The sequence below is a fragment of the Enhydra lutris genome, unplaced genomic scaffold (assembly GCF_002288905.1).
Source record: "Enhydra lutris kenyoni isolate GAN:26980312 unplaced genomic scaffold, ASM228890v2 scaffoldscaffold26, whole genome shotgun sequence".
NCBI classification, from domain to species: Eukaryota; Metazoa; Chordata; class Mammalia; order Carnivora; family Mustelidae; genus Enhydra; species Enhydra lutris.
In genome coordinates, this window is record NW_019154110.1 from 9,342,697 (window position 1) to 9,445,358 (window position 102,662).

A 102,662-nucleotide genomic window follows, 5' to 3' on the forward strand; every position below is an offset into this window, starting at 1 on the left:
TTAAGGAATCCAGGAGTCTCTGAAAACTGTATTAACACTTGCTTTTAAAAGAAAAATCCCTAAATCTGTGTCGATTCTCATTTATTGGCCAGCTTATTAAAAAAATCAATTCTAGGGGGCGCCAGGGTGGCTCAGTGGGTTAAAGCCTCTGCCTTAGGCTCAGGTCATGATCCCAGGGTCCTGGGATCGAGCCCCGCATCGGGCTCTCTGCTAAGTGCAGAGCCTGCTTCTCTCTCTCTCTCTCTCTCTCTCTCTCTCTCTGCCTGCCTCTCTGCCTACTTGTGTTCTCTGTCTGTCAAATAAATAAATAAAATCTTTAAAAAAAAAAATCAATTCTAGAATGACTGGCTCATCAACAGCTATTAATTATTATTGAATTTGCCCTGACCGGCTAGAATGGTGCTATACAAAGAAAACAAAAGATTAAGCCCTTGCTTTATGTGGGTTTTTTTTTTGTTTTTCATTAGACAAGAAAGAAACATTAAAGTTCACATCAGATCCTTCTGCTCCCTGCTCAAAACTTCCCAAGGCCGTCAGCTTTTCCTCAGCATGGGCATTCAAGGCCACCACACCTAGCCCTGTCCATTCTTCAAGGTAGGTCCCCTGCAGCGTGAACTCGGGGTATAGCTGCCAACTCAACTTGTCACTCAATAAATGTTATTAGGTTAGTTAAAATGTACATGCAGACTGTCAGAATTTGGGTTTAAAAACTATGCTACTTAATTCTATTCCTTTTCAAGGGGCTAGTTTAAAAAAAAAGTTATTTATCCAACTGGCTTAATTCCCCTTAATTACATTATTCCAGTAGGATAGCCACACTGAGCTTTTATAAGGTTTCATAAAATGTTCCCTCTTTTATTGCTCCCTTTCAGTGTTTTCCTTTTCAGGAAATGGCTGTATTTAAAGTTTTCCTACAGTATGTGTTAATTAGTTCTTTTCAAATGATAAAGACATCTTTAGGGCAGTTGGCAACTGTTATCTCATGGACCACACTTTAAAAAAAAATTTCTGTAGTTGATGATAAGTTACAAACATTCTAATATGGAGCAACCCTCAAGACACATAAAAAACGGACAAATAGGAAACCTCTTTTGAAAAAAACCATTATTGTTAGAAGCTTCTGGCACGTTCTATATATTAGTTAACTTTAAATAAGGAAGAGAAAATTCAGATAGTACTGTGGCCAGGAAGTAAATGTGAATTATATAAAGAAAAATACAGGAGCCAGAAGCATCAGAATTTCCTAACTCTGCTAAAATAAACACCATTTAGCAGGTGAGAAGAACTGTTGCAGATTATCATTTCCCTGTTTTGGATTCTGTACAGTTCCCATCTTTTTCTCCAAAATATAACCATACCCCATCCCAGTTCCTTCTTTTAGGCTGGAAAGGCTGAGGATTACACTGATTTAGGGCTTTAAAAAGAGGCTAAATCTGAGCAAATGACTCAGGTACATGTGAGGTTACATGAAAACTATGAGACTATGAACCTACATGAAAATAAGAAAAATAATTTGGCTTTGTGCTTAGTAATTTCTCTCAATGCATTATCTTAAAACTCAGACAAGTCACCCACCTAAAGGTACATTTTATGGGTGGTCATAAGAGATATAAATATCACTAAAGTGTGTGTATAAAACTTGCACACACTCATACTCACTGTTTTTCTTGAAGAGGAATATGTAATGCCATTTATAGGCTACTTTTTTTTTTCCTGCAAGAGATCTTAACATTATAAACAGTAAGCAGGTGTCAAAAGAGAAATAAAAATATTCACATCTCATGATTCTGTAGTATTCCAAATCCATGGAAAATTACCAAATACATACAAAAAGATAATGGGACGATACACATACCAGGGAGGGAGCTGTGGTGGGAACAGATCAAGGAGGTATTCTTAGCTTTATGAGTATTAGAATTTTTTATTTTTGCAAGAAACACATATTCAAATATTAGTAATTTAAAATTGGGTTAATTTAAAAGTTTTTACCATTTATGAACTAATCTTTCCCCTTTCTCACTCTTTCTTCTTAACATCTCCCTTTTTCCTACTTTTCCCTCCCCAACATCCTAAATGATACTGCATTTATTCTGTTCAACAAATTAATCCTATTTATGTCCATATCCTTTTTCTTACTGAGAAGGAGCTAACTTGATGAATCCAAGTTTTCAGGAACCAGTGGCTGGCTGGCTCTCCTTGTGGAGACTTTCGGACATTGCCAAATTCTAATCCTTGGAGTTGTCGGATCTTACGTTTTTTTCAAAAAACTAGAGTACCTCCTCTTCGAAAAAGACTAATGAGCATCAACCAAACATCTATCATCTAATAAATCACAGAAATTAAATATGAGAAATAAAGTAAATTTTAGGATACTCGACAATCCACTCTAGGGGTACTTAACAATCAACAGAAGTGCTTATTAAAAATGATTCTTTCCCATCCCAGTCCCTCAGACATTCTGAATTAGCACGAATGCAGAGAAAGGCCCCAGAATCAGAATTTTAAATAAAGAACTTCCTCTCCCACGTGATTTTGATGCAGGTGGCCTTGGATATTTTGAGAGATTGGTCATACAGCTATGTTCCCTGAGCACTGTTTACAAAATGAAAAGTTTTATTTCAAAGACCACCAAAATGAGCAGTAGTCTGAGAAGCTCTTGGACACTAGTCCCCTTACCCACAAGAACAGCCAAGAACATAACAATTGAACTGTATTTATTTTGTCAACTGGACCATTATTTTCTTCAATCCTCCAGAGACAATTATCCTAACTACTCTTAAGGATTTTAGCTGTCACCCACAGTCATTATATGGAGACATTTTCACACCTGGGATGCAGTACAAGGGGCTTAATGGAATTTTTATGGCTGTGAAAATTAAAGTTCACTTGACTCAACAGAATACTCAAATAAAAGAAGGGATAAAACCTCCCCAAAGGCGCAGGTTGAAAGTAGAGGCTTTTGACTTCCTGATGAGGCAGTTTTGCCCAGAAATTCAAACCATGGGATGCTATATAGCTCATATGTCTTCAGAGTACCCAAATGCCAACTTATCACCACAGTATCAGCCAACGCAGGCTCACTGTAACATTTGGAAGCACAAACCTCCTGTATAAAATGGCCTCTCCTGGGAGACAGAGGCTGTCGCCATGGCGGGGATCATTCCATCCTGGGGCCAGAAGGACCAGGCAGTGCCTTTAATCTTTAACGAGCCACTTTCATGTTCAGATGTAGGGTAGGAACTGGCACTGCATAAGGCTCAACCGGCCTCACAGCACTTTGCTGCAACCCCTGCTCTCCCCACAGCTGTGTGAGGGCAGGCAAAGGGAGTCTGTCCCCGCTGGTACAGGTACCAGAACCTGTCCTATAACTTAACTGTGACCACCCGATTATCTGCTACAGTGTAATAGTTCAGAAAGGTATCCAGTATCAAGGGTACAGCAACTGCTTACCTCAGGCACTGTGAAATACTAGATCCCTAAATGTCAGGGAATTGAAAAAGCAGCGAGCCTGCAGGAAAAGGGAGAGTCCAAAGGTGACAGGACACAGGCTGAGGCCCTAATATGACGGGGGGCGGGGGAGTCAGCGACATGACCCAATTGCCATCCTGGGGAGCGCACTTTAGAAACCTGGCAACAGAAATCTTGGAACTGCTGGACATGTAACTTTCTATACGAAGCTATTTCTTCCTTTTTTTCCCCTGAGCTGCTAATACAGACGGGCAGGGGAAAGGCCCTTGTCATCCAAGTCCCTCACCTAAACAACTCCCAAAGCCGCATAATGAAGTGATTAGTAAGCTCCGGTCCTATTCCCCAGTAACCAACCACCCTCTCAGAATAAAAGATTCCAGCATTCAACTCTGAAGATTTCCTGAATGCACAGTTCTTTACTGTATTACCTCTGGATTCTCCTCCTCACATACATCTACACACACTCTCTTCTTTCTCTCTACTCCCGGCCACCTCCCATACTCATGCCCTGCCTCCAATAAGTCAGACTTCCTGACTTTTCACGTTGGTTTCCATTAGAAATGCCACAAGATTAAGTGAACTTCTCACAGGTTCCCAAGCCTAGGGGGCCTTTGTTGACATGTGTTTCATGTGGACGGGTGACTCCTAGCCAAGTAGATAAGGTTACCTGTTCACCTACAGTTAATCTTCAAACTGGCTTAGGTAGGCTAGGGAAATAAAAGGTAAGACTGCACAGCTTGAATGTCCCATCAATGTAATCAAAATAATGGAAGACTGAACTGTGCATTTCAGTAGCACTTAAGAAAACACTCCATCTGACTAAGCACCTGATTGAATAGACTAATACCCAAAGGACTGTACGTTCTCCAAAGATTATTGTGCTCACAGTTCTTGCTTTCCTCAAGGTTCATAAAATCAGACTTGCATTATTTATAAAAGAGCAGATAGGTAGATCCTAACAGCCAGAATTTTACTGATTTTCTTGCAAATAAAACTACAACTTTATTTCGACCAAACCCATGTAACAAGGAAGAAAATACATTTTGTATCTCTCAACCCTTTTGTAAGAGAACAAAAAATGGGTTAGAGAAAGGAATACAACTCTGTCCCAGGCTGAAGCACTTAAAAACAAAACAAAACAAAAAACCATCACAGGGAAAATGCCCATAATACATTCTCCACTGAAAACAAAAAAGCATTAACAGAACAGCAGTTGGGGACTACACAAACACACACATACACATATACACATAGAGTGAAAAAAAGATACAAAACATATAGCTTAAATGTCTAGAACCATTGGGGCGACTTGGTGGCTCAGTCGGTTAAGCCGCCCACTCTTGGTTTCTGCTCCAGTCATGATCTCAGGGTTGTGACATCAAGGCCCCAACAGGCTCTGTGCTCAAACGTGCAGTCTGCTTAGGATTCTTTCCCTATGCCCCTGCCTCCCACCCCCTGGCTCTCTCTCTCTCAAATAAATAAATAAAGTCTTTTGAAAAAAAGTCTAGAGGGACGCCTGTGTGGCTCAGTTGGTTGAGCAACTGCCTTTGGCTCAGGCCATGATCCTAGAGTCCTGGGATCGAGTCCCACATCGGGCTCCCTGCTTGGCGGGAGTCTGCTTCTCCCACTGACCTCTCTCCTTTCATGCCCTCTAATAAATGAATAAAATCTTAAAAAAAAAAAAAAAAAGTCTAGGGGCACCTGGGTGGCTCAGTGGGTTGGAGCCTCTGCCTTCGGCTCAGGTCATGATCTCAGGGTCCTGGGATCGAGCCCCGCATCAGGCTCTCTGCTCAGCAGGGAGCCTGCTTCCTCCTCTCTCTCTCTGCCTGCCTCTCTGCCTACTTGTGATCTCTGTCTGTCAAATAAATAAATAAAAATCTTAAAAAAAAAAAAAGTCTACAACCATTTAATAGTAGCTACTTCTGGTAAGGGAGATGTTTACCTTCTGCTTTATATGTATACTTCTGTGCTATTTTAGTTTTTTTAAATGAGCAGTATAAGCTAATTAATATTATGAGAAATAGGGATCACTTGACAAAATGAAACAATTTGAACAAGTTGGTAGGGCCATTCTAAGCCAAATTTTTAGCATATTTAAAGCTATATTCACTGAGGCAAATTTCTAAAGAAGTTATCAGAAATTCATAGTTTGAGGATAGTATTGTTTGTTCACCATCACTGGCAGCAGTGTGCCAGGTCCTGCCGGGTAAAGGGAGAGAGTCTCATGCTCACAGTTCTTGCCACCCCCCTCTTTCCTCTCTCACAGCCGGGGGACGAAAGAGCACGTCAACAGACCACTGAATGCTGTGTACAGAGGCAGTCTTGCAGCGTGCTAACAACATGCGACTCAAAAATCTTTGCTCTTTGTCAGGTCGGTTTTACCAAGTGATCTGATGAACTTAAAAACCAGATATGCTACCTAGTGGAAAAGTTAAAATCAAAAATGGTCACAATACTGAAAGCTGGCAAGGATGCGGAGAAACTGAATCTTCTACTTTGCTGGTGGGACTGTAAGATGGCACAGCCACTCTGGAAAACTGTTTGGCAGTTTCTTTAAAAAACTAAACATATACTTACCATCGGACTCAGCAATTGCATTCCTGGGCACTTAATCCAGAAAAATTAAAAACCATGTCCACGAAACACCTGTACCCAAATGTTCAAGACGGCTTTATTGATATTGCTCCAAACTGGAAACCACCAAATGCCCTTCGACAGGTGAACGGTTAAAGAAACTACGGTCCATTCACACCACGGAATACCATTCAGCCATAAAAAGGAGCGGACTATTGCTACACACAACTTGGATAGAGAGGGCTGAGTGAAAAATGCCGATCTCAGAAGGCCACATATTGTTATGACCCATTTCCATAACACTTCAGAAATGAAGAAATGAGAGAGGAAGAGAGAGAGAGAGAGAAGAGATCGCTGGTTGCTAAGGATTAGGGATGATATGGCTCTAATGGTGCAATTACTCATTCCACTGTCCGATCACCAGGGGTAACCCAGAAAGGTGAAAAGCGTATAAAGCAAAGCACATTTCTTACTATTTTGCATTTGCATCTAAACCTCAAGTCAGGAGCCAAAAGGCAGAAGTAACCAAGCGCAGAGTGAACCCTGCTGTGGTTCCAGCTCAGCCTTCAGCAGAAAGCGTCCTGCTTGAAATCAGCAGCATCAGAACACTAAAGCAATTGGATGAAGAAATTGTGAAAGACGGGGTTACCAGGCAGGGCAGCTCACATTTGACAGCTTCTGACCACAACTAGCTTTTCTTACAGAAGTCTCAGGAGTAGTCTCCAAAATGTGAGGGAGAGGTTAGCAGAAAAATTTCCAAGGATGCTTCCTCTGTGATTTCTTCGGGCCAGTCCTCACGGGGCCTGTGAGCAGGGGAAGCAGGACCCAGGTCTCAAGCCCAGAGAACAGAGTTTTACTTTCTGTACTGATCAGGACTTCCTCCTAAAAGTGGTCTGTCACCATTTATGCCACTATCGCTTACAAGAGGAGGCCAGAACATCTATACATCTCGTATAGAAGCCACTTTACTGGGAAGGCCTACCAACTAACAGGAAGACACACACCCCCCCAAGGAAAAAAATAACTGAAAAATGAACTGCCACCAATACATTCTCCTCTAAGCCAATGTTTCAGCTGTTTAGCCAAATGTGCTTTTAAGGGTGACTGGTTTATACAATTGTAATGTTAGAATTAGGAATAAACTATAAAGCCATCCTTCAGTGTGAACAGAACTAAAACTAGTAGAATATGTAACAAGTATTACTAATACCATTTTTTTTTTAATTTCCAGAGAAAAAGAGAGAGAGCGAGAGCAAGAGCACAAGCAGGGGGAGCGGCAGACAGAGGGAGAAGCAGGCTCCCCGCTGAGCAGAGAGCCTGATGCGGGGCTTGATCCCAGGACCCAGGGATCATGACCTGAGCCAAAGGCAGACTCTTAACCAACTGAGCCCCCCAGGCGTCCCGCTAATATCACTTTCTAATCACATTCCATACAAGAGGAACATGTATAAAAAATTTCAAAGCCCACCCCTTCTATGAACTGGAATCTACTTCTGAAGACCTGTTCTGAAAAGTCATCATCATAGGTGAGCCAGTAGAGGGTAAAGCCATTGGAGCCTTGGTGGTTGAGAGTTTGGCTTTAACGGCCAGAAGGTTCCAACACTGTGTGGCCTTAGGCCTATCACTTAACTTCTCTGTGCAGTGTTTTCACATCTGTGGAACACAAATACTAGTACCTACACTTCATAAAACTGTTAGAAGGATGAAATAAGTTCTTATAGGCAAGTCCCTGCACCTGGCCAGTACATGACTGTTGGTAATTTTTATACAGATAAAGTATGGCACAAAGACAAGTATCACACAGCAAGAGAATTGTCAGTCCTACACAAAACTCTCTCCTACTTTTAGACACAAGGAAGCTTTCGCCTCACTCGCACCAAAGAATGCATACAATCCCATTCAGAAAAAAGTATCATTTTACACAATGGAATGAGTAAAATAAACCCTGCGGAGCACGCCTAAGGCTTCCCAAGCTCTCACAGGCAACATATGATTTCAATAGGGACTGTTTAGTAAAGGCAGTTTTATAATATCCTTAACTAAATGAAATGTTCAAAGTGAAAATTCAAGGCTTCACACAGCAGGCATACTTTTTTTTTTTTTTTTTTGGTCAGAGAGAGAGAGAGAGAGAGAGCAAGCACAGGCAGACAGAGTGGCAGGCAGAGGCAGAGGGAGAAGCAGGCTCCCTGCCGAGCAAGGAGCCCGATGTGGGACTCGATCCCAGGACGCTGGGATCATGACCTGAGCCGAAGGCAGCTGCTTAACCAACTGAGCCACCCAGGCGTCCCCAGGCATACACTTTCAAAAACATCTGTACCCTCACTCATGTTCCCCATCCTTCTTTCCTCATTGAGGTCATAACAACCGACGATCTCTGTAGGCTGGTCCGCAGCCTGACAGCATGCCATCCTCCAGAACAGGCACTAACTGGGGAAAGCAGGCCCAGGGAGTCAATATCCTCTTAACAGCCCCAACCCACACCCCACCGCAGGCACAAAGATGGGAGTTTGTTCTAGAGACACTTAAAAAAAAAAAAGTTTTGACTTCAATAATCTAGACACAATGCCATACCTTTCTCCACTTCTAGGCTTCCCAACTATTCAGGGAACAACCACAGACATTTTGGAACCAGAAACATAAATTGTTTCCAAAAGTGTTCAACAGTGCTTGTCCAAAGGCCCCCGTAGAGCTGGTAATTTAGACAGCTGTGCCTGGAACCACAGAAGCTGCATTTTCTAAGGAGTATTGCCTCCGAACAATTGAAACTTTCTCCAGCGCAAAGCCAAGACACAGGGAGCAGTGTTCTTTGCGAACACCCACAACAGTTTCATTTTTGTTTAACCACCAAAATAACAGCTCCAATAATCTATCAAGTTTGACATTTTATCCAACTAAGCAGTTAAACCAGGATGCAAAGCCTGCAGATACTCCCCCCTTTGCTCTGTTTCAACATTCGTTTTGACATTACAGCAACACAAACTAATAATACTTGTTCCTAGACTACTTATAAAAGGCTTCTATAAAGCAAACACAAACTTCAGTGTCTCAAAAGAAAAAACAAAACTGTATGCCCCCAAATTTTATTTGTCTTCTACCTTTAAGCGGCTTTATTAGCAGTGAGTAAAGGCCAAGAAGTTGAAAACTCCTTTTTAGTATTTAGTCAAATACTAAAATACTCCTGATACAGGCACCAAAGGTGAGTTCTATTGACTTATTCTTAAGCATATTAAAGGTAAGCATCCCTCACCTAATCTCCAAGTAGTAAAAATTATGGTTGTGATCTAGTAAATCACCAGGCGATGGAACTTCTCTCCCCAAGTAGGAATGGGAGTCCTCCGCTGGTTGCTTCATTTACAGGTAGCACAAGGAAGAAAATGATCTCAGTGTCCTCAGAACCACCCAGAACAATGCTGTTCAAAGGGCCTTAAATCCCTCCTCTGCAAAATAAAGGCAGCCCCCAAATTTCTGAATTTTGGGGTTTCTCAACATTATCACCACCATCATCGTGATTGCTGCCATCGGAATCCCAAATTTCAGTCCCATATGCTCTTGATTCTCTAGGCGTAGGACAGGAATCAGGAAACGGGATTTTTTTACAAGTGCTCAGGAGATTCTGGCGCATGCTAAAATTTGAGATCCACATTAGATGATGTTACCAATGCTTTCTAGGAATAAAAAAAGGTCATAATTTGTATGTAATCCCTGATTTAAAAAATTATCTTAGGTAAAGAATATTTTTAAAGCAGGGTATTAAAACTTACAGAAAGATATTTTAACATGCTTTTATAGTATCTGTGATATGTAACAACAAATTTCAACTTTCCCCCATCTTATTAAGTTTATTAATTTTTAAAGGTTTTTTTATTTTAGAGAGAGTGCATGCATGCAGAAGAAGACTGAGGATCTCAGACTCCCTGCTCAGCACAGAGCCCCACAGGGGTCTCAGGACCCTGAGATCATTACTGGAGCCAAAATCAAGAGTGGGTCACTCAGCTGACTGAGCAACCCAGGGGCCCCTATTTATTTATTTTGTAATCTCTACACCCAAGGTAGGGCTCGAACTCATGACCCCAAGATTAAGAGATCAAGCCAGTCAGGTGCCCCAAATTTTCCCCATTTAAAAAAAAAGGCATTTGGCAGGGGTGTCTGGTTGGCTCAGTCAGTGGTGTGCAGCTCTTGCTCTCAGGGTTGTGAGTTCGAGCCCCACATTGGGTAAAAAGGTTTAAAAAAAAAAATGTTTGGTTGAAGACCAAATGTAAATCAAAATACAGCTAAGTATTTGCATTCTGTGGCATCAAAAACTGCTTTCTTGACATGATATTCAGAACTCTTGAGTTCTGTATCAATCCCTTCCAAATAAAACCAGTGGCTTCTTTTTATGTTTGGAGAAAGATCTCAGGATGTGGTTTGTGAGCTTTTCCACAAGTAACAGTGCAGGTGTGGACAGCATGCATCTCAAATAAAAACCAACTGAGATACAATTGCAAATGTATCTTCCTTTTTAGTATTAGTTTTCATAGTACAAGAGACATGTTCAGGGGTGCCTGGGTGGCTCAGTGGGTTAAAGCCTCTGCTTTGGGCTCAGGTCATGATCCCAGGGTCCTGGGATCGAGCTCCGCTTCGGGCTCTCTGCTCCACGGGAAGCCTGCTTCCCCCTCTCTCTGCCTGCCTCTCTGCCTACTTGTGATCTCTGTCTGTCAAATAAATAAATAAAATCTTAAAAAAAAAAAAAAAGACATGTTCATGTCTTATATGAAAAATTTTATCAAATAAATAAAATTTAGGAATCTGATGAAGATCATCTGGAGGTGAAGCAGAATTACTACCGTTTTTATGTCCTCCATAAACTGGTTGGCTCACTGTTGCTATTCATCAAGCTGCCGGTCTGCAACTATGTCAACAATCCAGAGTTAGGAACACTGAACCCTAACAGTAGGCGTGGGGAGGGATGATTCAGAGTCACCAGGAGTGCTGGGTCCAACTATATGGTGAGGGCAGTAAGGAAGGTGGAGGAGCCTCTGTCCAACTCTCTGGGAATATTCTGGCACCCCTCTACCCACTTGTTCCATAGCAAACACTAGTGAAGGTAAATTTCAGCTCTCACTCAGAATAACTAAGCAAACTCTTCCATCAGTAAATAAAATGACCAAGAATGGTACCTGAATCAAGTAGTGCCCAAAAGGTAGAAACAGAGGTAGACAGATGTGAGAGAAACTGAAAAACTAAGAATTTTCCACTGTGGACTGGGCAAGTCCGAGCACCTGCATTATTCCTCCCCACCTCCTGCCCACTGTACAAAATGTTATTAGCCTTTGCCCTTAACTCTCCCTTTTCGCCCCTCTGAAAAATCCAAAATGCCCAAACAACGGCTGCTAATTTGCAAAAACAGCTCCAAAACAATTCCCTCTTCCTAGAACCATCTCTGACGGCAGATTGCTCCAAACAGCTGAACTTCAGCTGACCCACTCCTGCTAAAGCCAGCCCTAGAAAACACTCTGCTCTCTTTCTCCAAACTAGAATGCTCCTTTTGTCCAGCATTTTCGAATAAAGGCGTATGCTCTGGTGAATCTTCTTCCACACCATGTAAAATAATAATTTAGCATGGTCCAGAGGAAGTATAATTAATTCATTGTGGCCCCACTGACTCAAGACCTAAGGAAAGGCTGGAAGCAGAACAGGATGAGGGTTGGTTCTCAAGCAGATGTCTTAATCGTTTAAGAAAAAAAAAAAAAAGAAGAAGAAGAAGCAGCAGCAGCAGCAGAAAGGAAAGATTCACAGAAAATCCTGGAGGGACAACAAGCACACTTTCCTATGTATTTGAGGATCAAATATATTGATTCCTATGCCTTAAGTCTGTTTGCATGTGATCTGGACTGAAACTGGAAAGATTTTCCAAAGCAAATGAAGAGTAAAACATAAGAGGACGAGGAGGGAGAGGACTACTCGACATTTACTTAAGAAAAGCTTTTTTTTTTTTTTTTTTCCTTGCAAGTCTTTTAACATAATCCAGCAGTTGCAAATAAACAATGGTGCTGATTACTAACCAATTACATTTAACCACTCAGAGCCCTGCAGAGCCTCCAGTTGGCCCACCTTCCTCTAAGTTTCAGGATGACTAGGCAGCATTTCTTTAAAGAGGATCAAGGCAGTTAAAATGTCTTCAGCAATCAGACTGGCTTCTGGTAGTTCAAGTGGGGGTGTGCTTCCCCTACTTTTAGAACTGGCCTGATGGAAACAAACGGCTGTCCCAGGGAGCCCTGACCACTCCACAACCTAGAGACAATGAAATCCTTGCTTGATACACAATTCCAGAAAAGGCCTGAGCACGTTAAACTGGGAGATGGAGGCCTGACCAGCTGCAGCGGAGAAGGCCAACTTTTAAAAGTCAAGTAACACTTGCTCAACAGAAATTTTTTAGGAGTTCATAAGCAGCATGAGGGGCAGCTGCTGAAAAAGGCTGCTGAGGGAGCAAGACGGTTTTGCTTATCTTTTTATAGGGTAGGACAATGCAGAAATTACCAGACCAAGGTCACTTTCCATTTAAAAAAAAAAAAAAAAAGACTGGAAGCCTTAAGAGATAAAAACCTGCATAAGCCACAACTCCGTGAAATCGGCAGCCTGGTGAGAATCTCTCCAAGAATCCTGCAGCAAATGAAGTGCGGATTAGAGTAATTAAATGTAAAGTCTCCTTGAGAGCAATTTCTTGTTCCTGAAGACTTAGAGCCATTTCTGTGAAACGTATCACAGAGAAATTGTGCAGAGGATTTGCTAGGCATCACAGCTTTTCCACGCTCACATCAGGTCTGCAAATGCTCTGATCTAAAAAGAACAAGGCAGTGATTTGGGGAGGGAATTTCATAATACACCTTATCAGAGAAAAGCACTCCATTCTCCAGTCTTCACAAAAGTTCACATCCTCATGTAAGTGTAATACACTTAGGGGTTTCAAAAATTACACACATTGCCTCAAAAGAGATGGAGGGAAAAAATATCATCACGGGGTAAAGGCCAAACATCGTCTCTTCTGAATGCTTAAATAGCCAATTATGTGTCTTAATACATTAATTCTATGGAGAGAAAGAAGACTATTAAAGGAAGGTTGAATAAGACATCTTAAAAAATGTACCCTGGGGCCTAAGTCCATTCAACTGACAGTAAAATCACCCCCTCAAAAAAGCAGTTTTATGTAGCATCTAGTATTTTAATTTCCCAGCTGCCAAGAGAAATATATAAGGAGCAGAAATTAAACTAATTATGTCAGCAGCACAGTGAACAAAACTTTAATTGTATTACACACTAGTTAGACATTTGCTGAACAATACAAAGGCCCTTAAGGGTAGGAACTTCTTTAGAATATAAATGATCCCCAATCAAATGACAAAAATTAGTCTGTTTGGGCAATAAACAGATTCATGGTTTAGATATAAAATTTCAACCAACATCATAATTCAATATAAAAAATAAATATCTAGTCTAAGAAATAAATCTCTCAAATGGCTTTAAATCACTCTCTGATTTACATATGCTGTATCATTAATAGGTCCTTTAAGCCAGCATTGTACGAATCAGCTTTTTAAACACCCTGCCCACAAAAGGGCCTATTCATTTAGCTGGGAGACAGGTGTTAGCAACCAGCAACCTCTTTTAGCCTGCAGTTTCAGGGGCCTGGCCCGTGATTATTGTGACATGATTGGCAAGTCGAAAAAGGAAGGGCACTTTGAAAGACTGGGAAGGGAGGAGCGAGGGAAAGAGAAACAAGAGACCAAAAGGGAGGAAGGAAGATAAGGAAAGAAATGGATGTCAGCCGTTTCACGAGGCCACCCTTAGAGCCTCCTGGCCTGATGGGAGTCCCGGGCTACCACCCAGATGGACAGATACACAGGGCTGAATTCGGAGGTTATTAATTCATTCCTACAGACAGTAACTCCGGATAGATGTCTACACGCCACTCATTCTAAAAACATTTTTTTAAAGATTTTATTTATTTATTTGATAGACAGAGATCACAAGTAGTCAGAGAGGCAGGCAGAGAGGAGGAAGCAGGCTCCCCGCTGGGGAGAGCCCGATGAGGGGCTCGATCCCAGGACCCTGAGACCATAACCTGACCCAAAGGCAGAGGCTTTAACCCATTGAGCCACCCAGGCGCCCCTCTAAAAACATTTTTGAGGGTCCTAGTGCTCTCTCATCCCCTATCGTGCAGCTCCCAGCTTCAGCCCTCACTCTTTGATAGACTCTGAAAGAGCTGATGGAGTAGATACTCCTTGAAAGACCTACAGAGAAAGATTTAAGAAAGACGTCTTCAGCCTTCGGAATAAAAATCCTAGCAGAAAGTAGCAGCGAACATTCATGGAGTCGCCTGCAATGTATAAAGAATGTATTTCTCTCTTTTAATCCACCTAACAATCCTGCTAAGTATTATTTTCATCTGGGCGATGAAGAAAATGAAGCTGACAGAGATTAAGGAAGGGGGCCTGAGGTAGCATGGCCAGGAAGCGGGAAAGCTGGGATCCAAAACCGGGTTTGTCGATTTCTAAACTGTTAGGCTTGTCCCAAGTTTAATTCCCTAACGTAACGAGTGACCCATTCTGTTTGAACTCAGATGGTTCTGTACTTCAGCACTTTTTGGTCCTTCCATGAACTCAGCAAAGGACCTCTAAGTTGACTGACAATTAAGCCTCCATTATTTTCCTCCATAAGCGCTTCGGCTATGAAGCAGTGAAACATCTGGCAAGTTGGCTTTATTTTTAAATCCTACAGGCAGAGAATTCCCAGGCAGGCACCCCTCCTACCCAACACTGATCATAACTAGATTCGACTACCAATTCCAACCTCCAGTTGTTTCCACATTATCATTCATTTGTCCACTCAGGAAATAAAGGAAGCTACTTTCACCAACCCTCCCTCATGACTCCTGACAGATAATACAGTGGGGGAGGGGGGCCCTCTCTGTAAAGTAATTTACATAAAAGTTATAAAAGCTCTTTGTTATCTGTCATGACTAGGAAATGGGCTATTCTAGCAAATCAAACATCCTGGATAACATAATGATGCTTTTAAAGGGACAACCGTTTACAAAGAATTTCAAAGCAATGCAACAGGGGCTCCCAAACCTGGCTGCATAGCAGAATCACTTGGGGAGCTTTTCGGAAATAGAGGGCAGAGTAGTTTTCAAAATGTAGATTCTTGGTCATCACTTATCTCCTCAATTAAATCTCCAGGAGGTGGGGCTGGGAAATCTGTACTTTTAAAAAACCTGGTAGTGACTCAGCTGTGAACTGCAGCTTTCAAGTAAAGCTGGCTTTTGGGAACTCCTTGCAATAAAACACACTAAAAAGGCCAAAAGCTGCACGGAATAAAGAAGACTTTAGAAACTCCCAAAATCTGTGGTGGATCATTCACTACTGGTGGCCAGCCACTGTACTGGCACAACCAGAAGGGAAAGGTTAAGATTTCGTGAGCTGGTACAAAGCTGGAAAAACCAGCTTTGGTTTTTCTATCAGATTCAAAAAGCTGCTTTTCCCCCAGAGGAAACATAAGGTTTTATGCTTGCTTTGAAAAAAGGAAAATGTTTGAAACCATGCAATCGGATTCTCTCAGCCAACTGTTTAGCTACAATTCAGAATGTTAACAGGCCTGATGCATCAAAAATGTGGAGCACTCAACCTGTAGTAGAAGAGAGAGCAAAGAAACATCATGACCATCTTAATTAAGAGAAAGGAAGATAATGGGTTTAAACTTAGAGTGGCATTATAGGATTAGATAAAACCACTGTCCTAACCATGGCAACCGATAAATCCTGGAAACTGGGAGAGCTGAGGCCTATGATTCCTCCCTACCTGGGATGGCTTTCACGTCCTGGTAAAAGTCCTATTTAAAACTCTGTCGATAATATGAAGTCACAGTACAAGAAAATGACCAATTTCCCTACTGAAGGAACAGGAGTTTACGTGTATGTATATAAAAAGACTGTCCTTGTGTGTCAACTACACTTCAGTTAAAAAAATAAATAGACCAAAAAAAAAAAAGAGGAAATAAAAAAGCAGATTGTCCTGATAATTGCCAAACTCTTTCTTACCCAAACACAAGTAACCACTACCAATAACCAATAACCGAACAAAAATAATAACCAGTAATCACTACCAAACAATAAGAACGATGAAGCAGCTGGTCCCTTGAATTTCACCAACAGCAATTTAAACTATGTATTCTCATTAAACTCTAAGTTATGACTTAGTTCTGTATCGCAGGGGTGATGAGATTCCGTGGTGCAGAAGTTAAAACTTTCATCCCAAAACATAAACACTATGGCCAGTAAAGTTTGATATAAAAGTCTCTAATCTACCATTAAAACAATAGCAGCACTAACATTCTGTTATAAGAATAAACAGCAAGGTGGAAATCAGTCCCCCTAATGCTCCTTAGTTTGTCTGTGTTTCCAGGAAGTCCTAAGCACAGTACTCTTATAGGTGGGTGTGGCTATATTAAACATCACAGTAAACAAGTAAGGAGGGAAGAAATTGTGCCTTTTTTGTTATTTTTGCTGTTTTGGCTTTTTAAATTCTGAAAACTGAAAATTCTTTTTCCACTGCTATCTTAAAAGGCCTTAAAGATGCATTCCTATTAGATGGTGCTAAGCAGTTAGTTATGTCAACCAGCTTGGTCATGGGAAAGATTAAAAACAAATTAATTTCTAATCGGCGAACAGCTCTTTTTCTGTGCATATTATTTTAGCAGTTGGTTAAATTAAGTCAATTTAAAAGATTTAAAGCCCTTGATCCCAGTGTAAAGTCAGAATAACAGCTGTCTTCCTGACCAATTTGATAGTTTTTAGTGGGCTGATCTTTGTAACTAGATGTAGACATTAAAGTGTGTGTGTATGTGTGTGCGTGCGCACATGCACATGCGTTTGTGTCCTAGATTACATGGAAATTTTCTTCGAGCACAATTAAGTTATTCGGGGCGCCTGGGTGGCTCAGTCAGTTAAGTGGCTGCCTTTGGCCCAAGTTTTGATCCCAGGGTCCTGGACTCAAGTCCCGCATCGGGCTCCTTGCTTCTCCCTCTGCCTGCCACTCTCCCTGCTTGTTCTCACTCTCTCTGATGAGTAAATAAATAAAATCTTTAAAAAAAAAAATCAAGTTATTAAGTTATTAAACAGCCCTGACACATCAATCTGCAATTCTTATACACAATTTCCAAACTTTAGAAAATGACACCTCTAACTAAACTGTGGTTTATGAATTGTACTTATTAAGAAATATGCCATAACGTTTTAGAAATACCTGCCATCATCTATTTCCTTGAATGTGAAAGAGAATGCAATCAGGAAAAAAGGATAAAGAAAGTTGTCAAACCTGAAATCGCCTGATCAGGAAAGAAATAACACTGCAGCTCCCAACCCTGGAACTCTGACCCAGCAAAGCATCCTGCCCCCTGCCTATTCCCATTCCTAGAAAAACGGCTCAATAAATAGACAGCTTCGGCCACATTTCAGTAACCTGGACTGTCACCGGGGAAAATCACAAGTTTGCCCAGACGGCTGTAGCAACAGGAGTGACGGGAAGTCCTCCCTATTCTCCAAACCAGCTGTAAAGGGATGAATAAGGAACTTCCTGCTTTCTTAGAAGGCCACATGCACCTGCGAATGATTATTCATTTGGTCACTGTGGCTTTTAGCCAAGGTGCAAAGTGACAGTTGTGGGTAAAGCCCTACTTCCAAGCTAACAGTAATTCTTCCCTGAGGTAGACTGGGAGGAGCTTGATAGAATCTTCCTTGATTACACAAGCAGTTTTCTCCCACTAGAACAAACGACAGACCAACAAAAAGGAGAAAATACGCTGTTGTTGATAATCTTCCGCCAGCTCAAAACCAAGCTCTGAGCAGACAGATGTCTGCCATGCTCCGACTCCCCTGGTCTAGCCATATACTTCCCTACGCCTGGTCAAACGTCTCAGGGGCAGCCCGCGGCAGAGGCCCCACTTCCCTTCTCCGTCTGGGCCAGCGGCGACCTCACCCATCAACCCAAATAAACGGAGGGCAAATCCCTAGAGGGAAGAGTGGGCGGAGGGGTGGGGAGAAGCACATTCCCAAACTTCTCCACCAAGCCTCCGAACTCCAGCCGCCTCCTTCCAACGAGCCTCAAGGGCTCCTCCACTAGGAAGCAGGGACAAGCTAGGTCCTTTAGAGAGGGCACCAGGCCGCCGCGTACCTGACTCAGTTTCCTCTGCCATAGAGAGGCATCTTTCCCCCACAAGCCAGCTGAACCTGCCGGTCTTTAAGGCTTCTGGAGCTACTTGAAGACACCTGTCTCGGGTTACTGCCCCCACAGGTGAGATGCTTTCTTTGAAGGTACTTGTAATGGGACAGGTGCGAGCGGCCCCGGATGCGGAGACTTCCAGCGAGGCAGGGAGAGCCCCAGGCCGCGCCCCGCATACAGGAGGCGCCTCCGGACTACAGCCCGGCGAGACCCGAAGCCGAGCAGCACTCCCACCCCGACCTCCCCCAGGACCCCACCCAGGCCGGGCACCTCGCGTATCCCAGCGCCGCCGCCGCCACCTCCCCACCTGCCGCGGCCGCCCGCCCGCCCGCCCGCCCGCCCGGCGGTCCGCACCTGGGAGGGGAGGGGCCGAATCCGGGCCGCCTCAGGCAGGGGGGCTCCGGACTCCGCAGCGGCGGCGTCTCCGGGACTGAGGGGCACCGGCGGGCGGTCGCGACATCCTCACGGGCTGCCCCAGGAAGTTGGCCCCCCCACCCATTGCCAGGCGCCCAGCCCGGCCGCTCCCGCCCCTCGCGCGGCTCCGCCCCCAGCGCGGCCCCGCCCCTCCCGGGAGCGCGCCTCCGCTCCCGCCGTGCCCGACCCACCATAGAGAAGGGCAAGGCGCGCGGCGGGCTAGAGCGTGGCCTCCGCGCGCGCCCCCTGGCGGAGCTGAGGCTACCCGAGGCGGGGCATGCCCCCCCTGAACTTGAGCCCCGCGGCGGAGGCCTCGGTTCCCTAGTGTCAGGGCTTCCGCGGCGCCTCGTTGTCTTGGTCACCGGACTCTGCAAGAGGAGCAGGAGTCCAGGTCCGTGGCTCAGCTAGGTGGTGGTCCAGCTTGGTGGCCTTAAGCGAGTCCCTTAACATCCTGGACTCGTTTCGTTGTAAGAATTTGCGAGTTGCCTCACTTGGATATCTCATTGTTCCTCCCAACAATGCTATAAGCAAGTGAGGGTTCCCCAGATTACAATGGAAGGAACCCACGCCCATTAGGGTTCACTAGCTTATTCAAGGTCCCTTAGCTGGGAGGTAATAGAAGCCAGATGTGCAAGACTCATGCTTGTCCCTCTCACTCGCTGGCACCTCCATCATCTAGCATTTCTTGGGGGTCTAAACCACCAGGGTTAGCTAGTTTTACCTTAGGAAGGTGAGGAAACTGCTCAGAAGGCCTTCTGTGCTTAGGAGCCCACTCTGGACATTCATCAGTTGTGTACCTTTCAGCAGGTACTTAATGCCTCTGAGCTCTAGCTAGCTTCCTCATCTCTTAAACAATTGGAACGGTTGTTAGGGGGCAGCGTAGTATGAGAATGAAATGAGCTAATGCACATAGAAGTGCTTAGTAAACTGTAAAGCCTCAGGGTTGCATGGGGGATCATTAGCCAGTGTGGACGAAGAAAATACCTAGCCATGAAAATAATATACATTCTAATCATTATTCTGACCATGTCTAGTGACACTTAATTTTCTTTTGCTTTTAGGTTCCTGTCGAAACCTCCCACAGTTGTTCTGAGCAATTTGTTTTTGGTTTTTTTTGTTGTTTTTGTTTTTTTTTTTAAAGATTTTATTTATTTGACACAGAGAGAGAGAGAGATCACAAGGAGGCGGAGAGGCAGGCAGCGGTGAGGGGAAGAAGGCTCCTTGCTGAACAGAGAGCCTGATACCGGGCTCGACATGGGGCTCGATCCCAGAACCCTGAGATCATGACCTGAGCCGAAGGCAGAGGCTTAACCCACTGAACCGCCCAGGCGCCCCTTCAATTTGTATTTTAAAATAAGGACTATCATGAGAAAAAAATGACATAAAAATACTATCATTTATACATGTGGCCTGTCACTCTACAAGTATTTCTGATCTTCACAACTAAGCAAACTGAGTGCTATTGTTCCTGTGTTATTAACAAAGATCTGAAGGTTAATTTACCCGAAGCTACACAGTCTGAAAAAGGCTAAGCTGAAATTTGAAACCAGGTCTTTCCATCCCCATTAATTCATGGAAAGACTGGCCTTCTAGAGGCCTCCTGCCTCTCATCTTTTTCCTACCTATTTTGGTAACATTCCTTGATGGAATTCTGTCTTCTCTGCCTCTCCAGGGCTTTACCCCCCCAATGAAGGCATTTATTGTCTCCTGTTCTCCCCACCCCGCTTGAGATGTCAGGACTTTGTTCATCCTCTCATTGCTGAAATGGATTTGTGACCTGTGATTAAGGCACAGCATTCTCCACCTGATCTTTCTCTCGGTGTTAATTATAGTCACAGAAAGTTAATAGGTCCAGAACAAGAATGGGGTGAGACCAGAGGTGTTTTCGTAAGCTCAGTTTACAAGCTGAGGGCTCGGTTTCAAAGGGAAGTACGCTCAATCCACTGGCCGGACCCAATGACTGGAGTCTAGATTCATGACATCCTCTGGGGGTCTTTTTTTTTTTTTGTCTGAGTCCTCTGGTCCATATTACAGCTAAATAATGGAAATGCTGCTAAATAATGTACATATCACTGAAGCAAGGAGGTCTCAGAGCGGCATTTATCCACACTCCTCCTTTCTCCACCTTTAACATTAACACCATCACTATTTTTCATCTTTAGCATGCCCTTCTGCAGAGGCACTCAATAATGTACCCATTGTGCAAGTAATCTAAAATCCTTTTCGGCAAGCAATAGTATTTAGTAGTAATAAAACACTAATTTGTCCACCAAGTGACATATTTATAGGAGCTGTTTACTTTGACATATTTTTATTATTTCTACCCATTTGCTAAGTACTTTCCAATACATATTTATGAAGCACATGCCTTTCCCCAAACACTAGTGAAAAAATAAATCATATTATTTCTTTTATTAGTAGCAGCATGGCTTGTCAGTGCTAGTGCCCAGACTTTTGTTACTTCTGGCACGAGCTGAAAGAATTAATGGTGATTGAGCACCTACTATGTGCCATACTTTCTGTGAGAGGCACTTTACATAAATTACCTGTTAAGTTCCCCTGAGACATATAATTTTACCAGTTAGGAAAATATAATTCCACTGCAGCATAGATTTTACCAATGAGACAGAGACATTACCTGGTCCAAGTAATTTGGCCAGAAAGCATTTTGAACCTCGTTCTTTTCCTTATCCCAAACCCCAAATCATCATTCCATTTCACCAGCCCCCTCTTAACTTCTCTGAACCTATTATGTAAAATATAAAGAATTCCTTTCTGAAAGAGGCTGTGTAGACTCCCTTAGAATGGAACAGAGATAAATAGACACAAGATGCTAATCCCAATTTTTCTACAAGAGGTAACTCTCTAAGGGAGTTATTCCCTAAGCAATCAGTGGTAGGGTATTTTCCAAATAGAAGGGCCAATACAAGATTTCTACTCATTCCTGGAGACAGGACTGGTTACAGAGTTTGCAGGGCACAGTACGAAATATGGGACCCTTGTTCAAAAAGTATTAAGAATTTCAGGATGGGGGCACCTGGGTGGCTCTGTGGGTTGAAGCCTCTGCCTTCGGCTCAGGTCATGATCCCAGGGTCCTGGGATCGAGCCCCACATGGGGCTCTCTGCTCAGCAGGGAGCTTGCTTCCCTTCCTCTCCCTCTGCCTGCCTCTCTGTCTGCTTGTGATCTCTGTCTGTCAAATAAATAAATTAATTAATAAAAAAAAAAGAATTTCAGGATGGCAACAGTAGAGAACTAAAGTAAGCACAGACTCTGTGTAACTGCACTGGTCACACTACCATGAAGCTGGCCTTGCCTGGACAGAAGCAAGCTGTCACGAGTACTTTCCAGGCATCGAAGCTTCACAGTCATATGAGATTAAGTTGTCATAGGACTGGAAAAGTATTTGCGGCTTTACATAAGCTATATGACTCTAAAGCAATTCTATCCATCAGGCATTATTATTTTTAAAGATTTATTTATTTATCCTAGAGAAACAGGGGAAGGGCAGGGGGAGAGGGAGAGAGAGAATCTTCAAGCAGTCTTCCCGCTGAGCACAGTGCCCAATGCAGGACTTGATCCCACAACCCTGAGATCATATACCTGAGCCGAAATCAAGAGTCAGCCACTTCACTACTGAGCCACCCAGAAGCCCCTATGCAGTGAGCATTATCTTCCCCATTTCATGGTAGTTGAAACAGGCTTAAAGAGTCTAAGTGATTCATCCAATGACACCAAGTAAGTGTCAGAGCTAAGACTGAGTTAGTTGAAATATAAAAAAATTGTATTCCTTGGGGCGCCTGGGTGGCTCAGTCAGTTATGCATCTGCCTTTGGCTCAGGTCACAATCCCAGGGTCCTGGGATTGAGGCTTTCCTGGGGCTCCCCGCTGATCTCCCTCTAGCTCTGCTGCTCCCCCTGCTTGTGCTCTCTCACTCTCTCGCTCTCTCCCGCTCTCAAATAAATAAAATCTTTTAAAAAATTAAAAAATCTTGTTCCTTGATTTTGTATTATTTTCCACATGGGCCCATTGTCTTCTGGCAAAACCCAGGCTTCAGTTAAGGCTGTTACACGCAGAAACTGCAGGGGGGGGGGGGGCAGAGAGGGGCTAAGGTTCAAAGGTTATCAAGGCGCCAAACTAGTGCAGCCGCTGAAGTGCAGCTGTAGAGCTCCAGGACACACAGACCTTCCACCTTCCATTGACTGGGAGAGAGAGCTCTGTGCGTGGCCAAAGTCATGGCCAGTACCTGGCCTCCCTCTATAGGATAAGCAGGAGACACAGTGCAGTCTCTACCTTGATAAAAGGTAACTACAGGGAACCTGCAGAACCTTAATGATAAAATATTGGAAACAGCAGTCAGAACAATGGCCATGAGTGCTTCTATTTGACTTAGTATCTTAAGTTAGTCCAGCCAGTGCAATAAAAAAAGAAAAAAATGAGAAAAACACATTTTTGAGGGTAACCTTTTTTAAAGATTTTATTTATTTATTGGCGAGAAAGAGAAAGAGGGAGCATGAGGAAGGGGAGGGACAGAGGGATAGGAAGAAGCAGAACCCCTCTGAGCAGGGAGCTTGACTCGGGGATTAATCCCAGCACCCTGGGATCATGACCTGAGCTGAAGGCAGATGCCCAACCAACTGAGCCACTCAGGCACCCCCCGAGGGTAAGCTTTGATGAATGATATAACTAGCTCTACTTTAAACTCCATGCATCATAGACCCTTCTCCAATGCCCTTCCCCAAAATACCACATTGGACAGTATTAACTATCCATTACTATTCCATGCCAGAACACAGCAAAAACCTAGTAGGATATGCACATTTCTAAATCCCTTAGCTCCTCCTGGCTCACATCTCAGGAACCCATAGACCATTGTTTTTGTTGTTGTTTTGTTTGTTTTGACCATTTTTTTAAAAAGATTTTATTTAGAGTAGGGAGGAAGAGGAGAGGGAATGGGAGAAGCAGACTCCCAGCTGAGCAGGGAGCCCAATGACTCTGAGATCATGCCCTGAGCCGAAGGCATACGCTTAACTGACTGACCCATCGAGATGCCCCAACCATTATTTTTTATTCAGATTTATTTCCCCTAAACCTCCAGTTCACTTTATTTCTTTTAAAGTTTGTTTGTTTGTTTACTTATTTAAGCGATCTCTACACCCAGCATGGGACTCCAACCCATGACACCGAGATTAAGATGCATATGCTCTCCCAACTGAGCCAGCCAGGTACCCTCCAATTCACTTTAATACCAACGATATCTCCCTTCTCCATGTTATGTCACTCCCCTCATAAATTCCCTAGGAGAAATTGGAAAGAGCTGATAAAGTAGATCCCTGATCCAGCTTTTATGGTGAGCTGAGAAAAGGTCAAGATGTGTAGCCTTGGCTACTAGCTGGGCAAAACATAAAAGAGAATTTTATCAAGACAGTTACATATTAACAGCTGAAGACAGCATGAGGAAGGAAAGAAGTAGGGTTTTGAATGAGACAACTTGAGTTTGGATTCTGGTGCTGCCACTTATTAGCCTTGTGTCCTCAGCCTTACTAGACTCCTAAAGTCTATAAAATGGAATGATTTCCCATGCTACAAGGCTGTCCTAAGATCTAAATGAGACGCGTACAAAGGGCCTATGCACATGAAAGCCTTGATAAACTTGCCCTCTGGTCTATGGCAGACACTAGTGGTCGCCCACTTGATGTCCAATTCCTCCATACAACTCCCTCCTTTCTGGTAGCACCCCCATTTCCTTCCAATGGCCATAGCACAAACTTAAGGAAAGCCTATCCCCAGCCCCAGCTCCTGGGCTATTTTCTAGTTGAGCTGAGCCAATCACAGAGCAATTTCCCTTGCCAGGATTTAGATGTGGGTTCAAGAAGCAATTCTGCACTAATAAGATATGAGGTAAGTCTGCTTTGATTAGAAGCTGAGTTTTAATTTAAAGGGACACAAGAACCATGTTCCTGCCTGTAGACATTGTCATGTCTGGATTGATGCTCAGAATGGCTACACCCAGGCTTTAATGAGAATGAGCTTGAAGACAAAACCAACACAAAAGGAGAGCACAGCAGAAAAAGAAAGGGGGCTTTAAACCCCCTTCACACTGAGCCACTGAATGAGCCAACCTTGGACTTCAGGTAACTGGAGACAATGTCCTTATTGTTGAAGCCTCTAAGCCAGGTTTTTTTATTTGCAGCAGACAGCAGCCTCAATGACACATGGACCTTCTGCCTGAGAGTCTGTGGGAGTTCAGGTGCCTGACTTAGTCCTCAAGTGCTAGTCTGTAGTAGGGACCCAACATTAAATTTGTCTAATATCAGACCTGGGACATACAAGCGTCCTCTCTATAAAGACATAAAAAGAGACTTTGGGGACTTCATGACTATCTAGATCAGGAGAAAAACATTCCTGCATTCCTCCTTTGCCGTCTTTAAAATGCACGAAAGCCCACCCACTCATATAGTTAACCACTACTGAGCTCCCAGACTATGCAAAGAGCAAAAGAAAAATTGAAATGGGAGGTTCTTAAAATGGATCTTGAGCTTGGGTGCCTGGGTGGCTCAGTTGGTTAAGCATCTGCCTTTAGCTCAGATCATGATCCCAGGATCTTGGGATGGAGCCCCAAGTGGGGCTCCCTGTTAGGTGGGGAGTCACTTCTCCCTCTCCTTCTGCCCCTCCCTCCAACTTGTGCTCTCTCTCAAATAAATAAATAAATAAAATCTTTTAAAAAAATGGATCTTGGGATGCCTAGGTGGCTCAGTGGGTTAAAGCCTCTGCCTTCGGCTTGGGTCATGATCCCGGAGTCCTGGGATCGAGCCCTACATCAGGCTCTCTGCTCAGCAGGGAGCCTGCTTCCTCCTCTCTCTCTGCCTGCCTCTCTGCCTACTTGTGATCTGTCTCTCTGTCAAATAAATAAATAAAATCTTTGAAAAAAAAATGAATCTTGAGCTCATGGGCAGACAAGCGCACAGGAAGATGAGTGGTAGTGAGGGGTTATGATGTCTATCTAGACCATATCTGACGCATAAGAAGGGAGGATGTCAGGGTGAGTGTGCACCAGACACTGAGGCAGACACATAAGCAAAGGGAGCAAGAGGCACTTGGGAAGGAGAGCCAGCCTGGCCCGAGGCCTCTGAGGGGAACTGCTCAGGGCAGGGTGCCCCAAATGGCATCTGCAGAGGCAGCAGGCAGTGCAAGAGAAAGCTCTGGTCTGAGAAAAAGGTCCGAGGAGGAAGCAAGCTGTGAGGGACAAGGTCCTGCAGGAATGTCACAGGTGGTCTGGAGCAGCAGTGAATGGGGCAACTTCCCATGTCAGCAAGGCCACCTGGGTGATGGCCGTGGCCCCCTAAGCTGGAGTTAGCACCCTGTGGGAAGAGAGCTGTGCAGATGGAAACTATAGGCAGCCCAGAGACCCAAAGGGTCCTGGCTTGAGGATCAGGAGTCCTGGGTGCTGGCTGCTGTTTCACCACCACGGGGACTGTCACTTCAACTCTTTGGGCCTCAGTTTCCCTTTCTGCTAAGTGATCATGGCCACATGATCTTTACAGGCCTCTGAAACCCCATTATTGCAGGGTCCCGACTCCCTGCATACAGGGAACACAGCAGATCTGCCCAGGCCGGAGAGGGCAACCGGGCTCCACCTCGAGCACATGTTGCTCGAGCACCATGTGGAGAAAAATCGCAAAACACTCCGACTTCCACAGAAAAAGACTGCTGGGGAGACTGGGGAGACCCTCCCCCCGCCAGAGGCTCAAAATGCCCAAAAGGTGGGCGTGGCAGGGATCTGCCATCCCTTACTTGTACTGTTTCCTACGGTGGTTGCGGAAATCCTCCAACCCCTCACGGAATGAGGAGATGAAGACTTGTTTCTCCTGGGGTCCTTTCTGCAGCCAGCAGAGCCAGCCCCCCCCCCCAGTCGTAGGCTCCCCTCCCCTGTCCTCCTGCAGGCGGATACCCTGGAGCCCGTCTGCTGCTTGCTCAGATCCTCCCTGCTTCCGGCCTCTGTCTCTGCTATGTTCATCGTCTTCATGTCCTATCTTCCTCCTGGGACTCTGACCCCCCGCCCCTTCCTACAGCCAAGACACAACTTATTAATCACGACAGGCTCTCTCACCGAGAAAGGCGACCTTCCTCTAAAAAGTGTGGTCAGTAAACAATCCCGATCATTTCTCTACTTTGCCTTTTATTCTTCTTTCCCTGGTGTCCTCCTCTTCCCCCACCCCCCAGACAGGGCTGCAGCTCTCAGATGGATGGCCACAGTGCCGCTAACAGACAGGGGGGTTATTTCACAGACTAGGGCACCAGGCTGTGGTACAGCTGGCAGGAAGAGAAGGGTAATTATAGTGCATCTCGGAGCCACCGGCAATGAATTTCTGCATAAAGGACTAGATTTGCCATGTATTATTTACGCCAGCATCAATTTTCCCAGCTGGCTCTATTTACTGTGCAAATTCTCTCCTGTCTGTTTATGGGCAAGGCCATGGTTCAGCACCTCTGGCTACTCTATACTGTGGAGGGGCCCTACAGGGCACCATGCATAATAAACAAGTAGCTGGGTTCACCAGGGCCACATTCTCCCTTCCTGTTAAATTATATCCCTGGGACTGCAGCGAGTTCCCAGTCTCACCTAGTCACGGTGATGCACGCAGGTGCGTGAAACCAAATCAGCAAGAGGAAAAAAAGGAAGAACCATTCTTTGGAACCTCACTGGGGGAAACTGAAAAACACCCTTCTGGGGGGAAATCAGGTGGCTCTGGGGCTCAGGGAATTTCCTGTTTGTATTTTTAAGGGCAGGACATAGATAAAGAAGGGCTTTGCTTTTGCAAGGTCACTTCTACCCGAAACTAAAAGACAACGCTAGGGGAAAGGGATGTCCATCTTACAGATGGAAAAACAGGGACAAAAAAAAAAAGAGAGAGAGAGAGCCCAGAGGCTTCTGGGCTCAGTCACTGCATGAGGATGGAACGCGGGTACCATGGTGACACAAAGGGTTCTGTCTGGTCTCTAGCAGGCCTCTTCACAGAGGCCAGAGGCCAAGGTGAACTCAGCTCCCATGGAAACATACATGATAAAAACAAGGAAGAAAACCTGGGACCGGCATGAGTTTCTGGGTCCTTCCAACACAGCGTCCTCTCTTGCCACAGAAAGAGAGGCTGAAGAAACAGAGATGTCTCCTCCGTCCAGCCTGAGAGCTTCTCCTACAGTTCCAAGTGTTGGGTGACAGTGAACAGCAGCTGCTAGCGTGCACAGAGGTGGGGCGCTTGATGTCCCCGGCTTTTCCCAATCAACAGCACAGTCCTATCTGATCTCCCTTGGGACGCTGGGCTCTGCTCTGGAGGCCCCCAGGTCCCAATGTCTACCACCTCCTGGAAACCTGTTGGCTGGAAAAAGACAGGAGGGAAGGGTAAGTTTTTGAGTTAAGCAACTGGAGCAGGCAGCCTCTTTGGTTGCTGGGTCCCAGCATCCAAGAATCCCTCCGTGAGACATCTGGGCACACAAACACCCTCAAGGGCCCAAATTCTTGGCTTTCCCCTGCGGCCAGCTCACCAAACGGGGAGATTTGGTCAGACGTGCCCTGCGCCAACTGCCCGATGCTCCTGCTCCTTCCTCAATGTCCAGGAGAATCCGGGTGCTGGGTACAAAGCTCCAGGAGCGTCCAAGGGCAGGTTTGAGATCCCCACTGTCCCTGTCTCGGGTCATGTGGTTGGTTACCTAAGGCAAAAAGCAGCAAAGACTTCCAGATCGATCATGCTGGTATAGAGGTTATCTGTTCCTGCTGCTTCATTCTACAAGTGGGAAAACTGAGGCCCAGCACAGAGAAAGGACTTCCTCCGGGTTCCCTGAGTTACTGACAGCGGATCTGGAACTAGAACCCTGGGTCCCCACTAGCGCTCCACTCTTTCCATGAAATTACCACGCGTCAGGCTTGACTCCAGCAGAAAGTCATGGGCCACGGGTTTGGGAATAAGCAGCACTGTCTGCACTTCGCTGGAGGGAAGGGAGAGGTGGGCTCGCACCTCCTACACCCCCAACCCAGGGGACAGGCATTCTGAGACTACATCCACCCAGCCCTTGTGGCATCTGTATGTAGGGGGTCGTGGGAGCTTTGAAAGGGAGGTTGTAATCTGGTCAGTCAGTTCTCCTCTGCCCAGCATAGCCATAGGTGGACAACCGGAGCCTCACGGCATCCTCTTGATGACAAGTCTCCCCACCGGCACCCCCAACCGGGGGCAGGGGGCTGCAGCTTGTTCATCACTGAGTCCCCACTGCCTAAGCAAGAGCCACAAGCAGGTGAACATACACAGCCTGAAGTCAGGAGAGGGAGGCCCTGGGACTCGACTTAAGAACTAAAAGTGGGGCGCCTGGGTGGCTCAGTGGGTTAAAGCCTCTGCCTTAGGCTTGGGTCATGGTCTCCGGGTCCTGGGATCGAGCCCCGCATCAGGCTCTCTGCTCAGCGGGGAGCCTGCTTTCCCCCCCTCTCTCTGCCTGCCTCTCTGCCTACTTATGATCTCTGTCAAATAAATAAATAAAATCTTCAAAAAAAAAAATAAAACTAAAAGAACACTGCTGGTGGGTGTACAAATTAGTATAACCTTCCTGGAAATTTGGCGATATCGTATCTACACACTTAAAAATGTATGTATTTTGGGGGTGCCTGAGGGGCTCAGGTGGTTAAGTGTCTGTTTTTGGCTCAGGATGTGATCTGAGGGTCCTGGGATTGAGTCCCACATCAGGCTCTCTGCTCAGTTGGGAGTCTGCTTCTCCCTCTCCCTTTGCCCACCCCCCACCCCCTGACTCGTGCTCTCTCTCTCTCTCTCTGGTTCTCTTTCTCTCAAATAAATAAATAAAGTATTTTTTAAAATTAAATTAGTTTAAAAATGTGGTTATCCCTGACTCTGTAATTACACTTTTAGGAGTCTGAGAAAATAATATGAAATGTACAAAGAAATTTGGGTATCAGGGTGTTCACTGGAGTTTTACTTAAACATTTATTTATTTATTTTAGAGAGAGAGCAAGTGTGTGAGCAGAGCTGAGGGGTAGAGGGAGAGGGAGAATCTAAAGCTGACTCCCTGCAGAGCATAAAGCCCAATGTGGGGCTCAATTTCACGACCCCAAGATCATGACCTGAGCCGAAATCAGGAGTCTAATGCTTAATTGACTGAGCCGCCAGGCACCCCAGAATTTTACTTAAAATAGAGGAAAACCAGGAGTGCCTGGGTACTCAGTTGGTTAAGCATCTGCCTTCAGCTCAGGTCATGTTCCCAGGGTCCAGATATCAAGTCCCTCATCAGGCACCCGGCTCAGTGGGGAGCCTGCCTCTCCCTTTCCCTCTGCCTGCTGCTCCCCCTGCTTGTGCTCTCTGTCAAATAAATAAATAAAATCTTTTTTAAAAATTAAAAAATTAAAATTAAGAAAATAAAAGAGGAAAACCGGTAACGAACTACAGGCTCACAATCAGGAAACAGACCATTATGGGACACCAGGGTTGGCAAACTACTCCCGACACACCAACTGTGGCCCCAAAATTATTTCTGAAAGTCAAGTTTGGCTGGAACATAGCCATGCCCTCTGTTTAGGGACTGTCTGTGGTTGTTCTCACGCAACCTTGGCGGAGCAGAGTAGCTGTGACGGAAACCATATGGCCACAAAGCCTCGACCATTTACTCTCCGGCCCTTTACAGAAAAGTTTGCTGACCCCTGTAACACAGGTATTAAATAAAATATGTAACTGCTAAAAATGGCATTCTTAAAGCATCTATTTAAAGACAGGGAAATGGAATGAGATGAGGTTTTTTTGTTTTTTTTTTAAAACAAGCTTAGAGTTTAATTGGAAAGCTGGTTAAAAGTATATGTATATATGGCAGAAAAAAGGTCCTATGGAGATATATAAAAATATTAATATGTTTTCTGTGGATGTGGAGACTTACTATAAATTTGACTCCTATATTTAACTATTTTTTACCCTATGAGAAGCATACAGACTTTTTTTTTTTTTAAAGATTTTATTTATTTATTTGACAGACAGAGATTACAAGTAGGCAGAGAGGGAGGCAGAGAGAGAGAGGAGGAAGCAGGCTCCCTGCCGAGCAGAGAGCCCCATGCGGGGCTCAATCCCATGACCCTGGGATCATGACCTGAGCCGAAGGCAGAGGCTTTAACCCACTGAGCCACCCAGGCGCCCCTGCATACAGACTTTTTAAACAGTCTCCAGTAAGCAGAAAAGTTTACCTTGAAAGCAAAAACATTCCTTTCTATGAAGCACTGGAAAAGGCAAAAGTATTGGGACAGAAACAGGATTAGTGGTTGTCTGGGGCTTGGGGACCTTTCTGGATGACCAAATATTCTAGATCTTGATTGTGCCATGTAACAAGATACATAGCTTAGTATCCGCTGGCCAAACTTCATATGAGGAAAAAGTCACTGTGTGTGAATTATTCCTCAATAAACCTGTCTTAGAGTAAGAAGAAAACCAAGACTATCCCTGACCCCTTGGCTATTTATGTCTGATCCCGTCCCAGTCTAGGGCTCTTGATGGCCCAGGGAAGTTGGGCTAAGATCCTGTCCTAAAGGACCATGTTGGGGGTTAAGCTGGCATTTAAGGAAAGTAAACAGCTGGAACTGGAAATCAAATTCTTGTTCCCCCCCCCCTCGGCAAAGCCCAGGGAGCAGAGATAAGACGAGCAAGCCGTCAAGTGCACTTCCTCACCATCACTGCCACGCCCAGGTCCCGGGCCAGGGTCTTCAGCTCTCGAGCCAGCTGCATCATCAAGGCCAAACCTGGAGAAGGAGAAGCAGAGGGCGAGGGCAGCAGGGCACCTGGGATTGGGCTGATCGGGGACTGGATTCCAAAGGTGGGAGGCTAGATGACGTCCTGGACCCTGGGCTCTGCCGCACCTCTTACCTTCCCTCTGCTGACCTCCCAGAAGTGGGGAGACCACCGCAGTGACTGAGTCCACAACCACCACCTTCACAGTCGCTGAGGCGCTGCTCACCTGGGGAGAAGCAGATGCCATAAACCAGTTGGCCTCTAGAGAGGGTCCATTATAGAGCAAGCTTGCTCCTCTATCAGACACAGGTAAGAAATAAGTTCTCCAACCCCAAATATAACTGTGCAGGCCTCATGGAATTTCAGGTCTTTTCCCCCCATCTCTGTTTGTAGGTATAATGGATTTTACTGAAGACTTGGGTGGATAGAGGGTGTTTAAATCACAGGACATCGCAGATACACCAAAATAATTAAATTTGAAAAATCCCTAATCCAAGTTCTCTGGCCCCAGTCATGAATTTTCTTTCTTTCTTTTCTTTGTTTAAGGTATTTTTAAAGTAATCTCTACACCCAACATGGGGCTTGAACTCACAGCCTCGAGATCAAGAGTCGCATGCAATACCCATGGAGACAGCCAGGCTCCCAGCCCTGTATTATGTTTTTAAGATTTTTTTTTCCCTAAAGATTTTACTTATCTATTAATTTACTTACTTACTTATTTATTAGAGAGAGTGTGAGCCCATGCATAGGGGAAGGAGAAAGAGAGAGGGAGAAGGACAAGCAGACTCCACACTGAATGCAGAGCCCAATGCGGGGCCCTGTCCCACAACCCTGAGATCACAACCTGAGCCGAAATCAGGAGTTGGATGTTCAACCAACTGAGTCACTTAGGTGCCCCAAGAATTTTTTTTAAAGCAGGCTTTACACCTAGAGTGGAGCCAAATGCGGGGCTTGAACTCAGGACCCTGAGATCAAGACCTGAGGTGAGATCAAGAGTGGGACATTTGGGCAAAGGAAACAGTTAACAAAACCAAAAGACAACTGACAGAATGGGAGAAGATATTTGCAAATGACATATCAGATAAAGGGCTAGTGTCCAAAATCTATAAAGAACTTAGCAAACTCAACACCCAAAGAACAAATAATCCAATCAAGAAATGGGCAGAGGACATGAACAGACATTTCTGCAAAGAAGACATCCAGATGGCCAACAGACACATGAAAAAAGTACTCCACATCACTGGGCATCAGGGAAATACAAATCAAAACCACAATGAGATATCACCTCACACCAGTCAGAATGGCTAAAATTAACAAGTCAGGAAATGACAGATGCTGGCGAGGATGCGGAGAAAGGGGAACCCTCCTACACTGTTGGTGGGAATGCAAGCTGGTGCAACCACTCTGGAAAACAGCATGGAGGTTCCTCAAAATGTTGAAAATAGAACTACCCTATGACCCAGCAATTGCACTGCTGGGTATTTACCCTAAAGATACAAACGTAGTGATCCGAAGGGGCACGTGCACCCGAATGTTTATAGCAGCAATGTCTACAATAGCCAAACTATGGAAAGAACCTAGATGTCCATCAACAGATGAATGGATAAAGATGTGGTGGTATATATACACAATGGAATACTATGCAGCCATCAAAAGAAATGAAATCTTGCCATTTGCGACGACGTGGATGGAACTAGAGGGTATCATGCTTAGCGAAATAAGTCAATCGGAGAAAGACAACTATCACATGATCTCCCTGATATGAGGGAGAGGAGATGCAACATGGGGGGTTAAGGGGGTAGGAGAAGAGTAAATGAAACAAGATGGGATTGGGAGGGAGACAAACCATAAGTGACTCTTAATCTCACAAAACAAACTGAGGGTTGATGGGGGGGAGGGGGGTTGGGAGAGGGGGGGTGGACTTATGGACATTGGGGAGGGTATGTGCTATGGTGAGTGCTGTGAAGTGTGTAAACCTGGCGATTCACAGACCTGTACCCCTGGGGATAAAAATATATTATACGTTTATAAAAAATAAAATTAAAAAAAAAAAAAAGAGTGGGACATTTGGGATGCTTGGTAACTCAGTTGGTTAAGCAGCCAGCTCTTGATTTCAGCTCAGGTCATGATCTCGGGGTCCTGGGATCTAGCCCCACATTGGAGTCCCTGCTCAGTGGAGATGCTCTGGGATCTTCTGTCTCTCTCTCCCCACCCCTCTCCCCAATTGTTCTCTCTTGCACACTCTCTCTCACAAATAAATCAATCTTAAACAAAACAAAACAAAACAAAACAAAAAGGAGTGGGATACTTAACCGACTGAGCCACCCAGGCACCCCCAGTCCTGAATTTGCTTAGCAGCCGTCTCTCTCACAGTCAGCCTCCCCCACCATCATCTTGCCAGGCTCCTCCTTTCCTTCTTCTGCTTACTTCCCTAATTTCCAACTTCCTGTGCTGAAGGGGTTAGCCTTCTCTTTACTTCAGTCTCCTTCTAGATCATGCCTCTAGGCCTCATCTTCCGCATTTCAAGCAGTTCCAAATACAGATTATATAGACAGCCATCTCTTAAAACCACCATCTTTTTCTCCACACACGCATAAGCATCATCCTAGTTTCTTGTACCTAATCTCCCTTACTCTTTATTATCCAAGTCATTTGCTACTTGTTTCCACAACTTTCTTTCTCACTTCATGCTGCCCAGATCATGGTTATTCAGCATTATCTGGTCTTTTGCATGTTTTCCTTCATCGTCCAGTTACTGACTCTCAGCCATCCGCTCGTCTAGGAGAGGATGGCTGAAAGGAAGAGAAGCTAAAACTGAAATCAGCTTAGCTCTTCCTCAGTCTGAGAGAGCAGGTTAAAATCTCTGGCTAAAATGTGGACAGCCAGGCTTTCACTGCTGGTAACTATGGAGCTATCAGGTCATCCGTGGGGGACAGACCCTAAAGCGGCCCCTTGACCTCCACCTCCAGGTGTTTGAGCCCTTGTGTAATCCCCTCCTCCAACTGCAGGCGAGTCCTGTGGCTGGCTTCTGACTAATACAGTGTCAGAGGTGCTGGACTGTCTTGATGAGTCTGCCTCATGGCAAAGGACATTGCTCCCAAGATTACATTATGTAACATGAAACTACATGTTCCATTTTGCTCTCACTTTTTTGTTTTTAAATTTAAGTTATTTGAGGGAGAAGGAAAGAGAGTGAGAGCGTAAGTGAGGGGAGGAGCAAAGGGAGTGGGAGAAACAGACTTCCCAAGGAGCACAGAGCCCAGTGAGGGGCTCGATCCCAGGACCCTGAGATCACTACCTGAGCTGAAGTCAGAGGCTTAACCGACTGGGTCACCCACGCACCCCTTGCTCTCATTCTTGTGCTGTTTTGATGAAGCAAGTGGGCATGCTGTGAACTGCCTATGGAAAGGGCCACAGGGCAGAGAACAGTGGGAGCCTGGACAACTGCCAACAAGACACTGAACCCACTAGAAATGAGTCCTGGTGACAACCCCAGTGAACTGGTATGCGGATTCTTCCCCAGTTGTGTCTTCAGATAAGAGCACAGTCCAGAGCGCCTATGTGGCTCAGTCGGTTAAGCATCTGCCTTCAGCTCAGGTCATGATCGCAGGGTTCTGGGATCAAGTCCTACATTGGGCTCCCTGCTTAGCAGGGAGTCTGCTTCTCCCTCTCTCTCTACCCCACCCCTCTGCTCATACTCTCGCTCTCTCTCAAATAAATAAATAAAATATTTTTAAAAATCTTTTAAGAAGGGGCACCTGGGTGGCTCACCCATTGAGCATCTGCCTTTGGCTCAGGTCATAATCCCAGGGTCCTGGGATCAAGCCCTGCATTGGGCTCCCTGCTTGGCGGGAAGTCTGCTTCTCCCTCTCCCATTCCCCCTGTTTCTGTTCCCTTTCTCGCTATGGCTCTCTGTCAAATAAATAAATAAAATCTTAAAAAAATTTTTTTTTTAAAAGAACACAGCCTGGCTGCCATCTTGATTACAGACTATTAAGATCCTAAGCAGAAGCCCCAGCTAAGCTATGTGACTAATGACCCATGGAAACTGTGAGGTAATAAGTGTGTTAAGTCATTATGTTTGTGATAACTTGTTATTCAATAATAGAATATATACTATCCTAATGGTCTTCCAGTAAAAAAACACAAGTCATTTGACCTGGAAGTTGAGAGATTTAGTTCTTATCCTAACTATGCAGTGACTTTGAGCAACTTACTAAACTTCTCTGGTCCTCATTCTCCTCATCCCCAGAAATGAGAGGGTTGGATTAGATCAGGGCTACTTGACTTCATGTCTCAACACACATGGGTCATAATAAGCTACTGCTCCTACGGCAAGTTTCTGTTCAACTATTAAGTGTTCCAAAGTTTGTAAAAATCATTACTTTACATACCATCCCAGGTATGCCCATAGGAACATGTAACCCTTTGGGGTCAGAGAAAGTTTAACATGAATTGAGCTATTCTAAGACGTCTTTCTTTTCTTTTCTTTTCTTTCTTTTTTTAAGATTTTTATTTATTTATTTGACAGAGATCACAAGTAGGCAGAGGGTGGAATGGAAGCAGGCTCCCCGCTGAGCAGAGAGCCCGATGCAGGGCTCAATCCCAGGACCCTGAGACCACGACCCAAGCTGAAGGCAGAGGCTCTAACCCACTGAGCCAACTAGGCGCCCCTCCAAGATGTCTTTCTAAATCTAATAGCCTATAAATCAGTGCACCAAATCCTGTCTAGGCACCCAGCAGGTGTAGGGGGTACCAACCCAAATGCCACTCTAAGCCCCTCTTCCTTGTTAACAGGATTCTGGATGTGTTCAGGTAGAGGGCAGAAATCTGACATCATGGAAGGTGGGCCCAACCCCTAGTCTAAGATACACACAAAACTCTGTTTTGGCCAACAAGACATAAGGCGAAGTCTACTAGTGGGTTCTGGAGAAAGATTTTCTTTCCTGATAAAACGGAAGAAGGCAGAAAAAGGGGCCATCTATTACTGCCCCGAATATGGGTGTTGATGTGGGAAGACATGATGCCGACAGCTATAGCAGCCATTTTGCAGTTATGAGGGGGAAGAGCAAGAGAATCAGACATACCAGCCTAGAGCCCTGATACCACGGACCTGCCCATTCCAGACTCATGTGAGGTAATTAAATGTCCTCAAGGTTCAAGTGCCTGTCACACAGCCTCTCTTACTTGCAGCTGAAAGTAATCTTTGCCGATCCAGGGAGGATGAATGCAGAAATGAATATGACTTGATCCTTGCATCAAGGGTCTTACTGTTCAGTGGGGATGGGCAGGAAAACAGTGAGGCACTCAGGAATGGATTAAGCACACGGGAATCCCACCCTGGCAGTGGCAGGCACAGCTAGAGTCACCAGATGGCACATCTGCTTTGCCAGTCTGTCCTAGGCCACCTGCCCCCTGGCAGATAGCATTCCACAAGCTAGGTGAAGCAGGGAGGGGCAGAACAACAGGCTCACCTGCTGGGACACGGCGCCTCGGAAGTCCTGCAGCACGGCCAACATCTGGAAGATGTCAAACGCACGCACTACCTGGATCCTCTGGAGGGCTCCTGCCTAAGGGCGTGGCAAGGTGAAGAAGGGGCTTTGGATAAGAGGGAGCAGGGGCTCAAGCAAGATAAAGAGGGATTTTAAAGCTGAACAAGAAACCTAGACATAAGGACTCCAGTCCAAGCTAGCAGATGGGCTTTGTCTCCTGGGCCAGTTCTCACGGTGGTGGCCTTCTGGGTGCCGCGCTGTAAAGCCAAGTCAGAGTTCAGGGTCAAAGTATGGCAGGTCTGGTTAGGAATGTCTGCCATGCAAGAAATAGGAAGGAAACACAGATGCTGTGTGCTTGCCAGCCCTGAATTAGGGTGTGCAAGGAGCTGGGTCACCTGGAAGATCAGTGTGGGGACCATCCATGCTGGGATAATGTCCTAATGGGACACTGGAAGAATACAGGAAGAATTAATAGAACAGCGTGGTTTCAAAGCCAGAAATGACTGTTCGTCCAAATGCCCAAAATTCAGGCAACATAAGGGATAATGAGGTCTTTCTGTATCGGAACCTTGAAGGTACTCAAGCCTCCTGCCCTCACCTGCTGCTCCTCGTCTGGGGTCCTGGCCTGAAGTAGCTGGAGGATACGGGAGGCTGTCAGTCCTCCGTTGGAATCAATGTACAGAACATTCTGCTGCAGGCTGTAGGCCACATTTGCAGCCACACGAAGACACACCTGAAGAGATGAGGCATTGGGAGAATGTGAGCCCCCAAAGAGGGCCCAGAATGGGAATTCCCCCCACCAAATCCTGTCCAGATCCCACTGACGCGAATGGGCCAAGCTCAAGTTCAAGCCCCACTCCTCACCACCTATCTTCTCTCTGAATCACAAGTACATTGGCAGAAGCTTCCCCAGGGATCCAGAGCGATGCACCCACCTTCCCACCTCCCCCGTCCCCATGTCCTCCCAGCTGCTGGCTGCCCACGTACCTGGGTTTTGCCACTACCTGGGCCTCCTACAATCTCAGTCACTTCTCCAGTGTAGAGACCAGCATCAAGCAGTTTGTCCAGGCTGGTGAAAGAGGAGGAAGAGAATCAACCCAGCAGACTGGAGGGAACAGAGGGGAATAGGAACCAAGAAGAAAAAGCAAGACACTGCTTCCCAAGCCTGGGTTCTGTCCAGAGATGGTCTGAACATCCCTAGGGAAAGAGGGCACAGGTATAAGCTCTGCCTTGGGCCCCTCCTCATCCATTCGCTCTCAGCCGGAAGATCACTCCGCTCTCCACAGAGGTCTCTGCCATCCCAGCAAAGGGTCCTCCTTCCATTCTGGATCTTAATCCCTTAAGGGTTTCCTTGATAGCATTTCCCATAATTTGTCATTATTTATTTGTTATGATATTTACTTATTAAAGATCTTTACTTATTTATTTGAGAGAGAAAAAGAGCGAGAGATGGAGTTGGGGGGTGGAGCGTGGAGAGAAGTAGACATCCAAAGAGCAGGGAGCCCACTGTGGGGCTCAATCCTAGGACCCTGGAATCATGACCTGGGGCAAAGGCAGACACTTAACCTACTGAGCCACCCAGGTGCCCCTGTCATTTTTTTTTTTTTAAGATTTTATTTATTTATTTGACAGAGATCACAAGTAGGCAGAGAGGCAGGCAGAGAGAGAGGAGGAAGCAGGCTCCCTGCTAAGCAGAGAGCCCGATGCGGGGCTCGATCCCAAGACCCTGGGATCATGACCTGAGCCGAAGGCAGAGGCTATAACCCACTGAGCCACCCATGCACCCAACCCCCTGTCATTTTTTAAATTTTTTGAAATAATTATAGATTCATAGGAAGTTGCCAAAAAAAAAAAAAAAAAAAGATTGTACAGGGAGGTCCCATATACCCTTCCCCTCCCTTTCCTTAATGGTGACCTCTTGTACTGCACATTGCAAGCCAACCACAGTGCAATCAACAGAGCTTATCCAGACTTCCCGTGTTCCGTGTATGTGTGTGTGTGTACGGTTCTAAGCAATCTTTTTTTTTTTTTTAAAGATTTTATTTATTTATTTGACACAGAGAGATCACAAGTAGGCAGAGAGGCGGGGGAAGCGGGACTCGATCCCAGGACCCTGAGATCATGACCTGAGCCAAAGGCAGAGGCTTAACCAACTGAGCCACCCAGGCACCCCAGTTCTATGCAATCTTATCACACATGTACGTTCACGCAACAACCGCAAGCAAGATACAGAGTATTTCCATCACTACATGTCTCCCCTGCCCACCCTGCTATAGCTACACCCCTCCATCCCACCCTGAATCCCTGGCAACCACCCATCTGTTCTCTACCTCTGTCATGATGTTACTTCAAGAATGTTACGTGCACAAAACCACACTGCATGTAGCCGTTGTGGCTGGCTTCTTTTGCTCAGCATCATTCCCTTGAGATCTATCCATGTTGCTGTTTCCATAGCTGTTGTTTTTTATTGCTGAGAAGCAGCCCATGGTACAGACACACCAAGTTTATTCAACCATTCACTCACAGAAGTCTGTTTTGGCTGCTTCCAGGTTGGGGCAATTGTGAATCAAATCGCTGTAATCATTTGTGTACAGGTTTTTGTGTAAACCTGTTTTTATTTCTCTGGAATAAATGCCTAAGGGGCGCCTGGGTGGCTTAGCAGGTTAAGCCTCTGCCTTCGGCTCAGGTCATGGTCTCAGGGTCCTGGGATCAAGCTCCAAATTGAGGCTCTCTGCTCAGCAGGGAGCCTGCTTCCCTTCCTCTCTCTCTGCCTGCCTCTCTGCCTACTTGTGATCTCTGTCAAATAAATAAATAAAATCTTTAAAAAAAAGATATCTTTTATAAACAAACAAACAAACAAATAAATAAATAAATGTCTAAGACTACAACTGCCAGGGGACACCTGGCTGGCTCAGTCACTGGAGCCTGGGACTCTTGATCTCAGGGCTGGAAGTTCGAGCCCCATGTTGGGTATAGAGATTACATAAAAATAAAATATTTAGGGGGTGTCTGGGTGGCTCAGTCGATTAAGTGTCCCAACTCTTGATTTTGGCTCAGGTCATGACCTCAGGTTTGTCAGATTGAGCCCAGCATAGGGCCCCGTGTTGGGTATGGAGTCTGCTTAAGATTCTCTCTCCCTGGGTGCCTGGGTGCCTAGGTCAGTTAAGCATCTGCCTTCAGCTCAGGTCATGATCTTGGGGCCCTGGGATTTACACCCACATAGGGCTCCCTGCTCTGTGGGGAGCCTGCTTCTCCCTCTCCCTCTGCAGTCCCCTGGCTTGTGCTGTCTCTCTTTCTCTGTGTCAAATGGATAAAATCTTAAAAACAAAAAAAAGATTATCTTTCCCTCTGCGCCTCTCCCCATCTCTAAAAATTAAAAAAACAAAAAAAACACAACTGTTGGGTTGTACTGTAAGCACATGTTAATTTTCATTTCTTTTTTTTAATTTAAATTCAATTAATTAACATATAATGTAATACTTGTCTCAGCCGTACAGGTCTGTGATTCATCAGTTGTATATAATACCCAGTGCTCATTACAACACATACCCTCCCCGATGTCCATCACCCTGTTACCCCATTACCACCCCCATCCTCCAGCAACCCTTGGTTAGTTTCCTATGATTAAGAGTCTCTTATGGTTTGTCTCCCTGTCTGGTTTCATCTTGTCTTATTTCTTCCTCTCCTCCCCTATGATCCTCTGCCTTGTTTCTTAAATTCCACATATCAGTGAGATCATATAACTGTCTTTCCGATTGACTTATTTCTCTTAGCATAACATCCTCCAGTTCCATCCACATCATTGCAAATGACAAGATTCCATTTTTTTTGATGGCTGCAGCACATGTTAATTTTATAAGAAACTATGAACTGCTTCCCTGAGTGGCTATGCCACGTTACTATCCCACTAGCAATGAATGAGTAATCCAGTCTCTCCACATGCTTACCACCATTTGGTCTTGTCACCATTTTTTGGTGTGGCTATTCTGATAGGTATGTAGTTATATATCACATGCTTTTTTTTTTTTTAAGATTTTATTTATTTATTTGACAGAGAGACAGATCACAAGTAGGCAGAGAGGCAGGCAGAGAGACAGAGGGAAGCAGACCCCCTGCTGAGCAGAGAGCCCGATGCGGGACTCGATCCCAGGACCCTAAGACCATGACCTGAGCCAAAGGCAGAGGCTTAACCCATTGAGCCACCCAGGTGCCCCTATCTCATGCTTTTTAAAAAAAGATTTTATTTATTCACTTTATTTTTGAGATTTTTATTTATTTATAAAGATTTTATTTATTTATTTGACAGAGAGAGACATAGAGAGAGCAGGAACACAAGCAGGGGGGAGTGGGAGAAGAAGCAGCAGGCTTCCCGATGAACGGGGAGCCTGATGCAGGGCTCGATCCCATCATGACCTGAGCAGAAGGAAGACACTTCCTGTGAGAGAGGGAACACGAGAGAGGGAGAGAGAGGGATAAGCACGCTCTGCACTGAGCAGGGAGCCCAATGTGGGGCTCGATCCCCAGGACCCTGGGATCATGACCTGAGCCGAAGGCAGATGCTTAACCAACTGAGCCACCCAGGTGCCCCTTAAGAATTCTATATTCTAGATGGAAGTCCTTGGTGGCTTGCAAATATTTTCCCCACTCTACAGCTTGTCTTTTTCTCTCTTGCAGAGCAAAAGTTTTAATTCTGAATTCATCCTTAATTTTGTTTTTTGATTAAAAATTTTATCTTTATTAATGACACTTTTGGTGTCAAGTCTAAGAACCCTTCACTTAGCCCTAGTTCTCAAAGATTTTCTTCCTTTTGTTCTAAAAGCTTGACAGTTTTAGGGTGCCTGCCTGGCTCAGCTTGAGGAGCATGTAACTTGATCTCAGGGTTGTGAGTCTGAGCCCCCCATTAGGTATAAAGATTAAGATCTTTTTTTTTTCAAGATTACTTAAGATCTTAAAAAAAAATTCAGTTGGACGTATTTGTAGGTCTATTGCTAGGTTCTTTATGTGACTCCGCTGATTTATTTCTCTTTCACTTGGCCGATACCATATCTATCTTGATTCCTTCTTTATAGTAAGAATGTTTGGCAGACTGAGTCCTCCAACTTTATTCTTTTTCAAAAATGTTTTAGCAATTCAAGGTCATTGGCTTTTTTTCCAGGTAATTATTAGGATAAATCTTACTTTCACCAAAAAAAAAAAAGTCTGCTGGGACTTTGGTAGGTACTACTTTACGTTTATAGGGCAATTTGGGGAGAATTGACATCTTTACTATGCTGAGTCTTTCAATCCATGAATACAGTTTGTCTCTCCATTTATTTGGGTCGTCTTTGATTTCTTCCATCAGCAAGTTTTAATTTTCAGCACACAGCTCCTATACCTGCTCTGTTAGATTTAGACCTAAGTATTTCATTTTCTTCGGAGCAACTGTAAATGGTATTATGTTTTAATTTCCATTTCCACAGGTTTGTTTTGAGTATATAGAAACGCAATTGATTTTTATGTGCTGATCTTGTATCCTGCGGCCGTGCTGAATTCACTCCGTTCTGGGGGTTGGTGATTATTTTCTATGTGCTTGTTTTTGTCTCTCTTCCCATTTGGCCCAGAGCACCCAGGGGCAAGGACATTGGCTCAATGCTAGAAACACAGGGGAGACACAATAAATGTTCCTAGAGGAACAAGTGGTAGAACAGTAGTATTTAGTTATTTGGTTCCTATATTGTCGACATTCTGGCCGTGGAAGCCTTCGGGTAAAGTCAAGACACAGCCAATTCCAAATCCATGTTCTGTCCTCGAACCATCGCAAAAGAAACGGGCCACTAACCACACTGCACTCCCCACCCAAATGTGGGCTGAAGCAGCTTCCCCTAAACCACACCCCATTACCAACAGCTCTGCATCCTGGCCTCACGTATCCCTTCTCCAGCCCTGCAAACAGCTTCATGGGGTCTAGTACCCTAAACAGTTCTTGACGACCTCCCATGACCCTTCTGTGCATGCCAAGCAGCACCTCAGGAATTGATTCCAATTCCAAGGACCCCATGATTGTAAGCACAGGTCCCTGCCAGTCAAATCGTTCCTGTCACCACTCCAGGCCTGTGGCTTCTCCCCTTGGGATCAGACAATCCCTAGCTCCAGCACAGCAGGGGTTCTCCTGGTGTGGTTCCCCAGACCAACAGCAGCAGCACTAGGAACTGGCATGAAATGCAAACTCTCACTCACCTCCCCCCCCCGCCCCCGCATCAGAAAATGGAGAATGTAGAAGTTTCAACAAGGCCTCTAGGTGGTATAGATGCATTTCCACATTTGAAAACCACTAGGCTAGACTAGTGATTCTCGATCCTGCCTGCATATTAAAATCAGGAGAGCAGTTTTGAAAAAGAAGCTTGTATTAGCGGTTCCCAAACCTGTCTGCATATTGGAATCACTGGGAACTTCAAACACTATTGATCCCTGTGTCCCATCCCTCTCAGAGAATGTGATTTAATTGGTCTGTAAGAGGCATGACCTTTGAGGATGTTTAAAGATTCCCCAAGTGATTCTTTTTTTTTAAGATTTTATTTTATTTTAAGATTTAATTTATTTATTTGTGGGGGGAGGAGCAGACTTCCCGCAGAGGAGGAAGCCTGACTCAGGACTCCATCCCAGGACCCCAGGATCATTACCTGAGGTGAAGGCAGATGCTTAACCAACTGAGCCACCCAAGTGCCCCTAAGATTTTATTTTTAAGTAATCTCTACACCCAGCATGGGGCTTGAACTCAAAGCCCCAAGATCAAGAGTCACACACTCTACTGACTGAGCCAGGCAGACACCCCTCCCCAAGTGATTCCATTGTGTGGACAAGTTTGGGAACCATTGGCCTAGAGTCAGAATGGGTGGGACCCAGGCATAAATTTTTTTTTTTTTTTTAAGATTTTATCTATTTATCCGACAGAGATTACAAGTAGGCAGAGAGCGAGAGGAGGAAGCAGGCTCTCCACTGAGCAGAGAGCCCGACATGGGACCCGATCCCAGGACCCTGAGACCACGATACGAGCCGAAGGCAGAGGCCTAGCCACTGAGCCACCCAGGCACCCCGGCATAAATCTTTTTTTTTTTTTTTTTTAATTTATTTATTTGACAGAGATCACAAGTAGGCAGAGAGGCAGGCAGAGAGAGAGAAGGAAGCAGGCCCCCCCGCCGAGCAGAGAGCCTGATGCGGGACTCGATCCCAGAACCCTGAGATCATGACCTGAGCCGAAGGCAGAGGCTTAAACCACTGAGCCACCCAGGCGCCCCCCGGCATAAATATTTCTTAACCGCCCAGATGATTCTAATGTGTAGCCTGGCCTAACCCACTGGCGTTGACTCTCCAAACAAAAATTGACCTCATTCTTGGCTGTGAGGACGCTGCAGAAGGAATTCCCAAATCCCCCTCACCTGTATTCCTGTGTCACTTCTCCTACTGTCCAGAGGACCACTATCGATCACCTCTAACTCAGTGGAGAGACAACCCCTCCCGCCCCCCGCCCCACCTGCCTTTTGCAGCAAAACCACACCTGGGTCTTACCACCTGCTTTGAATACAACCGATTTCTGGGACTGATCCTTTAGAATTGGCTTTTAGTTTTTTTTTGGCCATTCATTCCAACATAGCCTAAATACTCCCTATTTCCTGAAGGCCTTCCTCTAAAATGAGGGAGATACAGGAGCACCTGGGTTTCTCAACTGGTTGAGCATCTGCCTTCGCCTCAGGTCATGATCCCAGGGTCCTGGGATGGAGCCCCACGTCGGGCTCCTTGCTCAGTGCGGAAGCCTGCTTCTCCCCTTCCCTCCATCTGCAGCTCTCCCTGCTTGTGCTCACTCACTCTCTCTGTGTCAAATAAATAAAATCTAAAAGAAAGAAAGAAGGAAAGAAGGAAGGAAGGAAGAAGGCAGGCAGGCAGGCGTTTAAAAAAATAAGTAAATAAAATGAGGGAGATACGGAGATGAACGAGACACAGCTCCAGCTTTCACAGAACCACTTCTCTCCACCAGTAACTTCCTGCAAGGTACACTTCACACTCTAGGGTCCTTGTAAAGACTCACAGTGCACACCAGGCTCTGAGATGACCCACTATGAAAAAGCTCGTTTACTTTGAGTGAATGAATTATTTCTGAAATGTCTATGTAACTCCCTACCTACCTTTCAAAAAAGTTACATCCATCCAGTGTCCACGGAACACTGAGAGCTGGGCTGGAAACCTAGCGCCTCATCTGACTCTTCACACCTACATCCCACCAGCTAGTAAGGCATTTCACACCTCTTCTACACCTCTCCTGCATGTTCCCTGCCCTGGATCGGACTCACAGGCCCCAGCACTGCCATCTCCCTCAGCCTCTCCCACAGGCCTCCCCCGTCCAGTCCGCCCTGCACACCTCTGCCCTGTGCCGACAGCTCCCTGCTCATTCCGGCCTCCCACTAGGAGAGAGGCAACAGGGCAGGCAAGGCAGAGTCAGGAGCGTGACAGATATAACCCCAAGCACCTGGCCTCGCACTTACTAGCCAAGAGAACTTAAGCAAGCACTTAACCTAAGCCTCAGTTTCCTCATCTCTCCAATGGCTGAGTTTGACTGTCACTCGCTCATTGGTGGTGGTGGAGAAAAAAAATGAAATCATGTGCTGCAAAGCGCGAGCTCAGGGCCAGGTTCTCCGTAGGCGCTCGGAGAGGGCCTGCCTCCCCCACAGAGCTTTCTGGAACCACTCTGATTTCCCTTGCATTGACCCACAATGGCCGCAATCCTGCCCCCTTACCCCTGGATTGCTCCTTAAGTGCTTCCTCTGCCTATGTTGGTTTTCATAAGCTCGCCAAGCCCCCAGGACAGGTCTGCTTCGGGTCTATCAGTCCCTCCTTCTGCTGCCACCACACACGCTTCCACCCCTCTCCTGCTCACCTGCTCTTTTTTTTTTTAAGATTTTATTTACTTACATGACAGAAAGAGAGATCATAAGTAGGCAGAGAGGCAGGCAGAGAGAGAGGGGGAAGCAGGCTCCCTGCCAAGCAGAGAGCCCCATGCGGGGCTCCATCCCAGGACCCTGGGACCATGACCTGAGCCGAAGGCAGAGGCTTAACCTACTGAGCCACCCAGGCGCCCCTCACCTGCTCTTCTATCTACCCGCTAGACCCCACGCTCATGAAGCTCAGGAACTGTGCCAGACTTGTACACCCATCATGTGCACATATCTGGCACCTAGTAGACAAAGGGTGTGTTTGATGGGGTAAGACCTGGCCCCCCACCCGGGAGAAGCAAGCCCCATGCTGCGTGAACCTTGCCAGGAGAACGTGTCAGGGGAACAGCAAGGGCCAAACCAATCCAGAGACCTTGCTGGTGGCAGAGTTCCTCATCAACTTCCGCACACACAGGCTGGGAAAGAGGTCAGACTCCCTTGACGGGAAACTGGCTGTTGTCTTCCAATGCTTTCCCTCTCCCAACAACACAGCAGAATCGAAGTCCTCCCCCATGAAAACTCTCTTGGCCCCTCTTGCTGCTGAGTGTGGGGAACGCACCCAGTTCTGATCGAGTATCTCAGGGCTGCTCCCGCCCCCGCACTCCTCGCCCCTCCAACCTCTTGGGCTAAACTCAAGTTTGGTTAATAATCACTAACGTGCAGGGTCACTGAGGAGATTATATAACTTAATGTCCGTGGCCGGTACCCAGGAGGCACTCGGTGTGTTATCAGTCCTGCCACGTTGTCCTGCCCTGTCCTTAAGTGAAGTGGGAGGCAGGGCCAGACCAGAGTTGTTCTGATGTCTTGAGTAATAATGAAATACTGACATCTTGTGTTATAGAATAGTGGTTCTCCATCAGAAGCAACTTTGCTCGGGTTCACCTGGCAACATCTGAAGATGTTTTTAGTTGACACATCATGGGGAGAAGACAGGTACAACTGGTGTCTTAGTCAACACAGGCCAGGGATGTGGCCATAAACCCTATAATGCACAGGACAGACCCCTCTTACCCCCATCCCAACCAAGTAATTACAAATCCCAAAATGTTAGAGGAGTGTGAAGTCGAGAAACGCAGTTATAGGGTAAGAGAACTCAGAAGTCCTGACCATTGGTCCATGCTGCCCCCACCACTGCTTGAAAAACCCTGCTCTCTCTAGATTCAGGCATAAGGGGCCACAGTGGAGGCAGTCCTGTCCTCCAGCCTCTCACCTTCCTCTCCAAGTACACATACAAACCTTTGGATGCCAGTGGACAGGATGGCAGTGGAAGTCTTCAGTTCCTCGTACAGATCAGCGCCATTGCAGGGGAAGGCTGAGAATTGGGCCAGCAACACCCTTCTCAGGGCAACCAGGGCCTGCGGAAGGGGCAGGGGCAACTCAGGGTGGGGTCGGGGACGCTTCTCAGCAATGGCCGGCCAGAGGAGGGGGCATCCCAGGGTCTCATACGCTCCCCCACCCTACTTATCAACCTAGGGGAACCCTTGGCTCCTTTGGCTCGGGGGTGAGCATCTGGACTCACTCAGCTTTGGAGCGTGGAGATGGGCAGCTCACCTTGTAAGACAAGGCACATTTCTGGGCTACGTCCTCTAGGTCTGCGGAAACCAGGTCCACCACTGAAAACAAGACCCAAGCGGCTGACTGGTAGGTAGGGAGGCCCGGTCTTTCCACACTTGGCTTTTCGGCTACCTAAAGCGGAGTGACGGTTCTACCTCGGGACAGGACGTCCCAGGCGGTCTCAGTAAAAGCACAGAGACGTGGGGTCCTGGCGAGGCGCCCAGCACCTGCGTAGGGGTTCTGCCCTCCCCGGGGGGCTCGGATGGTCCTCCTCCCGCCTTCCCGCCTCTCCCGAGAGGTGCGGAACGGAGCGCGGAGGGGACGGCCCCGCCCGGGTCAGCCGGTGCGGGACACGCCCCGTCCGCGCTGGGCCCAGCTGGGTGGCGCGCACGCGGTCACCTGTCCTGATCCCGCGGGTCCTCAGTTGCCCGACCGTGTCCTGGGTGAGGCCCGGGCACAGCCCGGCCCTGAGCACGCCCATGTTCCCTGGGGGTCCCGGGGGCGCCGCGCTCGGGGATGCTTGTCCCGGGGGCATCCGCCGGGCTCTCGCCTCACGCCCCGTGGTGCCTCTTTCGGGAGCTGCCGCGGGGGGCGGTGCGGAGAGGGCGGCCCGCGCCGGTTCTCTGCGCCTCCGCCCCGCCGCGCTTCCGCCTTCCGGGCGCCAAAGACTGGCCTGCAGCGCTATCTGCTGGCCGCGTGGCGACAGGGCGGCTGGGGCGGAGCCGCGCGCAGGCCCGAGCCATGCCACCTCCCCAGCCCTTTCAAGCCGGCGTCCCCCAGCGCCCAGCTCCCGGCCCGCCTCGCCCGGCACCCGGCGCCCGCAGCCGCCTCCCCCCGCCTCCCCGGGCGCGCGCCGAGACCGTGTTGCGCGCCTCTCGGCGTACGCTTCTGTTCTAAACGCTGGGCGGCGGAGGTCGACCAGACGGAACATCTGTGCGCTGCGACGCCTACCTGTTAGGGACGAGGATAGAGAAGAGGAATCAAAGATACTGGGTAATTACAGATTGGATGGCAGGTGCTAAGAAGCAGCAGAGCGCAGAGAGGGCATCTGCGTCTCTATTTTCGAAGGAAAGAAACAACATTATTTTTTGGGTGATTGGCAACAACAAAAGCCCTGTTGATTTGGAACATAAAAAATATGATTTGGCATTTTTAGATGTCCTTTGCTTTGCCACGTCCTCTGTAGGACATAACACAACTTGGCAGGGTTACCTCCTCACGATCCAGCAAGGCTGGTGCTGGTTTGTCCCCATTTCACAGAGGCAGAAACTGAGGCTCCGCCAGGTGACGTCACTTGCCAGAGCTTACACAACCTGTCGGTGCAGAGCAGGACTTAGAGTGGACAAATCCACATCTGAACGCCCCGAAGTTGTATGTAGGTTTTCCTACAGTACGGTGGTTTTCTTGCACACAAAAAAATGTCTGGCCCATATTTGTGTTCCTCTGCGGCACCCACCGTTGTTACTCAACACATGAAAACACTTGGGGTAAGGATGTGGCACATTTTGAGTTCTAGCAGTAAAACCTGGCTGTATGTCGTCTGTGAACCCCATGAGCCATCTGGACTTTCCCTTTGCCTAGGACACAGTGGGGGTTTGCTGCCTAGGATTTGGGGATATAGAGCCTCAGCATCCTACAGACAAAGTCCTCCACTCCCAGAGACCCATTTCAGTCCCACTTGTTTCCCAGGGCCCCTGCGGCCTCCCACCACACCCAGGAGCCTTCTCTCACCACCCTGCTCCTCCTTCCCCGAGCAGCTCCCAGGGGCACGGGTGGTAAGCATTTTGAGATCTTCAGAGAGAGGCAGGGCTGCTGTTAACCACAGAGCATCAGAACTGGAAGGGGCCCAAGGGGTGCTGTAGTCTGTGCCTTATACCCCACTCCTGCCATTGGCTCTGGGCAGCAGCAGCTTCAGATCAAGGGGGAGGCGGGCCCCTAATTGTTACACTCAATGATGATTATGAAGTCAGCTCATTGCACCCCCATCCCACGCTAACTAAGGGTGGGTCCACTGCCCCCAGTTTCTCTCTACTTCCTGTCAGCTGTGTAGTGACGGCTGTGGTCCCAAACAAACAAGATGGCATCAGAGACGCTATGTAGAGTGGGAGATGGGGAAGAGGCCATGCTGAAGAAGGAAACCCTGAATGTTCTGAATGCACTCGATCAACTGTCGAAGCCCTTTCCAAACCCCAAGTCTATGAACAGGACCGTCACTACCAAAGGCCTCCCACTTTCCGCAAGGGGCAGTTTGGTTAACTTCTTGCAGGAAGATACCATCAGTCTATCGTAAGACAAAAGTCTGGTCCTTTCCTCCTTTCTAAGACCAGAGGGCAGGGGTGGGGAGAAGGGCTTGAGTTGGCCGCTTAACTGACTGAGCCACCCACGTGCCCCATGGTTTAGTTTTATGTGCACGTTCAGTATAGTAGGTAATATGTATTTACTTTGGGTCAAGGTAAAAAAAAAGATTTGAAAGCCAAACACTTTGGATTCTGTACTTTATCAGTAAATAAATAAATAATAAAATAAAAAAAATAAGGAAACACATACAAGGTTTTTCATTGTAATAGCCAAGAATTGGTAAAAATACAAATATCCATGTAATGAAAATGTACAGAAGTTACAATGACTGAACCAAAGCTACATGTGTCAGTACAAACAATGTTGGAGTGCCTGGCTGGTTCAGTCGCTGGAGTATGCGCCTCTTGGTCTCGGGGTTGTGGGTTCAAGCCCCATGTTGGGTGCAGAGATTACTTAAAAATAAAATCTTTTTAAAAAATAAATAAAATTTTAAAAATCAATGGAGTAAAAAAAAAAGCAAGCTGCTGGTCAATGAGTGATACCATTTATTTATATGAAGTTTTAAAATACGCAAAATAAGTCGATGTTGCTGAAGGATAGCAGACATTGCTCACAAACCTCTGGAGACACATGCATAATAATAAACACAAAACCTGAAATGTGCTGTACTGGTTACCGTGGAGTGGGTGGGTGTGGTCAGGTGGGGGACAGAAGTGTCCTGCGGGCTTTAGCTATGCTGGTAAGGTCTACTTCTGAAATTGGATGGTTGCTAAGTGGAAGCTTAATATCTCATTCTTTATTTTCTCACTTTATCATATATTCATTTTTTCCAGTTTTATTGAGATGCAGTTGGCATATAACATTGTATCCGTGGAAGGTGTATAACATGATTTGATGTGTGCGTGTGTGTGTGTGTGTGTGTGTGTGTGTGTGGTGAAGAGATTGCCCCAATAAGTTCCATTTCCATCTGTCACCACTCGTGGTGACAGATTTGCCTCTTGTGATAAGAACTTTTAAGATCCGCTCTTTTAGCAAGTTTCAAATACATAATAAAGTATTATTATTTTTTGAAGATTTCATTCATTTGTTTGACAAGAGAGAGAGCAAGCACAAGCAGGCGGGGTGGCAGGTAGAGGAAGAGGGAGAAGCAGGCTCCCCGCTGAGCAGGGAGCCCAATGTGGGACTCGATCCCAGGACCCTTGGATCATGACCTGAGTCAAAGGCAGACACTTAACCAACTGAGCCACCCAGGCACCCAACAATATAGTATTATTAATTATAGTTATTATACTGTATAGTATATTATACTGTATAGTATATTGTATTATACTGTATACTGTATACTGTATAGTGTATACTGTATAGTGCATATTTATTATACTGTATAGTGTATATACTCTATATTATACTGTATAATGTATATTATGCTGTATAGTTATTATACTATATAATGTATAGTTATACTGTATACAGTTATTATACTGTATACTATATAGTATATTATACTGTATAGTTATACTGTATGCTGTATAGTTATACTGTATAGTGTGTATACTGTAAACTGTATATATTATACTGTGTAGTGTATGTTATACTGTATATATTATACTGTACATAGTTATACTGTTATACTGCATAGTATAGTTATTATACTGTACACTATGGTATATATGTATACTGTATGTTATACTGTATAGCATACTGTACACTGTATAGTGTATTATAGTTATTATGCTGTATAGTTATTATACTGTATTATACTGTATAGTTATATATACTGTATAGTATGTTATATCTGCTAATATATTATTCTTGATTATCTTGTATATGTGTAAAATATTTCATAATTTAACAAAATTTGGATGGAAGGAAAAGTTTTTGAGTGTTTACCCCAATATGTGTAAATCTTACGTGTACTATTATTAATTTTACATGTTACATATTAATATTGTTAAATGTCACCATTTCTCATGGGGGTGCCTGGGTGGCTCAGTGGGTTAAGCCTGTGCCTTGGGCTCAGGTCCTGGGATCGAGCCCTGAATCGGGCTCTCTGCTCAGCAGGGAGCCTGCTTCTCTCCCTCCGCCTGCCTCTCTGCCTACTTGTGATCTCTGTCAAATAAATAAAATCTTTAAAAAAAAAATCTAAGTAAATAAATTAAAGATTTTATTTTTATTTATTTGTCAGAGAGAGCACACAGGCAGGCAGAATGGCAGGCAGAGAGGCAGAGGGAGAAGCAGGCTCCCCGCTGTGCAGGGAGCCCGATGTGGGACCCGATCCCAGGACACAGGGATCATGACCCCAGGTAAAGGCAGCCGCTCAACCGACTGAGCCACCCAGGCGTCCCCTAAGTAAATAAATTAGTAATTACTCTTAAACAGTAGAAGTAAATACAAGTAAAGTTTAATTATTTTTCTTTTAGATACTTTCAGTTATTTTTCCATACTCCCTTTAGACTGGCTTGGGACTTCCCCAGGGGTATGTACACCCCACTTTGGAAGGAGGACTTAAGGGTTGAGCACCATTTCTCAAATTGTGGTTCTCCGAATACAGGGCTCAGAATTTGTCTGAAGACCTTTATAAAGATATGTTAGCAGCTTCCCTAGTCCCATCCCAAAGTGGGGCAGGGACCGGGAATCTGCATTTTTTTCAGTAAGTGCCCTGGGGTGGTTGATGCCTTGCTACAGAGTGCAAAGGATGTTCTGAGTGGTTCAGAAGCAGCTGGGGATTTTGGCTAGCGGGGCACAAGGAGGGCCCTCGGGGAGCTTATTGGCTTTGCGGGCGGGGCGGTGGCGGCCTCCTGCGAGCTCAACTGTCTCCCTCCCACTCAGGAAGTCGATGCCAGTGGAGGACTCTGAATGCAGCTCTGACGACACCAGCATCTCCCCCATCTCATCCACCTTGCTGAATCCCATCAAACTGGCTGTGACCCAGCCCAACAGCAGCTTCTTCGCAGGGATGCTGGAGGGCGAGCTGAACAAACTCAGCTTCTCCTCGGTGGCCAAGGAGTTAGAAAATAGGGACCTGGCCCTCTGCCCCCACCAGTCAAAATCCCAAATCGCCCCTGGGGGCCTGCTGGACCTTGACAACCCTGAGCTGGACACTGACACCTCCTCGACCCCCTCAGAGTCCTCTATAGTCATGGACGTGCCAGAGGCCCCCTTCATCTGTGAACACACCGTCAGCGATTCCACAGCCGTGGTATGTTTCCCCCTCGGTGCGTTCGGCGCAGGCTCCCCAGCCGCCCCCATGTGCTAGGCGCTGAGCTGAGCTCCACAGGGTGTATGAGGACACCCACTGCCTGCGGAGCGAAGCTGTGTTTTTAAGGACCTCCAGTGCTAGCCACAAATGGGCACAGTGCTGTAGGAAGAGCTCAGATCAAGTGTCACCAGGAATTGAGAGGGAAAGAAACATTATTTCCGGGTGCAGGAATACGCTTGGTGGCTTTGGTAACATTTGAACTGGGACACAGAGGTAGGATGTGAATGTCCAGGGATGGGAGAATGGTGTTCCGTGGATGGGCTGACATGAGCAATGCCTCACAGGTGTGAAAATGTGGGAGCAAACATTCAGGTCTCAATCCGGGGCTTCTCACGATATTCAGTAGCTGCAGATCCAATCATCGTGTTAAAAATGAGGTTCCCAGGGCTCCTCCCTGGATATTCTGACTCAGTAGGTCTGCCTGGGGACCTGCAAATCTGCACCACTAACAAACTCCCAGATGGTGCTGATGGACCGTGGGCCCCATGCTGAATAGCACTGTTCTAGAGGCCAGGACAGTGAACAGAGGGGAAATTAGTCCAGAGTCATTTCTTCAGAGGTCCTGCACTGTTAGGCTACTATAGACTTTTCTGTAAGTGGTAGAAAACAGCTTTTGCGAAGCTTTGTATCTGGCTGTGGATGGAATTTGAGCTGTATTTTATTTTTATTTTTTTATTTTTATTTTTTAAAGATTTTATTTATTCATTTGACAGAGATCACAAGTAGGCAGAGAGGCAGGCAGAGAGAGAAGAGGAAGCAGGCTCCCTGCTGAGCAGAGAGCCCGATGCGGGGCTCGATCCCAGAACCCTGGGATCATGACCTGAGCCGAAGGCAGAGGCTTTAACCCACTGAGCCACCCAGGCGCCCCACTGAGCTGTGTTTTAGGAAGATAGATCTGGAAGTCCCCAACGAGCAGTGTCTCTCAAAGTGTCGTTCTCAGACCACCAACAGCGTTAGCACCACACCGCAACATGTTAGCAGTTTAAATTCTCATCCCCTCCACTTCCCCCGTGGGCCTATCAAATCAGAAACTGTGGGGGCCTGCGATCTGTTTCACTGAGTCCTCTAGCATATCCTGATGCACACCCAAGTTTGAGACCCGCTGGCCTAGATGGAGGGGAAACTGGGAATGGGAGACCAGACAGGAGACAGCAGGGCCAGGAATCTGCAGTGTTACAGAAACTCCCTGAGCTCTTAGCCAGGCTCGGCAACTACCGTCGTAGCCCGAAGTATGTGGCCTCTGGAGCTACCCGTTTGAACTTTGGATCTGGCATTCTGTGTGACCCCAGGCCAGCCACTTGTCCTCTCTGAGCTTGTAACCTCATTTGCAATGAGCAAGGTAGACAAGATGAACTTTAAGGGTCCTCTCAACTAGTCTAGAAGAAATATGTGATGGGGATACACTCTGAGGTGGGTGGGGGTGCCCCGGGAGTCACCTATGCTGCAGGGCGGTGGAGTCCCTTACACCTTCCATCGGCCCTGCTTCAGCCCTGGGAGGGGCAGGGGATGGGAGTGGGGCACTCAGACCCATGGCTGAGGGGGTAGGAGGGAGGAGAGGACAGCCTGGAGCAGGCCTGATGAGAAGCCTGGGGGGGCTCTCTTCCTCTAGATTTCCTGGACCTATGCCCTGGGCAAGCAGCAGGTCAGTTTCTACCAGGTCCTGTTGCAGGAGGTGGCCAGGACACACGACAATGAGCCACCCAAGGCCAGGAATCGCCCGTGGATCTTCAACAAGATCTTGGGCACCACCGTCAAGCTGATGGAGCTGAAGCCTAACACGACGTACTGCCTCACCGTCCGCGCCGCCAACACAGCCGGGGTGGGGAAGTGGTGCAAGCCCTACAAAGTGAGCCCTGGGAGAAGAGAGCCCGGGGCCGGTGGGGGAGGCGGGGAGAGAGGTCTGAGCCAGGGGTTTGGGAGGCTGGGGATGCCCTGATGACCCCACGGCTCATCTTCCTGCTGGCTGTCTTTCTGCCTGGAAGAATGAGCATGAATTCCAGGCTGCTTTCTGCCAGGAGGTGGAAGGACTAAGCCCCTCTGGGGCCCCCTGGGGAATGCAAACTAATCTATTCACCAGCCTCTCTCTCATGTTTAGCTTCCACCTGTTAGCTTTGGGGTTCTTCAACTCAGTACCAAAACTTGAGAGCAGGCCGGGGAGTGAAGGACATTAAGGGAAACATAGGGCGGAGGTGAAAGGGGAACAAAGAAGGGAAAGGAGGTGGGCAGGGGTGTTGGGGTGGGGGCTTCCAGCCCTGGGGCTGGAAACCTCACACAATAGGGAAGGCACAGGTTCACACCCTTTTAGGGATCCATGAGCAGGTGGTAAGGCTCTCCAAGACCCCATTTGGCCAACAAAGAGCTGAGCCAGGGTCAGGTCTGGGAAGGAATCTTGAGGGGTTTTGTTTTATTCTAGTTTGCAACCGTGGCCACTGACTTGAACAGCTTCCCCGAGAACAACCCAATCCAGATCACCGTGCAGCGCAAGGAACCCCAGAGGAAAACCGTGTCCCTTGGGCTGGAGGACATGCGGAAGCTCGAAGATCTGGAATACCTCTTTCCCTACTAAGGGGGCCCCAGGAAGCCCCTCGCCTACCTTCAGCTTCAGCCCAGGGCTCTCAGGAACCAGAATCGTGAAATGGGACCACCAGCACCATGCCAGGGAACTGCTGACCAGCCTGCCTGGAGCTTGGTGGCCATGGTCCCCAAACTCCACCCCTGGGTTGGGGCCAAGGCTAGACAGGAGCTCCACTGGCCTGGAGATGCCAGAGGCCAGGTCAGGTCAGCCACTGCCCATAGCCACTAGGCATCCCCCTCCCCAGATTTGGACTGGGTCCAGATCCCTCATTAAAGCACTGCAGGCCACCCAGCACCCTGAGTTCTGCTTCATGCCGACAGTAGGGCTGGCTGCCATCCACCCTCCTGGCTTCTGCCGGGACTGGAAGTCCAGCTCGGGATTAGGGGACACGGAACACAAGGGTGGCTGGGCAGTGGGATCCTATCCCCACCTACTGTTTGGCTCTGCCAACACCACCCCTTGCCCTGTGCAAGAAGAGATGTTACTCAAAGACCAGGACAAACGGCCATGCTGGACAGAGGTGGCGGCAGCCTGTAGCTTGTCCACACCAGACCCGGGCTCAGGAAGGACGGGGGCAAAGTGCACAGTTTGGGCGTGCAATCTGATTTCCTCCTGGTTCTTCCTGGATGTGAGGGCATGGACAAACCATTTAAGCTCCCCAGGCTGTCTCAGGGATGCGAGAACCCTACAAGCACAACGGCAGGGTTACCGCGAGGCTCCCATGAGCGCACCGCAGAGCAAGGGCCCATGCAGGGTAGGAACTCGGCAGTCGGCACCCCCCTTTGCCCTTTGTGCAGCCTCAGTGTGGAGACCTCTGTGCCAGGTGGAGACTGAGAAGCACAGCTAGACCTGAGAGCATGGTGGGGGGAGGGAGAAGGGGTTAGAAACACCATGGCCATGGCCCTGAGTAGTCTGTACAAGGTCATTTTGAAATTCACCCTGAGCAGATTGCCTGAGCATCCAAACAGGAGAAAATGGAGGCAGGATGCTTGCAAGGCAAGGTTCTGGTCGAGTCTGAGGACATCCGGTGGGATTCCCTCCATTCCGTGAAAGCCCTCCTGGGCCAAAGAATCATGGTCCCCTCTCCCGCCACACCCACTGCTGCTGTAGCGCTCCCCCCTGCATGCTCTGAGACCGCCGGGACAGCTGTCACCTTCTGCTCTGTACTCCGAGCGCCCAGCACAGGGCTCGCTGCACAGTGGGACCTCGAGAAGAGTGCTGTGTGGGAGGGGGCGGAGGAGAGCACATCACCCCGTGGTGATGAAGGTGCTCTGATCTCTGCTGTCCAGCAGCTGTATGCTAGTGTTGCAGGACTGCACTCCTAGCCACCTGGGACTTTGGGGAACGGAGACAGCTGCACGTGGCTGGCATCTACCATATCGGACAGCGTGGGCTCAGTTTTCCTCTGGCCACCATCCTGCGGCTTCAGCCAGTCTCCCCGCCTCAACTGGCCTCTCCCTCGTAGGCACAGGAGAGAGAAGAGAAGCAACTTCCCCGTTAGTAGCGTTTCGGTGCAGCCCAGAGGGAGGGGTTAGGCAAACTAACGTAGCAGAGTCCTCTGGTGAGCCTTGGGATTCTGGGACAAGGAACCACAACCTGAGTACACAAAATAGAAGCGATTTATTTGGTCACAGAATCTCGGGTCTGACACTGAACAGAAAGAACATTTAGGAAAGGAGAAGGGGCGGCAGCAGGGCTCCATAGCCTGGCCCCCACCACCAGCGACGGGATGGCCAAGGGCTGAGCTCCCTGGTAGTCCCCCGGGACCTCTGCTCTCCGGCTCTGGGGAGGGACCCCACTGGGGGCTGTCCAAGGACAGCAGGCCATGCTCGTTAGCAGAGTCACCACCTTGACCTTTGGTCTGTGTTGGGGCAGGCAGCTGGCAGAGGCAAGTGCAGGCAGGAGTCCCCGAGAACTCAGGATTTTTCATCTTCTCCATCTGTGGGAGGAGGGGAGGGAAGAGCATGGAGATCTCATCTTGGGAAGGGAGGCTGCCAGATAATCCCAGGAGCCCATGACAGGGGAGAGCCTGTGGTTCACTCAGTCATCAAAAGCCTGGCTATCATCTCTGCTCCAGCTACCCAAAGTCAGGCGAGGTACCCACTGCCTGCCCCGGCCAAGGCCTCAGCCCAGGGCCTGGCTGCTCGCATGTCCACGAGGGTCATCTAATGGCAAACAATGACGGTTCTTTACAAGTACACATGCTTCAGCTTCCCAAGGGCGTTCACCTCCTATCTTTGATCGCCCCGTCTACTGAAGCTTGGTAACTCCCATGAGGCAGGTGAACCACACACTCTTCAAGACTGCACAGTGAAAGCCAGAGCCAGGATTGGAAGTGAGAACTACTGCCTCCTGCTGGAGGGCCCCTGGGCTCGCCCCCGGGAGAGCACCGTCAGGGTCTCCCATATTCCCTGGAATTCCACACCCGCCCTCTTAACCACCAAGAGAACCTGGCGCCACAGACGGTCTTTGGCCCCTGGAGAGCCCTCGGAATTCACCAGAAGGGAAAGGTGTCAAGAGTGACCGACTTGAGGGCAGGAGAGCCAAGCACACACTCACATCCGGAGGCATTTGTCCTTTCCACCACTTGCCACCCTCTGGCCATCCGGACTCCAGTCAACAGCATATACCTAAACAGAGGTGGGGGTTGTGGGAGGCAGGTCAGTAAAGAGGGTGGGGGGCAGAAGGGCCAGGCTTCAACCACACCGCCCACCCCACTTCTGCTCACAAGGGTCAGCCATACCTCATCCGCGTGGCCTGGCAGGTCTGCGGCCAGCTTCTGGGCCTTCACATCCCACACCTTCAGCGTGCTGTCACTGCTACCACTGACCAGGAGCCGGCTGTCGGCTGACCATGCGATCTGGTATACAGCGGCCACGTGGCCACGCAGGGAAGCCAGGTACCTGGGCCAGGAAAAGGGGCAAGACGGGTATTAGGTCTTCGAACCTGTCTGAAGGGGCCCCTATTCCGATGGCAGTGGTTCTCAACCTTAGTTGCACATTGAGAATTACCTGGGAATGTTTACAAAATCTCACTGCCTAGCCCCTATCCCAGGGTAATCATTACCAAGGGCATAAAGATTTTATAAAACTTTCCCAAATGAGCTGCTTCTAGGGGGCCTCTTGCCAGGCCTCTGTACCTGCACAACTTTGCCTGACTTAGAATCCAATGGAGCCCCGTGCTTAGCCCCTCTGTCTAACAGCCCCTAACGCAGCTGCCTGCTGGCAGGTGGCATGGAATAATAGTAGGCCAGGCCCACATGGAACTTTCTGACCAATACAGATTAGCTACGTCTATTTGGACAAGATTAGGCCTCTCTGAGTCCATTTCCTATCTTGAAAAAGAAGGGCTGCCACGTGGCCCCAGCAAGGGTCTCCCTCATCCCTTTTCTTCTTGCCTGTGCCTTTGCCTCTCCTCTGATCTAGTTCACCTCAAGACCATGGTGCCTCATTACACCAGTGCTTCTCAGACTTTAATGGGAGCAGACTCACCTAGTGACCTTGTGAAAATCCAGATTCTGATTCACAAGGTCGGGGTGGGGCCCGAGGTCCGGCATTACTATGGAGCTCCCGGATGCTGCTGCTTCCGGTGTGCGGACCACACTTGGAGGCGGCCCAGGAAATGACTACACCCCAAACCTGCACTCCTGCCGCACACCTGGCCGTCTTAAGGTCATTTCTCTCCTTTGATATGAAAGGAGCTAGCATTTCAGTGCCCGTTTACTGCCAGTTCTAAATATATCATCTCACTTGACCCTGGTAATGAAGCTGAGAGGTAGGGGTCTTCATGTAACAAAAGAGGAAACAGAGGCTCGGAATATCTAACTGCTTGCCAAGGCCACACAGCCAGTACGTGGCAGAGCCAAGCTCCTGCCAGAAGACTAGGGCCCTTCCTCTCCCTCCCCACGCCCCCACTCACTTGCCCGTCCTGCCGTCCCACAGTTTGATGGACTTGTCGAAGGAGGCGCTGGCGACAATGCGGGAGTCAGGGGAGAAGAGCACCTGGTTGATGAGGGCTTGGTGTCCCGTCATCCGTGCAAGGGGCTTCTTGTCCTCTGCTGGGAACCACAGGAACAAGGTGAAGTCGTCTGAGCCAGACACAAGCCTCTCTGGGCCCTGGCCCTAGGAGAGGCAGAAAGCACATTGTGTTGGACATGGCTTCAGACAGGAGAGCCCCACCTCGGCAGCAAACACACCCCTGATGACCCCACACCAGCACAGAGGCTGGCACTAGAAGAAGTGAGGCCTGGCCAGCTACCGACTCACCTGGGGCCCCTGACAAGTCACTCCCCTCAAAAGGAAGCTTTATGCACATGGAATGATTTTTATTCACTGTACATAATTATGAGAAAAAGCAAGGTACAGAATAGCATGTTTATTTTTTTTTTTTAAAGATTTATTTATTTATTTGACAGAGAGAGAAATCACAAGTAGGCAGAAGTAGGCAGAGAGGCAGGCAGAGAAGGAGAAGCAGGCTCCCTGCTGGGCAGAGAGCCCGATGTGGGGCTCGATCTCAGGACCCTGGGATCATGACCTGAGCCGAAGGCAGAGGCTTAACCCACTGAACCACCCAGGCGCCCCCAGAATAGCGTGTTTAAAAAAGAGAAGGATTAGGGCGCCTGGATGGCTCAGTTGGTTAAGTGTCCCACTCTTGATTTCGGTTCAGGTCATGATCTCAGGATCATAGAATCGAGCCCCAAAACGGGCTCCATGCTGGGCATGGAGCCTGCTTAAGATTCTCTCTCTCCTTTGCAAACCCTGCCACTCCCACTCTCTGTCTCAAAAAAGGATATTACATGTGGATTTGTATGCGTGTATACGTATGAAGTCTCTGGAAGGAAACAGAATGCGTCTAGAAGGAATAGAAGGGCAATACATGGGAGATGGGAGACTTTTTCACTATCTACCTTTTTGTGTTCTTTGCTCCCTGGAGCACATAAAATGTGTTACTTTGAATAAAATAAAAAAGAGAGGTGCTTGGGAGGCTCAGTTGGTTGAGCGCCCAACTCTTGGTTTCAGCTCAGGTCATGACCTCAGGGTCGTGGGACCGAGCCCTGTGTCAGGCTCCATGTTCAGCAGGAAGACTGCTTGAGATTCTCTCTCTCCCTCTCCACCCCTCCCACCCCCACTCGTGCTAGTGCTCCCTCTCTCAAATAAATAGATCTTGAAAAAAAAAATGTAATAAATAGATAAGCAAATAAATGAAACAAAATGATGAAAATGATCCCTATGTATTGGGATTTTAGGAGTGTAAACTAGGATCATCACAAACTTTCTGGAAAAGCAAAGGGAGGAGGGGCCTGAGTGTCTGCAGTGTTGCAGGGACCCATGGAGGATGAGGACAGAGCTGGGCATGCTGGTGGCCAGCAAACACTCACCCGCACAAGGTTGTATCGCCTCTGAGCCCTGTCCTTCAACTCCTGCACTGTGGCCAGGTACCGGAGGGGAGAGGAGATGAGGAGGCCGATTAGAAAATCCCATGCCAATGGCAAACACTCTGGCCCAGGTCTGAATCCCGCACCCTAAGCCAGAGAAGCGGCTCCTTCCCAGGCAGCCCTCCCCACCCACCCACTCACAGGACCCCTGGAGGTCTTGGGCGTTCACTGAGGCCTCAGCTGGCTCAAAGGCGCCTGTGCGCAGGGCGTAGTCAGTGCTGAGCGCCATGGTATTCACCCAGTGGCCGTGGCCTTGCAGAGTTCGGCACAGCACACCCTAGGGCAGAGGGAGTCAGGTCAGACACACTCCCACCCCACTCTCCACCCTAGGGAACCAGTACCCCCAGGTTAGCCCCAGAGACAGTGATGCGGGACTCAGAATCAGGATCCTCATTCACTGTGATCCTAATCAAGTCCCCCCCTCTGGGCTCAAGTCTCTCCTGATGTCTAAAATGAGCATATTGGGCCAGATCACGGTTTCTAGAAGTATGTTTCATGGGAAGGAAGTGAAGGACATAAGAATACATGGGCTCCAGTCAGGTAACTCTGGGATACTACAGGTTCCCGACAGGCTTCCTGCAGTAGGAACATCTGGGCTGTGTTAACACTGGAATCTCCACTATCATGAGCACCAACCACAGGACCCACTGGCCAACGTGCCTTCCAGCCTTGGCACCCTGTGGCCTGAGATTTCCCCAGGAAGGGTTCTGGACCCTCCCATCCCCATGCCGGCTCTTACATCGTGAGCCCTCCAGACTTTGATGGTGCGGTCCTGGGAGGCAGAGTAGAGAAGGCCGTCCCCTCCCCACCGGAGACAGGTGACTGACTGCGTGTGCCCGGTGAGGATGCGCTCACAGCGGCCCACAGTCGTATCCCAGACCCGCACGCTGCCATCCTTAGAGCTGCTGGCCACATAGCGGCACTCTGGGTTCCTGGAGAGCGGGAGATGCGACCTCATTTCTGACCTGGCAATGCCCACAGCACCTCCCCACGCTTAGCTCGAAAGCCGGGGACAATGCCACAACAGCTTCCTGAACCACGATTAAGCTGCATTGCAAGGCACTGTCAGACCCCACAATGAGCAGGCCCTCTCAAGCAGCAACACAGGCTTAGAACACCTGCCCCACCGCCCCTCATGTCATTACTGTCCATCAGGCTGGCCGTCTCGCCCCTGCAGCAGGGGAGAGGACAGTTTTGAACCCCAAGCTCCTCATCCCCCCCAACTCCATCAGTGTCACTTACGCATGGAGGGGCTCCCAGCTCAGGCCTGTGATCCACTTGCTGTGGCCAGCGAGGGGCCTGCCTACCTGCTTCCCTGTGTCTGGGTCCCACAGGAGAATCTGAAGGACAGAAGCTTGCTGAATAACCCTCCCCAAAATGTCCCTGGGCCCACCAGGGGTCCCCACTCACTGCCCCCAACCCACCCTTCCCTGAGGACCCCCGAACTTGATTTGACCCAACTAGGAACGGAGCCCAGAGTCCCTGCCTAATTACCCTGACCACCACCTACCTGGCCATTCTTGCAGCCTGAGGCCAGCTTCTTGCCATCTGGGGACCAGGATATGCTAAGCACCCAGTGTCTGTGTCCTAGGAAAGCAGGGGAGGGAGAAAGGAGGGAGCACATCTGTCTCTATTCCCTGTGCCTAGCATTGCCTGACCCTCCTCAACTAGTCCCCGAATAAATGAGCAGTTGAACCAAAGGAGAGATGAGGGAGGGTTTCAGGCAAAGGGAGAACCCACCCCAAGTGCTAAAGCCATGCATTCTGCTGCAGAAATAGCATTTCTACTTTCTATTAATTCTTTACACGATAGATGCTATAAAGCATTTGCACACATGTCCTCCTCTATAATTCTCATGACAGCTCTAAGGTATGCAGCAAGAACGATCCCCAATTTTTCAGATGGTAAGAGTGAAACTTGGGGAGCACGACCTACGCACACAAGGTCACCCAACTAGCGTGTGGTCCCCAGGCCGGAAGCATCAGCGCCAGCTGGGGCCTTGACATGCAGATTCTCAGGCCGCATCTCAGAACTAAGGAGACCAAAACTCTGGGGGTGGGGCCCAGCAATCTGTATGTTAACAAGCCTCCCAGCTGATTCTGATGCACAGTCAAGTCTGAGAACCACTATGGTAGAGGTTGGATGAAGCCAGGTTCTCCTTGCTACTAGCTGTCAGCACAACCCACAACCCCACACTGATTCTCTAGTCCAGTCTCTGCTTGTTTGCACGTGGCTGGTCGGGCTCGAAGGGGCGGTCTCTACCTAGAAACGGGCAGCTGCTAGCTGGCTATGAAGGGGCTGAATCGGTTCCGGGCCTCCTTAGGAACTAAAGGGCTGAGTAAATGATCACACACCCGCCCATGGGTTAAGACTCCCTACATAGCTAATTGCGTACTGACCCTGGCACGTGAAATGCGGTGTCTCGGTGCTGAGATCCCAGAAGCGCACAGTGGTGTCTCCGGAGCCACTGGCCAGGTACCTGGGGAAGAAGAGAGGCCACCTCATCTCTGCAGTGGGGACAAGGGGTAGGGCCTACACCAGAACATTGCGCATGTGAGTTTCTGCTGCCTAGTCAACTGTCTTCTGGGCACCGAATCTGGGGCTGGACTTTTCTCTCTCCCCCAAGAAGGAGAAATGTAACACTGATACCATCTTGGAGAAGACCCCAGGTGGTCATTTCTCTTCTCTTCCTTTCTAAAAGGAATGGCCATAGCTATAACCAGGTTTGAAGCTTCTCATTATCCTTGTACCATTGCAAAAAGTGAAGAAACTCAGTTTCACAGATGATGAATTAAGTTAGAAAAGTAGCTTGTCTGGGTCCCACAGCTAGGGAGTTTGCAACTCAGCTCTCCTGAGATCAAGTCCAGGAAGGACCTCTTCCAAGGTGGGTGTCCTTTAAGACCAAACCCCACCGGGGATGTCCCTTACTTGCAATTTGTGCCCAGAGCTCAGGTCTTTGACAGGCAGTCTACTGATTTTAACTTGGGGGTACCCTCCCCACCCCAACCTGAGGCTGCTCTCCCACACTCCATGATTCTGCAGCTGTCCTTACTTTCCTGTGGGGCTGAAGGCCACAGAAATGACCGCCTCGCTGTGACCTTCCAAAGAACTGGTGCAACGGGTCACAGCACGGACCCTGAAGATGGCCTGTGGCTGGTAGATGATGTCAAGGACCTTCTCTGTCTCCACTGCCTGTGACTCCAGCGTCTTCCCCAGTGACGAGATGATCTCAGCATCGTGGACATAGAAAGCCAGTGGCAGGGGATCCTCCTGGAGGGCAATGGCAAAGGGCAACTCCTCCATCAAAGGATAGGCAGAAGTGCTCCCCACTGAGCTGTGGGCCGCTGAAGCTTTACTATTTTCTGTTTGGGATACCCCCCACCATGCCCGCTGAGCAAGGCCTTTTTAATCCTCAAACAGTAATTGCAGGACAATTACATAGTACTTTAAAATCCTTTATCTTTATCTTACAATAACCGGGAGAGGTAGGCATCAATACTTCCCACCTGACAGATGAGAAAACTGAGGCTCAGAGCAGCTACAGGTAATTAGCCCAATGTCCTACTGCTAATGACTAGTTCAAGTGCTTCAGAAAGGAAGTCCTTAATTAGCGTTAATATACAGGATTACACAGCGTTTTCTAAATCACCACACTATGCCCTACAATGTGTTAAGAAGCATCCAAAAAACTGGTTGAAAATGCAGACTGTGCTTTACCCCCAGAGTCCTGGTGTAGTAAATCCGGGGTGGGGTCCAGTTACTGTGTTTTTTTAAGCCCCTAGACCCACCGGAGGGCAGCATTTTGATAAACCCTGGCTTAGAAGAGCAAGGGTTGTGAATCTGACATTTGGGTTCCAGTTCCAAATCCACCACCTACTGCGTGGCACCGTACAAATCACTGAATGCCTCCCGGCCACCCTGTAAAATGGGGATATTAACGAGGAGCTATGGAGTGGAATCAGACGATGCACCCAATGCGTTTAAAATGCGGTTTCTCGGGGCGCCTGGGTGGCTCAGTGGGTTAGGCCGCTGCCTTCGGCTCAGGTCATGATCTCAGGGTCCTGGGATCGAGTCCCGCATCGGGCTCTCTGCTCAGCGGGGAGCCTGCTTCCCTCTCTCTCTCTCTCTGCCTGCCTCTCCGTCTACTTGTGATCTCTCTCTGTCAAATAAATAAATAAAAATCTTAAAAAAAATAAAATAAAATGCGGTTTCTCTCCCCTGGACGCTGCTGGTCGGCGCACAAAGCGCTGTCACACTAATTAAATTAGATCTCCTGATCCTCCCCCGAAGTAGGCGGCCCTGCCACGGACGAGGCGCCAGGGTGGTTCACCCACTGTCGTTCAGCAGTGGGACCCCCGAACCCCGGACCTAGGGTCTCCCGATCCCCTGCGGGCGGGACTCGGGCAGGGCGAACCGCCCAACGGAGGGATAGGGGGTCGCCCCGGCCGCCGCTCACCTGGGCCAGCAGCGCGTTGCACACGAGCTGCAGCTTGTCCGGGGTGATGTCCACCGGCACGTCGAACGGGGAGCCCAGCACCTGCCCGCCCTCATCCTGGAACTGCACCAGCAGCCGCTGCACGTCGCCCGCCGCCGCCTCGTCCTGCGCCCACAAGTGCGGGGGTCAGCCACACCGCCCGACCGGAAAGCCCCCACTGCCGCCTCCCTCCGGCCTTAGGGACCCTGGACCCGAGCGCCCCCGCCCGCACTCACGCACACCCACCGCCGCAGCGGCCGCCATCCCGCGTCCCCACGTGGAGGAGAAACACTCCGGCGGGACGGAGCGCCGCCCCCGGGGTCGGGCGGCGCGGCAGTCCGCGACAACGCCCTCTGGTGTGGCGGAGGGGAAGTGCACGCCGTGCCTGGCCCCCGCGTGGCCGTGGATGCGTCTGGTACCCAGCTCCGCAACCTCCCCTTGGGCAGGTGGTAGTCGCCCCATTCAGTCGCTCCCAGTGCCATGCAGGATACAAACGGCCTTTTGTCTCTGTGGAACAGGGATTCTTGCCCCAATCCACAGATGGGGAAATCGAGGCTCTGAGCGGTTAATTGATTTTCCCCAAACTCAGAGACAGGAAATGGCAGAAGACTGAATTGGCTTGGCTCTGAGCAGCAGCAACCTTGCAGGGACGGCTTACAAAACCAGAGCCTGTTGGCTGGAAGGCAGAAATTATCATTCTTTTTCAAATGAATCAAATCAATTAGTAATTCTTGAGTACAAAAGCAAAAAGTGTCTACATTTTTCAACACTCTAAAGCAATAGCAACAATGATGGGAATGATAGCAACGTGTCAGGCATTGTTCTAAGTGCTTTACACATATAACTCAGTTAATCCTCACAAAAACCCTTCTTTCCCCCACCTTACAGATGAGGAGCTGAGGCAGAAACCCGCTAACATGAGGGCTCTTAACAGAAACATGGGATATTCCTTGGAGCTCTCCCCACATCCCAGCAGTCTCCAGCTCTGTCAATCTGGCCTCCTTAATCTGCTCCGAATCTGTTCTCCCCATCTCCTCTCTCACACTCTGGGCTGAGTCACCATCGTTGCCTACAATAGCCTCTTAAATTGCCTCCCTGTTTCCACTCTTGCCTCTTCCCAAACTCCTCTACATTGCAACCAGGGTGACATTTTTCAGACGAAAGATGTGGACTGTCACTCCCCACCCTAAAACCCTACAGAACAAAGGTGAAACTCCTTCTTTTGGTCCACTCAGCTTTACTTATCTCTCCGGCCACTGCTATCTCTTTAAGATCAAATTCTTTTGGCTTTTTCTTAGTTCTTCCAAGTCGTGACCCTTCTTGCATTAGTACCTTCGTACTTGCAGATTTCTCTGTCTGGAACTCTTACAGATTGAATTGTATCACCCCCCATCCCAAATTCAGAAGTTGAAGCCCTAACCCCCCCCAGGGTCGCTGTACATGGAGATGGACCCTATATGGGGATATTAAGGACTAAATGAGGTCATAAGGGTGGGACCCTACTCTGATAGGATTGGTGTCCCTATAAAAGGAGGAAGAGATACCAAATATTTCTCCCTCTCCGTCTCTCTCTCTCTCTCTCTCTCTCTCTCTCTCTGCCCCACGCCCCCTCCTCACACAGAGAAGAGGCCGTGTGAAGACAGTGAAAACATGGCCATCTACAAGCTAGGAAGAGAAGCCAGAAAACCAGAAACCAATGGTGATGGAGCCTTATCTTAAACTTCTGGACTCCAGAACTGTGGAAAAAAATACACTTATTTTTCAAAAAAATTTTCATTTATTCAAGCCATTCTGCCTGTGGTATTTTTTATAGCAGCCTGAGCAAAGACAGGAACAATTCCTCAATCCTCAAGTCTTGCCTGAAATATGCATGCATTCATTCAACAAATATCTCTGCCAGACATTGTTCTAGGAACTCTACATGTATTAACTCATTTAATCATTTACTCAGGGGCTGCCTGGGTGGCTCAGTGGGTTAAAGCCTCTGCCTTCAGCTCAGGTCATGATCCCAGGGTCCTGGGATCAAGCCCCGCATCAGGCTCTCTGTTCAGCAGAGAGCCTGCTTCCTCCTCTCTCTCTGCCTGCCTCTCTGCCTACTGTGATCTCTGTCTGTTAAATAAATAAATAAAACCTTTAAAAAAAAATCATTTACTCAGAAAACCTCTGAAACAATGTTACGTTTCCCCATTACGTGTTTTCAAAATATCTTGGTATTCTTCGTATTTAGAATTCACAGATCCATGGAATTATTTCATCTGTTCATTCAGTGAATATTATTGAGTTCCAATGTACACACTGTGATAGCCACTTGAAATACGTAAATGAACAAAATAGACACAAATTCTTGTCCTCACAAGTTGGTCTCGGCTTCCACTGTCATTCACACTTCCTGGTTCATAGTAGATGCTTAAGAAATGCTTGAGGTATGAGTTACCGAATCAGGATTTTTTGGGTATTGTTTTGTTTTTTAAGAATTTATTTATTTATTTGACACAGAGAGAGAGACAGAGCAAGCACAAGCAGGGGGAGCAGCAGGCAGAGGGAGAGGGAGAAGCAGGCTCCCGCTCAGCAGAGAGCCCAAAATGGGGCTGGATCCCAGGACCCCATGATCACCACCTGAGCCAAAGGCAGACGCTTAACCAGTTGAGCCACCCACGTGCTCCTGAATCCGGATGTGAATCTAAGATCCCTTGGACCTGAAGCCAGAGAACTTGAGTTTTCTGCCAGTGGCAGGATCCTTTATTACACGACTTTGTTGCTACACAGAGCTTGCCCCATTAAGGGGCTCAGGGTTTAGGACACCATGATGGCGGGGAATCCCTCCCTACATTCATTCATGTATTTATTCAGTCAACAAGCATGTATTAGACAAATATGCATCAGGGCTGGGCCTTGGGTCCAGTGGGGCAGTAGAACTTGTCCAAGGTCATAACTGTGTGTCCAAGGTTACAGAGGGTGGAGCAGAATCCAGTGTGGGTGACCCACCTAGGCCTTTTTCAGTGTACTTCTCTGTCCCGAGCAGGTAGTTTAGAGGATATGTGCGGGGAAGGGCCAGAACGGTGGTAAGTGAAGCAAGACATCGGCATGGAGACCCTAATCATTCATCCATCCATTCATGGAAGAGACCGCACTGGCCACCAACTCGGCCAGGCTCTGTGCCCAGGGAGGAGGGGGGAGGGATGGTGGCCAAACCACATGATATGCTGTCCTTTGTTCTTGCCCCCTGGGAGGGAGCTCACAGCCCAGGCTTGGAGACACTGGAAGACGAGAGAGTCCAAGTAGGAACAGACTCAGATTTGTCTCAGGAACACTCAGTCAGATTCGGAGAAAGAAGTCCTTCCCCAGGGGGGACCTACTTGGGTGGTGAGAACAGTTCTCTGTCCCAGGAGAGTTCCCAGGTGGTTGGGGGGGGGGTACTGTCCTTGGGCTCAGGGAATTCCCAGACTGACCCAGCTCTCATCCACAGAGAAAACTGTAGTCTAGCATGGGAATGCAGAGCTCATCGTCAGGGACTTCCAGTCTGATGGGAGAGGTCGACTGAATGCTTCCACTCCATACAGAGGGTGGAGGCAGGAGAAGATGTGCACACTGAAATAAAGCCCCCACTTACACTAAGCCGAGTTTGCAAGCCCTTCTTTCTTTCTGAAAAGGAAGGACCTTTTCAACAATGAGTGCTGGAGGGGTAGAGGACTTGCAGGCAAGTGGAACTCAGGAAGGAACTCTCCTCCCCCCCCATCCCTCCTCCCTCCAGGAGGGCATTTCTGGAAGTCTCCAGTTGGTCCTGGACCTGGGCAGCTGCTCTGTCTAAGTCTGCCAGCCCCTCAGCTGTCACTCGGCTCCCAAAATAGCAGTGGTTGGGGGCAGGGAGAGGAGGTTGTTTATCTGGGATGGAGGGGGACAAGGGGCCTTATAACTGTGCCTAGGGAGGGGGTCTCCCTCCTTTCTGGATCTTTCTCTCACTTTTTGTGGTATGAGTGCCTGAGTCCAGGACGGCCCCTGAACAGGACGCTGGCGCAGAGGTTAGTCAGTGCTCCCACGTGGTAATGACTGTCTAGTCTGGGGCAGGGGAGGGCCCTGAGTATCAATGACAGACTCCAGGGGCACCTGCCCCTGTGGCCAAATATGGTCTGGAGCCACTGGCAAGGGTGATAAAGCCTCTTGGGTGGGGGAGGGGACAGACTAAGTCTTGCTGTCCGGGGGTTCACGAGGGAGCTCAGAGGAACAGCATCACAGGAGGACAGACCAGAAGCACTGTCTTCTAAGAAAGTGAGGCCACCTGGGGGGTTCCTCAGACCAGGGAGGGAGAAGGGGGACCGACAGGAACTTTAAAGTCTTGCAGTGAGAATTCAAGCCTTTGGCGGGGTTGGGGGGGCTTCACCTGTCCTGCTGGGAGGGACAGAGAGGGAGGCACAGGGACTCTAAGACTCCCTCAACCATGCTCTTCTCCAAGCAAATGCTATAAAGTCCTTCTGGGGTAATGGATTTGGGGGTGCTGCCGGGGGTGGGTCCTTTCCAGGCAGAATCCTCACCTTCCATCCAAGTGGGAGGAGACCCTGGAGCTCCAGACCTCAGGTCAGGAGTCTAGCCCTGGGTCTGGAGGTTGGGGCCGGCCAGACAGAGCTGCTTCCATCCTGACAGATGGCAGAGGTGGAAGCCGTGCAGCTGAAGGAGGAAGGGAACCGGCATTTCCAGCTCCAGGACTACAAGGCTGCCACAAAGAGCTACAGCCAGGCCTTGAAGCTGACCAAGGATAAGGCTCTGCTGGCCACGCTCTATCGGAACCGGGCAGCCTGCGGCCTGAAAACGGTCTGGAGCGGGCAGGGTGGGAGGCCGAGGGCCCGGAGGCAGGGGTGCGGAGGCAGTCCCCCAGCCTGATGGGCATCGTGCACTGTTCCAGCCCTCAACATGGAGAAGGGCGCCTCCCACTGCTTTCCTAGACCCACTGCCTGACCCACTCCTCCGGGAGACAGAAATTCCTCCAGCTGGGGGTCAGCCTCATGAGCACTGGCATCACGCTGGGGCTTTTATATGTTATTTCGAGGTGTCTTACTAACAGCCTGGTTAGCTACCGTTTCGTGCCCATATCGCAGATGACAAACTCAGGGCTCAGAGGGCGCCATAACTTGCCAAGATCTCCCAGGTAATTAGCAGCAGAGCCCGATTCAAACCCAAGATTGCCTAATGCCAGAGCTCATCCTCTCCTCCATGCCCAGCCAAGGCGCGGCCCTTTGGGCCCCCTGACAGCCAGCAGCTCCCCAGCAAACCCTCTCTGGCTGCCTTAACCTTGCCCACCTTAACCTTGGCTCCTTCTTCTTCCCCCACTCTCAGGAGAGCTATGTTCAGGCGGCTTCAGATGCCTCAAGAGGTGAGTGCCCCTCCCCCAACCTCTGCCCCCCCTCCAGCATCCCTGTTCTGTCTAAGAGGCTCTTTATCAATGGAAGGAATTACAGATCATGTAAATGTCATCCTAGGCATTGTAGGTAAGGCTTCACATGTCCAGAGAGGCAACCTCCTCTGCTGTAAATTAGGGTATGCTCCTCCAGCAGCTCCCAGAACAAAGGCATGAGCCTAGTCCACTCTGGAATCGGGCTCCCCGAGGGAAGGAGGGAGGCAAAGCCCGTTCCACAGGGACCAGAGAGAAATGAACGTTAAAATCAACAACCACCACCAACAAAAACCTTTAAACTTAACTTTCACTTCATCTTAGACTTAAACTTCAGTCGTGCCTGCTTAAGTGCATCATCAAAATGGGAAGACTGCTCTTGGTTGCAGGTTTTGGGTTCTGATTTGGTTACTATTCTTTTAGGAGAAAGAGAGATAGTCTGAAGTGAATTCAGAAGGGAGGGAAGCAGCAGGAGAAGGGCCTGGAAATACATCCTCTGAAGAGCAGTTGAGGGAAGTGGCAGTATTTAGCTCAGGGAAGGCAATTCCCAGGTGGGATGGAGAGCTGCCTTTAGATACCTAAAAGACTGTGTCACAAGGAGGAAGGATTGGATTTCCTCTCAGGGGTTCCAGGGCCGAACTTAGGACAAAAGGGCAAACTTATAGGGAGATATATTTCAGGTAGGAAGAGGGAAGGGCTTTCTTGATAGAGCTACTTGGCTGCCTTGAGAAGGAGGGAGCTCCCCACTGCTGGAAGTATGCAAGTACCCGTTGGGTGAGCACTTGGCTGGGATCACTATGTAGCAGAGACTGAATCATCAGGCGCTAGATGAGATGACCCTTAAGCTCCCTTCCGACCTTGATAATATGATTCTTACTGCCTCCCTGAAAAAGAGGAGCCTTGGGCCAGATAGTCCCCATGGGTGGATAATGTCCACTGAAGACACAGAAGCCCTCGAACTGGGGACAGTGACAGGGAAGGGAGGAAGGTGGTCTGCAGCCCAGGGCCCTGAGACCCTGTCTCCCTCGTTAGCTATTGACATCAACTCCTCGGACATCAAGGCTCTGTACCGGCGATGCCAGGCCCTGGAGCACCTGGGGAAGCTGGACCAGGCCTTCAAGGATGTGCAGCGCTGTGCCACCCTTGAGCCACAGAACCAAAACTTCCAGGAGACGCTGAGGAGGCTCAACACCAGCATCCAAGAGAAGGTGAGGTGGACCCCTTCCCACAAGCCTTGGCCTGCTTCCCCCCACTGCTAGTAGGGACTAGTTAGGGAAGCAGGACATCAGGGAAGGTGAAACCCTACCTCCCCACTCTTGGGTGGAGTAAACACATGGCACAGGCAGGCACCATAGAACAGCCAAGCAGATGCACACATCCAGCCATCTTCGAATGATCAGAGACGCTTGTTCGAGGGCGCAAGCCAGCCAGGACCAGACCATGGGTTTCTTAAATTTCAGGTGGAGGTTTTAAAAAAAAAATTGTAACTTAGTATGTATGCAACATGATCTTCCTCCCTTTCTAGGAGGACCAAGACAGTATTGAGGAGAGGGTATTGCTGAATGATAAAGAGTGAGGACTCTTCATCTATCTTTATCTATAACTCTAGGGTTAGGGTAGGAACAGGAAATCTTTCCTAGGAAAATGGATCCCAGCACACTGTCCAGAGTGCAGACTCGGGGAGTTGCCCCGAGACGGGATGGCAAATGAGAGAGCCCCTCGTTGGAAATGAGCCCAGGATGGAAATAGGTAGGACTGTGGACCAGCAGACCAACTTGTAGGAGGTACAGAAGGTTCTGGCAAATGGGGTGTGATGATCAGTTAGGTCACTTTCTGGTAGATTCAGAGCATAGGAGTTGGGGCTGGGGGTGCTAGGGATGAGACATCCAAGCATGACAGTTTTAATTTGTGTGAGGAGATGTTTCAAAACCGCTTCAGGTTTCTGATCCTGGACACCTATTTCTGTCTTAGCCCACGTGTAAGTATATACTAGCTAATTATTAACTAGACTGCAAAACTGGGTGATAATCTGTAGCTTTCCGAGACTTGAGATGACCGAATGGGATAGTGAACCTGGCTAGACTATCAGCCTTATGGGGCAAGGACTTGGTTTTGTTCGCCATTCTACCCCCAGCATCTGCAAAAGTGTCTGGCATGTAATAGTTGCTCAGTAAATGTTTGTTCAATGAACGAGTGACAGTGTAGGGGCCCAGAGGAGATACCCTAATATTTACTGAGCCGCCTGGAATGTGGACCCCTGGCTGCCTCCTTCCCCACTCCGGCCTCTCTTCTCAGCTCCATGTGCAGTTCTCCACGGACTCCAGGGTACAGAAGATGTTCGAGATCCTCCTGGATGAAAACAGTGAAGGTGACAAGCTGGAGAAGGTGAGTGCTGGGCAACCTGCCGGCCAGCAGAGGGCGCACGCGGGACGCTCCCATAACTGCAGGCCCCGCCCCTATCTCTGGACATTGACTCCTGACGGCTTGCAGGAGGGGGGCGGAAAGTGTTCCCTTGGAAAAAATGAACAAAAATAGGGCAAAGGTTAAGCACTTGGGAAAATTCCCTCATCCTGACTAAGGGCCTGGAATAGAGTGAGACCCATGAGGAGAGAGTCGTGTAGCAGGGTTGGAGTCTTCATATAAATTTTTGACTATTGCATCATGGATTTTTTCTTTTTTGCGTTGTATTGATTTTGATATTCTAAAATATTGCATTAGATATTATTTATCTTGATTGTTGTTTTTGATGTCCCTGTAAATTTTGCACCCAAGGCAAGTGCCTCACTTGTCATAGCATGGTTTCCACCCTGAGAATATTACAAATGACACATTAAAATGTTCTATTCCATTACAAATTATTACAAAAATTTATCCTGAAATATGAAAATATTTGTTCATGATGTCATCCTCTTAGCCAAACTTGTTGCCTTTTTTTTTTTTTTTTTTAAACATTCCCGTCTGGTCTTTCTTCAGAGGAAAAAAGTTGAACATCTCTGAATGCTTTATATTTATTTATTTATTAAGATTCTTTAAAATGTTAGCCTCCGTTTTTTTTTTTTAAGATTTTATTTATTTAATTGACAGAGAGACAGATAGAGAGGGAACACAAGCAGGGGGACTGGGAGAGGGAGAAGCAGGTTTCCCGTTGAGCAGGGAGCCTGATGTGGGGCTTGAACCCAGGACCCTGAGATCATGACCTGAGGTGAAGACAGATGCTTAACGATTAAGCCACCCAGGCACCCCTTTATTAAGGTTTTTAATTTACTTATTTGACAGAGAGGGAGATAACGAGAGAGGGAACACAAGCAGAGAGAACAGCAGAGGGAGAAGCAGACTACCCACTGAACAGAGAGCCCAATGCTGGGCTCAATCCCAGGACCCTGGGATCATGAAGTGAGCGGAAGACGCTTAACAACTGAGCCACCCAGGCACTCCCGAATGTTTATATTTGTAAGAATTTGACAGACAGTGCCTGGGGAATTTGTGTTAGTTTTATGGTCAGTAAGTCCATATAATATGCAGATACCTTTAAAACAAACTGTTGTGAAGACTTAGTGAGTTGTTATTGATAAATGTGCCTGGACAAGTAGAAAGCCCTTGTCTGATAGAATGGTGATCGCTCTGGTGGGGCTTGCCTGGGCTTCTCTCACCCGCCTCGTCCCCAGCATCCCACTCCTCCTCTGCTTGCTCGCCTTCTCCTACTCCTGCCTCATGAGTTCTTCCTGCAACCCCAGCTTCTCAGGTTCTGCTGAGGCTGCCTCTCCTGATCTGGGGCCAAGGTATATGTATCCTCACGGCTTTAAGGTGGGAAGACATTGAGGAACTTTCTAGCTCAATTGACTAATTTTGGAATCTGGGATCCAGAGAGGTGCCATGACTTGCCCAAGTTCATGCAGCTAGCACAGAGTAGAATCAGAACTCATACCCAGAACTTTCAAGACCCTTCTCCTGCTCTCTCTGTCCACCACCTTCCTGAGAATCCTTGTAACTTCAGATTGCCCCGAACAGGTAAACAAACTCCAAATGCCAAAACCATATTCAAGGGAGAATTTTAAAGGAAAATAATTCTCCATGTAAAAACATTTCACTTCTGTTAAAAGATTAAATGGAGCATATTAATAATTTTGAGTTTATTTGAGCAAAATCGATTCGAATGGGGTAGCCCCAAAACAGGAAGTGTTTAGGAGCTCTCCACCCGCAGGAGCTGGGGGAAAGACTTATAGAAAAGAGGTGGGACCAAAGCAACCAAATTATTTGATTTACTATAGCTTAAGCAGTTACATTACTTGGGAAAGCCTAGCTGTCTGTGACTGGTTGTTCTTGAGTTTCAATTTCTTTTTTTTTTTATTTTTAAATTAAAAAAAAAAGATTTTATTTACTTATTTGAGAGAGAGAGAGAGAGACGGGGGAGGGAGAGCGTAGCAGTCTGCCTGATGAGCAGGGAGCCCGATGCAGGGCTCGATCCCAGGACAGCAGGATCATGACCTAAGTTGAAGGCAGACGCTTAAACTGCTTGAGCCACCCAGGCACCCTTAAGTTTCAATTTCTTAACCGTGAGACATTATAGGCTTAGGTTTGGGTTTGCTTATATTAGTTTCTAGGGCATTAAAGCCACTCAGTCTAGGGCCTCCTTGTTTAATTCGTTTAACACCTCAATACCTTTTTTTAGTCCTTATCCATCAGCATATATACACAGTTTTGTTTTAATGTAAGTGCAATCAGAGCGAACCTACTATTTGGTTTCTGTTTATCAGTGTTTGTTTTTCCCCAAGCTGCGGGTCATCTTTTTATTTATGACTTTGGTGGCTATATTTTGTTGAGTTTGTCTTTATGCAAGGTGTTTTGTTTCTTCTTTTGAATCATTCTTGGGCTACATCACTGGGAGTTTGATTACAGGGAAAGAATCCATGTTTTGAAAATCCAGTCCTGGTGTCTGAGTGGCTCAGCTGGTTGAGCATCTGCCTTCAACTGGGGTCATGAACTTGGGGTCCTGGGATCCAGCCTCGCATTGGGCTCCCTGCCCAGCTGGGAGTCTACTTCTCCCTCTGCTCCTCCGCTCTAGCTCTCTGTCTCTCACTCGCACTGGCTCTCTCTCAAATAAATATCTAAAACCTTAAAAAAAAGAAAAGGAAAGGAAAGGAAATCCATTCCTTCCACCAACCCCTGCATGGGCTCTCACTGCCACACCTCCTCCATGGCCCCCATTGTGTCCTCCCGCCTCAGGCTGCCAACAACCTCATCGTCCTAGGGCGTGAAGAAGCAGGGGCTGAGATGATCTTCCAGAACAACGGAGTGGGCCTGCTGCTGCAGCTCGTGGACACCAAGAGGCCTGAGCTGGTGCTGGCTGCCGTGAGGACCCTCTCGGGCATGTGCAGTGGCCACCGAGCGAGGGTGAGGGCCTGGGCTGAGGGCTGAGGGTGACATGGGGGTGGGGAGCGGCTGGCAGAAATAGACCCTGGTGCAAAGTCTAAGTTGTGTCCCCTTCCCCCATCCTTGACTGTATGGTCATTGTATGGACTGTATAATTGTATGCAGAGATTGGTCAACTGCATTTCCCTTTGAGCTGGAAATGCCTTTATGCAAAGGTAAGGTTATTGAAAGTGGTTTATGAGGCAGAGCTGAATGCAAAGGCTGTATGGTTGGCATTTTATCTTACTAAATCTTCCAAACCCAGTTCATATCGTGCACTTAGAGGACATTTCAATGCGGACTCACCACATCACACATGCTCAATGGCCCCCGGGTGGCAGGTGGCTCCTGCGTTGGACAGCCCAGCTTTCAGACTCTGGAAAGAGGCGTGTCTTGTTTCTGAGGGCTTTCCCAGACTGTGGAGTCCAGGAGGCACTGACTGCCCGGGGCGTATCCCTCCAGCAGGGGCGGGGTGAGGCTGGTCATCCCCTACTTCCTTACCAGCACGGCAGCTGGAAGAAAGACAGGCAGCTGACGGTGGGTTCTGCTGGGGGTTTAGGCCACCGTGATTCTCCATGCGGTCCGGATAGACAGAATCTGTGGCCTCATGGCCGTGGAGAACGAGGAGATGTCTCTGGCCGTCTGCAACTTGCTCCAGGCCATCATTGACTCTCTGTCGGGGGAGGACAAACGAGAACATCGGGGGAAGGAGGAAGCCCTGGTTCTAGGTAGGAGATGGTCTTCTGTGTTTGTCGAGGGGGTGGGGGCCAGGGACAGTCAGTTGCCCCTCTCCGACAGCTCAGTCCCTGTATGTGGAGGTGGTCTGCTTTTATTTTTATATTTATTTTCTAATTATAAAACTAATAGAGGCATAGCAACATCGTTTTCAATAACATAAAAGTGGAGGTGGTGCGCCTGGGTGGCTCAGTCAGTTAAGCCGTTGACTTTGGCTCAGGGCATGACCTCAGGGTCTTGGGATGGAGCCCCACATTGGGCTCCCTGGTCCGAGGAGAGCCTGCTTCTATCTCTCCCTCTGCTGGCCACTCCCCCTACTTGTGCTCTCTCTCTCTTTCTGTCAAATAAATAAATAAAACCTTTAAAAAAAATTAAAAAGTAGAGGCAACTCAAGGGTCCACGCAGGGGTGAATGGAGAGATAAAATGGGGTCTATACACACAATGGAATAGTATTCCGCCTTCAAAAGGAAGGACATTCTGACACAGGCTACAACATGGATGAACCTTGAGGACATTATGAGGAGTGCAGTAAGCCAGGGACGAAAAGATCAGGGCTGCTTCAGTTGACTTATATGAGGTATCTAGAATAGTCCAAATCATGGAGGCAGAATGTAGGATGGTGGTTGCCGGCGCTAGGAGCAGAGGAAATGAGTTGTTTAGTTTTGGTTTTCACAGGTTAACAAAGTTCTGGAGATGGATGGTGATGACGGCAGCAAACAATGTCAATGTTCTTTTTCAAAGATTTCATTCATTCAACAGACAGAAATCACAAGTAGGCAGAGAGGCAGGCAGAGAGGGTAGGGGAAGCAGGCTCCCTGCTGAGCAGAGAGCCCGACGTGGAACTCGATCTCAGGACCCCGAGACCACAACCCGAGCCGAAGGCAGAGACCCCAACCCACTGAGCCACCCAGATGCCCCAATGTCAATGTTCTTAATGCCAATGAGCTGGATGCTTACAAATGGTTAAAATGAGGGATGCCTGGGTGGCTCAGTTGGGTTCCCTGCTCAGCAGGGAGTCTGCTTCTTCCTCTACCCCACCCCTCACTCCCCCACCTCCTTGTGCTCCCTCTCTCTGTGCCAAATAAATAAATCGAATCTTTTGGTTTTTTGAGATTTTATTTTTATTTATTTATTTGACAGAGAGAGACACAGCAAGAGAGGAACACAAGCAGGGGGGTGGGTGAGGGAGAAGTAGACTCCTCGCTGAGCAGGAATGCGGGCTCAATCCCAGGACCCCGGAATCATGACCTGAGCTGAAGATAGACATTTAGCGACTGAGCCACCCAGGCGCCCCAAATAAAATCTTTTTTAAAAATGATTAAAATGGTTAAAACGAGGGACGCCTGGGTGGCTCAGTTGGTTAAGCGACTGCCTTTGGCTCAGGTCATGATGGAGTCCCAGGATCAAGTCCCACATCAGGCTCCCTTGGCAGGGAATCTGCTTCTCCCTCTGACCCTCCCCCTTCTCATGCTCTCTCTTTCTCTCTCTCTCATTTTCTCTCTCTCTCTCTCAAATAAATAAATAAACTCTTTTAAAAAATGGTTAAAACAATAAATTTTATTCATGTATATTTTACCATAGCTAGAAAAAAGTAACAGAGACGTATTGGAAAAATTTGGAAAAATTCAGAAATATGTAAAGACAAAAAAAAAAAAAACAAAACAAAACCCTCTGTAACCCCACTCCAGATAATAATTACCACTGCCATGTGTGTCTTTCCAGACTTTTTTTTTTTTTAAGATTTTATTTATTTATGTGACAGAGAGATAGTAGGAACAGTGGGAGCAGCAGATAGAGGGAGAGGAAAAGCTTGGGTAGAGAGCCCGATGTGGGGCTTGATCCCAGGACCCCGGGATCATGACCCGAACCGAAGGGAGACGCTCAACCAACTGAGCCACCCAGATGCCTAGGAGTCCTAGATTCTTCCTCTCTTTCTTTCTTTCTTTCTCTCTCTCTCTCTCTCTCTTTCTTTCTTTCTTTTTTAGATTTTATTTATTTATTCAGAGAGAGAGAGATTGTGAGAGAGCACAAGCAGTGGGAGCAACAGACAGAGGGAGAAGGAGAAGCAGACTCCCTGCCGAGCAAGGAGCCCTACGTGGGGCAGGGATCTGACTGAGCCAAAGGCAGACGCTTAACGGACCGAGCCACCTAGGTTCTTGATGTGGTTCTGACTTATTGTTGTAATGGTCAACAAGTCATTCCTTTTCTGTGCTAGAACCACTGGAGGGTCCGAGATGGCTCACTCGTATAATGGGCGGCGAACTGGAGATGCTGTCCAGGACACCCTGGTTTTTCTATTTGTGGCCTCTCTAGTGGGCAGCTTGGGTGTCTGTATAGCATGGTGGCTGCATTCTCAATGCACAAGCCCCAGTGTACAAGTGCTTTTAAGCTCCTGGGGGTGCTGTAAGTCCCATGACCAACCCGGGGCCAGAGTGCAAGGGCCCGAGAACCTGGATGCTGAAAGGGGTGGGTCATGGGCGGCCACAGTGTTCTTGGGAAGTAGAGAGATGTTGGACATCTTTGCTAAAGAATTCTTCTAGATGCTGATTTCAAATCTATCTCCTTGTAGCTTCCATCCCCCTCTGACTGCAGTTCTGCCCTCTGAAGAGTCACAGAACAAGTCTGTTCTCTTGCCCTTATCTGGGAACAAACTATCATGTTCACCGATGACTTTCCTTGTCCAGTTAAATAGCTTCAACCTTCATCTGTCATTAATATGACATTTTTGGGAGATCCTTCCTTTTCCCCAGTACCTCCCTCCCTCCCTGCTTCCCTCCCTCCCTTCCTTGTTGCCTGTAGGCTTGCTTTCCTGCCTCTCTGCTTTCCTCCTTGCCTTTCCTCTCCGCCTGCCTCCCTCCCTCCTTCCCTGCCTCCCTCCCTCCTTCCCTGCCTCCCAGCCTCCTTCCCTGCCTGCCTGCCTGCCTGCCTTCCTCCCTCCCTCCCTTCATGCCTGCCTCCCTGTCTGCCTTTGGCTCCAACCTTAGAATGAGAACAAAATTCCCTAAGATGTAGAGAAGTCAGACAGGGCAAAAGCAGGAAAAAGCATTTACCTTTAATCCCCCAGGGGGCAGGCATCCCATCTGAGGCTTGAATTCAGGCTCCCAGCAGGTCTGAATCTGCAGGGAGTAAGATGTCTGTAAGGAGTATACATTTCTTTTCTGGAAACATTTTGTTCAATCAGTTTATTAAAAGCTACATGAAGCCTCCCTGGCTCCCTGTCAGTCATGTCTAAGAATAGGGAAATTTCTAAGAACCAGAGCTGTTCAGGGATGGCGTGAGCTGTAGTAGAAGTCAGTACACAGGGCTGAGTGACTGGAGGCCCACTTGGGGGTATTGTCTAGGGATTTCTCTCCCTTTTTGGGGGTGAGATGGGCAATACTATACCCTCCTGGGAAATTCCAACATCCAGGAAGCAGTGGATTTCTTGTTTCCGGAGTCCTTCTAGAAGACTCTGCCATTGCGGGTCCTATAGGTCTGAGGCTCCCTCCTCTCTCTTTACCCCTGTCCTCTCTTTCCTCAGACACCAAGAAGGACCTGAAGCAGATCACCAGCCACCTGCTCGACATGCTGGTCAGTAAGAAGGTGTCTGGCCAGGGCAGGGATCAGGCCCTGAACCTGCTCAATAAGAATGTCCCCAGGAAGGACCTCGCCATTCACGACAACTCACGTACCATCTACGTGGTGGATAATGGTGAGGAGATGGGAGGGTCTGGAGCTCAAGGCAACCTTTGGAGTGGGCACCAGGGTCTTTGGCTCTGAGCAGAAAGCAGAAGAGGTGTGGCCCTTGCCGGGGACAAGGCATTAGCTATTAGGAACCCCCAGGGGCTGGTGAAAATACAGATCAAGGCACAGCTCTGAATTCAGGACCTGAACAAACCCAGAAAATGTCCAAACACACTGGAAAACACCTGGGCAGAGTTACCTCACCAAGGGGGGTGATGCCAGAGACAAACAGGACTCCCCCGACCATGGAGTAATGTTCCTGAAATCTTGTGGTTGGCAACATACTCTGCGGGCCTTCTAGAAGGGAGAAAGGGCATCAAGTGAATTATATAAAAAGCACAGTAATGACGTTCTGGCGGAGGGTCCCTAAATTGCCCAGCTCCAGGTGTTACCCTTACTCCCAAATCAGATTAAATTGTTGGGAAGTCATTCCCATGGCTTTATAATCTACTGTGGTGAACTCCCACAGGGTTAAGAGCCACAGACCATCCTTCATTTGAAAAGGCTCAGGTTAGCTCTCACCCGTTTGAAATGTATCTTCTTTTGATACTGTTTTGGTTTTCACAGGTCTCAGCAAAGTGTGCTGTAACAGATTTTTCCAGGGCTTATAAACCTCCTCCCTCAGCACCTCTCCTCCCTTCCCCCCTTCTCCTCCCCAGTTCTGGTTCTCTCTGCATATACTTCAAAGGGGGAACCACAGACCTCTTTCTCTCTGCACTAGGACCGAGGTCCAACCACACAGTTAATGGAAAGGGCAGGTGGGGAGCAATATTTGTTATTCAAGGCACTGAAGAAAAGTGCTCTTGGGTAAAAATAATGTGGACTCGCAAATCCTGTTACACTCGTGAGAAGCTGCCTTGCTGAGGAGCTCCTTGTACAGGCTGGTCTGGGAGACTCGCACCAGGGAGCCATTGGAACATCCTGCCTCAAGGGAGCTTTTGGGTTCAGGGAGGGGCAGTGATGGATGGGGACGAGGTCCAGAGGGTTCTAGCAGAAGAGGAATGGGATGTTCAAGGCAAGAGTGGGACTGGAAGGCAGCGTGGGGGCTGAGGTTGGGGACAGGGTGGGAGGTGGGGGGTGTATTCAGTGGCTATCTCTGAAAGCCAGACTGGGGAGGTTGGGTTGGTTCACCGACCCCCTCCTGTGACTCCCCATCCCTGCCCGTACTTCTGTGTGGGTGGCAAAGTATGCAGGACCGAAAATGTACTGGGGAGAGCTTTTAATTCCCTCCCAGCGTCCAGAGTTTCATGGCTCCTGGCATCTGCCTTGAGTTCTCCTCCTGCTAACCTGCACCAGCTGAGGTCGGACCAACTCCTTGCCACTCCTAAAACCTGGCTCTGAAGTCAAGCTTTCAGGGGTCCCAGAGGCAGCATAACATAACAGTTAATATCATGGGCTTTGAAGTCAGGTGTGGTTGGGACAGGGTCCTTGCTGTGTCACTTGCCAGCGGGGCAACTTACTTGACTCCTCCATGTCTTGGTTTTTTCCGCTCTGAAAAACGGGAATAATGATTTTTAACCAGGAGGGTTTTGTTATGCAGCTCTTGGTACGTAGCAAGCGCTCAGAATAACTTACTACAATTCTTTGTTGAAACAAATTACCCCATCTGAGGTGTCACCACTCTGTCCTTCTCACACCTTCTGTCCTTTTCACAGCTTATTGTAGTCTTTATGTGACTGTTCCTTATTGCATTGTGAGCTTTCTGAGGAGAAGACTGCATCCTTCAGATTAGTATTCACTGCCTCAAAGATGCTAATTTATTTATTCACGTATTCTTTCATTTATCCAAGGGATAGGTAATGATTGGATTAGCCTAATGGGTAATAGGAAATCAGTGAAGATTCTTCAACAGAAGAGAGGAGAAGAGATAGTAATTACAAATAGCACATGTAGCACTTACTAACTAAATAATAAATGCTCACTGAGTGATGATGGCATGTCTGGACTGGGCCCAGCCGTACATGATCCCATGGGGTCCTCAAACGCTCTGCGGTAGGTAGGTACTATGTTCCCACTTTACAGATGAGGCATGGGGAAAAGAGAATATCAGATAGTATTTGAGGAAGGTTATACATCAACCCGCAGGTTGCTAGCACTGGTACGGTCCTTGGAGATCAGCTCGTCCTAATTTTGTAAATGTGAAAATAGAGGCCCACCCACAGCGGGAGGTGAATTGCTCACCTAGGGGCAGAGTCAGGGGGAGAACGCGGGTCTCCCGGCCCCGTGCCAGTGCCCTTCCCTCCGGATAAGGCATGTGTTGCCTAAAGGCAGGCTGGAGAGAAGCTGGTGTTAAGACAACCGAACAAGATGGTGTGTTTGTGCAGACAGACCCCAGCAGATCTGCCATCGTCTGTCCTGCAGGCCTGAGGAAGATCCTGAAGGTGGTGGGGCAGGTTCCAGATCTGCCATCCTGCCTGCCTCTGACCGACAACACCCGCATGCTGGCCTCTATCCTCATCAGCAAGCTCTACGATGACCTGCGCTGTGACCCAGAGCGCGACCACTTCCGCAAGATCTGTGAGGAGTACATCACGTGAGTCTCATGGGATCATGTTCTGTGTTAGTTAAGGGCTCTGTAGCCAATCACACCCAAATTTTGCAGCCTGAAGTAATTGTTCCACAATGCAACCGCTGTTTGGGAGTGGTTAGGCTAGGTGGATCTGGCTTTGGGGCTCTCAGGAGCGTACAGTCTTACATCTGCCTGGGCTGCCGTCTTCGGAAGGCTTGACTGGGGCTGGAAGATATCTGCTTCCAAGATGGCGCACTCATATGGCTGGCGTGCTGGTGCTGGGGGTTGACAGGAGGCCTCAGTTCCTCCCGGTGTACCCTGTCCACAGGCTGTTTGAGTCATCACCGCATGGTAGCTGGCTTCCCCAGAGTGAAAAATTCAGAGAGAACAAGGCAGAAGTGGCAGTGTCTTCTACAACCTAGCTTCGGAAGTTGTACACGATCACTTCTACCACATTCTTTTTGCGAGAAGCAAGCCATCAAGGGTGGTCTACGTTTAAGAGGAGAGGGTTAGGCTCTACCTTCTGCATGGAAGAGCGTCAAAATATTTTTGGACTTATTTTAGACCTACCATTAGCACCCACTTGAAGGAATAAATATCAGCTTCTCCAAGAGGGAGACCTGGCTCTGTTGAGACCTTAAGCACTCTGTGGCCTCAATGAGCCTAGACAGAAACCTGGGACCCTCAACAGTGTCATTCTGGTCTCCCCACCACCACTCTGCCATCGCTGTGACTCAGATGCTCTCTCTGAGTCTCTTTTTTCTTTATGTGTCCCCTCCCTTCTCCTCTCACTGCTGCACCATCTTTTAAACCTTTATTCCAATGATCCTTGTGCTTGTAAATTATTCAGACTTCTGGGACCCCACCTGACTCTACTAGTAGTCTGGGCTGTGGCTCAGGAAGTTACGTATTTAAAAAGTATCCCAGGAGACCCTCCTGGGGCGCCTGGGTGGCTCAGTGGGTTAAGCCGCTGCCTTCGGCTCAGGTCATGATCTCAGGGTCCTGGGATCGAGTCCCACATCGGGCTCTCTGCTCAGCAGGAAGCCTGCTTCCTCCTCTCTCTCTCTCTCTGCCTGCCTCTCCGTCTACTTGTGATCTCTCTCTGTCAAATAAATAAATAAAATCTTTAAAAAAAAAAAAAAAAGTATCCCAGGAGAGTCTTGGGAGGATGGAGACGCTCTGCTTTTCCTTTCTCCCTTCCAGGAGTTGGCAAACTTTTCTTCTAAAGGGCCAGAGTAAATATTTTACATTTGGTGGGATGTGTACCCCTCTGTTGTATATTAAAAAACAAAACAAAACACAAATAAAATGCTTTAAACTATAAAAAACATTCTCAGCCTCCCAAATTTGGCCAAGCAGCCCAAGTTTGCCAGCTCCTGCTCAATCCCGTAGCTTCCCCTGAGCCCTGACTGCTTCACTGAAAGCTCCTCTGGGCTTCTCTGGTCTTTCTCTGCCTCAGCTTTGGCTTTTGGACTAGCTTCCTGAGTGTCTCATGAGGTCCCAAATTTTGAGTCCCAGGAACTATCGCCCCGTCAGGCTTCGGGAGGGTGGAGGTTTTGGGACGAGGGCCCCTCCCAGCCAGCCTGCCTCTGTGCAGGCCTTGTCCCTGCCTGAATCAGTCACAGAGCCTGAACAGGTGGGGTCACCTCCTGCAGCACAGGCACCTGAGGTGACCACCCCCAAGGACATAAGCCACCCTGCTTAATCAGTGGCTGGGGCAGGGGCTGGGTGGGTGCAGTGAGCTGAGCGGGCAGCCCCTGACTGATTATGAAAGGCTCTGGCTTTCCTGGCATGGAGCGGGCGTTGGAACTGGAGGGGCTCTCTGAGCTTCCAATGCTGACCCTCACCCCCACGGGGACTTGCCCAGGTCACCCAGCCCAGCAGAGGCAGATGTGGGATCACAGCCCAAGTCTCCCACTCGGGCTCGGTGTGGCCTTCTCCTTTCCAGTCCACTTTCTTCCATTCATCACACTGTGCACGTCTGGTCCCTCACATCAGACTGACCTGGGGAGATCATGGAAAGATCAGAAGACTTGTCATCTCTGATATTCCCACACGGACAGTTTGCTGTAGAGTAGATGATGGTCTTTTCCAGAAGCAAGGCAGACCCCTCTCTTCCTAGGGGGAGGGCCTGGGACCAGACAGGAGAGTAAGCAGTTCAGGCTACCGCATGACTTGGTCGCATTGAGAATGATGCTGGGTGCTGGGCACCACAGTACGCCCTTCGGTGTTGTAAGTGTTACTGTACTGTCCCATTAGACATCCCAGCTGCTGGGAAGCCCGTTCATGGACAGCTCTGGCTTGTAACCTCTCTTTGGAACCTCCCTCAGCTGGAGACAGCTGCTTCATCCTCCCCAGGGCAGCCAGCATCCAATGATTCATCCTTCCTCACAGCTGGAAACAGCTCTGGAATGTGTTCCCTGATGTAAGCCTCATCACAGACTGAGGCTTCATGCTGGCTGAGTTGTAGCCCATTGCATCCCTCTGACAAGTCATGATTCCTTTCCTTTTCCAGCATGAGCTGATCCCAAGAGCTCTCCCTAAAAAAGTTCGTGCATGTCAATCCCCATCCTTCTGAGTGTGTTTTTAGGGACACAACCCATGGTGTGTCTGTTCTATGACTTACCCTCACCATAACTCTGATCAGTAGTAGTACTTTACCATCGGTTTCTAGATCAAGAAGCTGAGGCTCAGAGAGGTTCATTGAATTGCTTAAGGTCACACAGCGCATGAATGGTTCGATCTGGGATGTGAATTCAGGACTGTCTGCCCCAAATCCCAGCAAACTCAGCCAGTTCCCTTGACCACCTCGCCCTCTGTTTTAGGGGCAAGTTTGACCCTCAGGACATGGACAAGAATGTGATTGCCATTCAGACGGTGTCAGGGATCCTGCAAGGCCCCTTTGACCTAGGCAATCAGCTGCTGGGACTGAAAGGTGTGATGGAGATGATGGTAGCGCTGTGTGGCTCGGAGCGCGACGTAGACCAGCTGGTGGCCGTGGAGGCCCTCATCCACGCATCCACCAAGCTCAGTCGTGCCACCTTCATCATCACCAACGGCGTGTCACTGCTCAAAGAGATCTACAAGACCACCAAAAACGAGAAGATCAAGATCCGCACACTGGTGGTGAGTGTCAGTACCAGACACGGTGCCGGGCACCAGGGACACCAGGATGAATGAGGCGTGGCCCCTACCCTCAAGAAGCCCACACTGTAGGGGGCCCTTGGACCCACCCACGGGCCCCCGCAAAGCTGGGTGATGAACAGGAAGCTCTGAGAATGTAGATTCAGAACAGTGGGGCCTGCTGTGTAACCTGGGAACCTCTGCCTCCATGTTTTTGAACCATGCTAAGCCTGAGGAGCTTCTATCCAACAAGTATTTTATGAGCAGACTCTAAAAAGTCAGTTTGTGTCCTTACTCAGTTTCTGGATGGCACAGGTCACCTGTTTCAATGTTTCTGATTTCATTTTTACAGAAAGTCTTTTCATGGGTCTTTTATTTTGCTTGTAAACCATTACAGTAACAATTTGAGCCACTGATGTGTTTTTCTGGGTATATCATTTTTTAAAAATTTTATTTACTTATTTATTTATTTGACAGGTAGAGATTACAAGTAGGCAGAGAGGCAGGCGGAGAGAGAGAGGAGGATTTATCATTTTTTTAAAGAACTAATTATAGCTTCTGCCATCATGAGTTTTCTCTTATGGAAGGCATGTTTTTCCTAATAGAGAAATTTCTCTTGGGTAAGGTTCTGCATATCTGAATTCATTACCCACAAGTCTGGTTTCTGTGCCAGTTTTTGTGCAAGAATAACTTTCACTGCTGTAGTTTCAGATAAGATGAGTATTGTCTTGTGCTTTTTCTTCGAAACAGCAGGCACTAGACATCAGAGGGTCCAAATTGGTCTAGCTTCATGAGCATCTGCCTTATCCTAGAAGCTGAGCTCAGGGAAGGCGTCTTGGAAGAGGTGACACCTGAGTGAGTTTTTTAGTAGGCACAGAGGTTTATCCAGGCAAAGATAAAGGGACAAAGTGTTCCAGCCCCAGGGACTGGTTTGAGTAAGGCTTTTTGCCCCTAAGTGTATCTGATTCTCCAAGCCTCTCCTCACTCCCACACCAGGGACTCTGTAAACTCGGCTCTGCGGGAGGCACGGACTACGCCCTCAGGCAGTTTGCGGAAGGGTCCACGGAGAAGCTGGCCAAACAGTGTCGCAAGTAAGGGAGTACTACTTCCCCAGGCCCGCCACCAACTCTGGGGGATGTGCTCTAGGGGACGCCACATCGTGAAAGCCAACCCCCCCCGCAACTCCCCATTACCCTGACATGGCTTCATTCTCTTGACCCGAGCCCCGGCACCACGCCCAGCACTCTTCCCCCCAATTTCCAGGTGGCTGTGCAATGCGTCCATAGACACCCGGACCCGGCGATGGGCCGTGGAGGGTCTGGCCTACCTCACGCTGGATGCCGACGTCAAAGACGACTTTGTCCAGGACATCCCCGCCCTGCAGGCCATGTTTGAGCTGGCCAAGGCAAGCGTGGCCCACACGTCCTGCCTCAGGAAAGGTCTCCCAGGTTCAGGCTTACCGGGCCCTCCGCTGAACCTGGGAAATGAGATTCCTGTGTCTTCATCCCAGCTCTGGCCCTACTGCTCATGTCAACCAGTTTGGTTATTTCCCCCGTCTGGCCCCGTTTTACCTGACCATAAAATGGGCTCATGACTCCTCATGGCTTCCAGGCAGCGGGAAGATGAACAAGAGGATGGTATTTTTTCCTGGGACCCTCAGGAAGTGAGGTCTTGGACTGAGAGGCAGTGCCTAGCCCTTCTGGGCTACTCCTTCCTTCCCAGGGCTTCCCAGAGTCCTTCCCTCCTCTGCTGGACTAATGCCCTGGCTCTTTTCCACCCCCAAAGGGAGGAGGGGAGGGAGGGAATTTCCACCGGGGTTAGACCAGAGGTGTCCGGCTCCTACCTGGCCCCCATGGCAAAGCGTGACTGACGGACTGGGCTTTTGAAAGAGGCACAGAGTAAGCTGTGCACTCAGGGGGCCCCCACCCATGCTCTCAGGGGTGCTGTAGCAGGTTCTGCCCACCCTGCCCAGGTAGAGCCCGTTCCTCCTCCCTCCTCCCTCTTCTGCCACTCTCTCTTCTCCGAGCTGGGTGGCACTGGCCAGGCCAGGGAGCTGTCTTGGAAGCAGAGACTTGTTCTTAAGTTTCCTTTCCGCCTTACTCCTCCTTGTCCCCCTACCCCGTGACTCTAGACCTCTGACAAGACTGTCCTGTACTCCGTGGCAACCACCCTGGTGAACTGCACCAACAGCTACGATGTCAAGGAGGTCATCCCCGAGCTGGTGCAGCTTGCCAAGTTCTCCAAGCAGCACGTCCCCGAGGAGCACCCTAAGGTGGGTTAGGGATGATGCTGGAGGGGTCTGTGCCACGAGGCTGCCAGAGAGGTGCACGGAAAGACAGGGACGTCTGGGTGCTGTGTGTGTTTGGGAGGACTTGGTATAGGACACAGAGAGACTGAAGAGGATCGTGGCTAAATTTCCCCCACTAAGTGGCACTCATTCTCCGCCCATTTAGGTTTAATGTTTTTTGCGGGGTGGGGGGTGAGACTATTTATCATCTGAAAATCAAGTGGAGCCATGATGGACGTTTTGTAATTTATGTGGTTGGTTTATGGACATCAGACTGTATTTCGTGTGTCCAACACTTATAGAAATTTCGTTTCCTGGATTTGGGGATGTGGGTGCTAAGTAGGAATAATGAGGGGGGAGAGATGCCAGCCAGTCAGTAGTAGCCCAGATGTCACAAATCCCCTCGGAGCCCTCCGCAGGGATTCCCTGCCCTCAGGGGTGTGTTTTGTATGTGGTTGAAACACAAATGTATATGCATCGTATTTCCAGCCAGTAAAAGATGAAGATTTTTTTTCTAATGGTCAGAGTACTATAAACCACATCGCAAAACAAACAAAAAGGTGGACAGCAAAAGAAAGAACACGACCACGCACTGTGACATTACCTCCCCTTGACCACTATCAGCATTTTGGTGTATTATATCGCCTACCAGAGGCTGTTTTTCTCTGCACATCTTTTTTCTTTTCATAGTTGTAATTAGAATGTTGTTATCATTTTCTGCCCAGTTTTGGGGAAATAGTTGAGGTGTTTTCTATGCCATTCTTTTTTTTTTTAAGTTTTTATTTAAATCCCAGTTAGCTTACAGTGTAATGTTAGTTTCAGGATTAGAATTTACTGATTGAACACTTCTGTATAACACAAGGTGCTTATCACGACAAGTGCCCTTCTTATTCCCTGCCACCTGCTGTGTCATTCTTGCAATCGGTTGTTTTTTTTTTGTTTTTTGTTTTTTTAAAGATTTCATTTGTTTATTTGACATACAGAGATCACAGGTAGGCAGAGAGACCAGCAGAAAGAGAGAGGGAAGCAGGCTCCCTGCTGAGCAGAGAGCCTGATGTGGGGCTCGATCCCAGGACCCTGGGATCATGACCTGAGCCGAAGGCAGAGGCTTTAACCCACTGAGCCACCCAGGTGTCCCTTGGAATCCATTTTTAAAGCTGCATAGTGGCTCATGCAGGCAAGAATATATAGCATTTTCTGCTGCTGTAAATTTCAAATGTGGCTTCTAGAGATTGCCCACAACTGCCGGCCTCTTCCCAGTCACTTCCAGAATTATCGGTAGAGACTGTTCAACTCTGGGGCTGACTTCGGATTTTCAGCACAACCCAATCCATTGTTTTGTCAACCTTATCTGCTCCCTATCCCCTCCTCCTCCTGCCTAAGTCTCCCAACCCCCCGAATAAAAAGCTAACCTTTTGATCATTTTGGATGATCTCTTTGATTTCACTTCTCTGTGAATGAAGAATCTTTGGGATGATTTTTCTTTTTTCTTTCTTTCTTCCTATTTTTTTTTTTTACTTTGAAACAGATTTTTTTTTTAATTATTATGTTATATTGGGCTGATTGTCTTGCCACACCAGCTTCTCAGGCTCTATACTGGGAGTGGGGGAAGGGAGCAAGGAAGAGGAGAACATGCCGGACACCCCCTTGGCTCTTGTTTTGGCAAAGGGAATCTGGAAGAGTATATGAGTTTTGAATTACTGCGGTAACAAATTGCCACAAACATAATGGCCTAAAACACAAATTTGTTTTCTTCCAGTTTTAAAAAACTTCCATGGGTGACCTATTTCCAAGTTAGAAGTCTAAAATCAGTCCCATTGGGCCAAAGTCAAGGGGGTCACTAGGGCTGGTTCCTTCTGGAGGCTCCAAGAAGATAATCTGTTTCCTTGTCTCTTTCAGCTTCTAGAAGTCACCTTCCCTGGCTAGTGACCTTAAAGCACTCCAACCTCATGCTTCTATTGTCACATCTTCTATTAACTCTGACCCTCCTGCCTCCCTCTTATTGAGAAGCTCAGGGTTATCAGATAATCCAGGATTATCTCCCTGTCTCAAGATCGCTCATTTAATCCTAGCTGCGAATTTCCTTTTTTTGCCGTGTAAGGTACGAGTCACAGGTTCTGCAGATTAGGACGTGGACATCTTTGGGGGCCGTTATTCAGCCTGCCACTAGCAGTCAGAAACGCACCGTCTTTCGTTCCCAGGCAGATTGGCCTGGTGCTCAGGCTCCTTCGCCATTGCCACCCTTCCTTCCCCCCAGGACAAGAAGGACTTCATAGATACGCGTGTGAAGCGGCTTCTGAAGGCTGGGGTCACTTCCGCGCTGGCCTGCATGGTGAAAGTGGACAGTGCCATCCTCACCGACCAGACCAAAGAGCTGCTGGCCAGGTGGGGCTGCAGCGGGCCAGGGCTGGGATCTGAGGGGCCTGGGGGCAGGAGGCTGGGGGCGAATAGAGGTGGCAGCGGGTGGTAAATGAGTGAACGAGCCATTGGTGGGCCTGGAGAGGAGACAGAAGGGGATCAACACTGAAAAGCAACGTGGCGGGACAGGTATCACAGGTGGGCATTTGCGCTGGGTGGAAAGAGGTCACTGTCCCTCCTGGTTACCTGCTTCCCCTCACTTGGCTTCACTTTCTCCCCAGCTCCTTGTATCCATGGCAGTGTCTGGCCAAGGTGGCTAATGCTGGGGCAGGTGCAGCACTTTCCAAGGCTTCACCGGGTCTGACTGGCTGGCCCGCCGATGCCTGGGAAGGGTGTACATTACGTATCCTTCATCCTCGCCCTACAGGGTATTCCTGGCCCTCTGCGATAACCCCAAAGACCGAGGAACCATTGTGGCTCAAGGCGGTGGCAAGGTAATTGGTGGGATAAGGTTTGCCATCCTAGAAGGTGATCCACTGGGGAGGAGCCCATGTGTGTGCACGCGCGCATGCGCTCACGCTCTTTGCCTGACCCAAGAATAATGTACCCCATGCCCCAACCCAACCTCCTGGAATACTGTTATTCAGGTATCTGTCCTGTCTGTGCTCATGGCCCCAAACTGACTTCTGCCCGATTTTAGGGTGTGGAATTCCATTTTTCCTCCTTGCTGTTGGAAGGAAGCATGGTACAGGTGCATGGACCGTGGACTTTGTTGAAGAAGATTGGTCTTTGCATCCTTGCTTGTCCCCTTTTTAGCTGCATAACTTTGGGCAGATTACTCAATCTCCCCAAGCTAGTTTCATCTGTAAAATGGGGGGGAAATCTTGCAATCATTCTGCAGAATGTCACAAGGGTTACAGAAAATACACTTGAAGTTTTGGCTCATAGTAGCTGCTCAGTTAAGTGGCTGCGGTGATGATTAGGTTTGACTGCAGTCAGGGAGGAAAAAGTCAGCGTGTTGCTCCATTTATTTCCCCCAAAACCAGCAGTGTGGATGGGTGGTGGCGAGTGTAAGTGGAGACGAGGAGGCGTGCCAAGAGCAGGAGTGTGAGTCCGTGGGTCTGTATTTAATTGTTCTCCGTGATGCTCCAGGCTTGCTTGCATTATAGAGATAGACAGCAGCTGGAGAGGGAGGATGGGAGGAGAGGCCTCTGGATGTCTGTGGCAGAGGAGTGACCGTGACTTCTCTTGCAGGCGCTGATCCCCCTGGCCTTGGAGGGCACAGACGTGGGCAAGGTGAAGGCAGCCCATGCTCTGGCCAAGATTGCCGCCGTCTCTAATCCGGACATCGCCTTCCCCGGGGAACGGGTGGGTGCCAGGTGCTGGGGGGGGTGGGATGGGGCAATGGGAAGAGTCTCCTGTGTTCCTAGGGGCCTTTCCCCTTGTCACCCTACCCCCGGCCTGGGAGGGGGCATGGTGCCATCCCAGAGAGGGCAGTAAATTGGAGGTGCCTGGACTCCAGGCTTGGCTCTGCCTCTGACTTAATGGGACTGTCCTCTTAGACACCAGGGTTATCTGGTCTGCAAAGTAAGGGAAATCCTGACTCTCAGGATCATCGTGGAAGCTGCATCGGACCGTGGGTGGGAAAGCACTTTGGGAATTCTAAAGCGGGGCACCTGTAAATGGTAGGGTCTGCAGGTACATGCTTTCTGCCCGACCCACTCCTTGACCCTTCCACGCAGGTGTATGAAGTGGTCCGGCCCCTCGTGAGTCTCCTGGACACACAGAGGGATGGGCTCCAGAACTACGAGGCTCTCCTGGGCCTCACCAATCTGTCTGGGCGGAGTGACAAACTCCGGTGAGTGGGGTGGGGAAGGAGGGTTGGGGGTGGAGAGAGTCGCCCCAGAAAGGATTTGGAGGAAGTTTCACATAGAGTGTATGCTTCCTCTGAGGACAGGACCAAAGGCAGTGGGTAGAAACCTGAAGTGGGAGGGATTTGAGTTTGCACATAGTGAATGTGTGAAGATGAAGGAGATTATCAAGGCAGTTCTTTCTGACTAAAGTAGTAAAAAAAAAAAAATACCCAGGTGGATGGTGGGAATTCCTTCTTGGGAACAAGGGGATGGGGGAGAGAACTGGGTTGTGATTCTTTCAGTTGCAAGGGGCAGAAAACTCAACTGCAGCTGGTTTGAGCATAAAGGGAATTTAGTGACTCATGTAAATAAAAGTCTGGGGTGACCAGATGCAGGTGCGGCTTGATGCAGGCGTTACAAAGCTTTCCCACTTCCCTACTTTCTTTCTTCTCTACCGTTCCTCCTACCTCCCACTTTCCTACTTCTGTCCACTTCTGCTGCCTGTGTCATCTTTATTCTCAAATGGGCTCTTCCCTTCTGTCACGATCACAGGGGTCATTCCAGACCTCACATCTTCTTGGCTTCATGTCCGGCAGGAGAGAAAGAAGACTTTCTCTCTGCAGAAGACTCTACAGCCTGGTGACATGTTCATCCCAGACCCCATGGCTATGGCCAGGATGCTATACTGTCATTTAGTTTATGCCCATTGGTGCCCTCCCTGGAGCTGGTATCGATGTCATCCAAATCACGCTGGCTGAGGATGTGGGAGGGAACCACCAACAGGGCGGAATGGCCCTTGGGTGGCCACAAACTCCAAATGCTCCTCCCTAAGGACTCAGTGGCCTCCCTTCCCCACCTCTCACACCCTAGACAAAAGATCTTTAAGGAGAGGGCCTTGCCAGACATTGAAAACTACATGTTTGAGAATCATGACCAGCTGCGGCAGGCGGCCACAGAATGCATGTGCAACATGGTGGTGAACAAGGAGGTGAGGCGGGCTCGGGATGGGGGCGGGCTCGGGAGAAAGGGGCGGGCTCAGGAGGAGGGGGGCGGCGGGCTCAGGAGGAGGGGGGCGGGCTCAGGAGGGGGGCGGGGAGGGACCTCGGCAGGGCGAGCCAAGCCACAGGGCAGGGCCTGGCGTGAGATTGGGGGTTACAATGATACTAAGGTAGCATTTTGCTGGAGAACCCAGGAACCCCTGTATCTCTCCTGGCTTGCAGCCCCCTTCCCTGTAGGGATCCTGAGAGGAATACATGCACCAAGGAGACAAAGGAAAAGCACACAAAATACTATTGTTCTTAGCTGGGGGATTGACCCCTAGCTTGAGCTGGGGACATGGAAGATACCATTTCCCTAAATTCTTCATGTCTGAATAATAATCTTCTCATAGCAGAGAAGGATATAAGACCAGGGCCTCTTAGAGACCAAAAGAAGCTAGATCACTTACATTTTATCAAAGCTCCACATGTGTTAAAAAATGAGGAAAAGCAAACACAGATATAAACAATTTTAGGATATTTTAAATGTTAACGTCTAATGAACTGTTGCTGTTTCCATGGAAACTGTAATGCACTATAACTGTGTTCTTCACAGAGGAATTATAGGATTTATAAAAATAAAATGAATTCAGAACAATGCCAATGGCCTTATGGTCCAGTAATGGGAAGAAATTATAATCACATGGTAAATGAGTGTCTTCTTTCTGTCCTGCGAGAACTGCCAAGCCTGTAGATATAACCTCATCTGAGGTAACAATAGGGCCAAATCCGAGGCCCTTCATGAACATGAGGGCCAGGCTAAGTGGCCTTTATGGGCCTTCATGTAGGGCTGAGTGGGAGACCTTTTCTCTTTTCTCTCAATTCTTTTTTTTTTTTTTTTTTTTGGTTTTTTTTTTTTATTTGACAGACAGAGATCACAAGTAGGCAGAGAGGCAGGCAGAGAGAGAGAGAGGTGGAAGCAGGCTCCCTGCTGAGCAGAAAGCCGGATGCGGGGCTCGATCCCAGGATCCTGGGATCATGACCTGAGCCGAAGGCAGAGGTTTTAACCCACTGAGCCACCCAGGTGCCCCTCTTTTCTCTCAATTCTTAACTCAAGGTCCTGGATCTTCCCACAAAAGCCTGTTGAAGTAAAATAAAATAAAATAAAAATAAAATAAAAATAAAATAAAAAGACAGGATCTATCAGGGAGCTGGCCTGAGACTGACCTGGGGGGGCTGGCAGCCTTTCGGAAGGGAGTGTATCCAAAGGAAGCGTAGGGGAGGGACAATGGGAAGGGCGAGCAGGCTTCCCCTGGGAACATCTAAATAAGCAGTGCTCCCAACAGGATAGAAATTCATTTCTCACTCATATCACTTCTGTTCACATTTGGATCCAGTGGCTTTTTTCTTCTTCTTCTTCTTTCTTCTTCTTTTTTTTTTTTTTTTAAAGATTTTATTTATTTGTTTGACAGACAGAGATCACAAGTAGGCAGAGAGGCAGGCAGAGAGAGAGGAAGGGAAGCAGGCTTCCTGCTGAGCAGAGAGCCCAACTCGGGCCAACTCGGGGCTCGATCCCAGGACCCTGGGATCATGACCCAAGCCGAAGGCAGAGTCTTTAACCCACTGAGCCACACAGGCGCCCCCAGTGGCTTCCTTCTAAGCAATGATTTGGATCCAGGCTTCTTTGGCCATCAAGAACTATCTGTGCCCCACACCCCAACCAAGAACTGTCTCCCTGTCTGCCACTCTGGGAGAGGTCTCCATTTGAATGGGGAGAGAGACCACAGGAAAGGCCCCTATAGTTCTCCGCCATGGTGGCCTGGCAGTGACAACTATCACTCTCTCTCAGGTTCCATGACGAAACTAGTTTATGGCCACATCTACATGCAAGAGATGGGGAATGTAGTCCTTTTGGGGTATCTGCTTCCCAGTTACCACTGTGCCCTTGCACTGACCATCTCTGCCATCCTCTCGTCTCTGAGGACCACTGCTCCAGCTTCAGGGAGATGCAGGGGGAGGGTCATAACCTGGGCAGCTGTGACCGACCTTTGACCTTTTTAGAGCTCCACTTCTAGGAAACCCGACCCAACAAAATGCCCTTAAATTTGATCAACCAGATTTTATCATGGAGCAGGTGGTGGTGGTGGGGACCAGTGACCTCTGAGACACGTCAAGGCACTGGGCCCTAGGAGCCTCTTCTCCTGGTTTAGGGTCCATAGGAAGCTAATTGCTCGCTCTCTTGTTGAATGGCACAGCAGCTCTCGATCCGTTTCCTTCTCTTGCCCAATTCCGCTGCCTTCAGGGACTGCAAAGCCATTTTAAGGCAGACCTGGAGGCCCATCTGTTGTGGGAGAAACATACCAGCCTTCCCCAAAGGGAAGAGAAACACCGCTCTTTGGGCAACAACTCCCATTCATGGGTGTGTGCCTGCTCTTTCCTCTGGTGCGGGTAGCTGAACGCAAACAGGGGTGGTGGCAGATGCTGTATGGAGAAACCCTGACTCTCTTTAACTTTGTACCTGAAGGAGTTTATAGCCCCTTTATCCAGCTAGTCAGAGGAGACTTCCTGGGGGAGGTGACAGGGAGAGCTGCTCAAAAGAAAGCTCTGAAGAATTTTGGGTCAGAGAACATGGCTTCAGATGCTTCTTTCCCTTTCCAGGCTGGCAGGTGGGGGCATTTTTCTCTGAGCCATGTACCCCCCCCCCATAGGTACAGGAGAGGTTCCTGGCTGATGGGAATGACCGGCTGAAGCTGATAGTGCTGCTCTGCGGGGAGGACGACGACAAGTTGCAGAACGCAGCTGCGGGGGCGCTGGCCATGCTGACGGCAGCTCATAAGAAACTGTGCCTCAAGATGACCCAAGTGGTGAGAGCGGGTCCCGGGGGCAGGAGGGGGACTACCTTGCGTGATCCTCTGTGGGGAGACCAGCCTCTGTGCTAACACTCCCCAGGCCCTGGTATCTGTTCCTCCCAGCTTGGAAGGAGGGTCTACGCAATCCCTTACATCCATTATGGGGTCGCCCCACTGTAATTTCAACCAGTGACTTCGGTGGTGCTTAAGGCTCAGGACTTCGGAATGATAACATGGAGGACCACAGTAACACTAACTACTGCTGTGGGGCCCCCAAGCTCCCCAAGAGGGCCATGGACTTGGCGGGGGTACCATAGGGAGCTTGTGGTTTGGCAAAGACATGGCAGACCCTCTTACGTGAACGTGATGCTCAGATCCTTTGGTGGGACCGTGGCTGTCTCAGCAAAATGGCATATGTGCAATCGTGAACATGGCGGTGCCAAATGAAAATGTCTTCATTTCACTGAACTGAACCTAGTTTGTGGGCATCAGCTCCCCGGAAGGCAAAACACGTAAGCGTCCCCGTTCACATGTACTCAAGTCTGCTTTAAAGGCAGGCTCTTATTTTTTTAAAAGATTTATTTATTTATTTTAGAGAGAGCATGCATGCAGTGGGGAGGGAGAGGGAGAGAGAGAACCTCAAGCAGACTCCCCCACGGAGCAGGGAGGCCAAGGCGGGGCTCGATCTCATGACCCTGAGATCATGACCTGAGTTGAAATCCAGAGTTGGGTGCTTAACCCACTGAGTCACACAGGTGCCCTGCCCCTGGCAGGCTCTTTTTAATGGTCAGTTTAAGGTGTGTGTGTGTGTGTGTGTGTGTGTGTGTGTGTGTGTGTGTGTTTGTGTGTGTACGTGCACGCACACCTTCTCTGAGCTGCACGGGTGCTTATGCTGTCCGCACAAGAGAACAAGAGAAGGGTCTTTCTGCCAGATGTAGTTCTTCCTGGTTGGTCCCTGGGGTTTGGCATTTCCCCCTGAGGCAAGTTTCTCAAAATTGTAAGGTGTGTGAGTCACCTAGAGGGCTGGCGAAATACTTCAGTAGGTTAGGTGGGGTGCTTTCGGCCTGGCGACCACACTTTGAAACCCCCTGCCCTAAAGTGGCCTCTGCGGAAGTAACTGGTCACATGACTTCTGCCGACAGACTCCCACAGGGCACTCTGACTTGCTCACTTCCTGGGCTTTAGGTGCTGCTCGGAATGTTTATGTTTATTAAGTTCTTCCAACCTCCCAACAGCCCTGGGTGGTGGGTGAGGTTATTTTTGTCCCTACTGACCAGAGAGGAAAACAGTGCAGAAACGTAACTAGCTCAAGGCCACGCCACCAGGTAGTTGGGAAGGGATTGGCGTCCTTCAAGATTGCTGACCCTCTCCTGGACACTTCTTCCTTCTTCCTGAGGGGCTCCAAAATCTTAGCTACATTTCTATGCCTGGGAGCAATGGCATGGGACCCGTTATATTACCCGTCAGCATGAAACCTTCCCCTCTGTGCCTGCCTCCCCGTCTGCGAGGGTGCATGTAGGAAGCTGTCCCCGTTGACACATGGAGGGTGAGGTAACAGGTATGAGGAAGCAAAGGGGAAATCCTTGGATTAGTGGCTAAAATCATCATCTCTGTCCACTTCTCTGTTGAGCTTTTACTATGCTCCAGCCCCCGTGCTAAGCTCTGTCCATGCACCATATCACTAAACCACCACAATGTGAATAAGTAGATATACCACATGATGGAGGGGCTCCTGAGACTCGGAGAGGTCAAAAAACTGATCTAAGATCATATTTGGTAAGTGACTAATCTGGGACCTGAACCCTGGTCTCTCTGACTCCAAAACCCAGACCAATAATGATGCTACTCTGTTGCTCATGTCTGTTGAATGTGGTAAGAGTCAAGCCTCCTGGTTCTGTTCTTAGCTCCAACTCTGTCTCTTGGGATAATCAGATGGTCTAGAGTCCTGCCTTCCCCATGCACTGTAGTTGGGCTACTTCACAACTGTAGGGAGGGGTGGAGGAGGGATGGAGGAGAGGCTGTACTCCAGACTCCAGTGTAAATTCCACTGGAAGTCAGGACGAGTAGAGTACAAGCCCCGGGCATGCCTGGAGCTCATATTTCTAAGGGCACTTAGGTTGGCAGAAGCAGGCATTGGCCCTGTGCCCGTGTTAGAATCCTCCATTCTGAACACCCTCTATCCCCATTCCAATCAGGCATGCAGTGGGCCTGTCCCTTTGCTTCTCTAGATGCTTAAAAAAATAAATGGACATTTGAGTGTTTATTCTCTACTATTTTCATATGTGTGATCATAGCTGAGTTACTTCCCCTTCCTAGACCTCAGTTCCTCCACTTATAAAATGAAAGGGATTGGATTATGTCAAGTCCCTTCTATTTTTTGGATTCCTGCCCTGGCTCTGGTAAGGAGGAGGACATCTGCAAGCTAGTCCCAGTGGGCTCAGGTAGGCGTATGCTGAGTTCCATACACATAACCAAGTATGTGCTTGCCTTCTGTTTCTCTTGTCCCAAATGTCCAACCACAATCCCTCCACTGATTCTCTAATCCTTCTTTATCTACGTCTCCCCTCCAGACAACGCAGTGGTTGGAGATCCTGCAGCGGCTTTGCCTGCATGACCGGCTGTCAGTCCAGCACCGGGGCCTGGTCGTTGCCTACAACCTGCTGGCTGCCGACGCTGAGCTGGCCAAGAAGCTGGTGGAGAGTGAGCTGCTGGAGATCCTGACTGTCGTGGGCAAACAAGAGCCAGATGAGAAGAAGGCGGCAGTGGTGCAGACAGCCCGGGAATGCCTCATCAAATGCATGGATTATGGCTTCATTAAACCGGTGTCTTAGACAGGGGCCCACAGGGCTGCTGGGGCTGGTCCTGTATTCTGAAGAGTCCTAAGCCGGGAACTCAAGGGGTATCATTTCAGCTGGGGATCTTAGCAGTGACTATGAAGTCTCCATATAAAAACCAAGACTTGAGTGTTCCCTGAGTTGTCGACCTTCCCCTTTGCCCTAGGAAATTTTGGATGTTTCATTGGCTCTCTTGCTGTCTCCTTACAACTATCAGGTTGCAGAAAGTCCTAGAATAATTTTCATCTATGATTCAGAAGACAAGTTGGATAATTCTTTCTGTACCCATTCCAAAGGCCAGGATAATGGGCTGAATTCTTTGTATTTTGGGAAATGGGTTGTGTGGTAAGGTAGGACCTAACAGGTGTGTGAATAGAAAGGTTAGTGCTACCACATCTGGATGCTGAACTCTGCTGGTTTTTGTAGAGAGAAAACACCTTTCGTGGTCGTTCCCTAAATGGAAGTAACCCCAATGTCCATAGAAAATGGATACATTGGCATTAATGAAATTGTGATTTCCCCCAGGGAATGGCGGGCATCTGGCCTCGGAGTGTTTAGGAAACATAAGCTTTCTGGGCAGGAGAGCGGGCAGTGGTGAAATGCATTCTGTACACCTAGGTTGAGAGGTAGGTTGGCGGGAGGGTGCTGGTGAGAGCAGCAGTTGGAGCCGGGGTTGGCCTACACCCCCGGAGCTCCCACAGTGTGTGTAGTCCGCAGGAGGTGCAGTCAATCAGCTCTGCTTACAGCCGGCTCCTGAGTCCTTTCCGCCTCTGCCTTCCTGGGCCTGTTGGGGTCCCGGCAGGGCACCTGGCACCGAGCCTCGTACCACATGAGTGTCCAGGAAATACTTGCTCATTTCTGTTTTCCCTGAACCCCAGCACCAGCGCCTTTCACCATCTATCAGTGAATCCCAGCTCCCTGGAGGGGCTAGGAAATTCTGCCTTTGACACATCTGCTTTAAGAATTTAAGGGATAAGGGATACCTGGGTGGCTCAGTTGGGTAAGCGTCTGCCTTCGGCTCTGGTCCTGATCCCAGGGCCCGGGGATCCAGTCCCACATCCTGCTCCCTGCTCAGTGGGGAGTCTGCTTCTCCCTTTGCATGCTGCTCCCCCTGCTTGTACGATCCCTTTCTCTCTCTCTCCCTCTGACAAATAAATAAATAAAATCTTCAAAAAAAAAAAAAGAAAGAAAGAAAGAAAGAAAGAAAGAAAAAGAATGTAATCCGTAATACAAAAGGGGAAGAGTGGGAGGCTTGATTTCCTACCTCCTCCCCACCGCGCCCACACTCGCTTCCAGCCCTGGGTGGGGGGCAGGGCACATCTGGGCAAGTTGAAACAGAAACCCAACTGCTGGAAGCGCCCCTGGGGTGAGGGCAGGAGAGCCCAGGCGGGGGGGGGCCACCCACTTTAGCCACCGCTGTGGTCCTAACAGGCATGGATGCCCAGATCGGGTACAGGCTGCTGTTGATTGGTGCCCCCCATGTTGGTGCCACTGTCGCTGGGCAGCCTCCCTCAGGGCTACTAAGAGGCTGGACCAAGCTGGTGCCTTCATGGAGGCCCCTGTGCAGGGGGCAGCAAATAGGTAGGGTGGCTCTAACACCGACTTGGCTCAGGGCCTCAAAACCTCTCTTCTTCTCACCCCATAGGGGTCTAGGCCATTCCCTCCTGATCACTGTTAGCAAGCCTGGACCTTGTGGCAGGCGCTGCCCTGCGTGCTCCTCTCCCTGGGGGGCATGGTGACTTCCTGGCTCCAGACTCTGCAGAGACCTCCCCAGAAAGACCAGCGTGGACGGCGGGGGTGACCGGGGCCACGGGGACGGATAGGGTGGGTGGAGAGGGAGTAAAGCCAGATGCCACCTCTCGCAAGCCCCGGGAAACACAGAGCACAATAGAATGGAGGGGGGCTTCAGGGTGCTAGAGGAGAGGCAGTGGCAGCCTGGCCTGTCAGTGAAGGGCCCTTTGCAGGGACAGGTCCAGAGACCCCAGTCAGGCATGAGTCTCCAGAGTTCCTGGACATCCCTCCTCCCCCAGGTTCTGAGAGCAGGGGGAGGTGTAGGAGAGGCATTGCGGGTGTATCTGGTATGCTACTCACCCACGGAGAGCTTACGCAGTAAGCTTTGGTAAGACCGCATAACCTATAAAGGAAAGGAAAGAAGGAAAACGCTCCAATACAGTAAAATACCAAGCCACAATGAGGAGGACAGCTCTGTCACCGCCCTTGTCTATGTGGTTCTGCCAGCAGCCACTCTGGCACTGACCTTTGGGGCTCCTAGGTCAGCGGACTGTTTCCCTATCAGTATTGAAGTCCAAAACTTGATCCATCGAAATACCAAGGCAAGAGATTTCCTCATAGTTCATAGGACCTTTCATAAAATGTTGACAGATTTCGGAGGAAAGAGCTACACTATAAGCCAAGTTTCTGGGAGCCTAGTGAGGTAGGGCTGGGTCCAGCATCCAAACACATCCCTGAGATTAGATTACAAAGTGCTGTGTTTCAGATGATTGCCTTTGAATCACTGCCTTGGAATAACGGCACGGGGAGTGGTGGGTAGGTGGAGGGTTAACCCCTAGAGCCTGTGTATCCCAACCCAAACACCAACCAGACTCATGTGGGTACAGTCCCACAGACTGAGACCTGCCTGAAGAAAGATTTCCTCTCCCATCTCTTCTATTCGTGGGGGTGGGGGGAGCTAGAAAGGAATCCTTTAGGGCAGCGTCTGAGGCTGGCGTTACTGAAAACTGGGCTGAGGGTATCCCCCAGGGTCTGGGAAGAGAAAGTTCTAGGACCTTCTTTGGGATCGATTGGGCAGCTCATATGAAGTTGGTAGCTGTTTAAAAAAAAAAAAAAAAAACAGAAACAAAAACACATGCCTGTGGTACAGACCCCAGGATACATATGCAGACAGCCAAAAAGCATAGCTCCTGTGACTTTCACCTTCTACCAAGTGTGGGGATTTTACACCAACAAATTGAAAGTGTTGGGGCGCCTGGGTGGCTCAATGGGTTAAAGCCTCTGCCTTCGGCTCTGGGTCATGGTCTCAGGGTCCTGGGATCAAGCCCCGCATCATCCCAATGGGCTCTCTGCTCAGCAGGGAGCCTGCA

The 102,662-nt window shown here is 48.7% G+C and overlaps 4 protein-coding genes across 6 annotated transcripts; 2 read left to right on the forward strand and 2 right to left on the reverse strand.

Moving 5' to 3' along the window:
- Positions 1–25,627: 25,627 nt before the first annotated feature.
- Positions 25,628–48,049, reverse strand: LOC111151735 (RAD51 paralog D). 3 transcript variants are annotated; one of them, XM_022509902.1, is made up of 10 exons: positions 47,880–48,048; positions 47,478–47,539; positions 47,163–47,281; positions 37,951–38,032; positions 37,562–37,696; positions 36,946–37,041; positions 31,607–31,697; positions 31,412–31,482; positions 28,251–28,415; positions 25,628–28,084 (listed from the first exon to the last, which is right to left on the reverse strand). In XM_022509902.1, the coding sequence occupies exons 1-10, from the start codon at positions 48,013–48,015 to the stop codon at positions 27,941–27,943; spliced, it is 1,101 nt and encodes a 366-aa protein (XP_022365610.1). In that variant the 5' UTR covers positions 48,016–48,048; the 3' UTR covers positions 25,628–27,940. The 3 variants fall into 3 exon arrangements, with proteins under 3 accessions (XP_022365610.1, XP_022365611.1, XP_022365612.1); XM_022509903.1 differs by lacking the exon at positions 36,946–37,041 and having other exon boundaries at positions 47,880–48,049; XM_022509904.1 differs by lacking the exons at positions 37,562–37,696; positions 37,951–38,032; positions 47,163–47,281 and having other exon boundaries at positions 47,880–48,049.
- A 1,508-nt stretch (positions 48,050–49,557) lies between these two features.
- On the forward strand, positions 49,558–55,905 carry LOC111151802 (fibronectin type III domain containing 8). The gene is made up of 4 exons (XM_022510013.1): positions 49,558–49,766; positions 52,608–52,977; positions 54,647–54,883; positions 55,451–55,905. The coding sequence occupies exons 1-4, from the start codon at positions 49,558–49,560 to the stop codon at positions 55,601–55,603; spliced, it is 969 nt and encodes a 322-aa protein (XP_022365721.1). The 3' UTR covers positions 55,604–55,905.
- A 1,308-nt stretch (positions 55,906–57,213) lies between these two features.
- LOC111151740 (notchless homolog 1) lies at positions 57,214–65,789 on the reverse strand. The gene is made up of 13 exons (XM_022509912.1): positions 65,761–65,789; positions 65,503–65,646; positions 64,099–64,316; positions 63,446–63,525; positions 62,557–62,633; positions 62,289–62,386; positions 61,786–61,978; positions 61,188–61,323; positions 60,990–61,036; positions 59,531–59,733; positions 58,356–58,515; positions 58,172–58,242; positions 57,214–57,551 (listed from the first exon to the last, which is right to left on the reverse strand). The coding sequence occupies exons 1-13, from the start codon at positions 65,782–65,784 to the stop codon at positions 57,539–57,541; spliced, it is 1,464 nt and encodes a 487-aa protein (XP_022365620.1). The 5' UTR covers positions 65,785–65,789; the 3' UTR covers positions 57,214–57,538.
- Positions 65,790–69,717: 3,928 nt separating this feature from the next.
- Positions 69,718–100,556, forward strand: LOC111151579 (unc-45 myosin chaperone B). The gene is made up of 20 exons (XM_022509653.1): positions 69,718–69,786; positions 70,159–70,326; positions 70,849–70,885; positions 71,936–72,111; positions 73,199–73,288; positions 76,127–76,294; positions 76,872–77,040; positions 80,569–80,739; positions 83,133–83,304; positions 86,106–86,406; positions 87,400–87,494; positions 87,667–87,808; positions 88,535–88,675; positions 90,948–91,075; positions 91,476–91,542; positions 92,303–92,416; positions 92,791–92,906; positions 93,772–93,889; positions 96,587–96,742; positions 99,298–100,556. Exons 2-20 carry the CDS (start codon positions 70,159–70,161, stop codon positions 99,556–99,558), a joined length of 2,790 nt encoding a protein of 929 aa, XP_022365361.1. The 5' UTR covers positions 69,718–69,786; the 3' UTR covers positions 99,559–100,556.
- The last annotated feature ends 2,106 nt before the right edge of the window (positions 100,557–102,662 follow it).

Bases quoted from the DNA above. Each gene is read 5' to 3' on its own strand.
- LOC111151735 (XM_022509902.1), bottom strand. From the start codon at position 48,015: ATGCCCCCGGGACAAGCATCCCCGAGCGCGGCGCCCCCGGGACCCCCA. The intron at 37,697-37,950 runs GTACGTGGGCAG...TCATCTCTTCAG, and splicing joins CAGGTAGTGGCAAAACCCAG to GTGTGTCTTCGTGTGGCTGC. The intron at 31,698-36,945 runs GTGAGCCTGTTG...GCTTCTCCCCAG, and splicing joins GAGGCGCCGTGTCCCAGCAG to GTGAGCAGCGCCTCAGCGAC.
- LOC111151802 (XM_022510013.1), top strand. From the start codon at position 49,558: ATGGCATCAGAGACGCTATGTAGAGTGGGAGATGGGGAAGAGGCCATG. The intron at 49,767-52,607 runs GTAAGACAAAAG...CCTCCCACTCAG, and splicing joins GAAGATACCATCAGTCTATC to GAAGTCGATGCCAGTGGAGG. The intron at 52,978-54,646 runs GTATGTTTCCCC...CTCTTCCTCTAG, and splicing joins TCAGCGATTCCACAGCCGTG to ATTTCCTGGACCTATGCCCT.
- LOC111151740 (XM_022509912.1), bottom strand. From the start codon at position 65,784: ATGGCGGCCGCTGCGGCGGTGGGT. The intron at 64,317-65,502 runs GTGAGCGGCGGC...ATTGCCCTCCAG, and splicing joins GCAACGCGCTGCTGGCCCAG to GAGGATCCCCTGCCACTGGC. The intron at 61,037-61,187 runs GTGAGTGGGTGG...ACCTGGCCACAG, and splicing joins CCAAGACCTCCAGGGGTCCT to TGCAGGAGTTGAAGGACAGG.
- LOC111151579 (XM_022509653.1), top strand. From the start codon at position 70,159: ATGGCAGAGGTGGAAGCCGTGCAGCTGAAGGAGGAAGGGAACCGGCAT. The intron at 88,676-90,947 runs GTGGGTTAGGGA...CCTTCCCCCCAG, and splicing joins TCCCCGAGGAGCACCCTAAG to GACAAGAAGGACTTCATAGA. The intron at 91,543-92,302 runs GTAATTGGTGGG...CTTCTCTTGCAG, and splicing joins TGGCTCAAGGCGGTGGCAAG to GCGCTGATCCCCCTGGCCTT.